Genomic DNA, 123648 nt, shown 5'->3' on the forward strand with positions numbered 1-123648 from the left:
CCCAAACCTCTACTGCAGCTTAGGTGGAATTGGGGGCCTTGCTGCCTCTGGTTCTGCTGCATAAAAAGGTACATGCATGAATGCATTTCACCAGTGTCACCAGCCATAATGTGCCCACAGATCAGTGACAACACTTGAAATAGTGGGCTGACCTCTTCCTGATCCAGAGCCTTTTTGCTCCAGTGAATTCTTCAGATGCACTCAGCCTGACATAAATCATCTGTAGGGCCTTAGCACTGCTTCTTTCCGCTTATTTTTTTCAGTATGGACACGTGTGAGGGAGGAGGGAAGAACAGAGAGACCAAAGAATTCAGGAAGAGCAGGGAATGCTTGGGCAAAGGATAAACCAAACAAAAAGGGGCTCTGTGGGGCAGATCTGGGGAGGCTGGGGGAAAGCATGATTTCAGAGCCAGGTAAATGAATATTTTATGAAGACAGTGGTTCTTCCACTGCAGGGCTATGGATTCTATAACATGTTAGGTACACTTTGCTATGCATACTGACAGGCTCCTGGGTGAAAGAGCAACCCTTAACTGTGTTTAATAAGATATAGGAAGCATTAGAAAGCGAAGGAAGAATATTTGCAAACTGATACTGGCTGAAAGATGTGTCCAGCTGGTGGTAATTTATGCATCTTCTGCCTCAAATTGCTTAGCACAAAGTAAAGGAAAGGCAGAGGAGAGAGGCCAAAGTGTGGAGAGAATGTGATCAAGGGAGGTGAAGTGCTGTGTCCATGGGGTTATATGATGTCCCTCCGTCTGCCAGAACCTTCATGCCAAATCAATGTCCTCAGGCTCATGTTCAGCTCTAACAGGGCTAAACAATACCTGGGCCATTCCATCAGTCCCCTGTGATTACAAATACTGTACCTTCAGTGTGGCTTTGCGTCTTCTTCAGCCTTCACACGCTCACTTCTGCATGCACAGCACTTGGCTTTCTATTGCTTTGCAGGTTGAACGTCATCTGGGGAGCTGCCTGAAGGGCTCAGACCTCTAAACATAGCCCCAAACTACATTTGGCTTTGTACAACCTTCTTCATAAACTTACTCTTGGCAGACCTTTTAATTACATTTTATATGGACTTGTATACATGTGTAAAACTGAATAACAAAACATTCACAGTTTTCAGATGCATTCACATCAGCCTGAAATGGCTCACAGTCAATGTTTGAGGTTAAATACTCCTTTCTAACTGTAGGGGCTAATTCCAGCAGGTGAGCAACCTTTCCTCCCTGGAGAACTCCAACTTCTGCTCCTTATTCTCTTTTTCTGAATTAGGATACTTCACCTAGATTCCATTACAAACTCTTGGGCACACGCAGAGCATGGCAGGGAGCTGGGGATGGAACTGGTACTCCAAGTGCTTGTGGGGAGGGATGCCCCTACCTGCTGTCCACAGAGTTCCTGGAGAAATCCAATATGTTAGGTCTGGCCCTAACTGTATCTTATTTGGACACAACAGGAGTGCTGATGCATCGCAAAGCAGGTGGCCAAACACCTCCAAGGGCAGAGACCTGGTGTCTAAGTGGCCCTCAGGCCAGTGGGGACCTGGAGTGAGGGTTCCCAGAGCTCAGCATCTGGACAGCTGTGGCTTCACTGGGTGATATGTTAAGAACAGGACAGTGGGAGTAGGAAGGAGAATCACAGGATGAAGATTCCAGTAATCTCTGCTTACAACTTTCTTTATATCATCTGTGCTTTACAGTATATTTTTGATCTCAAATACAGCCTGATTAGGAAGCTACATAAAAACTTCACAAGCACGGATCAATACCTGTGCTACTGCTTCATACTTTACTGTTTTGTGTATAATAATGACATGACTTATCCTGAGTGCTAAGCCAGACAATTTAGACCAGCTGTACTAAATCTCTCCTGGTTTTTATTGTTGTTCTCTGGTCTTTTGTCCTGATATGCAAAATCTCTCTGTTGGGACAGTTTCAGACACTGGAGCAAATCCTGTTACCTGTGCCAACCCACACCCTAACTGCTTATTCATTCTCTCTGCCACAAACAGTGTTTTTGCATTACAAAGTAGGCCTTTCATTTGAAAATGTGTCATCTTCCACATCTGCAGATGTAGAAGGTATATTTTCATGAATAATTCAAACCAACAATGAGGCTGAAGGGAATAAACTGTAATAATGTTTATAAGCGGAGAGCCCTGAAGCACCCTGAACTTCATTTTTGGTATTAGAAAAGAAAAGCATCAACTTACTTGACTTTTATTTGTATTAAAGGAACATTTTATTTGTTCAAATACTTTGTCAATTCAAAATTTGCAGGAGAAAAGTGCTTCCCTGTCTGCAGGACTTTGAGCATAAGCCTCCCCAGTTGCACAGAGCTAATGCTGTGCCCTCACACTGCTGAGAGGGATTTCTGAGACTCAGCATCAGGAGGAATGGCTGGGTGCAAATGCTCCCAACTGGCTGGACGTTTGTCTCCTTTACAGAGGTTGTTGGTTGCTCAGAAGGTTTCCTTTTGAAGAATATTTTGACCATGTAAACATGTTCAACAAAGTTGAAGTTGCACTTTCCCAGAAGAATATTTCCACTATCACATTCTAATTCTTGTTTGCTTTCACAGAATCAGAGAATGGGTAAGGTTGAGAGGGGCCGCTGAAGACACCTGGTTCAATCGCCTTGCTCGAGCAGGGTCCCCTAGAGCACAGTACTCAGGGCTGTGTCCAGATGGCTTTAGAACATCTCCAGGGAAGGAGACTCCTCAGCCTCTCTGGGCAACCTGTGCTGGTGCTTCATCACCCACTAAGTTGTTGTTCCATGTGTTCAGAAGGAGCTTCCTGGAACTTCAGGGGGGACTTTTAAAGCCAGAGGTCATTATAACTCCTTGTGCTGAGCTCCCAGACTGACATGTACACCCCTGCTCTTCTTGTCTGCAGGAAGACACACCAGATATACTGAAGACTGTCATGACTGCCATGACTAGAGGGGAAACAAGAATATAACCCATTTTAGAAGGCTTTTTTAGCCTCTGTGATCCTGCAATTTTGTGAGGAGGGAGCTTTTTCATTGATTACAAATACTTCAGTTCACTTCCTAATACACTTGTTTATCAGAGTTTTGCCTTTTGCGTTCCATATTTTATGCTGTTTCTTGAAACCTTTTTACACTCTATGCCATAAGAAATACTTTGAAAGCCAGTTATTTTTGCAGAAAGATAGGTATCTCAGCTCTTTCCTCCCAACCTTCTGATTTTGCAGCGTCACCAGTTTGGGTATGTTATTTTCTCACCTCTTAAACAGGTGTAAGATTTGCCCATTATCTGCCACAGTTTGGTAAAATTAGGCTACTGTTTTTAGTTAGCTGTCTGCTTAGGTGATCTGTCAAGCATCTGAGTGCAGACTTCCTAATTCCCCCTGGGTTTATTTGTCCTGACCACCAAGACCTTCTCATCAGGAAGCAGAAGACTGGCACAGAGCTCATGTTGTCTCATTTTGAACAATTTATAAATATTGCAGGAAAAAATTCAGGAGATAATAATTGTGTTTTTCTTTATTAGCATGAGTCTAGCACATCTTTTTTTTTTCCTTTCTTTTTTTTTTTAATTTGCTTGCTACTCCTTTGAATATGAATTACAAAACATTTTAGCAATGCAGAAATATTCATTTTCTCCGTAGCCAGACATTGAAAGCAACCAGCAGAACAGTAGAAATCATGCCTTCGTGAGCATAATCCATCACCATGTAAACAGCTTTGAGAATACTTTTCAGTTTTGACACTAAATTTAACCATGTCTTATCAAGAGAGTAATATCTAGAAAATCCAATTTACATAACATGAAAATCATTCATTACTCAAAATTGTGCATGAATGCTTGCATCAGAAATCACTTGCTTCTCTAGACACAATATCCGACTGCATATTTACACGGTTAAATTGGATTTCTCACCCTTCTTGTTGAACTGAGTATTTGTTTAGATACCTAAAACTGTGTACACAGTCAGTCCATGGAAACCCTGCAAGCCTCCCTCTGCTTCTTCATGTCAGTCATGTTTCCCAATTCTTATTTCCCAGTGTAATCTAAAATTGTATTATTGTAGGCAGGTTTAACACCCACTGCCTGTAGCACAGTACTCCTGGCATAATTTGAGTTGTTGGGAAGATAGTAGCACATTTAAACATTTAAAGAATAACACCTGGTGAGAGATTCAGAGTGCTAGGAAATTATTTCCTGAGCAATTAAGATTGCTAGAGAATTATTTCCCTCCTCAGAGATAACTACAGCAAGAAGTAGAAGGGTCTGGTTTTCCCTAGCTGGTCTACCCTTAAAGAAAAGAGTCTTTCAGGGTGGAATGTATTTAGTCAGCTTTGCCTGGCATTTTCCTGCTGAGGACAATCTTTCCAGTGGCCTGGAAGAAGCAGCTGGTCCCAGGGAGGACCAAGCTCAGGATAACCAGTCTTGACATGCTATGCACAATTGCAATTTGTTAAGATGAGGCTCAGTGGAGCTCTTTCATGTCTCCCAAGAAGAATGACATCTTTGGAGAACTACATTAAGGACCTAAAAGAGTGTGTAATCAAGGATGCAAGTTGCCTGCACTCAGATTAAATTTAGACAGTATTAGGGAAGACTCACCATGTCTGAAAATCAAATTTGAGCTCAAAGAAGTGCTTTAGGGAAGTGAAAGGAGGTCCCCTGATTTAGAAATGTCATCTTCTCTTCCCTAACAGTGATTTATGGAGTCACTTCCATGAACCCACCAAAATGAAAACTCCTATAACCAGAAGAATTGTATTTTTTGTTTGCAAGTGCTTTTGGCTTCTTTCTTTTAAACCCCTTTTCCTTACATCCATACACAGTGTCAATTGAAGTCAGTCATTATTTGACAGTAACTCCAAAATCTGCAAGGTGGTGTGAGCTGTGTAAAAGCTCCAAACCCAGAGGTGTCCCTGTGCCTGGGGCACAGCGGGGCTGAGACTGGGGAGAGTCCCTTCTCCTGCTGATTCCTCACACGGGGCTGGCTCGTGGGAATGGAGTGCACTGGGAAGCACAGGGAAGCCAGGCTGCTACACAGCTGTGCCTCTGCATTTCTTGGCTGTAGCCAGTGTGCAGCAAGGGGTGTACTCAGTTCAGCCAGCAAACATAACACCTCCAGAGACTTTCTCCACTCACCCACTATCTCTTCCCAGTGCAATATATGCAGGTTGAGGCTTTTGTGGACACACATGTATAAGAACTCCTTTAAGAAATTATGCGTGTTATTTCTCTGGCTCCCTGGACTGCAGTTGCAATTAGGTCCTGCTAAGTTTCATTGCTAATCTCTGAGTTCAGGGAAGGAGCAGGAGAAGCCAGATATTACTTACATGCAGAGATTAAGGACATGACCCCAAATGAACCCCATTTACTTGCTCGGCAACTCAAATGTCATCAGTCTTAAAAATCAATGAACACTGAATTATGAATAGTTTTCATACAGAAAGTTTGAGAAATATTGATGTGACTCCTGAGCAGTTGGTTCCACAATATTAATATGAGCTGTGAATCTAATTAGAGCTACACAGTCAGCAGAATATGGACAAAGACAAGGTTAAAGTATCACCTTCTGCCTTTCAGAAAAAATTGAGTGGCTTTCTTGAAATTTCATATTTGATATTCCCTAAGTAGGTCAAAAATGCAATTACAAAATAAACTAATAATTCCAAAGCTAAAAAGCTGTGTTCAAAATAGGTCCCCTTTTCTTGTCCACAAGGACAAAATTTATATGGCTAAATTTAATCTTTCTTTTCTTTTGACGATCTCCATGTGCTTTCATCAACAAAACTAACTTGTTTTTCATTTTTTTATTCAGACTTTATCTCTTCCACAGCTATATTTTCTTTTTCCTTCAGTCCTGAGTGCATTTTTACTTTCCCAGTCTTTCAATATCTCTGTCATGACCACATATATATAATCCCTCTGTTAAAGAATATATAGCATGCCTCTCTACTCCCTTCTAATACAGTAGAGGATCTTCTTGTTTGAAAGGTTTTACAACAGAATAGTAAATGACAAATAATTGTTTTACTTGGTCCTTTCTGTTGCTGGTGGACAGTGGGAGAGACTTTTCCTGGGAGGCACAATTACTGGCACAACATAGCACAAGTCAGACCAGCTGTGGTGTGGCCCTGCTGCCTTGGGAGAACAAAGATGTAAGCATTCACTGTACATGTCCCAGCCCATGAATACCTAAGGTTGTTACAGCAAACGGGATAGGAGGAAATTCGATTATAAATGGTGACTTGTTTTCTTACCATTCCCCACAATAAACATATTTACAATTCAGTGGTTCAAGAAATTATGGATGTCCAAGAAAAGCCTGTTTGTATCTCAAGCATGGTGAACAATGAGTGAAATTCAGCCCCATGTTGAACTCCATTAGAATCAATGGAGTTTCTTCTTCTTTGGGCTATAAATTAAAGGGCAGTTGTCTCATCTTTACCTCCAGACTGCTGTTGCGGAGCAGCCGCAGTGGGTGCGCTATCGACTTGGGGGCTGTGCTGGTGCTGCTTTGCCTGATGGGGCACATCAAGCAGTACCCACTGAATTGGGGAAGGACATTCCTGGACCCCCCTAAAGCATTTTTCTGCATGCTACGTCCTCCCTCCGAGGGCTCACCTTCAGATTAACCAAGGAGATGCCAATTATCACCTGAAGGTTCATGCACATGGAAGCCAAGTCCTGTTCACTGCAGTGCTTTTGCAGAGATGATTTGTTTGGAGCCAGGTTGTGTTTGTGGCCTTCAGGACCAGACGGATAAGAAGTCCCTTCTCTGGATCAAGCTGTCATCTATGCTGCTTGCAGTGCTGAAGCTCCCTCTCCTCTGGCTGCTTCTGTCAGAGCTACAAATCACCACACAGCCATTGTAGGGCTTCTCTTCACAGGAATACCCAGATGGGCACACATCCTTTATCCACTGTGTGAGGTTCCTGCAGTTCTTCTGTTAGGGCTCCATCACACTGGAGGTACTGCATCCCCCTGAAGGGATGTGGTACCAGCTGATACCCAGCTGGCAGTGCATAGATATTTTCATTGTAACCATCCTCTGTGTCATCCTGTGCAATTTAACTCGATTCTCTTTTGCCTCACACACACATTCTGCCTCCTTTGTTGCCTGCTTAAATTGTTGTACTTAAATGCTGGACACAGGGAGTCCAGGAGCCATCAGAGCAGACACCCAACCTGTTCAGTTAGATTTTGTTGTTTGCTATTCAAAACGCTAATCTCAACACTAGAGCCAGTGAGGTTTTGGGGGTCCTTTTTTCCTTTATTTCTCTGCAGCAGAACACAATAGATGTCAGCACATGCAATGCTCACTTTCATGGCCATGGAATAACAAAGGGTCATAACTCTGGGTTTTCAGCTTCACAGACAGCGCACCTGGGGATTCATAGCTGGCAGCAGCCTTGGGAGAGTGCAGACAGCTACATTGCAAGCCACCAGTGAGACAGAATTATTGTAACCAGGTAGCAACACAGCTTTAAAGTCCAACAGCAAATATGAATAGCTCCAGAGAGAATACAGGGGAAAAATTAACAATGACATTATGCATACAGTTGTGTGTCTGTTGTGTTTCCCAGTTTATGTTTACCCAAAATATGATGAAATATTCAAAAAATATTACCTTTGAAAATAAGTCCTGTATGATTTTCCCCAAGCCAAGCAATATGGAATGATCTTCACTGCTCAGGCATACAGCTTTAGTGAGGTTATTACTGAGTATGCAGCACAGATGGACAGTCTTGTTATATAGAACAAATGGGAATTGTCTTTATTACAGTATTTAATTGGCCATCTCCAGACAACACTAGATAGGGCAAGGCATGTTCCTCCATAATGATGCTGGAGAATGATCACCAAGCTTCCCACGAGTTTCCCTTCTGTCTCATGACTGACTTTTTTAGTGGAACAGGCTCCACTCTCAACCTCTGCCTCCTCAGGGGGAGCAGTTTCCCTTCCTCTCCCTCTTACCCTCAGACACTTTCATCTGGGTTTGCTTCATTGAGCCCTAATGCTGAGCAGAAGCTGACAGAACTGCAAATACTCAGTGTGTCAGTACATCAAAGAAGGAACAGCTTTCACCCAGTTCCCCACAGCACTATAGTTTTATGATCCTTCTCTTCTTTTTTTGGCTGAACCCACATGGGGGAGCCCTGTGTTTCCAACCTGCCCATTGCTGATCTCCCAGCCCAGGTTGTGCTCAGACCCTACAGAGTCCTCAGCTCCAGAACATTCCTTCCTTGAGAGGTGACCTGCTTTTCACCCGTGTCTCCTCTCAGGGTAGTGTGGTGGTTCGGGTGGTTCGGTCAGGTCGGAAGCAGGAGGAGGTTTTGGTGCTCCCAAGGGAGAGGAGGGAGCTCAACACACACACTTCTGGAGGCTGACTGCCCTGCTTCATCCAGCCCCAAGAGTTCCCAGCACAGCAGCAGTTCTTTTTTTAAGGAAAAAAAGCCAAATGTTCAGAGATGCTGGCACTGTCAGAACTAGGCAGCAGCTGCAATCTGGCATCACATTTTTGGACTTCTGTGCCTGACACTCCCTTTTAGCCCTCAGCTGAGTGCCATAACTGGGGTTTTTGGTTGTTTTCACACAGTTGTACCCTCCAAGCAACTTGGGATTGTCCTTTTAGGTGTACTTGTGCTTTGTTGTGAGTGTCCTTGGCTGAAGGAGTGTGCATAGGGGCAAGAGGGAGCCACTGGCTCAGGGAGATACTGCTGCTCATAGCCTGCTGCTTCTCAGTACTGGAGTGCAGCCCGGCAGAATTAACCTAAAAGATCACAAATTATGCACATTTCAGCTAGGAGTATAATTGCTCTGCTATTATGTACCCGATTTCTGTAAAATAGCATTATTTTACTGTTTAGAAATGTGTTTTTACCAGCAGCTATAAATATACTTGCATTCCACAGTGGGTTAATTAAACATCAATTAAAATATTTATTGAATAACTTATTAATTGACATAACTACCATGTTACATGAAAAAATTGTTTAGAGATGTGAAATTATATCTTAGACTTGTGCAGTTACAGCTGATGGAACTGTAATTTTATATGGTACATTGAGAATAAGCACTCGTACACATTTTTTGAGCCCTCTGTTTTTAAAGTCCTCTTGCTTCATGAAAATTGATTTGTTGAGACAGTATTTAAAATATAGCTTACAAATTAAAATACTAGAAAATGGTTTTCCAGGTAATCTTTGGAAGCAGCAGAGGCGAAGCAGGAGGTGCTGTATCTCAATCTCTGCAGCATTCAAGCATTTTATCTGCTTTTGTGGGGGAAGTGTTTGGTATGCACAACGCACTAAGGAGAAAATTACAAGGAGGAATCTCTAGCAGCAGGACTCATAAATTATGTTGCCAAACCCCTCCACTCAGTGACGTCCTCACAATCAAGCTGGCACTGCTTTCATTGTGGAGGTGGGAAGCATCCTCAAGGTTACATGGCTTTTGGCTCCCAGCCTCTCCTTCCCCTCCTCTCACCTCAGCATCATTCCAACACGCCCTTCCCCACACTCATCTCTCCTGGCCTTCACACTCTCCCTTTTTTTTTTTTACCTGCCTATCACTCTCTTAACCAAACTTATCAGTGGTGATGATGAAAATTAAAGTAGCAGAAAAATATACCAATCCCCAGCCAAAACAGTTGGCAGGTAGTTGAGCCATATTCCTCTACTGAGGGTAGGAGCTCAATAGGATGAGTTGAGCTACTTCTACTCTTTTCCCTGCTTCATTTAACAGGACTCTATTTTCAGATGTATTACCCGTAGGCTATTTGTGAAATGAAATACACAGGCCATGAAATCAGTGAATGTTGCAACACAACAGCCATGTGAGTAATTACTTGTGGAAGGTTAGACCTTTTTCTGTCCACCTTAAAGCACAGGATCACTCTGCTTTTGATGCTGGTCCAGGTTTCTAGCGTTTATTTTGAAAGCATTACTGGGACTTATCTTCCGCAAACATTGCTGTTTATCAGCTGCCACACTTTTAATTGTGAGGGATGTCCACAGGAATTAACACCATTTGCACAGAAGAAACGTGGGCACAGTGCTTGCAGCTTGCCAAGCTGCACCAGATTGCATGTGAGCAGTGGTGTTCTCCAGACACACACACACACACACACACACACACACACACACACAGACACACACACAGACACACAAACACACACACACACACACACACACACACACACATTCTTCCTCCTGTAAAAGATGTCAGCATGTCTCTGCAATACTCAAAACAGAGCATGTTGCTTGCCTCTGGCTCAGGATTACCCTCCTGCCCCTCCCAATAGCATCAAGAAAAACTATAAAATGACCTTTATAATGAGAAAAAAAAAATGGCAATTAGTATGCTAGAAGGGAAAATATGATGCTATATGGATTCTTTCTTGCTACGCTTAATAGATTAACTATGCCTGTAATTTAGTAAAAGGCTGCTTGTGCAGGGCATGTGACAGAGAACAGATGCAGTGAATACTGTTTTTAAATTTTCTTTATTCAGTTATTGAGACTGAGACTCTGAAAGAGATTTCCCCTCAGACCTGAATACTGCATTATGGTATTTTCACATACTTTAGATGGTAGTTATGCTACTATGCAGATTTTGGTGAAAATCCACCCTTTTTATTAAACTTTTTCCATTACTTATTATAAAGGTCTCTTTCCTGTAATGCACTGTCACAAACTGGGGACAGAGATCGATTTCCTCATGTTTGGCTTGTACTTCAGTGAATGCCTCTAGAATACATAGAAAATGAATATAGGTAAGTGAGCATCAGAAATATGAACTTTTATTGAAAACTTGTCACCTTTGAGATCAGTGAAACCCCTCTTTCAGCAGGGCCAAATTTTTGTCCTTAGATCTTTCTAGCTATTGAAAGCTATGAGGTTAGCTGTCAGCAGCTCTGGGTTTTTCAATATTTATTTGTTGTACATATTATCCTATGAAGGCTGGTGCCACTCTGATCCCATGGCACCCATTTCCATTGCAGTAGAACAGCTCTCACCCAAGCAGCCCTTCAAGAGGCTTCATTCCCTGCCTGATTCCATCCAAATTTAAACGGAGGAAGGTATCAGCATGCTTCTGGCTAGATGGGAGAGACATTTGGTGGGAAAGAAGTGGAAAGAACTGAGAGCCCCTGATAAGTAACTTGATCTTTTTTGCACCAGAGCAGGAGAGGAGGAAGCGACTGTGAGTAAGTGCCTTTGGTTTAAGCAGTTATTACATGCTACTTGAGCCCTGTGAGAAGGAAAGTGTGTCTGCTTTCCATGCACACATGCAGAATGGCTTGTGAGGGTCACCACACAGCTGTGACTTTGCTTGCACAGTGTTGTGGTCAGTGAGCAGGAACTAGGCATCCCATTCCTGGGATGAGCAGCACCCTTGGGAGCAGCTGGGAAAGAGAAAACTCACCCGAGCTACTACCAGTATTATGCTCCATGTGTGTGACAGACAGTTTTCTGGAGCCTGGCTGCAGTGCTGCAGCAGCTGTGGCAAGCAATTCAGACAAAGAAACATTAACCCCTTTTCTCTTCAGATGCTTTGTCAGTCCTGATCTGAAGCAGTCCCTCTGCCATGGTCTGAGAGCACTGCTAACTTGGGGGTGCCTTGGGGGACGTGGAGGTCACAGTCTACCCACCTGCCGAAAGTGTGGCTACCATCAAGAGCCAGGAGGCAGCATTTGTGCCTATGGCCGGCCTGGCTTCTGCAGCTGACCAGGATAGAAACACCAGGGCTGTGTTGAGTGCCCCTGTGCTTTGCAGGAGCTGTCTTACTCTTCTCATCCCATGAAGAGAAAATCAAGAGGCATGAGTAACCTAAGAAACAAGCCCTTCAGCTGCACTAGGGACTAAAAGCTTTTTTATCCTCCTTACCCAAAGGAGTAGTGAAACTGGAACCTCTCAGGTGTGGAAGCCAAGCAGCAATGGCATGGTACAGCTGCTTGACTCCTGAGTGGTCTGTCATTGCTGGGGAACTGGATGGGAAGAGAGGCTGTCTGTTTTTCTAGCTCCAGCTTATGGTCAGCTGGGGTTCTGATTGCAGGTGAGGAAAGTTAGAAAGACAGAAAAGAGCACCTGCCTGCAAAAAGGTGAACCTCAGGTTTCTTCTGCCTGCCTTGCAGCACCACATTTTCAGGCCCCCTTTCAGTAAGGCTCACCATCCTGGGCACACCTAGGGTAGACTCAGCTCAGCCCAATAGTGGGCATGTCTGGATCCCTTCAGAAGTGAGGACAGCACTTGAAGAAATCTGCCAATCTATTTATTTTTCAGAATAGCTTTCCTGAGATGGAAAACATGCCCACCTCTGGCTTGTGGCAGCACCGCCTCATGCGACATCTCTGTTCTCCCAACCACAGCTTCTGCACTTGAAGCTTCCTCCCACATTTTCCTGAGGGATGCAGTAAATAGTGAAGCTCTGTCTTATAGTCCTCTGCTTATCACCTGAAGGACTGCAAGACCAGCATCTGCAAGTCCAGAGGTGCAGCTATCAGCAGAGTGCTCCCCACTCACACAAGCACTTCATGGTCTTGGGCTCTGTACCAGGGCCTCCAGAGAAATTCCAGGTTGAGAGGAAGAGGCAGAAGGTGAAGTCAGGCTTGGGGAGACATGGGAAAAGGATGAGAGGACAGCAGCAGGAATTTGGTAGTGCCAGAAAAATGTGAAGAGGATTAAGAACAAGGCTTTCCCTGTGCTTCAGCTTACTGCACTAAGCATGCCAGAGTTTATGCTGGTGGGGTAATGCCAGTTCATTTACAAGATCTGCTGACTGGAGGATTCTGCATGTGTATCTATCTATCTATATTGATACATATATATATATAGCTTTTGGCTTCTGAGGTGCTTTTCCCAAATAGCTGAAGAGACAGAAAAACCCTTACAGCAGCGGGGTATTTAGACATTCAGATGTGCCCACTGATGGTTTCCTCATCATAATCTGGCACTCCACACATTTGTGGGATATTTCTGGACAGGAATCAGTTATATTTTGGGAAAAGGGAGCTACTAGAGCAGGAAAAATAACCACAAAAGGGAAATCATGACAGAAGGGATAGGAAATAGAAGGAAAAATTCCACTGTATTACTAAAGGAGCTAAGAGCTTTATCACACATGATGACAATAAGCATTTACAATGCAATACAGACCTAGTGCCACGGTGATCTGCATCCCTGGTTTGGCTGGGACTGGACTGGAACATAAGCCTGAAAATAGCAAGAGGCTTTTTTGTCTCGGATCTAAGTCTTATTCTCATGTCAGGTCATGCCACACCACCCTGCAGAAACACGCTCCTGCCTCATCCTTCCTCTCTGGTTGTCCCTTCTTACACTTTCATCTGCATTTCCTTTTGCAATGAGCAGGTAATACTTGGTCTTCATATCCCACAGGAATTAATTTCATCCCAGCTCAGGAAAAAGAACATCCTTAAGTAAAGATATATTGTGCTTAAATAATATTGGTATGCTTTAAAAGAAAATTCCAGATGCCAGTCTTGCTCCTCCTGTCCATGTCTTATCTACATCCTGCATGAATCACACAGAGCACAAAAGACTCCCTGTCTGATTTTCCTTGGCTGTGTCATAGTGGAAGGTTAATGACAGCGCAAAACACAAACTTAAAACTACTGCTAGCTAACGCCATTTAAGTATTTGGTTCAGAAAAACAGCAATGTACTTTTCAAGCAAATGCAAATAAGCTCGATTAAAAAATGCTGCAGAAGTCTGGCACATTCGCTCAGGCCAATTCAAAGTATTGCCATAATACCTGCCTTATAAAAATGCATGTATTTCTTCAGCTGTGTGTATTTAAACATTTTAGCAGTTCTAATGAGCTTTCAGAATGAAGCTACTACAGCAATCAGCTTCTGTGTAACAAGCAACATTTAAATATTAAAAACGTAAATTAGCGAAGCTGGTTAATTACAATTTTCCAAATACTGAAAAAGTGCAAGTAAGACTATTAACTGCTTTGAAATTCAGATATCAGTTCCTCCCACTCAGGGAACATCTAGTTCAGTAGTGAAGATGAAGTTACAGAACAGTCTTCTGAACTAGCCAAAACAGTATCTCCTTACCAGAACTAAAACCCCTGCACTTCAGATGCAATTGAGAGATTTTAAAACTGCACAAAAGGTTCAAGGAAATCCTTTTTTGTTTTGTTTTTTTTTAGATCAGAGCATATCGATTTCTGCAAATAAAAGCATCACCCAGAAAACAGAATTTCTGATGAAACACAGGCTTTTCCCTCTGATGCAGGGTGCTGTGGTCATGCTGGGAGCTGGGCAGGCTGGCTCTCACCTCCACAGCCTTCCAGGCATGTGAGGATGTTTCCCTCACTGAGCACACAGAGAAGCATTTGTGTTGAGTTCAGCCACTGCCAAGAGTGTGCAGGCAGTGTCTCTGAGCTACAGTCCCTCTGCCCCAACTTTTTAATAAAAATTACCTCAGCAGCAAATGTAATATCAGCAGAGTATTTACAAAAGCCAGCTGATGAAGACATTATCTTAATTTTCTCTTTGATAGCACGGGGTGGTGTATGCTGGCATTTAAACCCATCCCATGAACCCATTTCCTTTAGAGGGAATAAAGTAGATGGAATTCTCTTTGAAGCCTCCCACTAGGAATGTCCCTTAAAGTCCCAGATCCCCACTGAGCCATTACACACACCTCCATTTACTAACATGGGTACAGGCACTGAGTAAATTGCCTAGAAGAAAGATGACAAATGGCTCCTAAATTGTAAATGTGCACATCTCTTGAGTGTATCATCTGCCTCTACTGCTTCAAGCTGCAGAAAAAAGAAGGGGTGTAGAAAATTCCTCTTTCTCAGTCTTCACTGGAACTGATTGAAACCACAAGGAAGTCATCCCTTTTCAATGAGCTCTGGAAGTTTTTAATTTAAATGCCAAAAAAACCCTCACATTATTTTTCTCATTTTTTGCTTTATACATTGCTGAAATACAAAACCTTATGAGATAATGTCTTGCAAAAGTGAGGAAAATGTTTTATTATATTTCTTCACAGGAGTAAATGTTTTTGTTGTTACTCAAGGAAACTGGATTCCATTGCTGGCTTTGCAGTGGTTGTGTGAGCATTTATGTTTCTAAAGCATCTTAAAGTTATGCATGTTGCCTTTGTTTCCTTTTAAGTTATCTTTAATTTTCCATCTGTCTCTGACCCACCCTGATTTTCCCCAAAATGCCAGCTGGCATGTTCAGCTGCATCTAAGGTGGAAATTAAGTTCCAAACTATTTCTGGAAGACATTGTGTATTAGAAGGATCCACACTTAGTGGCATTTTTCAGGCAAATATCTCCCAAAAGGAAGGGAGAAAATTAAAAGTTTTACTCAACTGCCTTTTGACTGCTTAACAAGAATTGAACCAACACTTGTGTTACTCAAGCATATTATATTGTAAACTAGGACAATTGTTACCATCAACAGATAAAAAACCCCGTAATAATTCAGACCAGTGAACAGAATAGCTGCTGTACACCAGCCTGAGTAATCTTTCAGCTGAATTAATGGCAAGTTAGATTTTGCAATGGTAATTCCTTGTTTGTATTAGCTTAGGGTCTGTGGGTTCCCAGTCCTGGAAGATCCCTGAGTCTTGGCATTGCACACAGTGTAAGAGACTCTTCCAAATAAAAGTTATAAACATGGTGGGGGGGTTTGTTACTCTTGGGAGACTGAGAAAAGAACATGCTGATTATAAAATACCACTGTTGAGACACTGGATCAGCTCTTATTTCACTGAATTTAGAATAAGGTTATTTAAGCCAGTGGAAGGGAATTTAGTGTCTTTCAGCTGCATAGAAGTGATTTTTAAAGATTGTTTTTGTGGTTGCTTCAGACTGTGTTCAAGAAGGCTTGTTACTGAAGTAAAGTTCAAAAGGAGTAGGCTCAGAAGGGAAAAAAATTGATCTATAAAAGCAAAAGCTGCAGCAATTGTATAGATTTCTCTGCAGAACAGATTTTATCTAGTCTTCCCAGTTAGTTTGAAAGGATAACTTCAAAGATTTTCTCTTCAATAACAGTACTTCAGTGCTCAACCACAGCAGCAAGGAGATACCAAGTTGTCTAAGTGAAGTCCTTTAAGAAAAGCTCTCCACCTTATTCTGTTCATGATCAAATGCTAACATCTTAAGGGTGCTCTTTATGCTGCAAGATTTAGAAGCAGGCATAAAATCAACAAAACCTTGCATGAGTCCATCAGTGAGAGAGAGAGAGAGAAATAGAGGTGGACACTCACTGCATTCTTTGAGGCATTTCACAAGCAAATTCCACTGCTGACTGGTGTTAGTTAAAATCATTTTGGTTCTCCCTCCTTTCTCTCAACCAATTTCTTTTACTGACTTGTCTATGACTGCTTTTTCTAGGATGGAAATGTGAATGAATCCACAGCTACTTGCTGTATAGTTCATGCTCATGATTCTTGGCCAGTTATGGCATCATCCAAAATATCCCTGATTTCCTTACAGACATATTAGGCCAGAATCTCTTTTACTTTCTGTTTCCAGCTGAGGGAAGTGTTTCATGTCTGGAAAATTACAAATCAACACAAAGTGGTTTTGGACAATTCCTACATGATTATCAGCAGTGAGCACTTTAATTTCTTTTGGGGATGGAAAGGGCAGAGGGGTAATTGCTGCTCCAGACACAGACATTTGCTGTGGATGCATGTTTACAGCAAAATGTGTGGTTTCTCTGCCCAGGGCAAGCTTCTGCCTGGAGAAGTTACCCTTTGGTATGGGAATTTCACCGTGTTGATAGAGCAGCCACTTTTGAAGGATTTTTTTCTAGAGGTGCCTGTGTGTAACTAATAACAACTTCTTCAACAACAGGGCAAGAGCACAAATACCTCAAAACCTATTTGTTTCCACGTTTTTTTTCCTCTGGTAGTAATTCTAAGTCATCTGTTCTCAAGCATGAACATTAATTTTCCTGAGCCTGACTAAAGGCCCACCACCAGTGAGGTTTTTGCATTTTGTTTGATGTTTAGGTCTTTTGAGCCACAAAGAAAAGTACGGGCCTGCTCCAAAGCCCTTTGTCTGATGCTTTGCTAAGCCCATGCTTAAGATACTTGTGCTCTCTGATGAAAGGAGAGAATGACCAGCTGAGGCCTTACTGAGATATTTAAATTACTTTGAATGGGATCAAGGAAAGTGTGTGTGATTCATTCCCTACACCCCAAAAGGAAGAAACCACCTGGATGGAAGAGATGTCCCTTATGGCTGGCAGAGGACACAGTCTAGGGACTCCCAGGGAAAATTATTCCCTTTCTCTGTTGAAATCTTGGAAAGCATGGAAGACCCCTGCAAGCCAGCTGCTTCATCCTCTCTGGGAGAGAGCCTGGAGGTTCCTAGCTTGGAAGAAGAATGGAGGGGTAGCACTGGGAATCTCCATCCTCACTGGCACCCTGGGGACCTCAGTGTCAGTGCTGTGTGCCCCTTGCAGGGGCTCAGGGGCTGTAGCCACGCTGTGCAGCTGAGCCACAGTCTGCAGGAGGTGTCCAGCCCTGCTGCTCTCATCTCCCTCCATTGTGACTCTGCCATTGTACAGATTCACAGGAGAAAAAACCCATGGATTTGTTTAAATAAGTGCTGGAAATGAAAATTAATTTGATGATGATTTTTCCCTTTTCCCAAGCATCTTGGTATCAAAGGATTAACCCCCCCAAAAAAGATGCTCCAGCATTAATTCCTGTAACAACACAAAGCAGCAACTTAATGCCACAATCCTTTTTTCTATTTTTAGCTTCTTCTACAGTAGACATGAGGTTATTATGTTACAGTGTGAGGAATGTTTATGTTGGTAGCAGCTCTCTGATGAAGGAAAAATATTAGCTCAGTTAGAGCCCAGGTAATAAAGGAAATCTGAATTTGACCTATGCTTGGATAAATATTAACCCCGTCAAAACAAAATATCTTCAAATTTTGACTCAACAAATTTTAAAAATAAAAACAAAGGAAATGTCTTGACAGTGCCCTTTTAAATAACCTTCAGAAGTGGAAGCACCATTTCTGAAAGTCTATTTAAATTCCTGTAAGCATCTAAATGACTCGGGGGAGAGCAGGCAGAGGAACAGATAACAAAAATCAATAGATGCTTTTAGTAAAGGACAGTGGCAAAGGAGAAAGAATGTAAACAATTATAAGAACAGAAAGATTTCTGTAGTTCTAGTAATATTTCAGTCCCTTTCATCTTGTTCAACCTGCTGTTCAGTTTCCTTTATTTTAGACAGGGGGGTTGTTAAAGCTCTTTCCAGCCAAGGAATGGAAGAAAGCAGCCTGCTTTCCTCTGTGTGCTTTTTTAAAAGCAGAGAATAACTACATTAAAACACTTCCTGGTCTTTTCAGGTTTTGAACAGAGGCTTATTGGGAGTGTCCATGACTCTTTTGCACGTGCAGGCCAGCTGTGCTAAAAACTACTGTGTATTTAGACCAATGTATTCACCTTTGAGGGGAAAAGAAAAAGTCACTAGAGGCTCCCTGGCACCCTTCACACTGTCACTAACTGGAGCAACCCTTCTTGTCCAGGACTCTCTGGACATTGATCTCAAAGCTTATGATGAAGGAGCCCTGCAGTATTGCACCAGTATCACTTGAATAAGAGTAAATCTGCTTTATAATGCAGTTTCACAGCTACTTAATTGTTTTAAATATTAATAATTCAGCATTCACAGGGATGCCAGCAAGAATTATGAGAAGTAGAAGTATATGTGTATTAAATAAGCTTGTCAGAAAGACCAGGAGAGAGCTTGTGCATTTATTAGCTCAGCTCTGTAGCAAATATGAAGTGTAAGAAGTGATTCTGGAAAGTTCCAGATGGGCTTAGCTGACACATTGATCTCTTTGATCATCGCCAGGGCTGCTCCCCGTAGCATGTGCTCAAATGCTTTGTTCAGCCCCATTTTTATGTAACCAATTTGAGTCCCATGACACCCCAATCAGTTAATTTTTCCTTTGCTTTCCCTTCTTTTTTCCATGAGATATGGCACACGTGGCCATGAATCCCAGATTGTTTCTGCCTTTCCATGTCACTGTGTGGACACAGGCCAAGCAGAAACGAGGAAGATACAGACATCCTGACTTCTGAAAACCCCCACAGGTGAACCGCTGCACTGTGGGCTTCTGGAGCTGAGCTAATGAAGCCCAGCCACACCCTGGTGGTGCCCAAGGAGAAGAATATATCTTGCATTTATGCCACTTCATCTTCCCCTTTAGCTTGGCATCAGCTGGGGATGGTCTTAATCTTGGTGCAGTCATGAGAAGAGACCTCTGGACTGCCTGGATATGACCACTACAGAGGTGTGGTGCCATGGAGCTCCCCACAGAGCAGCCCTCCATGCTGGGGTGGGACTGACCATGGGCAGGCTGTGCTGAGTCACACATCCTGCCTAAATCCGCCTCCTGGCTTGAGATAGAATGCTCCTTCTTCTCTCACCATGCTGGATGAAGAGCCCAGCAGCTGCCTCCTGCTCTCCTTACCCAGGCGGTGCAGGGGCACAGCTGCTTCACTTCCTGTGGCTGCAGAGATCTGAGTCCACTCTGGAGCCTGCTCCTGTGCCATGCTCAGCACCAGAGCCCCAGTGGATCTTTGAGCATCTCCTCTGGATGCTGGTTGGTTTCCACAGAAGCTTGAAATGAGACTTACTTTTTTCCCGAGGAATCCGTTGTTTAAAAAACAGTATAATATGGTGGGAGGGGAGGGAAGGCAGGGAGAGGGGTAGAGGAGGAGGGGTGGGCTCCAGGGATTTTATCTACAAGTGCAAAGAAAAGCCTTTTGCTCCATTAGTCATCGTGTAATGGAACATCTAGCCTCCAGAGGCGTCAGGGGTGTCGTGATCTCATTGCAGTTGCAAGGTGGGTTCCTCCAAAGACAGTTAATAGGATCAGTTAATGCTTTTAAACCAGCACCAGCTGGAAAAGTCCTGCTGTACAGCAGCTTGCTGCTGTGATGTCAGGTGCCCAGGGGCTAGCAAGGGGGGAGAGCAAAGGCACTGCAGGGATACAATGCACCACTGCTGCCTAAACATCTGATACAAATTGCCCCTAATACTAAACAGCCCTTCTGCTCGCTGTCAGTCAGACAAACAGGAAGAGAAACCATTGAATCTGGGTGCAGCTGCTCCGTGTGCTGATGGAGCTGTCCTCTGCCCATGGCCATGGCTGTGTGAGAGAGATTCCCCCTGTGTTCCCAATGCACAGAGAATGTGTTTGCAATGCATTCAAGGTGCTGCCAGCTGGTCTGTCCTGCCCACGCTGCCGTGGTCCTGTATCCTCCCTGTAAGGGCCAGGCAAGTTCCAGCAGGGACTCTCTTCTGGCATGCGCCACAGTGAGCCCTGCTTTTCTTAGCACTGCTATTGAATTGTTTTCACTGGCTGTGCTGAGAGCTGCAGTCCACTGGGCTCATCCCACTCTGTAAGACTTCTCTTGCCTCCAGCTGGAGGGGCAGCAGGCCGTCAATATTCAGGCATCCTCTCTTTGGGCAATGTGGCAGAGGGCTTGGGTGGCAGTGGCACAACAGCGTGGTGGCACAGGGTGAGCTGGCTCTGGGTTCTGGCCAGAAGAGGTGACAGTCTCCCCCTTGGGTTTCTGCCATGCCCACGAGGGCTGTGCGGCAGGAGGGCTGGCAGTGCCGTGCTGGGCAGTGTGTCAGGCTGGTACCAGGCTCCTGGTTCCTCAGTGGGATCCTTCTGATCCCCACTGGGATCTCCAGTGGGATTTAGAAGGGTACTGAAGTTCGGTGCCAGCGTGGATGTGATTCGTAGGTTTGAGGTGAGCAGGCATACTTGAGTGTAATTACAGCACCCACGGGCAAATGACAAGTTTTAAACTGCCCTTTGAAGTTTGTAAAGTCACATTTATAGAGCTTATAGAAGAGTGCCAGAAGGATAAGAAGAAACCAGAAGAAAGTTATTATTAATAAGCACATACAGGCTCATGTGCTGCATTCACACTGAGGGGCTGCAACAGTACTTCCCTATGAAATGTCAAGAAGCAGTAAACAACCCTTGAGAAGCAAAGCAGTGTGGTGTTTTTATGCATTAATTTCCTGGCCGGTGATTGTTAGACACTTCTTTGTGATTAAGTATTCTCATTAACTAAACTGCAAAAGTAACCTGGTGCATTTGCTTATTGCCATTTGGTGACAGTATACAGTTTGGTGCCAATGGACCTGCTTAGACAGGATTTAGACAGAAATTAAATGGGAGAGAAGAGATCCCTGAACATAGAGCACCTGCTTGTGTCTTTGACAGAAATACGTTACCTTGCTTTGAAGGAATATGAAATAGATCTTAAAGCTTTGTCATCTTCCTGAAGGTTAACAGTGAAGTACTGATAGGAGAAATAGCAAATGAGGTACAGACAGGGCAGTGGCACACAAGAGACTGCATGATCTGATAGTCTGGTAAACTAGTTAAAATATATGCACTTAAAAATTGCAGCCAAGTTCAAATCCAGACACCCAGGGAGATAGTGCAGAGCATCCTTCTGGGGAAAGGGCAGTGCTTCCTCCAAGGAAACTATGACAGACTGGAAAAGAGTGAGCTGGAGACCACGATGAATATGAGCTGCTAACCCAGCCCTTCTGCCAAATGATTAAAGACATGGGAATACTGAGTGGGAGTAAGTAGGATATATTACCTCCATGTTTGGCACCAGCACATTGGCCAAATGAGTCTGTTTCTAGTGTCAGCAATTCAAGGAGGATATTGAAAATTGGAGAGAATTCAAGTATGAACTACCAGAATGTCAAAAAAAAAAAGGAAAACATGAGGAAGTCTCAAGGAGAGAAGTCTGTTTATCTTATCAAAATAAGGCTAGTGCAGCCTGTGAATATCTGCAGAGGAAAGAAAAATTTATTAGCAGATAACTCTTCAGCCCAACAAATATAGAGCACTGTCCATCAAGAGGAGTCAAAGACAGAAGCACTTCAGATTAAAAATAAGATGTAAGTGTTTAACAAAAGGAGTAATTAACCACTAAGCTAGTTAATATCTACCGTAGATTACATTATTTTCCTGCTGAAAGATGTTCTGGATACAGCAGGGGTTAACAGAGAAATCTGAGCTTGATGTTCTGCAAAATCTCACCAAATGATCTCAGCCATCTCTTCCAGCTTTGCCTTTGAATACTGTAATATATTCTGTTCCTAATTCAATACGGGAAAAAGGTTTCATTCCAGTATCTACGATTTCTACCAAATGGTTTTTGCATTTGTCTTCCAGTGTTTTTTATTTCCTGTAATGAAATTTTGGCTGATCTTTAGCTCTGTGTGCATAAACATTGCTGGCAGATAACAACTGAGCTACAATAGCCAAAGCTTCATAGGAGCATTCCATAACATAGCACCCAGTTATTAAAATAAATTATTCAATTATGAATCTGATTCTCTGTCCTGAGGGAATTTCAGCCAAAATCCGAAGAACAATCAGGTTTTTTTGCCAAGGGCTTGCAAAGTGGAGACTGAAAAAACCCCTGGTTGAACCCTATATATTTCCTATAACCATATTTTATTGTACTTGTGTATTGTAGATAAGTATTCAGAGCTAGATAATTTAAAAAATAAGTCTTGCATTGCTAGTTTGAGTGAGGCCTGGTGACACCTTGTTTAAATGCAGTGCTTGCTGAAATGCATCTCTCTAATGTAGTTTTGCCTAGGCTTGTAGGCTGTAAAGTCCAAACCAGGTGGGTGTTACCAGATACTGAGCTATAGGATGAATATTTTATATTTGTTTTCTGGGGGCCAGAAGAGCAGGACAAGTATCTGAACTCAGATATTGTACTGCTTGCAACACCTTGACTGTGCCTTGTGTTTAAGAGAACAAAAGTTTCCCTTTTTGAGGAATTTCTGAGTTAGCTCATCTGCTGGTTTTAGCGTATCATTGTCACAATTTTATTACAATGATACTTTCAAAATTTTTATTGTTGGTATTACCCAAAGAGTTTACAAAGCCATGGCATATAGACACAACACATGTGGCATTTTTATCACAATTCATTTAGGAATTAGCCATAGCATATGCTAAAAAAATAAAAAAAAAAGAAAAGCAGCTGTGTTTAAGGAGAAAATGTTGCCAGATGCTGCATGCAAAATTTGAGGAATGGAATATTTTTGTTAGGGTTAGTTTAATGTGTGCAACTCACTTTTCTGCTCTTGATGTGGAGCGGTCCAAAGTTCTTCTAGTTTCATTTTAACTAGTCTAATATGTCTAAAATGTCTAAATATGTTTTAACTAGTCTAATAAGTCTAATATTAACTAGTCTAATAGTGATAACCCAGATCAAGTGGATTGGCTGGGACACTGAACTCAAATGAACATATTTTCTCCATTAATATGAATGGGGAAAAAGCTTACACATTTAGCCAGCTAACTTTTTATTTGTGTTTTTACCAAAATGGAGGAAGCAAAGTGGAAAATCCAATGTAAACAGCATGGATTACTGCCTGGACTTCATGGGTAGCCACAAAAGGATTTGCTATTTACAGGGTTTTAGATTCCATGTTTCAGTGCTATCAATTTCATTATTAAAGTTTTCAGATTTACCATGTACAAACATGCAGTTAATTCAAACCCTCTGCATATAAATAATTTGAAGCACCAGAAAGCACAGATAAATTCAGCTAAGAAACCCTCAGACACTGTTTCCATGCTTGCTTTAAAAATCACTACAAAGCCTTGGCTCAGACTTGCATTTCAGTTTCTGTGTGAAGCCTAAAGCCTCACATGTTCAAAACACGTACATCCCAGAGTCAGAATCTGAGGCAAATTTGGTGTACAGACATGTGGGAGTTAAGATGGAATCTTTGCTGGAAAAAGGCACAGAATCAACATTGTTTTGTTAGGTCAGTAGCCTTTGTTTTGTTAGGTCCAGCTAGGGTACTTTAGTCCTGTCACAGGAAAACAGATGTGGTTGTGGTAATGCTTCTATTTCCTTGCTTTTGTTTCTTTTTCTTCTTCCCTTTCTTTAAGAGATTCCTCATCCTTGTCTGTATTTCAAAGCAACACTCCCCACTACAGGTCATCAGCGGGAAAGAGGAGGAAGTCATGGCTGCCCTGTGAGGAAGGCAAATAAAGATCTGGAGTTTTTCATCAGATCCTCCTTCCTCTGATATAAATGACCCATTGAGAATGTTAACAACAACAACAAAAAAATCCAACCAAAAAAATCACCCCCAAACTTTTATTTAAATAAATTAAACATAGATAAAAGATAAAAAGATAATTCTGTGCTCTTATCAATTCATAGGCAAGCCAATTTACTAGCAAACTTTTTGTAGCCTGGACACTCAAATGTTTTGAATTTTTGACACTAAATTATTACTAAGTTTTGTATGAGCAAGGCTGCACTGCAGAATTAACAAGGATAAAGGATAAATAGATGCCTGTGTTCATTCTGTAATTTATCAGCTTGTAAATTCTGAGCTCTGAATGAGAAGCTGTTCATATTTTTGAATATTAAACTTGGGGAGGTGTGATTTGTTTCTCAGCCTGCCTTCCAGCCGGCCTCCTCGCTTCTGGCCTTGGGCAGTCAGTAGCCCTTTTCCGTCCCTGTTGCAGCAGGCAGCTTTATGTCAGCCACTCTTATAATCTTCATAATGTGCTGATAGTACCTGCTTTCAATGTGTGTGAGACCTTAGACCCAAACAAACATTGGGCCCCTTGCATTCAGGGACAGAAGAAAATGCCGGGATGGTTTTTGTATGTTCCAGCCACAGAAGTGTGAAAGCAGGAGAACAGCAGAGGCTAACAAAGATATCATCCCAGGGAAGTCTGTTCTGAGAAGCCCTTAGAGATAAAAAGAGGGATATTGTAGAATGTATTTTTGAGGTACAACTTTGCACAGGACTGAGTTCTGCAGGTGTGCAAGTCACTCAAGATTGCTCTCATTAAACTTTTTGTTGGATACACTTTAATGTACTGTGAGGGTACTTGTGGGAAGTATTTTAGACCCTTTTATTCATCTTTATCTTTCTCAGACTTGTTAGTATTTCATTTGGAGTTAGATATGTACATGACAAAAGTCGAATTATTTCATCTGGACATCCACCCAATTAAATGTCCTCTAGGAATCATGGCAAGTGCATCTAATGCTCCGTCACACTTCACAGAACAGTATAGGAGCATAAAAACAAAAGTAAAGATGTAATCGAGCATCTGTGTCTGTAAACGCATGGTTAAGCTCTAAGAGGGTTATATCTGTTAAAAACAGACAGAGTTCAAAACCACAGCTTTGCTCTGTGCTCTTCTTGCATTGAAGGAGACTGAGGTAATTCACAAGGAGGCTTTATTTATGTAGTAATGACTCGAGACAAAAAAAAAAGAAAAGAGAAGAGATCTTTTAATTACACCCCAGTGACAGAAAAGTATGAAAGCACTATTCACGGTACCCTGGAGATCACACAATATCTTGGTGGCAGTTGTTCTGTCCAAGCAAAATTGCACGAAGAAAACTAAATACATTTTGTCGAAATACTTTCCCCTGAGGATTAATATTTATGGGGGATTTGGGAAAAATTGGTTTCAAATCAATGCAGATTATTTAACTGACAAACTGGACATTAAGTAAGGGATGAAGGATTCCAGAAAAATATAAGATCAGTGGTTCTGTTTTTTAGGACAGAGAAATACAGGTGCTGGGAGTCAGTCTGTAAACCTGGCTTTTAGGAACTGTGTTTTAACTGATGCTGGCCCCACTGAGGATGCAGATGTGGCATAAGCAAATGTGGCTGTATCCCTACATACCTACCACCTTTGAAGGAGGACGGTGTTGGGGTTTGTGGAGTTTTGCCTTGTTATTTTGTTCAGAGAAGCAAAGACATGTCAATGTGTATACCTGAAATTCTGCTGCTCACCACTGCTAGCCTGGCTGTCAGAGAGAAGCAGCAGCCCACAGACATGGGTATTTGCTTTGTCACAGACAGTTCTGGTAACATAGAATGTTGATTTTCATATGAAAAAAGAAAAAAAAATACTTGTGTTATCTTTTATATTCCTTACTAGGTTTGCATACTTCCCTCTGGAGGGTTTGCACCTTTATTTGGGGTGATGCTGGGACTGGTGAGCTATTTTGGTCATTTTCAATATTTAAAATGTATAGCTTTTTGATGTGATTTTTTTCCTAAAGCTGGAGGGAAGGGGAGAAAGACAATCACAGCCTTTCAAGGAAGGAGGGAAGGCCAATGGGGATTTTTGGTGTGCTCCCAAGTCATTAATTAGTATCAGCTGATGAGTCAGAAAAATGTGGCTGTCTGCTGACTTGTAACGTGTCCTAGTAACAAAACAGGTTCCTGTAGTGGCAGTTCACCGTTACTAATCCAGAGACAAGCCCTCTGTCAGCCCCACATCCAAATAAAGGGCTGCCTTTTGCTTCCCATTTGTTTGTCCGATCTCTTGGTCCCCACTACCGACCTCTGTGGGCAGCCTTATGGAAATAGGCTTTCTACAACGTTCTGCAGCACACTGTGTGTAAATATATATTTATATATACACATATATTCAGCTTGAATCAATAAGGATACTAGATTGTGCAATGTTTGACAGAACAATAATCTGCATTGTTACGACCATTGAAAATTGCAGAGTGGTTTCAGGTCATCCTTCATTCCATCAAAGCACCCGAGGCAGTGGCTGAAGGTGGTCCTTCCCCTGCATGCCATGTTCCCCAGCAGCCCAGTCTGCTCCTCACTGCCCAGGAAAGGAAGCAGCAGCCCCAGCTGGATACACCCCTGCAGAGACCTGGCTGCATCTGCTGCAAGACAATCCCTGGGGTCAGCTGTGATGGAGTAGAACTAAGGAGAGACAAAGGCAGATGGAAAAATGGGCTTCTCCTGCTCTGGGCAGGAGGCTGGGCTACACCCACAAGCTTCTGAGGTCCCTTCCTACCTGAGTCATCCCGTGATCCTCTAATCCTCACCAGAGACGCTCGGGACCAGAAGCCTTGGCACCCACTTGCCTGAGTCAAATATTTTGCTCTCTGGCCTGCTTCCAGTCTTTTGGCCACACATTTGTGCTTACATCATCATTTTGTGAGTTGAAAATCTGGCCCCTGCTCAGCATCTTCAGGATGTGCACAAAAAGAAAAGGACAGAATTTATGTTAGGGAAATTATCCAAACCTGTGTTTTCTGGTAGATTTTTATGGTTTGAGATGCAGCCTTGCTAGCTACTACCAAAGCTGAGAGACAGGATTGCTGTAAGCAACCTTAAGAACCGTGACAAAAGGCATTCAGGGAGGCTGAGCTGGCACCACTGGGGTATTTGTCCTCTATGATGCTGTATGACACACTTTGCCCAAGACACAGACTGTCCTTTCCTGACCAGAATGTGGCAATGTCATGATGAGAGGTCAGACACACTGGGATCACAGCAGAGCTCCCAGCTAGCCTGGGGTGCCACAGCATTGCAGCCTGCCCTCTGCAGTGGCTGGGAAGCTGTGCTGCCTGTTTGGTAGGATACGCTATCTGTCTGATCCAAGCTTTTCCTGCCTGTCCTGCACAGTTGTGTCACATGTCTTCATTCCTCTATAGAAACACATGTAATCAGGGAGGCAAAATTGAGAGATACCACATCTGCAAGTTGCTGAAGGATCACACACAAAAACAAAAGGAAAGGGGAGGTTGGCCTCTTCCCTTGAAGGGCTGGGATTAGGGGAGCACCCAGCAGGAGTCAAATCTATTGCTCATTCTTCCATGTTTAGTAAAAAAAGCCAACGATCTCTGCTTTGGGACTGCTCCTAGTGGTCAGATTTGAAAACCACATTAACATCTGGTAACGAAGGGGGACTAACAGGGCCTTGGGAAGGTGCATACAGCTAAATGGATTCCTTGCAGCAGCTGGTTCACCTTCTCTGTGCTTCCCCCACCAGTACCAGGATAGATCTTATCATGCAGATTGGCTCATGCAACTTGTGAGCCATCCCCCAACCCCAAAATTCTCCAGTATTTGAACAGCTTAGAGGCTGAGCCATGACTGCCCATCTCTGGACAGATGTAGTTGTTCTTGGCTCAGACATGTCCCCACCAGTGGCACAGGCTGCAGGCAGCTCACTTCCCATTGCCCCACATACCCACATTGTGCCCTCTTCCAGCTACCAGCCCGCGGCAAACACGGGTTTGGGTTGGATGGGGAAGGCATCAGCCAGCAGTAGCTGAATTCTGATCCCATAAACCCACCTCTTCATGGAACCACCTCAACCACAGTGGAACTGGGGGGAAAAGAGCATTTCTAAACGTCTGCCCACATGGTATGACCAGAAGTCTACAACATCTGTATTTCACACAGATCTGGAATTGGAGGGTCCCCTGTCAAACCAAGGGGCTGTGGATCCCTTCACTCCCTCATACAGGGTAGTGACTGCATGTGAGTTATCTAAATTAGTTAATAGCTCTGATCAAACATGGTTACCTGCTAATATAGTAAATAATTGCTGGGCCATAGCACCACATAAGTGATTGCTTAGGAAGGGTAGCTTGGTTCCAGGCACCTCCCAGTCATTGCTCATAGTGTTTTGAGACCTAATTGGCAAATGAATTGGGGTTTTTAAGTGAACTTTTTTTCTTGTCTGACTAGTCTTACTTTCCTCCTGGTCATGTTCTTGCCAGATGAAAACCAGTTAAGCTAAAAATCAGCTTATGAGGCTGTTCTGTATAGCGTCACAGGTTTCTATGTTGTTTTTTTCCAGCCAAATGGAATATTTCTAATCACTCTTGTTTGATAAGCTCAGAGGTAAGGAGCTAACTGCCATTTATTCATGCTCTGCAGAAACTCAGGCACATCTCAGTTTAATCATGGTCACTGAATCTGATTTTGAGGAAAAATGATGCTCAGAACATGTGCGGTATCACAGTCCGTGAAATGTTTCTTGTAAGTACAAAACGAACTAGGAAGCAGGGTGGGAGGGGCACAAATATTTTGACACAAATAGACAGAGCAAGAATTTTTTCTAGTAGTTAATTTTCAAAATAGAAATCCTGTAGGATTTCAAAATAGAAATTACTTACATAATTAAATCTTTTGAGAGGTTCATCTTCATGCTTGTCCCTGCTGTGGTATGGCTGTTTTGCTGTCCATAATCAGGCACAGATGGTCCCCCTGTAGCATCCCAGTGAATCTGTGGTATGGTCAGCAGGTCCCAATGTGTTTGTAGGGCATGTGACCTCAGCTCCAAGCAACTATGCGTCTGGGAGGGGAAGGGCTTCAGAGAGGCCCAGCTAAAATAATGAGAGAAATTAACACAGCACCCAGGGGCCAGATTTTCAAACATAAGCACACAAGCACTGTTTCCAGTAGTTTTCCTTGGGTAGCCAGTATTGTCCACCCAGTTTTTACATTTGGAAATATGTTATCTGAATGTAAAGCAAATGGAAATTATGAGCTATTGCAGACCTTTATCCCCTGTTCTGCATGAACACAGGGTGTGGGAAAAAATGTGTCTGCAAACATTAGTAGTAGTACTCTGCACCAAAATTAACTGGGTAGTTTTTGAGCAGGTTGCTTTTGCATGTGGGTGTCTCCCTTTCTGTTTCTGTCATTAGGCTTCACAGATTTCTCTGCAGAGCAGAGAACAACAGCCTGCTGTCATTTGGGGTGTCTCTGTATTTAAGAGCTCAGCTGCAGGTATCTTGGGTATAAATAACCCCAACCACATCATGCCCGAGTGTGCAGAAACAACACACTGCTGCTCAGCCAAGCAGTCAGCATCAGGGTGAATGTGGGAAGGCATTTGCTCCCATGGTAAATCCTGGCAGGCATTTGCTTGTGGAGGGGTGACAGAACCTGACAAACATGTCCTGTGCACTTGGAGATAGACCGGTGCTTGCAGCGGGCTGGGGAGCAGGGGAGCAGCACCCTTGCCCAACATGCTCCCCTGAATCACCTCCAGACCCGGGATGAGGTCCTTTGGTGGGAATGGCTGCTTTATGCACAACAAACCTCACAAAGCTCTCCATAGTGTGCTGCACACAGGACCTTCCTGGGCAGAGAAGGGGGGCTCCAGTGCCACCAAGGCAGTGATCTATGCCCATGCTGTGGGGGAGACAAGAGTCTGAAAGCTCCTGGAGGCTTTCCACTGTGGGGATGCCCCCAACAGTCCCAGCTTCCCTAGGTGCCTTTCCCTGTGGTGACACCAGTGAGGCAAAGCTTCACCAGATGCCAGCTTTGCCCGTTGCCTTTGTGGGTGGGAAGGAACTGCCCGATCATCTTGTGTCAGGGCAGGGCTGATTTTCACTGGTGCCTTTTCCATGCTCCAGGAACTCAGAGGTAACAGATGGCAGCGTTTATTGCTTTGCACTGGCGTCCCCTGCCAGCTTTGCACTGATCCAAGTCTGGCAGCACAGGACAATCCCTCCCATTCATAAAATCCTGGGATTTTCATTGTTTTCCTTAACACTGGTTTTTGAATGATACTGATTTATACTTGTGAACAGCTTAGCAATCTTGTGACAAATAACACGGTGGCATGGGGTCAGGGGCAGAGAGGCAAAACCATTTTTCTTTTTGCTCCAGTTCTCTCCCAGGCTGGGTGTGAATTATGGTCTGCAGTTAATGATGAAGTGCTGAGGCTGCCGGAACATTCTGCTTACCCAACAAAAGGAACAAAGCATATCTTTTTAGCAAAAAGCAATATTTTTTTGTATTTGAAAGCCTAATGGTGCTGAGAAAGAACTGAGGTTTTGAAGCTGGTGTTTGGGGGGAGGTTGAGTGAATGCAGCAGTAAAGCTGACAGTTTTAGAAGCAGGGATACCTAAAACCCCTCCTCTAATAGAACAGTGATGCATATAAAATGACCTGGATGGGGTATAGATCTAACTCCTGCTCACAGTTCTGGCTACAGCTGAGGGTAAAAGACTGTCAGAATTAAATGCTGTTATGGCACAATGCTTTCACAATCCCATGTGCTGCTGCAGCGCAGTTATAACCTAAAGAGCTGGTGAAATGGGACTGTAAATGTTAGGAACAAAATGCTAATACCACAATATAATAAAATTTCTCAGTACTAAAGCAGTGAGTCTGCCCTAGATTTCATAAATATATGAATTGGTATCTTCTGGCATGGAGATTCAGAGAAACCCTGGGCCATAAGGCTTCTCAGTGGGTAGCAGTGGCCTTGGATACAGCTAGTATTCCCTGAAGTGCCCCAGCACTTTACAGGAAGGGAGAATCACTGCCCTGAAGCACCTCACTCCCCCTCCAGAAGTGGGACAAGTGGGAAAGTTGCTGCCCCCATGATGTGATAAATACCCACACTCATTCAGCATCCTTCACATGGTCCCTATCCTTACTATAACTGTGGATCCAGCTCTCTCCTAGCCAAGCCTGGTCCTCCTCCAATTCCTGAGCATTCTGGGTCAATTTCTTTACACTGCGTCATCTGGTGCAGTGGAGACACACAGCCCTGTAATACATACTGTAGAGGGATAACAAATAAAATTACTTATTATTTGAACAAATACAGCATATTCCTTAACAAATATTCTTAAATATAAATTTAAATTTATACGGACCAACTCACATATTATTTTAAACTTCTCCGTGAAGTAATTATATATTGATATTTAATTCACAATCATGATGGTCCATTTTAAGGTTATTGTAGGGTATTAAAATAGCTTGAACTGAATAAACACTGGTAGATAATATTCAAACACCACTTGTTTGTTCTCAAAGCCCTTGAGACAGTTGGAGATCTAGGACAGGAGCTGATCATGTTGAACCAGTTTCACCAAGGAGATGCACCAGCTCTCAGCAGCTGCTTCTCCAGGTACGGAAGGAATATCCACTTTGTTTTGCTTTAGTTGTTTGAAATCCATGACTATGGATAAGGCTTTCAGTAACCAAGCTATTAATTCCAGTGCAAAATGTAGTTTGAGAAGAGTTACTGAAACATATGAAAACAATTTACCATAGTTTCACTTTTCTGTACTTTTATTAAATCTCACCTTCCATCCAGAAACAGCAAGATGCAAAAAAAGAGTTAGCTTTTTCAGCTTTCATTTGCTGTTCTCTGTTACACAGAATGAAGGACCTAAGCAGGGTATGTTAAGTTATGTCATGGCTTAAATATGTTCACCATGTGTCCCTCTGGATAATAACAACAAAGAAAAGCCAAATTCTCTGAAAATACTGTATACTTCAAATCAACACATCTTTGTGGCTAGTAATCAGCAAGGTCTACCTCTCCCTTGCAAAAGAATCAAGGAGAAGAAATGTAACAAGATTGAAAGTAATTATTTAAGGGAAAGTGTCTTGCTGTAAATTTATATTGTAATTAAAGATACTGATTATAACCCCTTTGGCTGAGATGAGTCTATTCACATGCACTGTTCTCAGAAGATGCCTTCACTCTTTCCTTTGACTAGGAATCGTTGATCTTGCTGGAGAGAAACTTTGAGGAAAAACCAGTTACCCTTGAGCCCTCTGATGCAAGTGGAATAATATGAAGACCAAATCTGAAGCAGGACTTGATGGCTAGGCAAGGCAGCCAAACTGAGTGTCATGAGAGGAAATGTTCTTGCTGTAGAAGTGGGTAAGCATAGTCATGCTCTCTTCTCCCAGCTCAAAGACCTGGTATGAAAATGTTCCTGAACTAAAATCTTGTCCTGTTGTAATGTATGCCCTGACTTTACTTCTCCAAGGCAGAGGTCAGCCTTATGGTGCCTCAGGGAAGGCATGATTGAAGGGATATGTGAAATGTTCTTGCCGGTCTTTCTCGTGTGCCACACGAATTATTCATGGGGTGGTATCTGCTCTAAGGTTCCTCATTCCCCAGAGAGATGTAACAGGCTGGCTGTTACCAAACACAGTCTCATGGGTTTCAAGGAGAGAAGGTTCCTCCTATATGAAAAGGAATAAATGATGCATTGTGGTATTCAAAACATCAGAGGAGTCATTCTAACTATGAAGAGCATTGTCAAATGGGCAGGTGTTGCCTCGCTGAGATTTCATAAAATCCCTTAACCAACTCGGTGTCCCATTTCCAGCTGGCATTGCTGTATGCAGAAACCAGCCCCATCCTGCTTTTCTTACTCACCAAAGGCCAAGAGATGCTAAAGTACTCTGGAGGCTTTCAAGTGATTGCAGAATACTGCTGGCTCTCAAGAGCACAATTTCATCTGAGCTGACAGTATTTCCCATGGTGTTTCTCCCTCTCTATTTTTTTTGCAGTCTCAATGACTCCTGAGTCTCTGTGCATCACCCAGGGTCTGCTCCGAAACATGATGCATAAACATGAACTTGAACAGCTCAAACTCTTTCACATCTTTGTGTCATTCCCATTTATTCTTTGGCATAAGACATTTAATATGTTTTAAATAGTTTTTATCAGTGATGTAAAGTTACTGTTTAGTCTATTATCTTTTGACCATCATTCAATTATAGTGATTATTAGATTCCTGCAGGGTAGATTTAACTAAGTACATTTGACTATCTTCATTTAAAAAACTACCTTCTTTGTAATATTATCTTTCTTTCCTCCTCTTTTTATTTTTTCAAAGTTTTTTTTTTTTTTTTAGTGATGAAGCAGTCAATGGTGTCAATACAAATGCTGTGACATTTATGGCATTTCAGCTGGGAACATACCACCTGCATGTTCCTTTTATTCCTAATTTGCAGATGATTTCCAGCAGTGTAAGAGCACAAGCAAGCGCTCTGTTTGATAGCAGTGTCTGTTGGTGCCCTTTTCTCTTTTTTTGTAACCCTTGTCTAATTTTGGCAGGACCACAGTTCCTGCTCTTAGACCTGATAACAGGATCAGCACACAGCCCAAACCTACAGTGAAAGGCTTTGGGAACATTTAAGCAGGATTCGCAGTCCAGCACACGCTGAAGTGGGGCCACCTGACCCACGGGACAGGATATCCTTTGGTTCCAGCAAGCTTGTTGCGTACCCACAACCGTAATAATCCTGGCACTTAGTACTGCAATTGGCATGTCTTGTCTACCTTGGTGGCTCCCTTTGTTCCCTCTCTCCTGATTTGTAAATGGTCTCAAATACTAAGTAAAAGCTGCAGCTTAACCACAGTGTTTTACAAGTTTTTACATTTTCTAATTTATTTGTGGTTTCCATGGTGCAAACCTTAATGTGCAGAACAATGTGGGGAGAGAACTGGGATGGTCACAAATCTTAAGCCATGAAATTTAGTACAATGACATGCAAGGAAAAGATAATTTAATTTTGGGTGTTCATATATTGAGATCCATACCTTGTGTTAGACTAAAGCATATCACTCAGAAAGGCAGAAAGTCATCAGCTGATGGCATCAAGAAGTGGAGAAACAATTTACATCTCAGCCCCTTTTTAACCACACTTGTACTTGTTTAAAAATGTACTTGTGTAACAAATGCATTTCTTATTTCTGCTACCTAAACCTGATATTTATTATTTATTAATAATTTAAATATTACCACTGAATAATTTATCTGAAATATTAATACCTTCTTAATACTAGTCATTTTAAGACACTATTGAAGCACTGTCTAGAGATTTTGACAAATAAATGATATTTTTTCAAAGAGCTCTTGGCAATTTTCCTGTGTTCCAATTCTTTGGTAGGTCTCTTCTGCAAGTTAATTTAATTTTGTAAGAAATGTAGTCACTAACTTGACGCAGGTGTTCAGGATCACTTCACCAAGGCTGTATTTAAGCGTCACTGTGTTGCTTGCTATTTTCTTGTCCATATATCTTTTTTATTTATTTTTTCACAGCATTGTTCTGAGCACTTCAATTGCATTGCTTGACCTCTTTTAATTCACAAACTCTACAGAGTAATTTCTTTCCAGCATCCTATCTCCCACCACACAGATCCATCACTCCTCACCCCTAGATGTGTGGTTTTTCCTTGCCTGGTCTTAAAATCATTCTTCTTTGGGTGATTTGAGCTGAGCAAGTGTTTCAGGTCACTCTGTATGACTGCCACGTCATGACAGATTTCCTTTGCTGCCTGGGCATCTTCCATACACTGGCTTGGCAGGGTTCTTGAATCACTCTCAGGTGCTGAACAAAACCAGTGCCTTTGTCCCAGGCTGCCTGACCCAGAAACATGGCAGTTCATTTCATGACTGTTCCTCACTGTTAATCACCGAGGGCTTGATCCACTGGGTCTCTCCTGCATTATGTAGTGGGGAGTTTTTGTTGATACTGGTGGGGTTTTTCTGAGATAACACCCAGCTAGCTTGTTACAACAAGTATGGATTAGCAGTCTGTCATGTCCACAATTGCCTTTTCAGACAAACTTATAAACTGGAAAAGTAAGATATATATTAAACAAAGTCAGCTTGTTCTTATGAAACAATGGCTTCAGTGATTAAAAGTACATCTTGATCACTGAATTGCACATCAAGCTTCTCCAAAGTTTCATTCAGGATGAAAATTCTTCAACCAGTGACTTCCTACTTATCCTGTTTAATTAGCACATCACAATCTTGTTTCAAATTTTCTATAATGCCCCCAGTACTTCAGAAATTACTGAAAAAATCATTCCCCCATCTTTTGGGGCACCTGGGATGTGCAAGACATGCTTTGCTCCTGTTATGGGAACCAGCATTCTACATCTTTCAAAAGCCAAGAAAAAGTATTTTACTGAATGTTTCTGTCCTTTTTTGTCTCATTTGAAATGTATTTTAATCTTCAGCTATTGGAGGCCTTCAGTCATTTTATGTTCTTGTTTTGAGTATATGTACCTTGAATAATTTTCCTTGAACAAATGGTAGGTTGCCACAGTAAGAAGATGCATGTATCCAGCCTTGTTCGTAAGTCACATGTACAAGGGGTTACCATGATGGACTTTCCCTGAGTTTGGGAACACCCTAGCACATAACCCATGCAGCTCTGGAATGATGGGATGAACGCTGGGTTAGGTGCAGCTGTGATGCTCTGTATGGGAAGCTGTGTAAGGTTCTCTCTTCCCTATAACCTACTGGTTGTGCTAAAGGAAGGCCAGAGCCTGCCCCACAATTTTTGCCCATTCTACTTCCACTTTTCTTCGGAGGCTGCAGCAGCAACTCTGTGCTTTACAAGTGTGAGTTCACTTGAGAGAATTCCAAAGCACCCTGCAGATTTCCCAACCTGCTCAGACTTGGAGTCTCCTTGTATGACAGCCTTTTGAATTGGCCACAAATATGTTTTCTCATTACCCATTCATGTATTAAATACTCATCTCAATGATGAAATGCTTGCCTGGGTCTCTCTTAATGAACAAGTGTCAGATGTTTAGCACCAGTAGACTTTATTGCTCAAAGGCACAGGCTTCTTGGAGTTCCTCTCAGTCACTTCCAGCTCTGTCTGACTCAAAATAATGGGGGGGGGGGGGGGAGGGAAAGGAAGAGGCTGTTCCTGTCAATGGGATTCCAGCTGGTTTGTATATAAAATCTTTCCAGGACACCCAAAATGCTTTATTCACCAGTTGGATGTCATATTCTAAATAAAAGCAATTGTTTGGTTGACATCTACAACCCTGCTGAGGTATGTGATAATGGTGCCCCTTGTCTGCTAAGACAAACACACACATTCTCCCTGCAGCGAGCAGCCAAGCGGCCCTCGCCAGCCTCGGCAGCGGAAGAATGCACCCCTATTCCCTGCCTCTTTCTCTGCCCATCCCGGCGAGCCAAGCCCGTGAGAATACCCTGGCATTACTTCCTGGCAAGAACTATCATTTTTATGTTGCTTTTGGGCAAACTTCAATGACTCATCTTGTATTCATGCTCATCTATGGCTGGCTTTTCTAAAATTTTTTTTCTTCTGATCTGCCAAGCTGCGAGTAGTTTGCTTAACAATGTGCAATGCTTGGAGAGCAGATGGGCTCTTTTCTTCCACCCAGTGGCATGCAAAACTGAAATTTTATCCATCAAACTTCAGTCTGTGACATTTTATTTGGAATGGTTGTTTTAACAGCTACTTTGCCACCCAGCAGCTCCATTGTATTTCCTTCTGAATTGGATATAACTTAATGACAAACTCAGCACTGAGCAGCCAGCAGTCTGCATTGTGGTGGTACCTCACACAGGATTATCTCGAATTGCCCTGCTGCACAAACACAGAAGGAGTTTACATCCTTGAAAATTTACAGTGTAGGCAAGGAAAATGGTTTTCCAAGTATAGTAGCAGCTCTGGAAATGGATAACCAGGTTCTCAGGCACACTGTAGGGCTTACTAAACTGATGGATTCCCCTTTTCCAGGACTGGTACAAACTCACTGTTATTCAACCTACAAATTCAGCTTTAACCCAGAAAAAAACATTTTTGAGAAATAACATTATGTCTTTCCACGTTCCATTTCATGAAAACTAAGGAAAAAGAAGGAATGCTTCATGCTCTGCTGTTCCACTTGTTCAGACTGCCTTTCCAGAGGGCTGACTAGTGTAGTTTTTTTAACTGATACTTTGCTTGCTACTTTTAGAAGCCAAATGGCACTTTGCTCAAATACACACTGCACACTTCCATGAAATACCAAGGGGAATGGCTGAAATCAGAGCTGGCCTAGAACTAGTGAGGAAGGCACATCTAGGACTGCTGCATTCCACACACCCAGTCCAAAGTGCTCTGGAAGCCCTTATGGCCATCTGTGCAAAGAAGAAAGTGTTTGTTCTTTAGTTGACTGAAATACTTATTTCCCTCTAGGTAAAAGAAAATGGATGTAATAGCTTGGACATTCCCATATGTTGCTGGTGAATCTCAGCTTCTTGAAGCTGTTGATAACTGGTACAGTCTAGCCTAGAGCAAGAGCAGCACACAGACACGATAGGGTTTTGTGAGCTTTAAAGATGGATTAAAGCAGAATATTCACAAAGGCTAATTAAGCAACAGCAGCTGCTCTTCACAGGTCAGTCTGCAGGCAGTGGGCAGAGGGAAGCTCCCCTGGAAGTGACTGAAAGCACATCCCTACATTAAAATTGTGTTCTGCATCACCTCCTGGGAGAGCCTCTGCTCCCCTCACAGATGCCCATCTCCACCATTTCACATCATTCATCTTTCCAGCTGTGTCCCCAGGGCTCCTCTGCTGTCACTGTGGACACAGACCAGAGGAAATTGCTGTGAAATCTATTGCAGGTGGAAGGATAAGCATGTTGTAAATGGCTTCACAGACTCAAATGGGGTTTGATCTTTCCAGTGATGAAACACAGCTTGCTAAATTCTGTGTTTTGAAACTCACTGCTAATATTTTAAAGCGGAAAACAATAACCATATGGGATTTAGCAATTCGCATGCCAGGTTATGATGAGCTGCTTGGTTTGTCAGTTCCCAGCTGCTCCTTTGAAAAATCACCAGGGGATTTCCTCACTGACTGGGCTGCCAGCTATCCTGGGGTGAATACAGGGAACAAGCAGTTTTGTATTAAATTTTATGGGCCGGAACCTTCAGCATGCCACAATCCCCCTGAACCACATGAATGTGAACCAAGGACAAACTGGCTCTCATGAATCCCTCATTTATGGGGAAAAACCTCTCCATGGACACAAAACTGGTGGAGGAAATGTTCCAACTCCATATTTCAGACACACGTCCTATGGCACAGAGAGGTAGGAGGGCGGAAGATATGTGGGAATAGGGCTCCTCTGCTGCTCATCCTCTGCCTGCTGGTTTCCTTTGAGCCTGAGTTACTGGTGCAGCAGATAGGTGCTTTTACAGCCTCTAGGGACAGCTGTCCATCACCTACCGCTACAAATATGCACATTTACTGATACATACATCTAACGAGGATGAGAACTGAGGTTTTATGTGGCACAGAAAGTGTGAGAATGTTCAGGGTGAGCCAGTGGGTTGTTGTCATGCCCTTCACCCAAGAGAGCCTTATCAGACTTTGCCCCCTGGAGGGTCTGGCACCGACAGCAGCAGCAGTGAACTCGCCCACACAGCCTGGTCCAACTCAGTGCAAGGAGAAGCAGTGTGGTTGGCTATAGAAAGCTCTGTATCTCAAAATTAATTTGCCTGTGGTTCTGCTGACACCTTCTGATTATGCTGCTTTCCCAGTAAAAGAAAGGGTGTTCTGAAATCAATTTCCCACCCCCTATTCCACTGCAGATAGAAGACAAAAGATATATTGCTAATTAAAATGTTCTAATCTGCTGGAAAGCAGTTTTGTAGGATTGATTTGAATAAAACTGATGATGCAGCCCACTCAGATCACTGGGAAACGACCTCTCTATTATGAATTCCCAGAATAACATAGCCAAGCAATCTTGATTTCCTAATATCTGTCAAAGGAAGAACTTCTTAGTTAGTTACAACATATAATACGGATATTCCTGAAATGTCCTCTGCTTAATGAACAGCTGATATTGGCTAACCTCATAGAAATAAGAGAGAATTAGTACCAGCTGCAAAATGCATTCACTGGATAGTGAAACTGGCAGTTGGTATTATGCCTGCTATAAATATTTTTAATTAAAAATTGTTTTCTGTCTCTTCAATTGGTATAATAGCGATAATGCTTACTGAGAGTTACTGAAGATGTAATAGGATTCCCCTTCGTGTATAGCAGAGCTATTTATTCTGCTGTAATATTGCTATAGTGGAAATCTGCATAATAATGTCCAGATTCTAGTGCAAGAGAAAAATAGACTGCGGGAGTGTTTCAGAATAAGGCACATGAGCAGGCAAATTCCTAAATAAAAACCATGCTCAGACTCTGTTTTCTCAGGTATGACTTTAAAATTATATTAAAAACCTTTGGAGGGGGGCGGTGAATTTTCAGCCTCAATCCACAGCCCTGGGGTATTGTACGCCTCTAAGAACGGGTTTGCTCTTTGCATGCTTACAGAGAGCAGTACAGCAGATCCTCTTGTGCTGTTCTGGCTGGGTCCTGGCACAGCCTTTGTCGGGGAGGATGGCGGCTTTGGGCTGCTTCTCCTGCCCTCATTCAGAAAGGATCATCCCCTTTCCCCATGTGGAGGGGCTGGGAGAGGCACTGGCAGAGGGGACCCTTCAATGCTGCAGCAGACCCAAGCCTCTGGGCACCTGTCTCCACTTGGCGCTCTACTGCCATGACCATCCACAGGTGATGAGGGACACCTCCTCTTTGGGGAGTCAAGAGGCATTAGAGCAGCTATGCCCTGGCAGGCACAGCCCATGTCAGGCATTACCTAAATAGGCTGGACACTGCAACAACTGGAAAAATCTGTTAGCTGTCCCTACTGAGCCTTTGGGAACCTGTGATTGTTCTCCACACTATGTGAGAGACTTTCTAAAGCTGATGGGACCAGTCGCTTTCTCACCCCCACTTGTTTCTCTCTGAGGCTTTGGACCAGTATAATGATTTAGGCATTTTCTTCCACTGCCCTCCTCAGGCCCCTGCCTTTGTCCTCTCCAATTTCTAATACACCTACCCCTGACCAGCACTCACCTTCACTCTCATTTTTACCCTCCTGTGTATATCTCAGAGGTCCTGGTGCAGATTGCCTTGGTCTGGTGTTTGCTTTCTGGCAATTCCCAGAGGCTCAAGTCAAGACAAAAGCCTCATTCTTTCAGTCGCTGTATGAATACATGATTAGGCACATTCCCTGCTCCAAAGACCTTTTGGTCTAAACCTGCTGCTTTGATTTCATGACACTAAATTCCTTTCCCAGTTTGGCTCTAATCCTTTTCTTGCCTCTAAACTGACAGCAATTTTTTTGCAAGGAAGTAATTTCCCAGAGAAAGATACAGTCTCTTTTACCCATAGGTTCTTCCTTCTTATTCTGGGTTCTTCTTTCTGCCACAAATTATCTTTGCCTTGCTATTCCAGCCAGCCCTTTAAGATGCATTTATGGTTTACAGCCCTGTCATTTTCCAGCTCCTTGTTACTCTTAGGGTTCAGCAGGTACTGTCCTCTCTGCTCTCTTTCAAAGGGAAAGATGAACTCTGCTTGCTGGGGCACTTCCCAAGCTCCCCACGGAGAAGGCAGCAGCCCCACTGCAGTGTGTTCTTGCCTGGCCAGGTTTGCAATGGACACCAATACCATCATCTGTGAGCACCTCTGCAGATCAGTGGATTCCACAGCAAAGACAAGAGCAAAACAAACCCAGAGAAGTGACTCACACCAGTGCCAAGAGAGATAATGGAAGAGAGAGAGGGTGACAGAGAAATGACACCACAACCTCATCTGCCTGGGGGCACAGAGGTCATGGTAGCCAGGGAATGAAATAAAATGGACTTTTCTGAGGGTGGCTGGGCAGGGAGAGTTTCTGTTTGATTATTTTAATTCTTCCAGGCTACCTCCCAGGGTCAGGTCACCTAATTTTATTCCAATAATGGAAGTACTCTGTTATGGAAAAGGACAACACGTGATTATTTTTTTCTCCATCCAATCCAATCCAATCCAATCCAATCCAATAAATTTGTTTTGGTGGCCAGTTTGAATGCTATTTTGACCACTTGACAGGTTTTATATGAAATACCTGATAATTTAAGAGCCTGTTACACCAGAAGAAATCTTGCTCGCTCATGCACCTATTTCCTGCCCTGTTGTAAAGTAAAAGAATTAAGAACACTCTAAGCCAAGATAAATTTGAAATACAATTCTCCAGTTACTTGAATCAAAAGGCAGTATTGATTATTTAATTACATAGAAATGGTCCAGATGCTTAGCATTTACTATAGATTAATGACTGTCCCAGAGCAGTTAATGGCCCTTCTTGCTGCCATCAACAAAAGCTGCCTATTAATCCCTGGAAAATGGCTTGCATAACAATCATAACCTGCTGTTAAAAGTTTATAAATAGATAAAAGTGTCACATGGATTTATGAGTGCTAAGGCTGAATGGGATCTGTGTGGCGTTTCTAGCAAATGAAAGCCATGTGCATGAGCTCATCTGATTGCTTGAATTATCACAAAATCCCATGTTGCTCTTTTGGGTTGGAAAATGGCACGTAAGAAAGTGCCAAGTGGCTGGAGTCCCATCTACTGACTGGGAAATAATTACTTCTCTGCATAATAAAGAGGCACCTTCATTCTAACAGCAGTGCTCTACCCTTTCTATTGTATCATAGGAAACGTGTGTAAGGGAGGCTGGGCTGTTTTATTCCTTCACTTTATTTTTAAGAGGAAAAAACACTTGCCCATAGACACACAAACACACACAGAGCTGAGCCAGGTCCTCACAAGCACACCAGTGGCTCCAGCAAGTGTAGGGGTCTTGCTAACTAGGATCTGTACTATTCAAAGATCTCCAAAGAAGCCCTTTGCACCTCTCCATCCCACACTGGGCTGGGTAGAACACTGAAAATGGTAGTGCTGCCAGTGAAAGGTGCTTTTGGAAAAGATGCTGCTCCTGGAAGAGCTGGGAGGGCACGCACACCCTGGGGAGGGGGTGGTGGAGGGCAGGGATTTACAGCAGCACTGCACCCCACATGTGGTAACTGTGCCCCACCACTGCAGTGGCTCACACTGCCCCTCCTGCCTGGGAGCTCAGCTTCAAACCAGTGTGCAGAGGACCCTGCCCCTGTGGGGTTGCAGAATCCCTGTCATCTGGACAGCAGTGTCAGTCCCTGTCCCCTCAGGAGCCATTGTCCATGTAGCTAGCTGTCCTCAGCTTCCTAACGCCACCATATGAGCAATAGATGATTATTGCATTTGAGCTGTGAATAGTAAAAATTATATACACATGTCGTTGTCCGGAGAAGCAGAGCAGGTCTGTGGGAGCATCCTGTTCCAATTAGGAATTTAGGGAAGTGGCTTCCTTGTATCCAGCCAGGCTGCAGATGCTGAGGTAAGAGGGAAGATGAGAAATTATTGTCTTCTTCAAAGAATCAGACAGGAGGGGACCTGAGGGCCCTTCTAAAATCACATCTTCCAAGCCTGTTAACATTACTGCCTCTATTTTCTGTTATTTTCAGTGTGTCTGTCTTGATCAGGCGAAGACATGCTTCAGTGCAGCACTGGACCAGAGAGGGTTGCCCATCATTAGAAGTCACAAGGCTCCAGTCTCTTGCCCCTTACTCCACGCAGCGTTCACTTCTCCTCCAGCACACAGGCTCAGGGGGTCGGTGGCCCCCCTCCTGCAGCAGGTGGCCAAGGGTCTGGGATGCAGGAGAGGAGAGGGCACACGAGTAGGCTGTCGCTGACACTCAGAGGTGTGGGATGTACACGTGGAGCAAGTGCACTACTCAGGAGGTTGGCAGGCTGGAGGCTGAAGGCTGTAATTTTTCTTCACACTCTCAACACTCTATGGACTGCAGCCTCTCTACCTCTCTCCTCTCATCCCACCAAGAGGCTCATTCCCACTGCCAAGCGCTGAGGGCATGCCCCTTCCACAGATCACTCTCATGATTTTTTTGGTGGGGCGCACCACAGCAGTAGTCAGACACTAAACAAGAGCAGAACTAAACTATTTATCCTCCCTCAAAGTCTTTCCAAATCTGCTTTGCGGCGCCTTCACAACACGTGGCCAGGTTTCAGGTGAGACAGAGGCGCACTGTGCGCTTCATGCACTTCACTGCGCCTCCTCCCCAGGACCCCCAGCCCCTCCTCCGCACCGCCCGGGTGCTGACCCCCGTCCTGTGCCCAAAGGCTTTGCAGCGCTGAGGAATACCAGCCCGGCAAGCAGCCCCAGAAAGCTTCTGTGTCCAAGAGCTGAGAGAGGCAGACTTGCCTCCCTGTGCTTGTCCAGGGGCACGAAACCTTTCAAGGTCAGTGGCATTCGGTGTGCAAAGCTCGGTGCCGGACGGGGCAGGGCTGCGCGGGAGCACATTCCCCACCACCTCCATCCCTCCCTCCATTCCTCCATCCCTCCCTGCCGGTCCTGTCGCTCCCGCGGGAGGCACAGGACAAGCGGCAGCTCGGTTCGGGATGCTCCGCTTAGCGGCCAGTGCCATCTAGCGGGATCGGCAATGGACAGCCAGCCTTCCCAAAGCGCCACCGGCACCCTCTGCCTCACGGGATCCCCTGTCAGCTTCTGTCCCTTCTTTGGGAACCGCTCTCGCTCCCTGTTTGAAGGATGTCGACAGACAGAAATTAAAATAAATGGCTAAAAGCTTGCATCAACTCCATGTCAGACTTGCAGACAGAAAGGACCTTGGAAGTCCTGGTCGTTGTGGGAGATAGGGGTGTGTAAAGGGCTGGCAGATGGAGCAGGCGAGGAAAAACAGCAGCCAGGGCCGAAGAGAAGGTTTTGGGAGGGTCAAAAGTGATTTTTAAATTAGTATTTTACTTAGGTATAGATCAGGTGATAGAAATCTCTTTCTCATCATTTCGGTAATTAAACCTCGTAGAGTGCAGGTTTATGTGAACAGATGCAGCGAACGCCTGCCAAAGACAACACTGTCCTGCCTCAGAGTGCTCTTGCTCTTAAAGGTCTCCTCCAGTTTTTCACCCCATTGGCTTTTCACAGCCTCCATAAAAGAGAGAGAAGGCACATCCTTGCTCTTTCATTGAAGGAAATGCTCACTTACAGGTACCGGAAGGGGCAGGGAGGAGGATGCAGAGCATCCCCCAGAAAACCTTAAATTTATTATCCAAATTCATCAACTGAATGGTAAGTTATTCAGCTGAACAATCAGGTCTCGTCAGGAGTCCCTTTTCCCTGGTCAGGATTCCCGAAAGGTATTTCCGTCCGTGTTTCCGGGTGCCGCCGCCGGCCGGGCTGTCCCACACAGAGGCGGGGAAGTTCCGCTCCTGGCCCCGCCCCTTCCGGCGCGCGCGAATATGGCGGCCGTGCCCGAGGAGGAGGCCGGGCCCGGGCCGGGGCCGAAGCGGAGAGAAAAGCAGAAGGGCAGGAACAAGAAGAAAGCGGCGTCAGGTGGGGGCGGGACGCGGGACGCGGGACGCGGGACGCGGGACGCGGGACGCGGGACGCGGGACGCGGGACGCGGGACGCGGGACGCGGGACGCGGGACCGTGCGGGGCTGGCGGCTCGCCGGGAGGGCCGCGGGCTGAGGGTCCCTCCGTGGGGCGCCGCGGAGGGTAGAGGCGGCTGGTGGGTGCTGGGGGCCGGCAGCGGCCGTGCCGTGTTGTGATGTGCCCGCCCTCCCCTCGAGGTTTTTCTTCTTTTTTTTTTTTTTTTTTTTTTTTTTAATAGTTTAAAGCAGTAATTTTTCTAAGGTCAGAAGGGAAGCAAACCGCACTCAGCAGTGTATGAAATCAATCTCGTTAAAATAATAGCATTTTTTTTCTCTTTAGTAGCAGTTGATGAATCTGAACTTCTCACTGTGCCAGATGGATGGAAAGAGCCAGCCTTTACAAGAGAGGATAATCCCAAAGGGCTGCTGGAAGAAAGCAGTTTTGCAACACTGTTCCCGAAGTATCGAGAGGCCTACTTGAAGGAGTGCTGGCCCCTTGTCCAGAAAGCCTTGGGTGAACATGTATGAAATCTTAATAATTGTGATACTGCACTTGACCTTTTGAGGCATACAGGTCTTACTTAAGCTAATTAAAACAGTGCAAGTTGCTTTTCTCATACCATATTTGTAAATTTCTACTGTGCTTGCATTTTGAATTAGCAGTGTCATTTTTTCTCATCAAAATCGGTGAAGAATTGTGTAGTCAGACTTGCAGTTCTTTACAAATGCTGTCAGCAGAGTATTTGCAGCTGCCAATATCTCTTCATCCAGGGAGTGACACCTTTGTTGTGCTTGAATTCGGGGAGATGAGAGAGGTGGTGCTTTGGGCCTTGTGACATATATTCAGTCTGGGTTTTATCTCTGTGAGTGTGAATTTTCTTAAGCTAAGTCACTTAAGAAATTTTGAAAAATAGATCTGTATTCTGTTAGTTAAAGGCTTACTGCCAAAGCTGAATTATGATATTGAACTGGTGTTTTTTTTCAAATATTGCAGTATGTGAATGCAGCGCTGGATCTAATTGAAGGAAGCATGACTGTCACTACCACTAAAAAGACTTTTGATCCTTATGCAATCATTAGAGCTAGAGACTTAATAAAACTTCTGGCAAGAAGTGTTCCATTTGAGCAGGTCTGTAATAAATCCTGAAAGTTTGTATCTATCATAATGCTTAAGTTTTATCTTAAATTCTACCATAATATTATACTTAAATCCTATCATAGTATTTATAAAATACTATGTTTTAAAAATGTGGGAATTTCAAGTGAGTCAAGTAAAATATAATATATATATTTGAAGCAAATATATCTGAAAGCAAAGAGAGAAGAATAAACTGAAGTATTCTCTTGACTCTTATGAATAATACATTTGAATTTAGGTGACATTGCCTGCATCTTTCTAGGCAGTTCGTATCCTTCAGGATGATGTTGCATGTGACATCATTAAGATAGGCTCTCTGGTGAGGAAGAGAGAGACATTTATAAAAAGAAGAGCACGGCTTCTTGGGCCAAAAGGATCAACTCTGAAGGTATTTCTAATAGGTGTAGTAACCAGACAATACCAAGACCCCCAAATTTGTGTCAGGTCTTCATACTTTACTAATTTAATTTTTTTTTTTTTTTGGTGTAGGCCCTGGAACTGTTAACAAACTGTTATATTATGGTGCAAGGCAACACTGTTTCAGCTCTTGGACCCTTTAGTGGGCTAAAAGAGGTAAGATGAGGTCGATGAGTCTTTTGTGTAGCAAACACAAACTTCTGTGCCCAGCTCAAGAGTGGGCAATACACAAAATCCATCAACCTCGGCAGTATCTCACTGACTTTTCAGATGTGTGTTAGTAAGCCACATTTATATGAATGTCCATAGTATTACCAGCTGCTGAATTTTGTTTAGACGCTAAGATCTTTCTGTCTTGGATGAAAAAGCATCTCTCAATGTGGGAGAAGAATGCTTGTCAAAAGCAAGTTCCTCATGACAGTGTAAGATCCATGCTAACATTAAAATAATGTCTGTGGGGCCTGCTGGAATCTCTTAGAAGTGTATACAGTATTACGGGCATTTTTGAACTGCTGTTCCTTCCAGTTAACCCTGTGCTTTAGCTTTTTAAAGGCTGGAATCAATGATCTTTGAGGTCTTCTCCAACCTTAATGTTTCTGTAATTTTAAGTCTTACTACTTTGGGGGAGGCAGAAGTGGGGAGAGGAAGCATGATATTTTATAGCTGATATTTTAATTGATTAGCATGTGTAATACTTGCTGAGCTTTCTGTTCTTTTCCTTTTGCATTCAATACAGGTTAGAAAAGTTGTTCTGGACACAATGAAGAATATACATCCCATATATAACATCAAGGTTAGTGTGGTCCACTGTTCATCTTTGTTTACAAGAAAATACTATTTCTTCCCAGAGAGTTGTATGTTAATAACTTCTATGTTTGTGTGGTAATCTCTTTTTGAGAATTTCTGTAGTCTGCTGCTTTATAAAAGTACTGACTCTTGATATCCTCCATTTTACTAGGATATGTTGCCATAACATCATTATGGCAGTATCTGCAACGTCAAAGGAAAAGTGTGTATAAACTTTCTGCTTTGATTGTTGGCTTGATACTTCCTCATTTAAATGGAAGCACCTTATTCTCCAGTGCATCCTGCCCCTGTTTTGGGACATCTTTCTGGTTCTGCTGTTCATAATTAAGCCCCTCTGCTCTTAATGAAGTGAGATGTGGGAGGTTTGAATGTAGCATATTCCCTGTGAGAAAGTCTAGCCAAACTTCTATTTTTAATTTCTTGGCTTCTACTGTAATACTCTTTCTTTTTAATTACTTCTTTGTGATGTTCTGAAATTACTGAAGACTTTGATGATCAAAAGGGAATTGGCAAAAGATCCTGAACTAAGAACACAAAGTTGGGAAAGGTTTTTGCCAAAATTCAAGCGGAAGAACTTGAAAAAACGCAAGGAGCCCAAGAAGAAAAATACCAAGAAGGAGTACACACCGTTCCCACCTCCACAGCCAGAAAGCCAGGTCAGTTGAAACTTTATTTCAGGTTATGCAGGAGTATAGTGCACCTGAAATTGTGTTCTTCGTTAAAAGAGATGGGGAGGATTTTTCTGTCATGTTCTGATTCCCTGATATTACACATCTGGCTTATAATGCATAATTAACTAAGGCTTCTTGCTACTTGTCTTACACAGATTGATAAAGAATTGGCAAGTGGTGAATACTTTTTGAAAGAAAGACAGAAGAAACGCAAGAAAATGGAAGAGATAAAGGTAAAGTTGTACTAATCCAGAGTCTAGCTAAAAAGCATTTGATTGCTGACTTGGAATCTGATTTTTTTTTTTCCCTCCTCTTTTTGCCCTGCTCTATTGCTACTTGACCTTTTTATTGGTAACTTCAGGCAAAGCAAGCAGATGCAATCAAGAGAAGACAAGAAGAAAGAAATAAAGCTTTTATCCCACCAAAGGAAAAGCCAGTTGTGAAAACAAAGAAAGGTAACCGTTTGTTTTTTTTCCTGTTCTAAAACCTTCAGTTGTCAATTTCTAGGCTGAGTGATTTTGCAAATACAGCCTAGGGAAAAGAAAGGTCATGCAAAAAAATCCTGGTGGTAAGATCCGTGCCTAGAATTGCCAGGGACAGTAGAAAGATCATCTAGCTAATAATTCTGTACCTATAAAATGGCAATTCTCAGTTGAAGAGTCAATCTCAATTGGTTGTACTAGCTTCAAAAATTTTTGTCTTTCAGTTCTACAGTGAAGCTGCCATGACTTTTACATTCAAGTAAAGAGAAAGCAATACTTACTTCAAAAACTTAGAGTTTTGGTACAAAATAGGGTAAATAGCTTTCCTAAAGGTTAAAGTAAAACCACACTGTGTACAGAGTAAGAGCTTATGTTTTCAAATTATTTATTTTTTTAATGGACTAGAGAAACAAGTCTTTAATTCTCACTGATTATGCTTCATATTCACAGTATTAGATATACTATTAGCTATACTACCTACATATTACACAATATATTACACAATTTCTTATGAACTTTAAAGTTTGTGTTTCTTGAGAAGCATGTGTTTTGTAGCATTGATACAGTACTTTTTTTGTTGTGATGGCAGCAAATTTCCAGTGATCCTGTTGTTTGCACTATGTCTCAAATATGGTGCTTTTATGGCTGCTGTGTGTTTTGAGCTGAAATCCTTCAGTCTTCCAAGAACAGAAGACAAGAGTAGTTTGTATGGTACCCACCATTAGATTTAGCAATTAACTGTGTGAGATAGGAAAGTTAGATCTAAATTCATGACTAGTGCTCGAAAGAGAAAATACCGTTATCTGTGTGAATATAAGAGAGTACGTTATCCACATTGCTCAGCACTACGTATTTAACTTCAGTATTCTGGCACTCCCTGTAGAAGTTTTTAATAAAGGTTTTCATGCAGAGGTCAAAAATCTGCATCATATTTCCCCAAGCCACCCTTCCTCATCCTTTGTCTTACAGTAGCCATTACTGAATGGCCACAGAGACAGTATAAGAATGGGACGGGCATGTTTGGGATCTTAGCACTTCAGTTACTTGCAGAAAGACAAAATGCCATAAAAACTTCTCTGCATGTAAGCACTCAGCAGTTAATTTCTTTTCTTTTGTAAGATCAATCAAGCCTATGTCTACGACAGTGTCTATGTGCTAATTTCAGAGGAGTACATCTATGTTCTAAGGAGTGGATGGTAATAGTTTGTATGTCTGTAGGGTGTGGCATCTGTGTTCAAATTCTGCTGTATAGGATTTTTTTATATAATTGTTCTTCAAATTCTACTGAATATGTTTGTAGATAATACTAGTTTAAACAAATTTTTTATTTGAATACTCTATAAAATCATTAGGTAACATGAGTTCTAACCAATGCCACAGGATGCAGTTTACTGCATTTATACTTTATGTATAAAGTCTTGTGGACTTTTAATGTTTTTCAGAAGTAAAATTCATGTCTGTTACCTTTGTATTTCTTATCATATAGCCTCCACTGAGAAAAAGATTGATATTGAAGCTATCAAAGAAAAGGTAAAGAATGCGAAGAAGAAGAAATTAGGAGCGCTCTCTGAGGAAGAAGTAAAGTTAAAAATGGCAGCAGATGAAAAGAAAAAAAAGAAAAAGAAGTAATTCACCCCCCCAAGCTGTTTACTTGTCACCTCTGATAATGAACATTTTTACACTTGGAAGATGGGAGATTTTTTGCTGTTGGTATAATGTGGACAAGAAAAGAATAAGTAAAAAGATCATTCTCTTTTCCTAAGTACAGTTTAATTAGTGGACCTACAGTAGCTGTACAGACTTGTTGAGGCTGGTGCAGAAAATCTGTGCTACTGTGTTGTTTGAGAAAGTAAGAGAATGTATTTGGATAATGTCCATCTGTCTAAAGGGACTGTTTCACAATAGAAACATTGAGGAGTTTGATGTGGACTGTTAAACATTTGGGTCGGAGAGCTCTGGGAAGGTGAAAGCTCAAGTTAATTATGTGAAAGACTACCAGACAATATGCAGCCTCAATTTGTGGTGATAACTTTTGCTGAGCGGGCAAGATTTATTACTATATTATGCTTTTATTTTTGTAAAAGCTGATTATTTTGTGTGTCTTGTCTCAGTGTTAATAAACTATTTTAATACAATGTTCTTAAATTCTTGGTTAATCTACTGCATAACATCCATTGTGTTGTCCAGGAAACAAACTCACAGTTTCATCTGAAAATTAGACAAACCATTATCTTCATTGCATACCATTAATAGACTCATTTATTAGCATTATCCTGATGGGTTTTTACACAGAATATGGTACAAAGTGAGTGACTTTACATAGGGATTGTGCTGCAGGGAAAGCAAAAAGTTGTGTTATTTACCTTTAAATATATTCTTAGTTATTGCCTTCTTACAAGAATGTCTTGAAAATTATGTTCCTGTGTTTTTATTTTTTTGAGGTACTTCCCCTATTTTAAAGGAAGTTTAGAGGTTTTTCGATTACCTGAAACTGAAATATGGTGAAATAAAGTGCACCAGCAGAGCAGCTGTTGCATATTTCATACATCTGAGATTAAAGAAACAAATGTAATGAGGAGAAGATTGAGCCACACTAATTTCATGACTCGTGAGTGCTTTTGCTGGGTTTTGGAATTTTGATCACTGCACATGCAGTGGAAATGATTCTCCTAGAGGGATGCAGCTGAATGCCTTTTAGGTTAGTGACCTTTTATTTGAAACAAGTAGGTGAAAACACATCCTTTTTTTTTTACACAAGAATTGAGAATATATTTGGTTAGATAGCCAGTACATGTATATTGGGACATAGCTATAGTGCCTGACCTCTAGGGTAGGGCACATCACCCAAAGTGGCCCTTTCAATTATGTGAGCAGTTCTTGGCATTTACTTGTTAAGGAAAAAATATTCCCCTTCTTCTTTGGGACTGCATTATTCATAAGTGGCAGTTTCTTTTGGAATCAAGCAGGAAAATGATATTTAAGCATCTTTCACTGAGTGCATGATGTATAAGCCACAAGCCATCCCTCTCAGAAACTGTAGTGATCTGATGGGTTCAGTGATAGCAGCACTACAAAAAGGTTTTTAGAAACACCAGCTGGTGTTTGGCAGTTGACAGAGTAAAGGGGAGACCAAAGCTCTGGGCTTGGTGGGTAGTTCAGACCTTCATGTAATGGGAGGACTGATTTCAACAGGAGACACTGCAATGCTTGAGTTTAAATTCCCACTCTCACAAACGTGCTTCAGCAGAAGAGTGCAGAGCATGGACCCAGTAAGGAGGGGTTTGACAAGCCAGAGAAGGAGCATGAGTGTATTAGGGGAGGGAGAGGCCTCAGTTCTGAACTGCATCAGGCCCCTTTCATGACAGAGGAGTGGCACACATTCCCCTGCCTGTTGTTTAAAAAGTTAAAAACTTTAAAAAAGTTTTTAAAGTGTATTGCTGTTTGTCTCACACTGGTCTTTTAGACTGGCATATAATTTCAGGAATGTGGCTGTGAAATTATCCTAAAAAAGGGAGTTTTCAGCTGGATCAGCTAACTTCTTGGTGCCTGAGTTGCAGTGCAGGAAAATGTAGCTCAGCTTGGGGCAGAATGGCTTTAAATTGTGTTTACTTCCAAGGAGGTGTGCTTTTTTAAAATTAGGACCCCCAGCTGAGTCATTTATGTAGCTTTTAGGTGACATCTTTCCCTCCAGTAAAATTCTTAGCACACTTCAGGAAATCTTGTCTTTTTGTTATGGGGTATTTAGTATTTCTTGGTTTTTACTGTTGACAAGTTTTAAGGATTGTTGGTAGGACATGATTTACTTGAATAAATGAAAAATCAGGAAAGCTTATTCATATTCCTGTAGGCAAGCCAAAGGATTTGTCTGCCCAAGAGTCCATATCTGAATGGAAAGAGGCTGCATGGTGTCACTTGCTGGTGCTTTGTGCACCTGTTTTCTGACAGAGTATGGCAGTACAGTTATAACACTTGTGTAAAATGTAAATAAATAGAAAATAAAGTGGGCTTGGAAGAGTGAAGGATTTTTTTGTATTTTTAGAACAGCTTGAACTATTGCAAATTATGTTCTTAAACTGATTTTAGAGTTTGCAGACTTGCAAAAATGTACCTGAGGTCTAGATTTCCATATCAGTGTTTTGCATTTATCATATGGAATTAATGGGCATATGCCGAATGGACAATTCAAAGTGGTTTGATCAACCAGAGCTAAATACCTGGATTTTTTGATAACCCTAAAAATGGCAAAGCTGTTTTTTCCTTCTTCGCTTCTTGATTTTAATTTTTTTGTTTGTTTGTTTGAAAGATGACACATTGTAAAGTTTGGGTGTTTAATTCCCCCTAAGCCCAGTTTTTTTAAGGAAGGTCTTTCTCAGGATTTCCTAAGAGCTGAAGTATATAGTTAATTGAAAGTGTTAACATTTTGAACTTTAAGGTCTCTGTGTTGCTTCTGTTTCTTCTCCACACGTTACTTAAACTAAGCAGGGGAGAACTCCTGCTGAGCTCATATTAAGCTCCCGGGACACAGCAGTGTACATGGTTCCCTTCCCTGCATTTCTCTTTCTCGTAGAAGGATATTACCCCACCTGGGGGGCAGAGACCATGCTGTGGAGCCCCATGCAGGAGAGCACCCACACATGATGTCCTGCTGCCCACACTCCAGCCAGTTTTCAGATGGGACTTTGCAGTATGTGGAGCTTGAGGCTTGGGTTTCACACAAGAGTGTCTGACTGTGCTGTCTTGGCTATGGAGGCTCCAGCAGGCAACAAACTAGGATGTACACATATAAAGATACATCAAGCATGAAATTCATGATTTTGTCCCCAGCCATATTTTCATTTTGAAAAATGATTTTGAAAAATGCTGCTGTATTGAAATTATTCTAGTACAAGCAGTACTAGCAGATAACCATCTGCAAGTGTAATGGAAGAAATGTTGGGCCCCAGTTTCAATGTTCTCAGTTAAAATCCATGGCAGTAGTAAGATCAGGAGTCAGGGTCAGGAGTGGGCATGCAGAAACACTGACAGGTATTGTGGTGAGAGAAATGGAGGGATGAGGGGAACTTCCCAGCTTCCTCTACAGCAGTGTGTGCAGAGGGACACAGTGTAGAAACTTCTAAATAGATAGTATATAATGTATAGACAGGGATTGCTGTGGTCCAGCTGTGAGTTTGTGCAGCTCTGCTGCTTCCAGATTTTTCTTCAGCTGAGGGACTGTGGTTGATAGAGGACACATCAGGCTGAACACAGCAGCTGTCCCTGCAGCCTTCTGCCTGCTCCAGATGTGCAGGTTCCAGGAGATTTGTTCTTTGGCAGCTGTTGAACCAAAGTTGTAACTATGGGCATAGTGTGATTTTATTTGGAATTCTATCTTTCCCAGCACTGTTTCCAGTGTTGTGCAAGTTGGAGCTGAATCTGGGGTTATTTTGTGCACCAGCAGTTAAGCTTTAGCTCATGTTTGTTGTAAATTCATGATTGCCATACACAGGAAGCAGGAAATAACAATTTATTGTTTGAAACAGCAGTAAAACACCTATGTTCAAAAAAAAATACAACAGGAAAGATTTCAGTGATATATAACCATGTAAACACAGGTGAAACTGTTTAGGCACAGATGCCATGAGTTTAAAAACAAATTCTAAGCAAAGCGAAGTACCAATGACAAGTGCTCTGTGAGACTGGAAAGTGCACAGCCTGCCACAGGATGCAAATGCCAGAGCTCATAGGGATCCAAAAATTCCTTAAAAAATATTAAATTATACAGGCCACTCTTCATCTTGCTGTAGGAGTGCAAGATGATGAGTGAAATAGGAATAAGAGGTGCATGCTCTGCCTGTGCCTTTACTGTGGGCTGGGGCCTGGCTCTTGGACTGGACACTTTCCAGCCCTTCCTAAGGTGTGTTGGGCAGCTGCCTGCAACTAGATGTGCTGCCTGGACAATATGCTCCTGTACCCACCAGATCACATGCACACTGCTCCAATTTTAAAAAATTTTAACTTTTTAACTTTTAAAGCAATTTTAACATCTAAATCCATTTTAACTTTTAACTGGTTCTGAGCAATGAGAAAGCTGCTTATGAGTGCTTGTAACTACAACTTGCAATGAAGATGTTATTTTTGTACCTCTAAATCACCTGTGTACACAAACAATGTCTCTACCAATGTTTGTGCTGTCTGTAACTTATGTGAATGGAAGAGATGAGTTAAGTGCTCTTGTGATCTTCTACATGTATTCTACAGTGTCAGGTAATAGAGACCAATATTTTGGTAAGAGCCAGGCGGCCACAATTGTCAGTATAAGTAGTATTGATCTTAAAGCAATAACGGAGATGCAGAACTCATCACATGCAGGTCTGTCCCAGTCTGGAAACCACTTGGGATCCTCTGAAACAAGATGATTCACTTGTTTTCAAGTACAACTGCAACAAGGGCAACAAAAGGAAGCAGTAATTCCAGTGGTACTTACCAATGACTTTGTCACGCTCTGCATTTCCTGGAGAGAGAAAAGAAGTAATAAGCACTCATATAATTTAGAAGCAGTTTGACTCTAACCAAAAGGGAACAAAATGTGACCATCACAATATAAATGTTATAAATACAGCTGATGTGTTTCTTCTCAGGAAGAAGCAAAGACCTGCTGACTCTAGGAGAGCTCTGCAATGACTCTCAGGACACTGGTGAGGAGCGGTTTATCACACTTTTTTGACTTCTACTGCTGGTGGCTGGTGTAGAGAAGGCCCCCCCACAGGTGTGCGTCCCAAGGTAATTTTGGCTTTTGCCCTGTGCCCTGTGTTTTGAGAGCCTGCAGCCAACATTAAAGAGCCCTGTGAATCCAGGACTTCCTTACATCCCTTAGGTACTAGTGTTTTAATGTCATCTTCCCACTCCTTTAGTTCACCAATGGTTGAGTGCTGAGGAAGTGTGACCATACCCTCAGCTCTCTGCAGGAGAATGGCCAATGGCCACAGCACAGGGCCTTATCTTTACAGAAATTCTCCTTCCCTCCTGACTCCATGCAGCTGTTACAAGTGCAGGCATATCAGGAAGGCTGCCAGACTTGGGCTGAGCACTGCATCTCCATGAAAGCTCTAGCATGTCAGCCTTGTTCTCTCCCAGTGCTTAGGGGAAAGCAGATGGCCTGGCTGACGTTCACTGGAGTGAGCAGCTTTGGCAGTGCCATGGCTGCCCTCCCCACCCACTGCAGCATGGCAGGGACAAAGCTTGCTTGGACCTGCACCAGCTCAAGCCACAGTTCACACATCACATAATAACCTGGAGCCCCCAGGACAGGACAGTATCCCATTCTTTGCTTTCTGTTTCTGCAAGCAGTAACTTTCTAGCAGGGGCAATAACATCTTAACTGCAGCCACCATATCTCCTGTAACACACCCTCCAGGACCTGACGAGCAGACCCCATCCCATACTCCCCAGGGTATTTAACAGGCTTCTTCTGCTCTCCTCCTCTCTTCGTGAATCACTACCCGCTTGGCTTCTGAATGCAGTTTTCCAGCCTATAGGAACAGGAAAGTGCTGTTCCTGAATCCTGCCAGTATCTTTTGTGTGCTCTTTCCCCTTCTACATGTGCTTGGGGAGGATGTCTGGTTGTCTTCTACTTACGACACAGTTGGTATTCACACTGCTCACCACCGCACTCGCTGCATGCTTCTCCTGTCTTGTATGGATGCACTGGGTAATTACCACTGTGAAGGAAAATAACACTGCTCTTGCAAATGAAAAAAAAGCTGGCTGGACAAAGGTGTACATTCTTCTCTATTTTGGACACTATTTTCCCCACAAAAAAACAGGATCAAATGGACTGATCTAATAAATTTGTATGTTGTGGAAGGGAAAGGGTAGGACCCAAACCTTGTGAAATATTCATGACAAAAAACCTTACGGTGGCCCATAGTTGCAGACGAAGTGTGCTGCGTTGGTTATGGAGGTGTAGGTCACCTTGGGACAGAAGTGGACAGCACAGCCAACCTTGTAGCTTGTAGCCCAAACTACCTGCAAAGACAGATGGATACACTGGTGACAAAGGCTTTGATTCAGCACCTGACGAGTTAGGAGAAGACCTGCTCTCTTCTGTTTTATCACATACAAATGGGATGAGGAGGACTTATTTGGCAAGCTTCACAGGGAAAAGCAGCAGTGATGGATCTCAAAATCATAGTTTGTACTGAAAAAAGACTGATTATTTTACCCAATTCACCGTGTATTTGTTAAAACTATGCTGAAAGAAGACAACTGGTTGTAACAGGTTGTTTTCCTTTATGCGATGGGGAAAGGTAAAGTTCATCCCCTTTGTTCCAACTTAATCCATTAACTTTCTGTGTTTCCTGCTGCAGGAGCTGAGTTCACACCTGTGAAGAAAAGGCTGCATGATCTGCTATAGCTGTTATGAGGGCTGGCTGCCCCTTTATTAAATCCCGTGTGGACATAAAGCAAATTGCCAGAAGGCATTGGTGCTTTGGGAGGAGGATTGCGTCTGGGCTGCAGTCCTGCCTTTTAACATCATGGCCGTGACTAAGGTAATCTAGAGGCAAGGCCACTATTTTACTTACTGATCCTCTCTCTACCAGAAGCTTTTCTTTGGGATCCTATCAGAGTGCAGCCAAGTGCTGCAGTCCTGAAAAAGTAAGTCCCATGACAGCAGGAGAGGGGAGACAAGGGCACAGCAGTACTTGAGGGTGATAAAACAGCAGTGATGACAGACTACGTGAGCAATATTGGAGGATCCTGGCAACTTAGAACATAAATACATTTGTGCTTCCACTGACTTAGAGGGGAGGTCTGGCCCTTTCTGTTTATGCCTGTTTGGTACCAGCCCTGGGAAGAGGGGACAATCCTCCGGCTCCTGCAGGTCTTCTCAGTGCAGTGCTTGTGTGCACAGACATATATTAAGATTACAGAACCTGGAAAAATTCACTGAATCTTCAACAGAAATATAGAGCTTTTGTATCAAAATGGCAAGGCTGATTCATGGTTTAGATGCAGAAATGCAATGCCTACCTGTGTATAGTGGCCACATACTTTACTGCACCTCTTGGTGGTGTAATCGTAGTATTCGACCTCGTGGAACCAAGAGGCGAGGGCTGCTTTCACGGTAAAGACATGAAGTGAGCCAGTCCAGATGTTTTCTCCAACATAATTAAATCTGGGGTGAGTTTTCCCTTGCTCTTTGAGGTGTATATTATGTTCGAATACACATTTCTTTGCCCAGGCTTTTGCAGTCTTTGCCAAATCTGGATCCCAACTCTGCAAAATAAAGACAATCAAAAATCACTTTGTTATATTGGCAGTGCAGTAATTAAGAGCAGCTCTTAGGAAAAGCTGGGTCTCAGTAATGTAGCTGCTTTTGGTTAATTCATTTTTGGCTTCTGTTAAGACTTACAGAGCTACACGGTAGATCAGCTTGCAGGTTTGTTTCTGATTAGAACTTAAATTGCTGATTAAGCTTGAGGAAATTTTTGAGGTGGTATATGATCTTAGCTGACTGGTTTGCTGGACACCAAGACCAAATACAGTGTTTGTGGCACAATGGACATTTCAAGGCTGTGCTGGCCATGACAGAACATTAATGTAAATTAAACTGAATTTACATGGGATCTGGAAAATGAGGGTTGTGCTTACCGTATCAATAATGCTAAAGTCCTGTGTAGCCTTGTATTTGCCTAAGGCCATGGCTTGTAGGTCAGTTCACAAGCACACTGGGATTTTGGGGACAGTTTAAACTCAACCCTCCCATGAGCATCATTGTGTTTGGTGACTTGAAACATTAGTGCTGAATTCATATTTGTGGAATGACTCATTCACTTGCTATTCAATTTTAGAGAAAGTGGTTATTTAAGCAACTATGTAAATGTCATTTGTTTGCACTGGAGGTGGTGTCTGCTCCTGCTGAGTTTTCTTGTGCACACACCTTGATTAAGCGATTACAGCATTGTACCTCCTGGTAGATACTGTACCACAAGTGTATGCTCGTAGTCCTAGTTATACTTTATGTTATGTAAATGAAGTTACCCAGCACTGAACTATTTTGTATTGAAGTTTTTTTTTAAAAATAAAAAAACAGAAACTTTTTTGTCCTTCTCTGAATTAATTAGCTTAAATTAATCAAATGATGGAAACTCTAAGAAAATTGTTTTGAATGGATCAAAAATGATGAAGGAAAAGGTGTATTTTACAATCTACCTTTTTGTAGATTTTTTGGTAGAATCTAACAAAGGTAGGTTGTTAGATTTTAATTCTATTTTTTACCTAAGTAACCATTTTTTGTACCACATCTAAGTCTGAAACAATATGTATTGTTTAGACTGCCAGTTAGTAACTGAAAATCACAAGATCACACCAAAATGCATCTACAGAGATTTGAAAATATTTTTTAAGCCATGTCTTCCATTTCTTCCTTTGCTTAACGTTTGTGGAGGGTGTATTTTCTCACTGTGGTGGGGTGGACACTGGCCAGGTGTTAAGCCACTCTATCACTGCCACACCAAAGCCACTCTATCACTGCCCTCCTCAGCTGGGCAGGGGAGAGAAAATGCAACCAAAGGTTCCTGGATTGAGATAAGACAAGGAGAGATTATTCATGAGTTACCGTCATGGGCAAAACAGATCCAGCTTGGGGAAATTAATTGTATTTATTACAATTTGAAACACTTTCCTCCCACCTCTCCCTTCTTCCAGGATATAACTTCAGTCCTGATTTTCCACTTCCTCCTTCCCCCCAGCAGCACACAGAGACATGAATTGAAGGTTATGCTCTGTTCATCAAACACTGTCTCTCCTGCTCCAGTGTGGGGTCCCTCCAACAGGAGATAGTCCTTCACAAACTTCTCTTCCTTCTCACGGGGTATAGCTCCTCACAAACTGCTCCAGCATGGTCCTTTCACAGGGTGCAGTCCTTCAGGAACACACTGCTCCAGAGTGGCTCCTCCACGGGGTCACCAGTCCTGCCAGCAAACCTGCTCAGTGGGGGCTCCTCTCTCCATGGGGCCACAGCTGCAGCCAGGACCCTGCTCCAGCACAGGTTTCCCACAGGGTCACAGCCCCCCTCAGCCTCCACCTGCTCCAGTGTGGAGTCCTCCACAGGCTGCAGTTGGATCTCTGTTCCTCCACGGACCTCCATGGACTGGAGGGTCACATCCTGCCTTACCATGGGCTGCACCATGGGCTGCAGGGAAATCTCTGCTCCAGTGCCTGGAACACCTCCTGCTCCTCCTTCTGCACTGACCTTGGTGTCTGCAGAGCTGCTCCTTTCACATGTTCTTACTCTTCTCTGGCTGAAATTGCTTGTGCACAACCTTTCCTCTTCTTGAATGTATTTTCCTAGAGGCACTACCACTGTGGTGGATGGACTTGGCCTTGGCCAGCAGTGGGGAAGTGGCTCTCTGGCACATGCAGGAAGCTTCTGGCAGGTTCTCATAGAAGCCACCCCTGTATGCCCCCTCTACCTTCAAAACCTGTCAGTGCAAACCAAATACACCCACAAAACTTGGACATAAATAATTTAGATAGGAACTCAGTATATCAAGTATTAAATTTGGGGCAGGGAGTCTTATTTCAAGTGAGCAATTGGCATTTCCTTAGATACTTTTAAGGAAAAAAATCTGGCATTGTAAAGAACTTATCTTCCAGTCCTGCAAGATAACTCTGCCAGTTAAGACAGAAGCTTAATTTTACGTCTTGTCAAGGCTCTGAGATGATCGTGATGAAAGATGTACAACAGTGAGAGATGCACCTTAGTGCTTCATGGTCTCTTTTTTTCACATTCTGCTTTTTAAGAGGCCATGCACCTCCTCTCCTTCATCCTATAGTAGTAATAGGTTTAAAGTTTTATAAAGGTATGCATAATACTATGTTTAAGGTTGCATAGTAAGTTTAAATATACTTTCTATTTTGTGTGAATGCTTAAACTAGCTGACAGATGAAAAGCAATGTACAGAAATGTTCACAATGATCTTTAACTGCAGTTACGCTCCTTATTTGCTTATAATATTGCATTTAAACAAAGATTGGACTAAATGGCATGGGAAGAAAATGCACAGGAGAGGGAGATCTGCACATAGATATCACTGCTTTTTAAAGAAACAATACTTACATTTTTTTCCCTCTATGAACTGCTTCTCAATTTTCATTTTGTAACAAGTTGCTTACTGACTTAAGGAGGAAAAGTTTAATGTATAAAATGTGAAAAGTGATGGAAGGCAGCACTTATTCAAAGGAGACTATTGTGAAGCCCTGATGAAACTGCTGAGACTGCTGTTTTTGAGGAACCTTATAACAGAACTAAGCAGTGCTTTGAGTGGATGAGAAAGGGCTCACATCTGTCAGGCAAAAAAAAAAAAATTAGATCAATGTTCTCATTTTATAATGCATGTATTATAAATATCAATGGTTGAGCTTTGTAATTTGCAATTAAAGGAGATTCCATTTTGCATTTTCTTTATAAACTAGTTTTCCAAAATATGGGAATGCCCTGAATTCAATCTTAGTTTTTACATATCTAGGTGGACAGTTACCTCCAGCAAAAGAGAAGTTCCCTGTGAAATAAAAGCATCATCTTCTTCTCTGCCCTTCTGAAGTGCCAAAAGCCACTCAAAAATACTGTTTCCAATCCGATGCTTTTACTTTTGTAATAGATTTTATCATGTTTTGAACTGCTATCTCCACATTAAATAGTTTCTGTGAGGGGTCACATTTAAGATTAGGGGTTTTGCAGTGTTTTGAAATAAACTTACCATGATTCAGTTTCTGTTTTAGATGCAATTTATTTGTCTCTCTTATACTGCCTTTTTTTTATTTTTTTCAGATTTCAGTTAATTACTTTTTTAAAAGAAAAAATTAAACACAATTTAAAAATATGAATACTGCACTTTTAACACATCCTAACAATATTTTGTTTGTTTAGGGCTAGTAAAGCAATGTAGAAAATACAGTCCAAAGCAACATGTTCTGAAGGTCAAGATGCACAGCTGAAGAGAGATGATGTAAAAGATTAATCTAGAGGAGAAACTAAATACGTTTCCTGTCATGTTTGCAATTCAAGTTTGACTACTGTGCAGTTACCCCTCCCAAATGGGGCACTTATCTTTTAATGTCTGAAATGGAAAATGAACTTTTTTTATATATATAAGTTCAGTTGGGGTGTTGCTAATGATAGCTGTGGCCATGTCCTCTTCTGGTGGTGACCATGGAAGATAGTAAGGAAGCGGGGCAAAAAGAAAGAGCTCAGAATTAGGGTAATGGCTGTGGTCCACTGAAAGACAGGCTGTGTTTTGCATGGCAGCTGCAGATGTTGCTCCTGAGGTGGCCGGGGAGCGGGTGGGGGGCAGAGCAGTGGGGGACACGATTGTCTCCAGCACTCGATCCTGCTGCACTTGGTGCTTTTTGGCTTTCCCTGCAGGCCCAGCCCCTCGGAACCGCCGCTCTGCTGGCTCAGTCCGTGAGAGCCTTGCAGAGTATGCTCAGAGAATGCTCAGAGAAAGCTGTCCAGCGCTGTTTGGCAACAGGATCTGCCCTCGCCGACTCGAGCATGAAAGCTGTGCTTAGATGCGCACAAAACCCCACACCTCGGGCTGCCGAGCTGCGTGTGGTGCCTCGCAACCAGGAGGCTCCTCACACAACACAACGACACCGCTCGCCTGAGGGCTGGGACTTGGGCTTCGAATGAGGAATTTCAGTCAGAGCAGAACTGTGCACATACCCAATTGCAAAAAGCCACCTGATAATCACAACCTTCTTCTCTGATTTGAAAAGCGGTCGGTCTTATGACCCCCGGTTTTTGTGGGGTAGTTTTCTGATTTTTTGCATTTGATCACAAAAGCAATCTTTGAGAATCATAAACGGCATCGCAATTCTATAAATTTGCGTATAAGTCATGAAGATTCCCTTACCATGTAGAGCATGTTGCTGGCTGGTGGATCCACTTGCGACCTCAGTGTGTTATGGGTTTGCACACATTCCAGAATAAACTTTGGATCCCGAGGATCAGGCAACGTCGTTGGTTCGTAAGAATCAGAAGAATAACAAAAGAGTAGTAAAGCCAGCACACAAGAAGCAAATCTGCTTGTCATTGGGAAAGGGAGAAGAAGAGAGCTGGTGCAAGCAGAAAGTCACCGCAGGGGATCTAGGGCATCCCGGGGACGGTGCCGGGGCGCGGTGCTGAGAGCCGGCAATCCCCGTCCCTGCTCCCCTCTCCGGAGAGCTCCTCAGCCTGAGGGCAGCGGGGCGTGGCCTGGCCCTCCTCAGCGGGCGGGGCGGGGCGGGGCGAGGCGGGCGCGGGCTGTGGGCTGAGGGCCGCGGCTGCTCTGGGCTCGGGCGGGCACCCCCAAAGCCGAGTGTCCTGTTTGAGACCCCGCTGCCTGTGCTTGTACTGCTACTCACTCGCACTACAGCACACCGCAATGGAACGCCGCCGGGAAAAGTATCAGCGCCGGTCCTGCCCCCGCAGGGCCAGCGCGGAAAGTCAGTTCATTTCTGCGGTTTGTGCACAGGCACCGAGGAAGTTTTCTTCAACCGGTTCCGTCACCGAGCACTTGCTTAAGGCATACACTGCAAATGTCATTAGCCCTTCCTTACAGTCGTGCTTCTCAACATCTGCTCTTCCAGCAGATGCTCTTTAAAAGCAGAGTGTTTTGGCTGTACGAAGTGGTTTTAGCTCTACCAGCAGCATTTTGCTTAGAAGATTCGTGGGCTGGACTTACCTTAGCCATGGTTATTGAGCACAGTTAGTCACAGGAAACGAGTCATATTTCAAGAACACTGCTATGAGAATAAGGAAATCAAGCTACAAGTTCAGATTAGAGGTGTAGCAGCCTTGTCTCTTTTTTTCCTTCTTTCTTTAATTGTGGTGGGCAGTCGTCTCTCCTCTCCTTCAGGTTTCTTTGTTACGATTTCTTTGGTCCCAGTAATCCTATTAATAGCAATCGCTATGTATTGCAGAAAAGTTTTGGATAAATTTTCTTCTTTTGATGAAACTACATGCTATTAAGGCTGTTGCTTTTTTCTCTTTTCCTTATATGTTTTCTTCCTTTCCACTACAACCAGATTGTTATAAAATAAAGCTGCCTTATTTATTTATCCATATATTTATTTGTTTATTTATATACTGGCCATTCAGTGTCATTTCACTCTAATCTACCCCAAGGAATCTATTAACAAGAACCTTGATTTGGGCCCATTTTTATTCTGTGGGATGACAAGCTGCAATGTGGCTCGGAATTTGAGTCACTGTTCTTAGAGCAAAGGAGGAAAAAAAACAGCTTCAAATATTGATAGCACAGTTATGCATTGCTAATATCAGTCAGTATCTCCTAGCTTGAAAGATTCCCCTCACTAACAAACATATATTGGAACAATGGGAGTCAGGTTGAGGGCTAAATGTCTCTTAAAACAAGCTGAATCCATCAGGGGTTTGGACGTTTTAAATGAGGCTGAGATATTCCATTTCTAAACCAGAATCTATCCTGGGCCCATTTAATCTTCCATCTCTGTTTCCTGCTGCCTGAAAGCTCACAATGGCTGTAATCTACTCTGCATTTAAGATATTTTCACCATCTCACATCCTAAAATTAGGCTTTCCCCATTGACACACCGCTTTAATTCTTACTCTGTCAACTTTCCCTGGTATTCTTCTCCTTACGAACAAGGATTAACTCTGAGAGAAGAACTAAACAGTACAACTAACAATAGAGTAATGGACACTGCCACACATAGGCTAAATATAGCAAAGGGCAAGCTTTATTCCTGTTTACAAAAAGTAATATATACAGTTAAATCTCCATTATCTGGGGGAAATTGCATCTGGGATAACTGAAGGTTAATGAAGATGAATTATTGCTTCTTTTGGATAAAGTGTGCCACTTCACACATGTCTTTGTGATGCCCCAGGCTTCCAGAAGGATTGTTAGCACATGGAATAATATCTAGTTTCTGTGGTCCCTCTAGCAACCTACCCCTAGAGCTAAGAGGCTTGTACAGACATAGGAGCATGTTTCAGCTACTTCCAATAAATTATACTACCTCTATGCATAGCCACTTATATCTTGCCTTGAGTGAAAAGCCTTTCCTTTGCTGGATAATGAGAGATGACCAAATGTTTTTTTTAAATGTGTGCCAATTATGTGAGAGTAATACAGCGGTAGGATCACAATCAGTATCTTAATCGATCATTACTTATAAAAAAACATGTGTGGAAATTTCTGTTGTACTAGAAGTACAGCACCAGCACTCAATACGAGAAACAGTGGCCTTAAAATTAAAACACTAAGGCAGTATTGGTCACAAGAAGGCTGTGGATGCTCAGCAGGTGGGACGTCTGATGGCACAGGAGGCCTGGGGGGCCGGGGCCGTGGTGGCTGGGGCTGTGTATCCCAGTCGGGATACCAGTTGGCATAACCTAAATGTCAGTGAAGAAACTGATATTAAGACCTAGTCTTAGCCATACTTACAGGAAAGCCATTAAGAATTATTTGATACGTACTTATCAGCTTCTCACGTTTCGCATTTTCTGCAAAGAGATCAGAAGAGGAAAATAATGTGAGTACCATTCAATGGTGGCTCTAAATGTAAAGAGGTAAGCCTTTGCTGGTGCCTGGCTGATTGCACTGATGATGCCAGTTAATGCCAAAAACATCCTGCAAGGGGGAAGCAGGCCAGCAAAAGCAGGCTCCCAACTGGTATGGAGTTTATATTTTTGTATTGAATTGAAAGAGAAGCAGAAAAACCAGCTGTATCAGGAAGAATTTTTGTCATGGAGATGAGGGAATGAAAAATAGCAAAACATGGAATATTTAATATTTAATATTTAATATTTAAAATTGTTACACATACCAATTTAAGTAGTTACAGACAGAGAAATATAACTACTGATTTATCACAGAACTACACTTTTACTAAAAGTCTTGATGCATTTGCAGGATTGCCTATGTGTATCCTACTGAAATTCCTCATTTGTCCTATAGGAGGAAAAGGTAAAAGCAGGTGGTAGGATCTAACGCTTACCTTTTAAATACTTTGTTTCTCCTGTCCCTCCCCCTAGTCTTTGAGATATTTCTGGGTTTTTTTCTGATGTGTCAGTCTGAGACATTCAGATGAGTCAGCCAGGATATTACAGGAGGAAGTAAGAGTACCAAATGCTCAATAATTTCTACAGCTAAAGCTGTCTAGAGCCTGGCTAGTAAAGACCAGGCCCATTAAACCACTGTATAAAATTTATATTTGATTTAAGACATTGCTGCATCTCCTTTATCCTGCTTATTTAAAACATTGCCCAGTTTGGGACTAGATGAATTGACATAAAGGTCCATTGCTGTTTGGAGCAGACTCAGAGTGACGGGGCTCAGGCTGTGTGCTTCCCTGCTTTGCCCACACCCTGACACTGAAGAGACAGATCCAGCACAGTTGCTCTGGCTCATTAGAGGGGCGAAAGGGAGGAGGGAGCAGGCTGAGCTCCTTGCCATTGCTCACTTCTCTTCCAGGCCCAGGTAGGATGTTTCAGGGAACACCTCCACTCCAGACAGGTTTTTACTCCAACCATACTCCTTTCTTTCATTGTTGCATCTTTGCAGGGTTTTGGAGTGGGCTGTGCGGGTTCAGCTCTACACTGCCTCCCAACACTGGTCAGACATGCCACAGCTGCTACAGGTCTGCTTCAAAGGGGTTACCAGTCCTTTATTAATTGTTCCTTGAGATTTGATTAAAATCCTCATCCCCTGAGCCTTCTGAGCTCTGTTACAACTGTTCATTTAATTAGTTTCCACCAGCACTCCGATAACACTGAGCATAGCAGGGAAAAGATTTACAAGCAAGATCTCACTGCTGTTTTTAAGAAAATTGTGGAAGTTAGAAATAACTGCTTCCTGGTACAGTCTTATTATTAGTTCAGAAATACAGTTGTCTGGAAAATGTGTTAGGACACGCTAAACATGCAAAAGAACAGAAGATAGGTTTCCTGTGTCTGGTAGGAGAGAAGAACTAGACAGTGAATGTTTGTTGAGGCTAAAATTTTGGATTTGAATTCCTGACCAGATATAAGGGAGAAAACAGTCTGATATTTCCCTGCATCAGAAACTCTGGCTTCTACTTCTGAGAGCCTTCAACAGCAAAGTATTTCAGTTATTTTCTTCTTACCCTATTCCTCCCAGAGTCTGGTACTGTTGCTATATGGTGTGCTACAGACCCACTATGCACTTAGCGCAAATTGACTCGTTGTTGTTTTTCCACTGCTAATTATGTCACTTTTATTTCTATGCAATTTTCTTACTTGATCACTTTGGTCTTACCACAGAGCTTGTCTACACACTTGTCATTACTGCATCTACTGCATGGCTGTCCTTCTTTATATGGTTTTCTTGGGTAATTCCCCCTGCAAGACAGGAACAGTATTTTGTTAGCTGCCACTGAAAAGCTGTCAAGGGGAGGGAATACTCTAATCAAAAAACTGGTCATTGTAATTGTTTGAAATTCCTTCTAGATTGGATTAAAACTCTCACTGGCATAGGAAGAAGTTGACTCCTGCCACTGGAAATTGAGAATTCTCAGGCAATACTGTAATATTGCAAGCATACAAGAATTTGCCGCTAGTCCCTCATTACCCACCTGGGTTAAAAAACCAAACATGAAAAAGTAAGTAGAAACACTGCAAGATACCAGATAAACTAGAGGATTGTCTTCCTTATATTTCTTAAATTACTGTCTTGTTTGAAATTTGCATAGGGACAGAGAAAGATGTAATCTTTCTGAAGCAGGAAGATTACACCTTCCCCATTTTTCCTGCAGGTTGAAGTCAAAACAGATTTTCTTCCACCATCTGCATTATGGTGAGTGGTCTGAGCTCTAATCTGCAGTCCTTCTTTTTTTAGAATCAGATTTTTGGCAGTCCCAGCTATGTCCAGTAGGTTCTGTTCCCACTGGCCAGGGAAAGTTTTCCTTGGATATTGACATGAGGATGTAGCTTATTCTGAAATTTGTTACAACTGCACCCATCATTGTTGGCATCTGATGCCAGATCCGTTGGGATATTTAAAAAAAAAAACCAAAAACAAACCAGAAAACCCCAAATGGCACAAATAACTTATGCTGGCCCATAGTTACAAACAAAATGTGCTGCTTTGAACAGTCCTGGAAAATTTTCAACTGTATTGCAGAAGTGAACTGCGCAGCCAACTTTGTAGCTCTCTGCCCAGATAACCTACAGGACAAAAGGAAACACGTAACACACTGTTCAAATACTGCCAAAGCAACAGCATTAAGGGAAGAAGGAGAAGGGAAGTATCACAGGGGTATTTAAATCAGCTGACACAGGAACAACTTAACCCGAAGGGCAGCTGGGACAAATGACGGATGAATAGCCATTTTTGCACTTATCTGGCTCCCCTGTAAAATGAAATTGCCAGGGGATAATCCCTTTCCACCATTATTGGAAGTAGAACTTGACATCCCTGGGGCTCCTAATATTTATTTCCAATCTCATGCAACAATAAACTGGGGGGGTGCAAAGCCCTGCTGTAATTCCTGTTCTAAAGCAATCTGTTCCAAACCTGTACTCAGATCTTTAGTGAAATTAGACTACATATATATATTAGACTATCCATATGTTAGACTATAAAGCACTGGGCATGTAAGACTCACCTGAGTGTAGTGACCACACTTGTCACTACATGTATTTGTGCTGAAATCATAGCTGCTGACTTCATTAAACCAGGACCTGAGAGCTGCATCCACAGAGAAGATGCGGGCTGTACCAGTCCAGATGTTTTCTCCAACAAATGGGAAGGTGGGATGCATTTTTCCTGGCATGTCAAGGTGTATATTATGGTTAAACTTGCACTTCTTTGCCCATGCTTTGGCACTCTTAGCTAAAGCAGCATCCCAGGACTGTAGAAAAGGAAGAAAATGTACTATAACCTGCATTGCAGTCACTTAGCTGAATTCAGACATTTTTAAACAGAAACTTGTTACAAATTCTTTTCCCCTTTTCTGCTTCCTATCCCTGCCTTCAGTTTCTTTCTTTTACTTGACATTTCTACTTGCATAACAAATTTTCATCTTCTTTCTCCCTTAGCTATTTCAAGACACTCAGGATCTATCCACTGTCCTGCTGTATCTGACTTGTTAACATATTTAGAGCTGGAGTCTAGTCTTTAAGCTGCTACACCTGGAAGGGGTCACTGTGTGAAACTTCCAGCTGTAGAGAGGCTTGGGGGACTTTGTGCCTAGGAGATGTTGGCTGTCCAGGGATTTTCACTTGGCAATTATTACCAGGCCAGATAGGAATTCTGTTCTGCTGGCCAGGACAGAAGGGAGAGTCACAGCTGCTCCCTTCCTCAGTTCCTTCTTCCTCTTTTCTCCCTCCTCAGCAGATGGACAAAGCAAATAAAAGACTCACTCATCTCTGCTGGACTGAGAAGAAACACTCCCAATCCAAAGAGGCACAAATGATAATTTAACAAACCAGCCTGGCAGGCTTTCAGATTTTATGCTGGCAGGTCAAGTTCAGTACGGGGAAATTCAAGTTCAGGGATGTGAGAAAAAATTGAGTTTGCGTTCCTAATAAGAGGTTTGGAGATGGCTATTACCACTTGAAAGTAGTAGACTAAAAAGCAAACAAAGTATTAGAAACTCTTTGCAAAGGAACGGAGAATAAAACCACATATATAATCACAATTCTGCAGAAGTCCTGTTAAATGCTGTGTGCAGCACAGCACTCCACCTCAAGAAAGGTACACTAGAACTAGAAAGGCCAGAGAGAACCTGGAGAAAGACAATCATCTTCAAGTTCAGAGGGCTTTCATATAGCAACAGAGAGTGCTCTGCAGCTTCAGTCAGAGACATCTGGACATCTGTGTGAAACAGGTAAATAAGCACCATTAGCTTGCGTCTTGCAATAGGAAGACCACACACTATTAAATGAAGCTAGGCATTAACAGGCCCAAATCAAACACCAGGAAATAGCAACACACAACCTGTGGTTAGGCTGTGCTATGAGATGCTAGAACTGGTAAAAACTTTTATGACCTCAAGGCTGAAAAAAAAAAAAAAAATCCATTTTACAAGAGCTTGTAAGTACCATCATTGGACACAGTGTAAGTACACCTTTACTTCAATAGGTTTAAATATATACATCCTGCTGTTATTCCAGAGTTGCTGGGTCTTTGGTCTGAGCAGGTAAGTTTGGTCTTGTGCACTGGCTTTTCTAATTAAACATCATTTTTAACATGGCAAGAAATTGAAGTTGTTGGTACTCTCATCCCTTTACTATGAGCTTCCATTTGTTGAAATAACTCATACTCTGCATGTGGTTATGCATTTAACTTCCTTTCCAGCTATGCAGCACTGCTGGAGGGCTCAGAGAAGTGACATGCACTGACTGGGGTTATCTCCCTCAGCTAGCTACACACATTTTTCTTTATATATTCCACTGAAGAGCCTATGTTGTGACCTATCCATAACCTGTTCTGCTATTCACTGCATTTCTAGCAAGCTGCTTTTCATCCTAGATATCACTATCCCTACTCTTCAAATCCTGCTACAGCAAATGAAGATCAGGTATCTAAATGGATATCCTGGAAAATCCCTTTATTCGACACATGTTCTAGATTAGAAGAAACAACAGGAGATTATAGATTTTCAACAAATCCTGTTGCAGACTGCCTACTCAGAAACTTTTTAAAAGCCAAACAGCTTCATCGTGTGAAACCTGACCTGACATAAAACAGATTACTATCTCTCTTAGAAAAAGGAAGATGACATACTAAGAACTGAACACTGTTTTTTGCAACACAGCCCTTTTCTCTGTCTGAAGATGAGAGTAGCTAAATCTTGTACTAAAAATGAAATTACCTTCAAATTATTAAAATTGAATAATACTGTGAAAAATAATGTATTTTCTATTTCATACAAAGAACCAACATGTATGTTACAGAAATCATTAACTGAAATAGAAAGAATAGCACAATACAAATGAAGAAAAAGATGGGCTAAATCAGTAGCTCAATCTATAATAATTTCAAAAAGATCACAAACACCACCTTACCATGCGAAACATATTGCTGGCTGGTGGATTCACTTTGGATCGAAATGTGTTGTGAGTTCTCACACAATCTTCAATGAACTTTGCATCTTCTATGTCAGGCAAGGGATATTGCAGATTAGCAGGAATGAAAGTGAAGAAATCCAGTAAGAACAATGCAGCAAAGAAAAATGTGATTTTCATGATTCTCCAGTGTTTTTTCCTAAGCTTTAAAATGAAAAATCTCTTAGCTGGAGATGATACTTGCAAGCAGTTTTTCAGAGGCTGTCCCCCGGGTGTGGAAGCACTTGAAAGTGTCAAACAGGAAGCGATGAGCAATTGCTTAATCAGGTAACAACTCTATCTGACATCATAGCTGGCAGTCAAAGAGTAGAGTGTGAAACAGGCATCTGCCATACATATCAGCAAGGACCAACACTCCAAATATGCTTCTGTCTTTTCTTTGAGTGTGCTCCATCTTGGGTGACTGCCAAACCATTCTGTGATTCTTGGTCTTATCTGAAGAGATGCTGCTGAACAGCTTTCTTAAAACCTGCATCAATCATAAAAAAATGCAGCTTTGACAAAACAGAAATCTGCTATTTAGCTGATTTTCCAATAGCACTTCTTAGTCATCCCAGCTTAGTTACAATTATGTTGCAGGACATTGCTTCCATATCAGAATTACTCAAGAAATAAACAGAATCAGGAAATCTGTGCTTCAGCAGGAGGAAAAAAAAATGGGTTCCTGAACAGCACCTTGCTGCAGAACAGACATTCTGGTCTTGTTTGGCATGTAACAAAAATAAAATTTGGAAATCCCAAGCTTGAGTATGTACTGATTGTCTCCTCCTTAGTTATTTGCTATTACCTGCTAGCCTGAAATCACTGGAGAAGTCTTCCTGTGCTCCTAGGGAGCAGCAACAGGATTATCACTCCTGGTACAACATTCCACCTCAGGACAGTAGGATGGTGTGTATTGGCATTTTTATTGTCTCTCCAACTGTTCCACAAGCTGGCTGATTTTTTTTTTTTCAAACCTAAGCCAAATTGTACAAATATGCAAGAGCATAAGAAGAACCATGTGTTTTAAGAACTAAGGTCTTGTAGCCCAGTTTTAGGTAGGTTTACAGGGAAAATTTGTTGCTAACAGATTGCAAAATACGTTAATGGGTCTCATTCCCTGCTCAGTTTTGCCGGTCAGACTTAATATAAAACCATGATTATATTACAACTACATGCAATTTACACCAAAAAATCACCATGCTAAAACTGCACCATTAATTTAACAGTACAGTGATCTTGCACTTATATATGTATGCAGCTGAAATTCTGTGTTTGGAAAATGAACTGAGATTTTATGCAGTAGGAAGTTTTGATGAGTCTAGTATAGTCTAAGTTATAAAATGCATTCTTGCATTTCTGGCTCCATCTAGTGACTCTATCTGTAATTAAAGCAGAAGTTCAGCCTGCCCTTGAGCATCTATGATATTTTCCCAAGAAGAGAGTTTTTGACTTTTGCCAGCATTAAGCAATGGATCTTAACAATTAAGTTTTGGGATTTGGATATCACTTTATATAGTCTGGACAATACAAGCCATTGCCTGACCTTCCACAGATCTCAAATGAAATTTAGCATCATGAGCTGGGTACATGCAAGAAGCTTTACAGCCTCATGATTTTGAAAAATTCCCCCATGTTTACATCCCACTTTCACACTTCTGACCTACTTTTAGTTCAAAATGGCTGGAAAAATAAAACCAGATTTTTAATTTTTCCTTAATGCTCTATTTAGTCAGAGGACTAAAAACTGGTGAATTACATCCTATTACATATATCCACAATGCCTTGGAACGTGTGGAATTACATTTAATTTTGTTCTCGAATCCTCAACTTCCCCACAGAGTATTGTTCCTTGTGTTGGGGATAGAAGGTCTGACCTTGATTTACTAGGTTCAGTTGAACAAATGGGGTGGATCTGCTGGGTTTTCTTATTCTGTCCACAGGATTAGGCAGCTGCAATTAGGCCTTCCAGACCTGTTAATAAACTAATATTCTGACATGCATTGCTGCTGCTATTACACAACGGCACCTCAGGGCAGAAAACAGATTACAGGACAGGGCAGTGGTGGTGTTGAATTTCTACAAGAGTTATTCTGTAAGAAGCCATTTTGTTGGATTCATTAAAAGCTAAAAATACTAAAATTATTTTGTAATAATGAAGTTGTAAACAGTTTTACAATTAACAGAGGAGGCAATTTGTATGGGACTAGAATGCAGACAGTTTTACTGTAATTTTGAAGTGATCTGGATGATTACTCCTGTAAACTTACGTGCGAAACTTAAGTTCACACTTAGCTTTGTAAACTTTGTAGCTTTGACAGTACATGTTTTTAGACCAAAGAGTGTTACCTGCCAAACTTAAGAGAAGATGGGCATTACAGTTTAGGCATCTGCTTTTTCTTAGGAGATCCTTCCAATACCTTCTGCATGTGACTAACCAAACTGTATTTAATTCAGTTAAAATCAGAAATAAAATTAGTTGTTGATTATTTGTTCTTTTCTTTTTTATGAGATCTGTAAGGAATAAAACTTTCTTTGGCTGGATTTTATCCTTGTACTGACATTATTGCTAAGGAATACCCGCAGATATTCTGCAATTACTGTGATTACTTTGAACAGCATCTCCAGACTTAAAGAATTCTGAACCTTGTGGCTTGGTAACTAGAGAACTTGAAATTATTATTTTATAAAGTTAATGTAGTAATCATGCAATGAAATAAGAAGTGAGGCTTTCAGTGAGGTTGATACTGTGGACAAGAAGAGCGAATAATTGTACAAGGTACTGAGGTGAGCCAGTGCAGGGATAATGCAGTAATTGCTTGATATTAAAAAAGACACTGGGCTGCCAGTTGCTACCGTATGTACATCTTTGTGTTGTTTACAGATGGTACTGATTTATATGGTAGGCACTAAACCATACACATTTTACCAAAGACAACTCTTACTTGAATGTAACAACCACAAACCTCAGTACAGTTCTGCACTGTGAAAATGAACAATCTGACCTCACCATACCAATTTAATGGCATCAGCAGCATCAGAAACTTCATGACCTTCAATACAAATATTCTCCCCAGTAGATGTTCTTAAAAACGAGATTCACTTAATAAATTATAAAAAGAATTTAATATAAATAAAAAGACAATTAGGAGACAAAAGGAATAACGCAAAAGGTTAAAACGGCCGGGTGCCCTGGCGAGTTGCCAGGAACACACCTGGTATCTCAGGAACACTCTTTTTATCCCCCCCTGCTGTGAGGGGTTAATGCATATTCAAAGTGTGTCCCCTCCCTGGTTCTGCCTTCTTAGATCATGCTTTTGCACAACTTAATTTTCTGCTGGTCAGCACTATTTTTGCTGGTCATCATTATTCTTGCTGATGAGCATTATTTTGGAGTTTGGTTTCCTTTCTCCTGCAAATGGTCACTTGTTGATAAGAGTCCGGCCCCGTCATCCTTCCTCTGAGGGTATCTGGGCTTCATATCTTTCGCTGATAACAGTTTGGACTCCATTGTTCTCCTGATAACAGCTTGGGCCCCACTGTCCTTGCCCTCTGGGGTTTCCTTGCCTTGTACCTAGGAAATTCTTTTAAGCTTAAGACTTGTTAGTAAGAAAAAAGTACATACATAGCTAAAAAGTATTTAACATATAAGATTCATCTGCGAAAGCCAATATCACAATACAAATTTATAACAATGTGAAATTAGAATGGTACAGATGTTTCTTACTTAAGTATATGTTATGTTCAAAAATGCATTCGTCTAATGCCCTTGCAGTCTGTGCCAAAGCTGCATCCCAAGTCTACAAAGGATGAAAGGTGAAATAGTTGCACAATGTTGAGTCACAACAAAATCTTAAACAATCAGATTAAACCAGTCAGCAATCAGCAGATAAATATCATATGCTGGAGTTTCATAAAGAAATACTTTCCCTTATTTAGGCAAGTACCTCTGTTTTATTTTAATTGACTTTTTCTATTGCAGCACAGAAATACGAACTATTTTCATTAGACAAGTTTTTCCTCCCTTCACTGTTGAAAATTAACTTTGTAACAGCACTTGCTAGCAACTGAAAAGATATTTGAAATGCAGTTTTGTCTTCAGGCAAGGAATTGCTGGCATGTTAATTAAACAGGAAACCTTTTGTGTTTTATTGTTGAACAGGTCATTAAGGATTTTGATTTGATACATAAAAATTAATTCAAAGTAAAAATGCACAGATACTGTAGATTCAATAGTACAAATATTTTAAGTATTTTTAAGAGAGCCTCTGGAAACAAATATTTACTCTTCCTATGGTATGGCTTTAAATACACATCAGGGCATTTTACAAAGACAGTTTAATGAAGTAAATGTGCCAATTCTTGGCCAGTAACTCATTCTATTACCTCTTACTTCTTTGCAGCTGATTCCTGAACATGAACCATCTTCTGTATTTGTCTTCCAGTCATGACTGTTTTTCAGAATGTTTACCATTAAAGTACCCGATTTTATATCTTAATAGAAGATGCTGTGAATCATGGCTTAGGTTTACTGCTGTCCATATGTTTCAGTTCACTCTTAGTTTCTTTTTGGACTTCACAGTTAACTACACTGGCTGCTGATACTCTTTCCTCCCTAAGGCCTTTGGTTTTTTTCAAGCCATACTTTCAGTCATAACTTTTCAAGGTTTTTATGTTCCTGAGCATTTAAAACTGTGTGTCATCTTTTGCAAAAACTTCATCACTTCCAAAATCACGACCCCTCCCCTTATCTGCCTTTATCTTAAAACCTACCCAAGCAAAGGGCATTCTTTGCTGAATAAATGTGTGCTCCCAAGTGTGTTCAGGACGTCATTTAGCTGCCCTTTGCTAACATGTTCCTCTTGTGGCGCTAAGCGGACTAAGCATCAAACATCTGCTTTTTCTGCGTTTTCTTCGCTTCTGTTTAACGCTTTCCACCAAAAGTTTTCATTTGCCACCGGACCTGCCCCTCAGCCCTGGGAATACAGCTCACGTGTGTGCCTTTGAAAGGGAGCCCGCCTGACTCGGTCGCTGCCGCTGTGGGGCCGTGCCGTGGGGCCGTGCCGTGGGGCCGTGCCGTGGGGCCGTGCCGTGCCGTGCCGTGCCGTGCCGTGCCGTGCCGTGCCGTGCCGTGCCGTGCCGTGCCGTGCCGTGCCGTGCCGTGCCGTGCCGTGCCGTGCCGTGCCGCCGGGGGCGCTGTGCCGGGCCGTGGGGCCGGGCTGTGCCGTGCCGTGCCGCCGGGGGCGCTGTGCCGGGCCGTGGGGAGTGGGGCGCGGCCCGGCCGCGGGAAGGCGGCGGGGAGGCGGCGGCCATGGCGCTGTCGGCCGTGCAGCAGGTGTTGGTCTCGGCCGTGCTTGTGCTCTGCGTCTTCGTCGTCATGCCCAGGATGTTCGGGGGAGGAGGCGGAGGGCGGCCCGGCCGGTCTCCGCGGGGCGGCAAGGCCGGCCCCGGCCATTACGATCCCCGTCAGCACGGCAGAGGTAGTAGCCGGGGCGATGCCGCGGGTTCCGTGCGGGAGCCGCCGCGGGCTCGGGCGGGCTTGAAAGGAACCCCAGGAGCCGAGAGGGATGTGCCCTCGTCCGGCGGGAGGCACCGGGGGTACACGGGCCTGGTCAGACCGCATCGAGCTGGCCTGCGTGCGCCTTAAACACCCCCACCTCCTGCGGCGTTCTGCTGTTCTGGTTCGCCAGTGCTTTGGGTTTTGTCTGTGTTGTCTTACCAAAACTGCTCTTAAGTGCAGAACACACCCGATAATTGGAAGTGAGGGGCGGTGTGACGAGCAGTGCCCGGAGGGGCGCAGTCGAACACACGAGCTGAGAGGTGTCACAGGGAAAGATCTATTGCAATAAGGAAGCCGAGTGTTGCTTTTAGTAAATATACGCACAGAGTCATACAAAATCTGTCCGCCAGTATATTAAAAAAGAGTGCAAGATGCTTGTTTAGAAAAGGTATCAATGAATGGGTTACAGAGTTTACTGCTTGCAGCAGCTATAGCTGAATATCCACGTATATTAAGTCATACCAGTGCATGTCACGATTTAGCTCAGGGTCGAAGGATACACCTTTGTTTTGACAATCACAAAAAGCCTGGTTTTGTGAGGTAGCTGTGTGATTCATTGACGATGCCTTCCAAGGTGTTTCAAACCGAGAGATGCCTAGTTGCTGTAATCCTCCAAATCTGTCTGGAAGAAAAAGCTGGCAGAAAAATGGAGGCTTGAGCTGCTACCATCATCTTCCTACCTGTTTCATCCTCCCCAACACTGTGCTTCATAAGCTCTTGCTGGCCTGTTTTGCCTGAGTATTTTTTATTTATAAGGTAGCTGTATATTCCCTATAGATCAAATTATTTTAAAACCAAATCCTAAAAAAAAAGAGAAACCGTTCAAATGCCTGTGATTCTACTGAAGTACTGGCCCAGCACTGAGTAAAATAAATTTCAGACAGATCTCCTATTCTCACCTTCTGGGTGGTTCTCTTTTCCTGCTTGGCTAGTAACTCACTTTGCCATTTCTTCTGTGGGATAAACTTGGTGCAGGACACTGGACTTCACCAGGATTCAACATTCCTCTTCTCTAACAAGGTGGAGAAAACCAGACACCACCAAGGTGTTTCCGTTGCCACATCTTATTTGTATGATCTGTAGAAATCTTTTTCATCTGTGATAGTAACTATTTTAGTAAAACTTCTTATTTACTTTTAAAACAAATAGAACTTAAGGAAAAAGGTGAGTGTAAATCTAAAATTAGGAATCAACATGAAACATTCTGAAAGGTGGAAAAATATATATAATAAAAAATGTAATTTCTAAATTAGTTAATGCAATTTTAGCAAGTCTAAATCAACTTGTCCTGTAAGGACGATGCCTGCTGAATTTGCACTGAATGATGAAGGTAGTTTGAGTTCTGATTGTCTGAGCTAGAGCATTTAGGTTTTGTGTAGCATTGATTTTTTCTCTATCTGATCATGGCTGTGCTTTGTACACTTGAGTTATGTTACTGTGAGTTCCTGAAATGCCACTGTTACAGTATTAATTGATAAGTAGTGATTTGCATAATGGTCTTTTGCTTGGGAGTTTTTATGGAATGAGATCCTTGCCATAGCCATACTCAGTTCTGATACGTTACGTTTGAAATTGTAAGTCTAGGCACTCAGTTGAGACATCAGTGTAAAACTTCACAATCCCCAATCCCCTGCTGTCTGTCTCTGCAAGCATCTGCATTCTTTAGCTGATGGTACTGTTCCATATGTGCATGTCCCATGAACCCTTGATTTAACTACGAAATAATCTGTTTCCTAAGTTGAACAATGACACTGTATGTTTTCTCATCTGCTCCCTGTTCTGGCAGGCAAATTACGTGCAAAAATACTTCTGGCTTCCAAGGTTGCATCTCTTGGCTATTGTATAATCTTGTGCTGCTAAATATTTGATTTGCAGAAGTACAGTACTTCTAAGCCTGTGGGAATATCCATGTAAAACTGAGTTTACTGCCAAAATAATGAAAGCAGCAGCACAGCGTATTTCAACAAAACCTTTTTTTTCTGAGGCCAGACAATTCAGTTTGTAATTAACTCTGTTCTTCTGGTGCAAAGGAAAAAATATTTATTACTGTTTTCAGCATTATCAATAGTTTCTCTGAGTATGCTTTCATTTCAAGATTTAAATTATTTCTTGTTATATCTTTCTGTGATTTGCTAAGGGTTTGCCAGTGCTGCTGTGAAGAAGCTTAAAAATTGTACATTAAAGAAACCAAGCTTGGCTTGAGAGTTTTTGCAGCCTAGATTTAACTGTGAATCTTGTTAATGTAAGAATAATTTTTAATTTTTTAAATGGATACAAGGCTATCCACACCATCTTAGAAGAGTGATGGACAAAGGTGATTACACAAGAAGAAAACAATTTAATTCCAGTTGTGGACTCCTGATTATATTTCTTACTTTGTTGTTTTTCTCTCATTTTAATTTTTAAGGTAGTCCTCAGACAGTTTATCAAGTTCACCGGAATCCAGGGAATTCTGACAGTAATACTTACCAGAGTATTCAACAGATGAGAAATGCAATGGAAAAAGAGATAAAAAATGAGAGAACAAGAGGAAATGGTCGAGAGTTAGCATTCACCCTCATGCCACTGTATGCTCTTGGAGTGGGAATGTTTGCAGCATACAAACTTCTTAAGGTAAGCCATAGGAAAAATATTAAATTATTGTAGTTGGGAGGAAATGTAACTGCTTGGCTTGTTTGTTTTCCTAATTTTGAGCCCATGTATATGGTTGTCCAAAAGCCATTTCTTGCTCTGTTTGACTTTGAATGTGAAGTCCAAAGTTAAAATTTTAGCATCTAATTCTGTTTGAGGACTTCTGGCTTGTGTATTGTTAGATGCTTGAGGAAGTGAGACTCTTAATCGTCGTGCAGCCTCAAATGAGAATGTGAGAACCTATGCCATGCTGCTACCTGAGTCTGTAACCTAAGTCTCGTCTGTGTTTCACTTCCTTTTCATTCTTCAGCATGAGATTGAGTATGGGAAGAAGGCAGACAATTCCTGCAGAGCAGTAGTCTTAGATAGATTAGCAGTTAGACAGAATAATAAGTAGACTTAACCTTTTGTTTGGACTTCTTATTTGATCATGGAGTTGCAACATGCAGGTTTATTTGCATTATGGGATACTTTTTCTACTGTTTGTAAATTCAAAAAGGAGAACACATGATCGGTTGTTTTTCAAAAGGCATCAGTCTTGAAATGTATTATTTATAGTAAGAGCTACTACAGGACTTACAAAGCTGAGAGTGCACCTGGAATATTGTTGCTTGCCCTCCGGGAAAATAAAAATGAACAGGAGTAAGACTGAAGACAACATCCTCATTTCTGGAGTCAGTTCATGTTAATCTTGTGTATGACAAAAATATCACAGCTTAGAAAAATGAGTATAGAGGCTGCCTGGTTTAGTATAAGATCTAAAAATCATGAAAACCGTATTTTGTGTGTTACAATTCTTGACACTTGGGCTTGTGGGATTAAAATGTAAATATTTTTATGATAGTATCTTTATTACTGTAAGAAATAAATACTATATCATAATTAATTATAACTGGATCCAGTAACCTAGAAGGTTACTTCTGCTTCTTTTTGAAACTGCTTTCTTTTACAGCTTTTGCCAGTTGTATTTGCTTAAAATCAGAAGTGTTATTTTAAGACAGGAGGGAGGTATCACAGAAGAAAGGTTTCTTTAATGTAGCACATTTTCATGGTTGCTGTTTACTTTCACTAAAGTTCTAAATGCAGTTTTGTTTTTAGTACACAAATAGTGATGAAGTTGTTTAACTTGATTGTATTTTTTAAAGATGAAGTCACATGAAGAAAGTCACTCCAAAAAGGAAAAAAGTACAGAAGACAAGGCAAAGGAAACAGGTAAGATACTCATTCACAATGCATATGGTCAACAGAAATGCTTATGTCCTACTGGAACAAAACATGTTTTCATTGATACAGTCTGGCTAAATGAAGACAATCTTTCAAGTTACTGAGAGTAGTTAGGAATCTACAAAAACCCACTTTGTCATTTTGTATGTTTGAAATGCTTGTTTGAGGTTTGTTTAAATTCTCCAGATGTAATGCTCTTTAAAACAGCTGTGGTAATGCAGTATGATTCACAGCCTTTAAAATGTCTGATGTTTTTCTCATTTAAGATCTGTTCAGTTTTCTTCAGTTTCAATGGAATATAATTAAATAAATGGGGTATTTAAAAATAATATAATGATCTGGTTTAGAACTGAACTGTATTGAAGTGGAGCAGTGTGGTTAAACAATTATAGAGCCTATTTATGATTTCTAGGCCAAATGATAAACTTGTCACAAACATTCAAAGTTGATGCTGTTTCATACCTTTTCCTCCCTTGTATAGACACAGTTTTAGTGAATTAGACAACTAGCAGCATATTTTGGTGTCTGTGTACACCAGGTCTGCAGTGATTTGCTATACTCATCATCCTTGTGTGTTGCATTCTTCTTTCTTCAAAGTTTAGTTGTATTTTGGGAGGAGTGACTCCTTTTGATTCTAGTGCATTAAGCATTAAATGTATTTGTAAGGTGTGAATAGACAAACGCATGAAAACATATTAAATATAAATATAGTACTTATATCTCAGAAAGTCTTGCAACTGCATAGTTTTTGAGACTGGGAAGGTGAGCTCCACATTCTTGCTCAGTTTCTACAAAGGTGTCCTCTGTTTGGGCACTGTTGGAGATAGGTTGCTGGGTAGAAAGGACTTCTGTTCACACATAATGAGGCTTCTGTTCTTATCCCCACCACTCCCTTTTCATATTGTAGAATTTTATAGATGAAAGAAACTTTCTGGTTTTGAATCTGTCCAATGAAAAATATAAATAAACATCCTAATGTTGTACTAAACTATCCCTTTCTGACAAAAATAATTTCTTTAAAATGTGTCTTCTCTATAGAATGAATTTTAACCTCAAACTAAGAACCTTCTGAAGTATGATTAAAATATTTTTAAATGTCAAAGTAAGGAAGAAAAACAATCACAAGCCTCCCATTGACTACCTGACATTTCTTCCCCCTGTATTGCAAAGACATTTTTTACAATATTCTTTCTCTCCTGCCTCCACTCTCCTTCCCTCTCCCTCTTTTTTTGTTGTATTGTTTTTGTTTGTTTTTGTTAGAGCATCAGCTTTTAGAACTGGAGCAACATCTAGCACAGACAGAGAAAATGTTAAATTCCTTATTGACTCAGTTGGATCCACTTTCAAACTGGTGAGTGTTTCTAAAAAATCTCAGTGTTGTTTCCTGTATACTGAAATTCACCAGAATGTTAACGAAGAGTTCTTAAAAATGATCCTTATATATAGGTTAGGAACAGTTTTAGGAACCTTCTTTGATTATTTATTGTTTCTGTAGCCTTTTGCAGGTAATACCAATGCTGCCGTTTGTGAACTTTTTCACAGATACCTCCCATCTCTTGTTCACCGAACATAAATGCAGAAGACATATGATCACATTACTGTGGCTTAACAAGATGAACTTTAATACTGAATAAAGGAGACTAATAGTGAAAATATACTTAAACTCAGTAGCACTTGAAAGCCCTTGTGGGAATTAGATTTTGGTAGCAGAGTGAGTTTCTTCTATTAGATGTAATTAAAAGAAGAAAATAGTTATTAAGGTATAGCTGCTTATTTTTGTGTTTTGAAATGAATCTGTGAAGTGTGTGTATTTCAGTGAAATTGAACTTGTCTATTTTAGTATGACAAGGGAAACAGTAATATAAAAACTCCTTGTAGTTTTAGAGAAGTTCTGTCCTTAAGAGGCTAGACTTAACTAGTTAAGTTAGCTAGACTAGCTAACTTACCTACTAGAAATAAAAGTGTTCACAGACTGCCATCCTTCATGAAACACAGGTTAAAACATGCAGAATTTCCTGATTGTTTCTTTAATGTACTTCTGAACTTGATATGTGCTGAAACTATTAACCAGCAAATTCACTGGCCAGTTTGCCTAACAAATTTCTAGTAGTGATGGGGAGGAAAGTTAAAAAACATTGAATGAGAAAAGCCTTCAAAGCCTAAAGTTCTGTATTAGGCATTGTTGTACTGCTAATAACAGTACTTTGGATAATTGTTACTTTCAGTGGTCATTACTTGACCTTGGCTGTTGGGGCTCCAGTGTTAGAGTTCAGTGACATTCAGTAGTTGTATGGTGTCATGACCTCGCCACTTCTCAAGAGACGGTTCTCAAAGGAAAGCTTGACCTAAACATTTCACAAACTTAACTATGGTATTTATGCACAGAAAGAAATATTGAAATAATTATTATCAAGCACTCCCTTCCAAGGTAATCTTTCAGCTGTTAACATTTGTCTTTTTTTTCTAGTGTCAATGCTTTAGCTTGTGAACAGAAAGATGAAATAATGACACAGCTCCAATCAATTAGACGACTGATGAAAGAAAGTGGATTGGATAAATCAGAAAACAAGATGAAAGGTAATTTAATTTTCAGACAGATAGATAATTAAGGAGCTTATACTTTAAAAGAATAAATATATCTTACTATAATAATGTTCAGCTTCTACACCTTAGATAATTTGTGTGGAATTAGTTTGATTCTGGAGGAATACCATTTTTCCTATTTGAGATATATCCGATTCTAAATTTTTGATACATCATGATTTATTTAAGACTAGGTGCTCAAGACATTGAACTGGGATGGACCACACATTCTGTTTTGATGTTTTGATGAAACAGGCTTTTGGAACATCAGTTCCTAAGCAGTCTGTTAGTACTGGAACTAAGTTTAGGTAAAGGATTTCCAGATGGGGACCTCTGAAGCTGTAATGCTTACATAAAACACTAAACAGCAAATCGTATGTTAGTTTCAATTGGAGACTTCCAAGAGCTGCATAGTAGCCCAAGAGAAATCTTAAATGTTAAGAATGGTCCATTAGAGATTTGGGGAAATTTTGCATTATTTGGGCTTTAATAAAAGAGGGGGGAAAAAAAATTAAAAAATTAAATTAAATTAATCAAAAATTAAAATAAAAACTCTACTTCTAAACTGACTCTGAAATTCAGAGCCTTACCAGTAAATTTTAATTTTGATTATTTTTTGGGAATTTTAAGATCTTGGACACATTTGTAATGAGAAACTTGAAGATCTCATTCAGTCATTTTCTGAACATTCTCAAGAAAAAGAAATGAACAACAGAGAAGATGACTGTAATGAAGATTTGCTTGAGAATATTGATAATGATTACAAAATAGAAGAGCATGAATTACACAGTGAATGTGAAATACATCAGTTGGAGCCAGATGTTGTAGAAGATGAAGAAATGATAAACAGAGATGCCATTGAATCTCAAGAAGAGATGGGACTGAGGAGACGCAATAGATATGAATGGAATCTGCATATGTAAAACTTCCAAAAGCTTATGAATTCTTTTTCTAATGTTGTATGCACTTTAAACTGAAATGAAGTTATGTGCACTGCTATATGCTTTAAAAAGAGGGGTGAAATGCTGCCTTTGCTTGTATCTATGACAATTCTATAACTGACTTCAGTGGCAGCAGAATTTTACTCAGGATGTTTACATATTTTTCTATTTATTTTTTCCCTATAAAAATATTTCTGTACTCTGTATATAATGCACTGTAATTATATCTGATGCTTCACTAAAGTATTATAATAACTTGTAATTGAGACTATAAAGAATAGATGTTTCATAAATGTTTTGTAATTAGAAAGCATTATGCCACTTGAACTGTGACTTCCTTGAGTTCATTAAAGAGCATGCACTGATGAATTCAGCTCTTTGTGGAAAAATTTTCTCTGGGAGTGTGAAAACCAGTATGGGTTAAGTCTTTGATACTCATTCATAGTTAAGTTTCTTTATTTGGAGAGAGAAATTTAGCCATGGACACTATATGAAAATAATGGTGTCTGAATTTGCAGTCTCCTGGGTAATGATGTTTAGTTTTGTATGTCAGCTTAATCCCTAATGTATTAGACTGGATCACCTAATTTCTTCCTCACTTGTCACTGGTTAAACTCAGTAGCTGAGTCTAATAACTGATGAATACTCATTAGTACTGTATTTTTGTTTCACATTTGTTTTAGTACCATAGAGTCTGACCTTTTGATTCATTTTAATGCCTATTTTTTTACATCAGAATTGACAGATGTGTTGCTATGTACCTTTCAAGAACTGTAGGACATGGGATCTTTTTATGCCAACCTGATATCCTTTTTAGTTCGGTATTAGGAAAAGCATTTGTTTTCATTTGCCAGAATCATTTTTGTCCACACTTTCATTAGTTACTCATTTTTTTGTTCACTTAATGCACCCACCTATGACACTGCCAGCCTTTAATGACAGGAATTGCCTTAGAGGTAGGTCTGACAGTACAGCACTGTTACATTTTGTTTTATAATTGCATAGCTTTTATGTAGGCCAGTTATGATGCCTGAACTCTTCTGGCATCCTTATTCTTTCAGGAAAAGAGCACGTGAATTTGTTTTTATGGAGGAAATGTACTGTACTTAAAGGGACTAAATTTATTATCGTGTCACTCAGTGAAATGGAATGAATTGTTCATTCTGGTGTAAAAACATGGTATGTGTTTGGTTCTAAAACTGGATCACACAGGCTTGGAAGTAGCAGCATCCAGAAATACATCCTTAACATCAGTGTGTTAGTAGTTTTGCACTAAGTCAGATTTTGCCTAACTGTGGAAAACTTCATTAACTACAGAGCCAGGTTTTCTCACGACGTGGCAGATTTTTTTACCCAAGACAGAACGGGTGAATCAGAACTGGTACTTGGGTACAATTTGATTTTAAAAAATAAATAATGTTGCTCTTGTCATTCAGGACCACTGAAACTGTTTGGAATAAAAACCAGTTTCGTTGAGGCTTTTCTTTGGAATATCTCATAAATGAAAGTGAACGAATGTCAAAGACATTGACCTGAGGGAACGATGGAGTGGGAGCCAGGTGTGCAGGGTGCAGGTCGGTCCTGCTCCTCCAGGTACCGGTGCCGCTGTCTTTTGCCGCGGCGTTTCCCCGCCTGGGGCAGCGTTTGAATCATCGCGGCTGTGCCTTTCACCTCCGCGAGGCTGGATGCTGCTGACACTTGAAGCCCTTGTCCGAAAGGCTCCGAGCTACCTCGGGGTGACGGCTGTATTCCTGACTCAGGCTACAAACACGCACCGTGCGCTCTCTCGCCGCGGTTCCGAAGTCTCGGATTCCGGCTGCCGGGGTTTGCCGGGGGCAGAGCCCGTGTGATGTGTAAGCGCCTGTCCCGGCGGGGCTGCGGGGGCCGCAGGGCGGGCAGACCCGCCCGTGGGCGCGGGGAGGGGGGCACGGCCGGGCCCCGGGCAGGGTATTTCCGCAGGAGCAATCGGGAATTGCGCTTCCCCGCTCCGCCGAGGCGCTCCTTGCGCAGCCCTGGTGCGAGGCCTGGCTCGGATTGGCCCCTCCGCGCCGCTGTACCCAGCCGTGGGGACGGGCCCGCTCCGCCAGCCGTGCGCCCTGGCACCGCCCCGGTGAGACACGGCCTCTGCCCGCCGGGGTCCCGCGCCTCTCCTGGGAAAGTGCATCATTTCCGTGGAGCTGCTGAGCTCATAATGTTTGTTCCGCCTTTTACAGCATTGCTGTTTGATAAAAGTAATCTCAGCGTGTGAACCATCGAGTACAACAGCGCCGTCTCCCCTGTGCGGCCTCGGGTGCGAGGATCTCCGTTCTCCGTGCCCCGGGGAAGGGGCTGGGCGGCTGCAGGCCCTGCAGCCCTGCGGGAGAAAGGGTGCTTGGCAGCGGGAACGGCTCACTGCCGCCAGCCTTGCGTTTGGAAATGTCTGATTGATGGGAACTACATGGTGGGCTTTTGGTTCAAAAGTGGCTGCCTGGAAGGGGAAGCCAGCAGAGCAGGAATGGTTGGTGGAATGTCACCCTGGAGCTCTCGGAGCCTGGCAGTGTGCCGGGGCTACTGAAATGTTCCCAGGGCATTGAGCGATGGAGAGCCAGGCAGCAGTTTAAGTGGAGTGCAAAAGGTTTGCTGTTGCCAAGGGGTAACAAATTAGTTATGGAATCAGAAGGTATCAATAAGTATAAGGGAAAGAGGGAGTTAAGCTTGAGACAATAACATAAATTTGAACAGGAATCTGGTTAAGCACTAGTAATAAAAGACTGAAATTAAGAGGCGGTGTAGAAGAGAACCCAACAGCATTTCATTGCTTGCTAAAGACAATACCAAAATTATTTCAAATGCAGTAACTTTTTTTTTTTCTCTCCAGATGTACTTGGATAAAAATACATATTTTCTCAATAGTATTTTCTGGTTTTCAGGGTTTTTTTTCTGAAAGCTGGCATTGAATTTGCATGGATTTGGAAGTTAAAGGAGTTGCTGCATCCCCTCGAAGGAAGGCTGAGTTGTCATTGAGGGTGAAGAAATGTCAGGTAGTCAATGGGAGGCTTGTGATTGTTTTTCTTCCTTACTTGGACACTTAAAAAAATATTTTAATCATACTTCAGAAGGTTATTTGTTTGAGGTTAAAATCCATTCTATAGAGAAGACACCTTTTAAAGAAATTATTTTTGTTGGAAAGGGGTAGTTTAGTGCGACAGCTTCTGAAATGAAGGTGAGAAATTCCAATATAAACAGCTATCCTAGAATAACTGCTACTCTGAGTACTTAATTTGAATGTGGGGAATTTAAGAATGAACTAGTACTTACAGTTAATAGCAACAGAGGCTGGAACGTGTACTGTGTGCTGTCTCATTCTGTTGGTGAAACTGGCAACAGGTGTGTCTGTGTTTTTGTTTTGCAAGACAGCAGTAAAGCAGCCCCCAAAATATAATTTGAAAAGGCATAATTTTAGGTCGACATGAAAAATTAATCTCAGTGCTCTGTGTTCAGTGTGAAGGGAAATTACGTTTTCCAGGTATTCCTGATAGTCTACGCTTTGGGATAGGGTAGGTGTGCAATCCTCACAGGCTCACTGTAGTAGAAACTTTAGGGCTAGCTTTTGATAGTCCCTACAAATATGATCTTGGATTCTGAGGGCCATTTTTTCCTTACTGCTAAGCTAAATATTAATATTGTTAGTAACAGTTGATTTTTCTCACAGATAATGCGTATTTTATGTCCATGAACTAAAGTTAATTGCTAATCCTCCCTCAGCCCCCGAGCACTCATTTTACTTCCTTATTTGTTGCATGACCCCGTTAGGAATTCTTGGAGTTTGACTGCCAAGTTGCTGGTCTTCTTTTCAGTTTGATTTGGAATGAAAAAAGACCTTTTGTAAATGATAACACATTAATGTTATAATGTTACTGTTAATGTTTTAACCAGGTTTTTTAAAATTAAATACCTGTGGACAACAGGAACATTTGGGGCATTTAGTGTAGGCTGTAAAAGAAAAGAAATGTAATTTTTTCTCTAATCTCTCATCTGCCCCCCCTTTTTTTTGTTCTTTCTCATGCAACTAAGTTTCCAAATTTAGACTCTCTAGTTCACATGATTTTTTGGTAGTTTTCAGAATCAAATCTTTAATTGAAATTATGCTGAAATCATGTGCTTCACCCCAGTGTTCACAATGTTTTTTGTTTGCTTTCTTCCTGATTTGTTGACTTCTAGAAAAGGAATTAAATTAAGGCTTTAACATTTAGAATTAGCTGTGTTCTTTACCTCACCACAGTTGAATGGTACAGAAAAAAGATAAATATGAGATATAATGCTTTGTTTTTTGGTGTCTTGACGGTCCTACGTAGGTGACCACACGGTGGCGGTGCTCATTACGTACAGAGAGCTCTCAAAGCTGGAAACCCGGACTCGTTCTGGAGTCACTAGAGGGTAGTGTTGCCGAAATTCTGTTTCGGGAGCAGCTACAAGGCTGTATGGCAAGAAAGGAGTTACAGTTTTGTGCTTGCTCTCAGATCGTGAAGGATGCTTGGGCACTGGAAATAGGATTCTGCTCAGCTTCGGCTGTGATGCTGAGATTTGTGAGCTGAAAAGTGTGAAAACAAAAATGTTAGTCCTGGTTCTGAACGTTCTTGATTTTTTTTTTTTTTTCAGATTTGGAGACCAGTTAGGTGAATTGTTACTTTTTGCTTGCCCCAAGCAGCCTTCCCTATGGATTTGCTGCTAGCTGTTTTCAAAAGCAGTAGGGGGATAGGAGACAGTCGTTTTTCTTGCTGTGTTCTTGCTCGGTGGAGTTTGGAGATCTGTGTGCTACGCAGACTTGCAAAATAAATAAAGTGAACTGCCTAATCGTCATCACTATTACTATAGTAAAGCTGAGATGAAACAGTTACACCAAATATCAGGAGCTCTTTGGGGTCTGAGCTAGCTCCTTGTGAGCCAGCTGGCTGTCAGTCTTGTGGTTTTGGTTTAAGGGTTGGTTCCCAACCGACAAGGACAATGTGACCTAAAGCCTTGTGAGCAGTGACGGAACAAAGCCTCAGGAACATGGATTATTTTTAATGTATTATTAATAGCTGATGTGGATGTTATCTAGATTCTTAATGGCTTGAAATCTTTGTCATGATGAATATTCAGTCTTTTAGTCCCATGATGTGTAAGAATTAGCTTTCAATGAGAAGTTTTGGGTTTTTCCCCCTTGTTATTAGTGTCTTAGTCAAGTATGTTGGACAGATACTTTGAGGCTCTAATTTCAAATACTTCAGAGGAAATTGAAAGGGACAACTATGTATTTTAGTCTGGATCCCCTAGGTATGTAATAATATGTCATTCTTTTAGGGCTGGAGACCAAATAGACAGGCTACACACAGTCCTGACCCACCAGAGTAAGTCTGCTTCTATTTTTTTTTTTTTATTTTATTCTGATCAGCTTATTTAATTATGTGTATTATTAACACAATGCATTTGCATTTGTAGTGACGTACAACTTAGTGCATGAAATTTATCATCATAGGTTTTTTTTTCTGTTATTTATATTTGGAGTAGAATATTTGATGCATTATTTAATTTGGAATTAAGTTGGTTTAAATTTGGCTGAGTGGAGGTGTAATTACAGAATGGGTAAAGATGGAAGAGACCACATTGGGTCTAACCCACTGGTCCATCTGGTCCAACCTCCCTGCTCAAGCAGGGTCATCCCAGAGCACATTGCTCAGGATTGCATCCAGATGGTTCTTTAGTATTTCCAGTGAGGGAGGCTCTACAACCTCTCTGGGCAACCTGTTCCAGTGCTCAGTCACCTGTGGTGAAGAAGTTTTTTTTGGGTGGAACTTCCTGTGCATCAGTTTCTGCTCATTGCCTCTTGTCCTATTCCTGGGCACCACCAAGAAGAACTTGGCTCCATAATTTTCAGAGGATGTCACTCAGAGCTTACATATTTATACATAGTTTTTCTTGAATGTTTTTAATGTGTCTGCAAAAGGAGAAAAATGGTATTTTAACTACTGACCACTTTTACAAGTATTACAGTAAAAAATACAGAGAAACTGTTGTGAAGGGCTTTTATAAGCAATGGGAAATTTTGTTAGTGCTTTTAAAATTTAAAACCCTGTAGTGACTTTGGCACATAAGGAATACCTACTCTTTCAAGGACCTTGATTGATAGTTTAGCCAGTTTTGTTTACTGAAATGCCTTAAAGCCAATGTGCATAACTATTTTATAAGTGTATGTGACTATAACCTTTGGTTCTTCCAGCCAAAGTAAAAAAATTCCAATTTCTCTGTACCGTCTGTCACTGTCTAATAAAAAAAGTCTGTAAAATAAGGAACACTCTTATTTCAAGAAGTTACAATAGAGTGGCTTGGAAATATTTATTGGTGGTAAAATATAAAACACACGTATTCATAGTGCTCTGCAATATACCTGGGGTAAAGGCAGAAGGAACAGAGATGCTTTGATGAATTGGAGATGTTTTCATTTCTTTAAGCAGAACAAAATACTGAAGTATGGTTGTCTTCTACTGTGTTAATCTCTCATGGAAAGTTCAGAAGATTTGCATTTCATGTTGCAATTGCTTCCCTGTTGCCTCTCTGTTGACTGATTATAGAGGAATGTTGACATGGATGTGCTGTGGAAGATAAGAGTAAGGTACCCCTGATTTATGATCTTGTTGCAGTAGCTCCTGTTGGAGAGTGAAGAGAGGCCAATGTGGGAGTAAAGATGGGTCCTTTTTGGCTGCCAGGGTGCTCTGCTGCTGGGGAAGAGAAGCTCAGTGCTGAGCTGAAGCAAGAGATTTGCTGAGTAGGCCATATCCAGTTGCAGGGAAATTTTTGTGAAGGAGTTAGTAATAACTAATAGGCAGTGCTTTTATTCCAGTTAGAAAAATAAGGGATTGTATTGCTGCTAAAATTGTTTTAACTCCCTTCAGGGTGCCATGCCTAGATCTAACGAGGCTTGGAGATTCTGAAGAAGAGGTAATTGTAAATTATTTTTTTCTCAAAAAGTTTTTAAAATTCACATTTTTCAGAAATTTATAAAAGTATCACTCTGATTATAAAACAGTTATGATTGCTTTTCCTTTTTTTGCCTGTGATTTTAGGATGGGGACTCTTACATACCGTACACTGGAAGGTCTTCTCATAGGTGCCAACTAGATTCATCTTCGGGATGGAGAACGTCACTACAAACTCCATATGTACAGCATCAACATGTCAGTCTGTCACTACAAATATCTTTATGATATGCCCCTTTAGCAGTAATTTAGAAAAGCATGTGTGTATTTTTTTATGTAAGTTTTTTTTTTTTCTTTTGATTAAGCTCATATCTCCAAGTGCTGTTGGTCCAAAATATTTTTAGCAAAGTCCTTTTACTGGGATTCTTTAGAAAAAACGATTTTATTATATAGCATTGTAATTACATAGCATTGATACACTTCCCTTTTGTTGTACTTATTTTTTAAGAGATATATTACTAGTAGTAATAACAAAGATTAGTAGTAGTAAATGTATGATTGAAGACAAAGTCCATGTTTACAAGCACTAAGTATTATTTCTATGGAACAGTAGTTACTTCTGGTGAAAACTTTTGGAATTACTTGCAGCCATTTAATGTTTTTTTTCTTAGGGCTGTTGTCTTTAAAATGGAACTATGACATAAACTTTGGAATTATGTCAAATCTGTTTGCACTCTTTTTATTGTTAAAATTTCCTCATCATGTTGGCTTTTTTTTCCCCCTGAATAACTAAGAAACTTAATCTCCCCTAGTCTTAGGTGCTTTTGAAGGTAAACAGTAGCCCAGATGCAAATATTCTGGTTTAGAGTACAGGGCAACATTGTTCAGGATCAATATCCAGTATAAACATTTTAAGAATTAATTTAATTACTCAGTTAGTACACTTTCCTGAATGCAGGAAAGTTGAATGCAGAGTTCTTTTGAACACCTATATCTGAATTAAATATGAACAAAATAAATGTGACAATTTTTTATTTGATCATGATATATATTATTTCCTGTTTTCCTTTAAACAGGTGTCTAGAAATTGTGTCAGAACAAAATGGAGGTAAAGAAGTTGAAAAAATACAGACTAACAAAAAGTCTTATCAGTTCAGTACTATCCTATATGGTCTGAAAATGTAATATGTTTTAATTTCTTTTATGTGACAGGAACTAGTTTATTGGAGAAACTACTAAAAAATACACTGATTAGAAGTCCATTATTTCAAAAATATTTAACTTATGTAAACCTAAGAAATATCCAAGTGAGTTTTTTAAAAAAAGCCTCAGGATTTTAACTAGAAGGAAAACCAATTTTAAATTAATTTGTGCTTAACCTTTGCTCCTTGAAACAAATAATATAGTAACTTGAAGGGCATAACTCCAGATTGGCTGGGGTTCAAGGTGAATCTGCCAAGATCACTATTTTGTATGTTTCCCTATATAAACAAATGGTTTCTCTACTTGTAAAACAATTTCATTCAAGTAAAAACTGAAATAATAAGTGTTTTTTTGGTCTTTTTAAAATACTGTACTAAGAATGTGCTAGTTTTGAGAATACGTGCCCAACATAGGTATTTATACATGTCTCAGGATGTAACTGTAAAACTGTTGTTTTACAACAGATGTAACTACAGGTAGGTTGTTTTCCTTTCTACTGCCTTGTAAACATGCTTCAGTTGTTACAGCCTTTTTGGCTCTGGCTATTTATGATTACACTTCTTGCTTTACCATTTTTTTTTAAATGAAACTCATATGTATAACTCTGTCAAGCTGCAAGAGTGCTAATGGAAGGTTGATGTGGCTTTGTTTCTCAGGGTCTTTATCCCTTTCTTTTCTGCTTTTCTTTATCTCTTGTTAATTCCTTTCTGCCTTCATTGTGTTTTGAATACTGAGTGCTCAATGTATTGGAATGTATCTTCTATTAACTTACCCTTTCTCTCTGTCTCCCTCTGTCTCTCTTCCTCTTCCTCTCTCCCTTTTTTGCCTGACTTGCTCCACATCTTTTTTTTGTGGAGAAGATTTTCAAGCTGTTTAAAAATATTTTAATATATTCCTCTGAGTGGCCTTTATTTCTGCACTTCTTGCTTCTGGGGCTCTGACCAAGCTTTCCTTGAACCAGATAGATTCCAGCTTCTTCAGTAACTGTGTAAGTAAATCTTCCTAAAATAGGTCACTTTTGGAAGAAAAATTTAAATATACTCTTATAATTCAGGAATTAACCAGGGAAGGGATGTGAATCCTCTTTTGAAAGGAGAAAGTTGGCTCTTCAAAAACCTGAATCTTTTTGAGTTTTGAGAAATGCTTTTCTACAGCAGGACTGTAACACTGTTGTAGCAAAATGAGTTACAAGGATTGGGTAGAGATGCTAGAGAAGGCCACCTTACTTTTGTTAGCACTGGAGGAATATAACTTAAATATTGAAGATGTTAGTTACTTGGGGACAGAAGAGAATTGGAATCTTGGACTTGTGTCATTGCTGCCCTTTCTACGGATCCCAGCCTCTGTTGTGGAGGGCCCTGAAATGAGTGTAAGGTTAGAAAGGTACTTATCTGTGGAGCTGATGTTGTTCTAAGGAACACTGTCCCAGTTCTCATCTGCCATACAAGACTATTAGAACTTCTGACCAAAAAACATCCATCCATTTGTTTTCAGCCATCCAAAAATCAAATGTCAGAATTTCCGTTTTAGTAATGTTATAAGGCGGTACCACTGAATCTGACTTCTTTCTTTAAAAGTGATGTAAAACCATTTGAGTGTGTATTTTTTAGATTTAAAAATGGTAGAATTTGAAGAACTCAATGAAAATTAAGCCTGAATATGCCATCCTGTTTGCATTTTTTCTTAATTTGAAGCATCATGTCAAAAAGTTTTGTACATTATACTGGATAGGAGCTAAAAAAATGCTGTTTTCATTCAATAGACCAGCCAGAGGCTGTTATATTGATTACTCATTGCTTTAACATTCTGTTTTGGAGCAGAAGACAAGACCAGAAAATTTGACATCTGCCGCAGACAGATCCAAACCAAAGCATGGCCAGTATGAAGCAGGTATGAAGGAAGAATATAAGCAACATTCTCAGAGAACTGCAGAAAAGAAAAAAGACCACTTCCAGTGTCCAGACACTTCAATAAAGGTAGCTGGCAAAGTAGAAATTGCATTTTTAAATAGAAAATGTACATCATTATTTAAATACACTATTTGGAAAGGTTTTCACATGTATGTAATTAATTTCATGTTTTTATTGTAAGGAAATAAAAAACACGTAATTTAAGCATCTGATGTTGAGGAAGAAATACACTGTAGGAAGGTTGTTTCAGTTGTTGCAGAGCAAGAAACTGAAGTGCTCTGAGAATTTATGTATGGTTGTGTTCTCTGGTAAGGAAAGTAACACTGGCCTTCCTAGTGGATCTCTAGTCTGAGCCTGAAGATAGCATGATTGATAGAGAAGAACTTAAAGCCTATAAGAAGAGGAGAGACAGCAGGAAGATCTTGGTAAAGTGTTATTTCCAAAACCAGAAATTCATTCAAGCTTCTTTATTTTATAAATCTAAAAGTATTTTAATTACTATTCTATAAATTGGGACTGTATGTAGGACTTAAAATTTTAAGGAGAAAGTAAAGATTTAATCTGTTCCTTAGAGAACTATTAACATTGAAAATGCAAAGGAATATGGGGTTAAAATATTGAAAGATACCTGTACTTTTTGCTTTGATATTGATGTTGTATAAGATTCAGTGCAGTTGGACTGCAAGCTGTACTAGTTCTACCAGGTTCATTTCATGTTTTTAAATTAAGGTGCAAAGAAGGGAAGATCAGTGGAGAGAAACTGGGAAACAAAGGGTTGAAAAAACCCAGCTTTAATCTTGTTAGGAAGAGATGGCAGAGTGGTTGAACAGGGAAAGATGCATCATTGTAGGTGTAAGGAAGCAGGAAACCTAAGTAAGCAACAGCTGTGAGGACTTGCTTGAGTGGTAGATTCTGCTGAGGGTAGATGGCCATTTAAGAATCTTAATGGAAAGTTAAGAGTTAAGTACGCAAATGTTGATGGAACATATTGTGCTCATTGGTTTTCAGAGAAAAGGTTTGTGATGAATAACAAGGAGTTTACTGAAATTACTTTGTTAACCTTCAATAGAATAAAAAGGGAATGTTTTTCAAAAGAAAGATTGTTTCACCTATTGTAGACAGCTTTAAAAGAGCTTTCTCTTCATAGTTGTGCTTCTAGTGATCAGATAAAAGAGAAATGAAAAAACCTATTAAACATTCTGTGAATAAGTGGTGAATGAAAAAGAAGTTGAGGTATTTTGTGGTTTAGTTTTATGTTTGGTGGCAGGTAAGATTTTCTGTTCTGGAGATTTGTTATAATTTGGGGTTTGCGGTTTTTTTTTTTTTTTCCCCTAATGATTCCACTCTAAGATGGCACTCATAATCTGTTTTTCAAGGAGTGACTCCTTTATGCGAGCACATCGAATGGGTATTTACAGGAGCAGCCAAGTTAATATGAAAATGAAGAAATAGATCGCAAATGTATGCAAGGAGAAAAAAATTTGGACTGGCTTTTTTTTCTGGTGATTTTGTATTCTAGAAAGATACTTTCTAAGCACTAGAAGCATGTGTGTTAATTCTTCTCACAGATTTTAATATAATGTCTATCAGAACAATTTTTTTTGTGTTAGATATTAACACTACCTGATTAGATGAATAAATCAAAATATTTCAACACACTTGTTTTGATTGATTAGTGGAACTTGTAACAACTTACCTTTTCTGAAAAGAAGGTGCTCCTGGAGGAGATTGCTAACAAAACCCACTCTTTTGATTTCTTTCCTATGCTACCTCCTGCCTGAGTTCTGTAAAAACTTCCTGTATCCCTTTTTTTCATATTGTCCATGTAGGAAATATTCTGTAATACCCTGGGACTGGTTTACAAGTCTGTTAGAATCAGTAGCGTGCTTTGGCTTTTCCCTGTCTAGGCTGTATTTAACTTCTTCACTGGTCACAAAACTCTACAATGAGCTTTGAGCTTTATGCCTAACAGCAAATCCTCTGCTTCCACTTGGTTGTTCCTGAGCAGAACAGAAAAATGATGAGTTCTTGTCTTCTCCTCAGAGATACTAAAGTCTGCTTTCTCTGACTTGCTGTGTTTTTTCACAAAGCTTGTAGGAACAAAGTATTTTTGAGATATTTAAATTTATTATTTATTTCAGTATGAATGAAAACTGGTAATTAATCAAAAGATACAAATCTTGCTCTCTAGTCTTTCCTTATAAAATTCAGTTTCTGTAAAAAGCTAGGCTTAAAAAAATTCTCTTTTAATTAGCATGAAGTAGAAGAAGTAGACATTTTAAAAAGTAAAGAAGAAAATAGTACTTTAAAATAAATTTTTGAGGAAAACGTGTGGGTTTTTTAGTTTGTTTTTATTACATTTCATTATAAAAAGAATGTATTTTTGTGTAGGGTACACAGCTTGATGATGGACAAGATGATTTTGTAACTATTGATAAGAAAGCTCTCCTGCAACAATGCTATACAAACAAGCCTTATAAAATGCAGCACAATGTAAGGAAATCAGAAGCTGTAAGTATTTTGACTGGTGTTATCCTGCTAACCACCTAGATGTGGAGAATGGCTTCTCAGATGTTCAAGAGAAGTTATGCCTTTGGGGATTTGGGTCTAGTATGTAATTGCACTCATTAAAATCATGTGAGTTTAAACTTTCTTTCAATGATAGTTGAACTGAGCAATCCAATGAGCATTTTTAAAATCTTATCTGCAGTGCTTGTATTTTATGCGGTAATCTATATAAATGAGAACACAAATTATGAGTAATGTATATAGATACATTCATACAACTAAGAATAACTAAGGTGGTTGAGTGAACCTAAACATGATGTTACATTCAGTGTCAGAAGTTGGACTTCGATGATCCCTGTGGGTCTCTTCCAGCTCAGGATAATCTATTATGTCCTCTGATCTGTAGCTTTTAGCTGAGCCTGTGTTCAATGGTTCATGGATTCCATAATTCCATCAGCTAGTATTACACTGAGTCAGCAACTTTGGCTGTGTCTTCAGGCTCTAGGGATGGAGCTTCTACAGTGTCTCTAAGCAATATCTTCATGTGTCATGCTATTCTCTGTGTGAAGAAATTCCTTCTATTGTCCACACCAATCTTCCCAAGGCTCAGTGTGCAACCTTTACATCCTGTTATACTGTTGGCTTCTGTCAAATAAAGTTTGGTTCTCTTATTTTTGTAACTTCTCTTCAGAATGCCTCATAGCTGCTGGTTCTGCAAACTAAACAAACTCAAGCTCCCTTAGCCTCTCCTTTCAATTGTTTTTGCTCTGATCTTTTGTCAGATCCTTTCTGAAGGAAGGAGGGAGCCCTGAAGTCTAGAAACCAGCATGGACTTACTAGCATGCAGAGGGGAGAATTAAAACTTTCCTTACATGGATGTACCCAATACACTTCTTTAATTTCTTACATAGCCATGAATTTTACTCTTATTGGGACCGAACAGTAAGAGTCTTGCCCATTTGAAGCTGAGCCTTGAATTTAGGATCATTTACAGTGATGAAGAGCCTTAATTTGATATTGCATGATTCAGTATTTGCATATGCAGAGTGATGGCTTTTATAACTGGTTTTTGAAGGTATTGCTGAAAAGGGTTTTGCATTCTAACTTTCTCATAGAATATAAAGTCATGAGAAATTTTATGACTTTTTAAAAATAAATAGTAATTTTAATTAATTTTATTTGCTTGTCACTATGCACTGAATTTTGCACCATTGCAAGCATTTATTTGATTTCTAGTCTTATTGAAGTGAATGCAGATGTTGCTCTACTGAAGTCACTGTTAATTTTCATGATAAGAAAGTCTTTTGAGAAAGTACTTAAGCTTTTATTTTTAGATTAAATTTAAAAATCTAAACTATCATCTAAAGTTAATGGAAAAAAGTCTTGAATTATCCCAAGAAAAACTACTTAATGCTAAAGCAAGTACTGTGAAAGCCCTGAGAAAGGGAGCAGTGCAGAACCACAAAACAGAAGACATTCTATAGCTGCCATGCTTTAAAAGAAAGCCAGCAGGTGTCTGAGCAAGGTGTTACTGTGACCTTCAGAAGACCTTTTGTTATTCTGAGTTAGCACTCATGCTTAGCACCAGCTGAATCTCTTTTGAGGACCATCTCAGGCTCTCCTAGGTCCAGCTTCTGATAGTGTTACAATACTGGAAAAAACTGCCAGTAGTAACTGCCTGTGTATTAATTCCGTTTTGTATATGTTGCCTCAATTGTTGGCATTTCATTTTAAGGTACTTGAAAATTTTGCTTAAGGATACACAATGTTAACATGTCCTTTTACTGTAATCATTACCAAAAAGTCAAATGTTAAAGTAGAACTTCTCTTGATTTTTCTGTGGTTTGGGATGAAAGTTCACTAGCGGGGTTTTGCAGGGCTCCATGTTAGGCCCTGTACTCTTCAATACCTTCATAAATAATTGGACACAGGACTGGGATACTGAAAAAAAATTCACAGATAATACAAAACTGGGAGGAGCTGCTGACTCCCTCAAAGGCAGGAGGGCCCTGCACAGAGACCTTGGCATACCAGAGGGCTGGGCAATCACCAAACACATGAAGTTCAACATGGAAAAGTGCTGGATTCTGCTCCTGGGACAGGACAGCCCTGGATGGACAGACAGACTGGGGAATGAGAGGCCAGAGAGCAGTGCCAGGGAAAAGGACCTTCCTGGTGGATGGAAAGTTGAACATGAGCCAGCAGTGCCCTGGCAGCCAGGAGGGCCAACCCTGTCCTGGGGGCATCAGGCACAGCATGGCCAGCCAGGCAAAGGAGGGGATTGTCCTGCTCTGCTCTGAGCTGGGGTGAACTCACCTTGAGTGCTGGGGGCAGGTTTGGGTGCCACAATATAAGAAATATATTAAAATACTGGAGAGCGTCCATAGGAGGGCAACTAAGATGGTGAAGGGTCCTGAGGGGAAGCTGTATGAGGAGCAAATGATGTCACTTGGTCTGTTCAGCTTGAAGGAAACTGAGGGGTGGTCTCAGTGTGGTCTTCAATGTTCTCATGAGGGGAAGAGTAGCAACAGGTACCAATCTCTTCACTCTTGTGACCAGTGACAGGACCTGAGGGAATGGCCTGAAGTTGTGTCAGGGGAGGTTTAGGCTGGATATCAAGAAAAGGTTCTTTCACCCAGAGTGTGGCTGGGCACTGGAACAGGCTCCCCAGGGAACTGGTCACAGCCCCAAACCTGACAGTTCAAGATGTGTTTGGACAATGCTCTTGGGCATATGGTGTGACTCAGGAATGTTCTGTGCAGGGCTAGGAGTTGGACTCAATGTTCTTTGTAGGCCCCTTCCAGTTCAGTTTGTTCTGTGATTTTGTGATTCACAAAAGAGTCCATTGCCAATAAATATCATGTATAACCTCTGAAGAAGGTTGGTTATCTGTGAATGCTTTTATTTAGGGAACAGCAGTTACTACTTTTTTATCACTGAGAGCTGCTGCAAGTTCAATGTTTGCCTCTGCCCTCCACATTTTTGTAATTTCATAGTAGAGCTTTTATCTAAGAGCAGAATGGAAGATGCTTCATGAAAGATTACATGCAGTAATCTAATATTCAGTTGAAGTGTAAGATGTAAGGGTTTTTTTTGTTTTTTTTTGTTTTTTTTTTTTTAAATCAGATTCTTTTCAGCATGCTAACTGGTTTGGATCTATAAGCCAGGGTCCATGGAATATATTACAACAAATACTGCTCTATACTGTCACTGTGTCCTCTTTCACATCATTCTTTTTCATATATCTGTTGCAACAGTTAATGGGTAAAGAATGAATAATTCAGAATAAAGCACCCTGTATTTCTTATAGGTGTAAAAATGAAACATGAAAGCAAACTGAAAAATCCTCCATCTCTTATAATTCCAAAATCTTCTAAGGCTTAAAATCAGTTTGGAATAACCAACCGCTGGTTTGGTGTTGCATTAGTTATTTGGGTTTTTTTGATTTATTTTTCTTTTTATTCACTAGTGCCAGTCAGTATTTATTTGAAGATTGTGAATTCTACCCATAACATCTCTTATTTATTTGTTTGTTTGTTTGTTATCTATATTTATTATTTTAAAATTATTTTTATTTTATAGGTACCTGGAAACTTTTCTTCATTCTTTCTGAACATTTCTTCATTCACACAAAGGCTAGATTTCTCTAGAATTTGCTTTACACACAATACCAATTAGAAAAAATATCTTAATTATTTAGTTTCAGAATATCTAAAATATATAAGAATAAAACCCCTTAGTAACAATAATCTCTATTTTCTAATATATAAAATTATTTGTTTTTTAATAAAAGGTAAATTTAAATTTGTAAAAAAGTTCAGAAATGTGGAAGATAAAGAGATGTGCTGAGGCTTGGTTATTGCTGGTGGCCTCCATACTCTGCTGGGCTATCCCCTTTTGGATTGATCCTGCTTTGGTTTCTCTCTGTGTAACAGGTTACGATCAGTGCCTGCACACATTACAGTGAAAGGCACAAGGTTATGGTTCAGTGTTACTCTAAGAAAAATAATAATAAGATCATGTTAAATCCCCTTTTCCCTTTAGGATATTTCCTGAAAGGTTTTTCAGATTGACCTGTCTCAGCAGAAAATTGTTGTGGCATGCAGGAAAGAAAAATCTTGCAACTGAGACTAAGTCTTAAAAGAAATTTTTTGACTAATATTGCTGGAGGTAAAGTTTTATTCTCTTAGTTGGAATCTCTGTCACCCATAAAAACTGGAATAATGGGAGTCTCCTCGGTCTCCTATTGTACTTACAAAATGTATTGGAAACAATACAGAAATAAGGATTTTGTCTGTCAACTTAAATACGAGAAGTCTCCTATTTATTACAACTAATATGCATAGATAAATTGAGTGTGTACTAGAGAATATTATATGTCTATTTTTTATGCAAATAGAACCCTAACCCTATTAAAAATGTAAAAAAAAATATTAATTGTGGCATGGGTAAGTTTGTGACCTCTGAATGCTGTCTTAAAGGGTAACTTATTTGAAGTTCCTATTGTTATATATTTCATTTGTTCTCAGCCAGTTTTTCATTGCAGGAGGATGTTGCTGCAGAGAGGAGAAAACAGGCTGTTGTAGAACAAGTTATGGTGGATCAATTATGTAGGTAAATGAATTTATAATGTAAAACTTCAATTTTCCCTGCAGAAGAATTTAGACCTGTTTGTGGTTGGTTTAAGAGGTGTTTTGGTCATCTTATGGAGTCTAATGTAGTAGTATTATTTGCAAAAATTCTTTAAATGGAAAGTATTTTTAATACAACTTAAACTATCAGTTTAAAGTGCCAATGTATATGTTATTTTTTTTTCTGGAAATAATTTTTAATTTTATACTTTAACGTATTTTAAGGTCTTTACAATAGCACTAGCTCTCGAAAATAGCCCTCTTGCACCTCAAGAAAATATATGGATGCCTGATGTTATAAATTACACATCCTCAATATTTATTGTCCTTTCTAAAAATATTAGCTTTAGTAATATTTATTAATTTATAAATACTGACACAGCACCTTTCAGGCATAAAGAAATATTATACCAATGCTGGGCATGTAGAAAAAAAAAGGCACTATTATAAGTTGAGGTTGTACAGTAAGATCTCCTGCCTTCATTGCTGTCCCTTTAGCTTCAAGAAAGCATCACTTCTGTGCAGAAAGATCCCTCTATTTTAAGCATGCTTTAATAATTCAGGGCTTTATGCAAGCTGTCTGGTTATGACAGTATAAGATGCAAGCTTGTTTAATATAGTTTCATGTTATTTTACACTTGCTAAAAATTATCTGTGGGTATGTCTAGATTATTTTGCATTCTGTGCATAGTTTACAATCTCTGGAGTCATCTGCAGTGGTGTTCCAGCCCATCAAATCCTAGGATTTTGAGGCTGAAATGTTGTTGCAGTTCACCATTTTAGTTTTACTTTGTTTCTGTTACAATGACTGTTTAAATTACCTATATTGTTCAAAAGTCTATTACACTTTTACACTATTTAAAAGCTGACATGACAAGAAGGCTGCCTGAGGGAAATAAGACTATCATGAAACACAATGTTAAATTCCAATTTTAATCCTCATTTAGCAGGATTAAAATTATGGAACTATACAGGGTAGAAACCCCTGATTTTCAGATAAGTGCTGGGCCTGTGTCATTTCCCTTTAAAGATTATTACCGAGGTGATCTTAAAAATATGCTGGTTATGTTGTTTCAGTACTACTGATCTTGCATTAAATGAACAGCTTTGTGCATCTTGGATCATGGATGCCCATTCTGTGTTTAACTTCCTTCTGCTGCTTTACATTATTTTTTCCATGTATTCCTTCTTCTACTCTGAAATCTTCTGTTGATAATGTCAAAACAATATTCAGTAGTGCTGCAGCTGCATCAAGTTTTAATTTAAAAAATCTCTCTGTTTATATTCCAAATATAACTCTGCCTGTACTTCCAAACAAATTGGTATCAGATATCAGGATGTTGATCAGAAAAGATTATCTCAAAACTGTTGCATGAAAAAAAGCTATTTAAAGAAATACAAAGGTGTTTTGAATATTTTTTTTAATAGGCAAATCTTGAAGTTCAATCAGTGTAACTGATGTGTACAAAGATGTATCTGTATAGATCAGAGAGCAAGTTCAGAAAACTATAATAGCCATACAAAATTATTATTTCCCTTCTGATAACCATTTCAATAGCATAACAAGCATCTCATTTATTTTTAAAGGGTCTCTTCTTTTGTTTACTTGTTGAACTGATACAGAGAATATCAAAATGTTCAAAACCCAGTTCATCTATTTCTTTTCTGCTTGTTGGAATGTTGAAATCCTCTCAGCTGTGTAGTTAGCACTTTGAGGAAGGAAGCGCCAATGTTTTTATTGGATGACACATTGGATGGGACTCTGAGCAACCTGGTCCAGTGAAAGGTGTCCTGCCCACAGCATGGGGGTTGGAGGTAGATGATTGTTATGTTGCCTTCCAACCTGGGCTGTTTTTTGGTTCTGAGGTGATGTCACTGGCCTGTGCTAGTAACTGTTATCACTGATACTGGAGGGAGCAGTGGTTAGAAAACATCACTGATGGAATATTTACAGAAATAGTGGAAATGATGAAAAACCCCACATGCCTTCATAATAATAACATTTATTTTATATAAAGATACATAAAGTATACTTTAAATAATATGTATCTGCATGCAACATTGTTGTGTAGCACTGCACTGCCAGAATATTAATGCGTATATTTGATTTTATGAAATAGACTTAAGAATTTGTAAAAACAAACAAAAAAGTAGGCCCACAAATTTATGCAAGCTTAATGGATAACTCCAAGATTGTATTACTGTATTATTCTTGGGTATTTTCTTTTCTGCATTAAAATATATAAGACCTTAAATTCAGCCATACAAATAGTCAGAGGGCTTCTCCTTGCTCTTTGTGGTCAGAGCTGTCATAAGTGATCCAGAGCAGTCCACACATTCTGATGCTTGTGAGGAAGCTCAAGGACTTCTGGGAGCTGACATAGTACCGATGTGTTTTAGGAAAAGGACACTCCATGAAACCAAGTAAGTTTATAAAAATAAATTTTCTGCTGTATATATTTTTGTTTAGCTATGTGAGTTCTGTTTGCCTTTGCAGATGTTCTGTTTTTGGCTTGAATCCACAAGCTTCATGCAAGGCCTTTTTTGTAGCTTTCCTGTGCTTGATATTGCCTAGTGAGATAATAGGGACCTTTTTATATGAATTCTCTGTGTATTATGTTTGATCCATAGAATTTATAAAACCTGTGAGAACACTGTTAAGTATTGTATTGATATTATTCATTACAAGGATTTGCCAGCCTTTTCCAAGTGGTTGGATGCTTGCAATCCTCTCAGTATCCTTTTAGAGATTCCTATCCTTAGGTGCATAAATTGCATAAATATGCATCTGTAAATGCTAATGTAGATCTTCACAATATAATCATACTTTTCTTGCATGTTTTGATTTCTGCTGCAATAATTAACCCTATTGGCATTTAAATGACGTTCCTGGACTATCAGCATTGAACTAGTTGCTCCAAGGACTTAAAAAAACCTGAGGAAACACTGTGATACATAAAATTAAATGAATCTGCAGGTCTTGAGTTTTGTTCTGTTAATTTTTCTCAACATTCAGACAAGCATTTCTGCTTAGGGCATTTTAACATCCTGCTCTAAAGTCTTTCTCGTCAAATGTCATCTTTGTATTCTTAAAAAAAGGAAAAAAGGCAACTAAAACAAGTCTCAATTTCTTACATTCATCACATAGACAAATCTCCATTTCTGGAACTAGTAATAGGGCCAATATAAAATATTTAGGGGTACAAAAGCCCCAACCTGGGTATTTTTGCAACAGAACACATTGGTTCATGGAAATATGGTGAGTAGTAGAGATAAAGGTTAATTCTTTATATAAATGTATGTAAACACAATTTCCCATTCACATCTATGTTCTCTGTGAATGTACTCTAATGTTATATAATAACAGAGCACTTTACAGCTCTGAGTTGCTTTCTAATTCAACTACAAAGGATCATCTCCTCAGCCAGTTGCCAAGGATACCGTATTACATAGTTTCAGCTGTTTGGAAATGGTTGAGTTTTATGTAACATTTATCTGTGGGCATATAGGTATCATTAACATGCTGCATTATTTTCACAGAGTAAGGACCAAATCAGGACTAACTGAGAACATGCTTTCCAACAAGCTACGCTTTGATAGTAGGATTATATCGAGGTAATCACAAATTTTGTGAAGCTTTTCAGTGCTCAGAATTTGTGAAAGAGGATTACTCTCTTGAACTGATTAATTGCACTGAACGTTTCTGCTCCTTGTGCTGAAGAAAAAAAGTACGTGTGGATGTCCATGTATACTAAAAATTTTGACATAAGTAATGCATAGTGGCTTTGTAGTCTCACTGTACAATGTTAAGATCTGTAAGCAATGTTGTGTTACCATCATACCCATAGCTCTATTCAGGACAGTTACCACAGGGGCTGTGTGAAATAGTGCTTTTAGCTGTTGCATCTCAGTTGATTAAAATTATTTTAGCGTTATCTTAGATGTGGCAACTGCTGTAAGTAGTAATGGCTTTGCAACTTGTTCATAGCTCCTTATGTATTAAACTTTAGAATGTCTTTACACTGTTCTGATTTGAGTAGTGGTAGCATAAACATATTTTTCAGTTTTGAAAGTGATGCTTTTCTGCAGCTGGGAGCTGTATATTTGTTAGACATAGCTGGGTATTCAGCAACATACGTTCATATACCTCAATGTATGCAGTAGTCCTGGTGTATGTAATCCTTTAGTTAATCAGTGAAAATTATACTGGCATACTAAAATATGAAGCCTTGAGAGGTGTTTTTAGCATTATGGAGAATGGAATATTGAATTAAAATATGTGACCAAATGCACAAGCTGAATTTCATGGTGACTTAGAGAAAAAAGTCAAAGAACTCTTTAAAAAAATAAATTTTACATGCAACATTGGAAATAAAATGAATACTGAGAGCAGGAGAATAACTTGGGGGTGCTGACCAATGAGAAGCAGTGTGCTTCTTGCACACTTGATCTGGCAGTGTGCGCTTAAACCACCTGTGTCTTGGGCTGCGCCAAAAGAAATGTAGCCAGCAGGGCAAGGGAGGGGATTCTACTGTTCTTCTTCTGTCCCATCAGACCCCACCTGCAGTGCTGTGTCCATCTCTGGGATCCCCAGCATGAGAAGGACCTGTTGGAGTGATCCACAGGAATGTCATAAATAAAATCAGAGGGATGGAGCACCTGTCTTATGAAGATAGGTTGAGAGAGTTGAATTGTCCAGTCAGGAAAAGGGAAGCCTCCAGGGAGACCCTCTTGCAGCCTTCCAGTGCCTACAGGAAGGCTGCAGGAAAGATGGAGAGGGACTTTTTTAAAGAGTGTGTAGTAACAGGACAAGGGGGAATGGCTTCAAACTAAAAGCAGGCAGGTTTGAGTTAGATAATAGGAAGAAACTCTTCACTGTGAGGGTGGTGAGGCGCTGGAAGAGATTGCACAGAGAAGCTGTGGATGCCCCATTCCTGCAGGCATTCAAGGCCAAACTGGATGGAGCTCTGAGCAGAGGGGTCTAGTGAAAGGTGTCCTGGTCCATGCCAGGGGTTTTGGAATTAGATGATATTTAAGGTCTCCTCCAACTCAAACCATTCTGATTCCTAAATAAATGTTACTTATTTTTGGGTTGAATTGGATTTGTATAGATGAAAAACATAAAGGTGCTTTTCAATTTTCCTTCTAGAAATGGTCACGATGCTTGTAGGGAGTTGATTGGAATTTTTTTTGCATGTGACAAATCCCTTACTGTGTATGAATTTCGACAGTTTGGAAAAAACAGGTAGGATGAATTACTTTTTTAAAGGGTTTTATAAAACATTTCACTGTATCTAAGAAGCTTAAATAAATTTGTTTTAGTACTAGTTTTGAATTATTTCACAGGACAAATGCCTTGCCTTTCATTCAGAAGGGAGTTTATCAACATCAACGTGGACAAAGAAAGGGAAAAGCTTATGATCTTAGTGACTTCTACATTGTAAGTATTCTCCTGCTGAATAACTTTTTTTGGAGGCAATATTTGAATATTTGAATTATAAATTGTGATCTAGCCTTCTGAGAAGACTGAAAGCCTTCCCCTTGAATTATTCTCAGAAGTCTGGATTGTTTTGTTGTCCCACGTTTTAGAAGTTGCCAATTTAGGTTTCAGATTAAGCTGTAGCTTGCAGTTTTCCCCCTAGAGGGCACAAGACTGCTGACAGTGTGGACCTTTTTTGGACAAATGATCCACTCGGCAAGGAGAGTCCTGAAGAGGAAGTAGACCAAAATACTTGTTAAAAGTAAATAATCTTTGCAAGGTCTGCTGGCATTTTAAACTCGAAGCAATGATTAAATATTTATTAAATGAAGAAATTGCAGGTTAATTGTTTTTGGCCTACAGTTTGAAATGTAAACAACCAGCTGTTTAGAGCAAGTGTATGAAACAATGTTAAACTTTGTCTACCAGCTAATCTGATGACTGACTGAAAATCATATAGAACCTTCTGTACTGCTCTACTTCTGTACTGGGTGAAGTGTTCATGGTTTATAAATACTTGAGCAAGTTTTCAAGTATAGGCTGTTTTCACCAAATTCTTCACGTGCTCCTCCTTCAAATCTGAAGCTTAGAGGGAAAACCGTGATTGTAGAAAGTAGTCAACATTAGTTTTTAGTGTGTTTTGTCTAATCATCTGCCTATCCTAACTGTTTACACAGCCACCTAAGAATTTCAAAGATGAAATAGATGAGTTTATGATATGGAAGATAAAGCTACTTGTTGGGATTTTAATATTTTATTGTCATGTGTATATTTGCAGCCTGCAGATGGAAATGTGTTCTGAGTAAAGGTTCATCATAAAGTCATCCTGAAAGTGCACTTGCGTCGAGTTCAGTAGCTCTTTGGAATGATGCTGCGTCTGTGAATCTCCGTATCTGCAATCTTGCTTTCTGGGCTGACATTAAGATATGCAGATCTCTCACAAAGTCCAAGTGCTTGAGACACCTGCACAATATCAGTGTCTCTGTCTCCTCCCAAATTCATGAGTTTTGGAGACTTTATAAACCAAGACTGTCCAGATATTACAGTCAGAGCTACTGCATTTTTTTTATTCTTCTCAGCATTCTTTGCTTTTAGTTTCCTGCTTTGCTTTCTTTCCCTTTCCCCTCTATTTACAAAATACACAACCTATTTTTAAATCATTGTGTGCTTTACCAACAGGGAGCCAATCTGACTTTCCGAAGTGTTGATCATAACCTTCCAGAAAGTGTTAAGCAGAACCCCGTCTTCACCCTTCGTGTGATAAGTATTGATGAAGCAGCTATGGATAATCTAAAGTAAGTGCTGCTAACTACTTTTCAAATTACCTTACCTTCCTTAAGCAAAAATAAAAAAATTAAGCTCCTAATACCTTATTACTTGCACTGCTAAAAACAGAATCCATATTCAGGCTGTTCTTAAGAGAAATTAGTAATAGATGTTAGAGGATTTTGCCTAGTTCTGTAACTTCCTAGAATGGTAAGGAGTAATTTTAAAGTAAGAATTGAAATGTGAAGCTGTTCTATTTTCTTTGCTTGAGGTCACGTTTTTATATGCAAATCATATGCCTCCTGTGTTTCAGTTTGTGCCCATTGCCTCTTGTCGACAAGCACCACTGAGCAGAGCCTGTCACAGTTTTCTTTACTTATTTCTGTCAGGTATTTATATATATTTGAGGGTAAGATCACTCAAGGCTTCTATTCTCCAGGCTAAAGAGTTCCAGCTCTCCCAGCCTCTCCTCATATATCTTATACTTTGATCCCTTCCTGATTAGGAAGAGACTAATGTTAATCTCAATTAAATATGCTCAATATGTGAGGACTACTTTGTTAGAACTTGACTGTTACTTTCTTTCTGCAAGTGTTTAGACACATGAAGCTTGTTCTCAGATATGGTAATATTCACTTAAAGTCCCTTTAGACTGAAAGCTTTGCAAAGGAGCCATAGTAAGCTAACAGTGCATAGAACAGTAAATTCAAATTCAATTGGTTCTAGAACTGTATAGTTGTATGATGCTTACTGCTAATTGTTCCCTCTTGGCAAAGTTTCAGTGAAATAAAACACAATATAATTTAATTTCAGATAGTTTATGTAAGACATTTTACATCTCAGAAACCTATCATTCAAGTAAACAACTTCTTCTTTCATTTGTTGCTGATCTTATACCTGTGAAATTTGGAGTTGAACCAATGTTATCTCTGAATAGAAGAACCAAAAAGAAGACCTGCTCAATGCGTTGTAATTTTGGATTTTGTGCTATGTGTGTGGAATAGACTATTTCCTTTTTTATACTCTCTCTGTATTCTTTTCATTAGTAACTAAATTTCAGTCTATCTTTTTCTTCTCTATGAGGATGTTACTGAGCTCTCTATTCTCTGGTGCAAAATGCTTGAATTGAGTTCTCTTACCTTCATTACTCTACTGACAGAAAATCCTGTTCAGCTACAGTCCAAAAGGTCTACTGCAGGTTCCCAGAAGCAGCTATGCCCTTCTGTCACAAACCATGAATCATTTGGTTTACATGTGTTCTAGAGGGGAGTACATTGTCCTCTGCAGGTGCTTCTTGACTTTCCAGTTTAGGTGATCTGGTGTAGGTAAGCTTTTAGGGACTTCATAATGAGGGGTACTCAAAGTGGAGATGAAGAGTCCTACTAGATAACAGAGAGATAAATCTTTGGCCTCAGAAAGCAGGAGGAGGAGTATGTCATGGCAAAACACTGGTGAGCAAGCAGTTTTCCATTTTTTTTTAATATTCTGATTAAAATAATTGTAAGACTTTTTTGGTTTATTTATTTTTTTTTCTTCCAGTAGGTTCTTCTGCAGTTTTAACAACCTTTATAGTAATTTCTGATGAAGACTTGTGGGAAGCCCTTCTCAGAAGGGAGCTTAGCAGAAATAAACCCACAAAATGTAACCTTAATTTCTAGATATGCTTTTGGTCTACACCTTTGCTATTTGTGTTCTAAAGAGAGATTTGAACAGTATTTCATGTTATTTTCCTGTTGGTGATTAAATGTGGTTGCTTTAACAAACTCTTCCAGTGGTATGAAATTAAGATTGAACTAAATTTCTTGAGATTTTATGCATGGGAAGAATTATCCATGGTTAATGAATTAGTAGAGGAAATGCCAGTTAATACTGTCAGAAAAGAATTTCTGCATATCTGCAGCTAGTCAGCAAGGACTTTTGTGAAGGCCCTCTCAAACTCAAGCAATTGGATATTGTGCTTATTAGGGTCATATATGAATTAGAGTTGAATGTGTTGGGATTTTTTACTACATCTGTTTTGAATATAGTCACATTACATGTAATTTCACCAATCAATATTAATTTTGACTTCTTTAGAGCTTCTTCTGTGGAACTCAAAGAAGAGTGTTCCAGGCAAGTGGTTGATGACAGCAAAGTTTTCAAGAAGATTCAAGGTTTGTATCTACCAGAACCCATTTAATTTTAATATCCATATCTCTGTCTTTGCAGCTCAGTGCAATGAACAATAGCAATGTTACGAAGATTTTGTGTAAATTAAATTAAACAAAAGTTAGATATTTATCAGAATATTATTAGAATCTATTACCAGCACAAATCACTCATAAGAAAGCTTTCTGCTATCTCTTCAGATAAACAGTCTGGGTAAAGATTGTGCAGAATGTACAGAGTAATTATGAATGTAATCAATAAAAAGTTAATCTCTATGTTGACCTAATCCCTGAAAAAATTCTGAAAAATAACAGTGATGCTATGTTACACTGTCATTAAATTTGTTATTGGCCAAGTGTACAAACACCATCTCATTTCTTCCATCAATTTTGTGCTAGATATTTCTTTTGGCCATTGCTTCTATACATTGATAAGTTGCATTTTGATATTCTCTATTATTTTGCTTTTTAAAAATCATGAGTATAATTGTGTAGTGTAGTCTGGAATATATAAATAAATTGTACCATGTTTCTATCTACAGTCTTTAGGACAAACGCATAGCTTTTTGCTGAAGATTGTGGAAAGATGTTTGTACAGTGTTGTGTATTATTTTTGTAACCTTGTCAATAAAAATGGTTGATCTGAGCAGCTCACAGCTTGTATAATCTCCGCTGACTACTGTCATTAACCTGCTTTAAGTAGGCACTCCTTGGTCACTAGAATCTGCTTGGACAATGACTTTTACAAAAAAATTGTTGGAATAATAATTAGGGTTATTAGGGTTATTTTTTAATCTTCCATTTTCCCCTTGCAATAACTGACACAAGCTAACTTTTCAGTTATCTGACTACATCTAAGGTTTGCTGGTGTTCCCTGGAAGAATGCTGTGTGTGTATACTTCAAGGCACCTTTTAACATATGTCTGAGTTTCAGCATCACTGGAAAAAATTTCCTGCTTTCACCTGGCCCCTTTTTTTCTTTAAAATTGTAGATACAACTAATTTGAAGGTAATAGCATGAGACTTCTGTTAACAAAGCTGAGAAACTCAGACATCCCTAAGTGAAATTGCTAGCTGAAGACTTTCATAAATCTTACCAGAGAAATTGCATATAATTTGGGAATGATTTTGCCAAATTGGTAATTTTTGTTCTCGTTTCTACATGCACTTAACAAGTTTGTAGAATAAAGAAACAACTCTGTGTCTCATGATAGAATTTTTGTATTGTTCTAAAGCAGTTGTTCCAAAGTTACTTTGTATGGTAAATCATGGCATGTAATCCGTTCTCACAGAAGTCTTAACATATAGAGGGCAATAGCCATTTCTCTTTTCCTTATGTAGTCTCTTTGAAAAAAGTTTGTTGGATATTGCTTGTTAGACATACTTTATATGACTTCCACTCAAATGTTAAATAACTGATGGTTTCCTTTTGGACGGGCATTCTTTCATCAGAGACAAGGGAGCCCCAATGCACAGGTATGTCTTTCTAACAAGCACCATCATATGTAGACATGGTGTTCCTTACTTCTGTGTTGTCTCCATAGCAAGTGGACAACTTCAGGTAAATGTTGTGTCCTTGATTTCTCAAAATCCTCAGGTACATTCAGAGAAACGTTAAGTAAAAGAGGAGTTCGGGTTATAACAGGCTTAGGAAAGTATTTCCGACAAATAGACAAGAACAGAAATGGCTTTCTTTCTCGAGCAACCTTGAAAGAAGCTCTAAAAGTATTCCATTTGGAAATACCTGAAGGGGTGAGTCTAGCTGAAACTGTAAACATGGGTATTATCTGTCTTAATTTATGTAATTGCTGCTTTTCCTTGCTTAAATCTATAGTTTAATGCCTGGGTTGTGCATGTTTTCCTTTGGTGGTTTTCTAATTTCCCTTATAGTATGTTGGCATTTCTGCATTCAGTTCTATGTGAAGTTCTTCAAAATAAAAAATAATATATTTAAAAACATGCAATCTTTTTACATCATGACATGAAGAAGCAAGTGTGATTGCAATCCATTTTTTCTCTGTAGGCTTTAAAAAGATAATTTAGTTTATGCTCTTTACTTAGGTTTTTTCTTTGTTTTATATATTTTGTTGTAAAAGTAGCTCACAGCTATCAGAACTGTGAATAACATGAATTATGGTCATCAGTGACCACTGATGACATGCATTATTTCTACAAATCTTTGAGTGAGTTTGGATCTAGAGGTTTGGGGGTTTTTGTGAGAATACTGTAACTTTCCATTATGACAATTGTCATATTTCAGGATATAGTGAAGAACTTTGGCAAAATATTTTTAAATTGCAGGACTTTGAATCCTTATGGCTTATTCTTGATGATAGCAAGAGTGATAAGGTCGACTATGGAGAATTCACCCATGCCATCTTTGGAGAAATGAATGAATATAGGAAAGCATTTGTAAGAAAAGTAAGTTTTATTGCAGATATTTAAGTGTAAATATTACGTGGTCTAACTTTGGAGTTAGTTACTCATCATATTCTAGTTGTTGAGTTTTGTTATTATTTTTCTTAAGTTCTGTACCTGGAAATTGACTTCTTAAAGCTTCGGTTCAGTTTAACAACAGAAAGGTAAATTAGTGGACTGTTAAAATAGTTCATTTTAAATTCTAGGAATAATCCCTTTATTTTGAGTTTTCACGCATATGTGCTATTCATATAGTTCAGTCCAGAGTATAAAGCATCTGACACCTTTAGATGATCTCTTCCAAAAGTCTGTTTCCTTATTTTTGCAAAAGACAAATTTTGGCAAATCTGCATGAGTAGTCTTTCTTCCTGCAGTGCCTGAAATAGGAGGCATTAATACTTGCCTCCTTTGAGACCTACAGTAAGAGTCATATTTGTGAGACATGTTATGTGTGAAATGCAACTTGTTATTTGTCTGTAATGTAATGTAGAGCTGTTTGCAGTATCAGATATTTACCACAAACCAGCCAAAGGAGTAGCAAGTGGATATCAAAGTCAAGAAAAATGACATATACTTTCATGCTTTCAATCATGGAGGATCCAAATCTCCTAGCCTTATGTATCAAGCCTATGTATTTGAGTAAACAAATGAAAATGAAGCTGCTCTTAGCAGTGCTAGAGAGGCTCTGAGGAGGCTTCTGTCAGAATGATGCAGAATCTTAATAATTGGAGGAGGCAGGAGGAAAGCAGCTAAACTTCTCATTCTAAGGATGAGATAGAAATTAGGGAGAGAAGACAATTATTTTTCTTTGACCAGGGGACACACATTTGATATGAAAAGTGTTGAGGTAAAATAATTATGAAACTTCATAATCTAGAATGTTTTTCTGGTATCTGGTACCTTACATAAAATAGGTAAACTGACATAATCCATTGTGCAAGATCCAAAAGTGTGTACCTAGATAGTTAAGTGTATTTGATCTTTTAATCTTTCCATTTTTTTCCCCCTGAGATGCTTATATGAAACTTTTTTCCCCCCTATAGGCTTATATGAAACTAGATTTCAACAAAACTGGGAGTGTGCCTATGGTAGATGTCAGAAAATGTTACTGTGCAAAGAAACATCCTGTAGCATTGACAGGTAATTCACATGAACAAACTAACAAACAAACCAAAATCTCAAACTACAGAAGTCGTCTTGTTACCAGAGACAGCAGATCCGGAAACTGGTTGGAAATAAGAACTGTTTTCATATTTTCTTAGACTTGAGCTGTTAAAGGGGAACTTTCTTCATCTGAGGACTTAAAATTAGTCTCTCCAGAGCATGACAATAAGTAGTAATGGAGTTCATGTACAGTTTTAATACTTGCTCTCTATCAAGCTGATAATACTGCCTGTGTGCAGAGTAGTTCTTTTCCCTGCCTCTGTAAGCAGTTATTTCTCAGCTTTCATCTGTAAGTTTTCAGTGGCAAATATGATACCAATAATTTTCACTTAGTAGAATACTCTTATTTTCACATTACTGTTTTCCATCAAAATATGCAAGGATTCCAACTGACACAGAATGTACTCAGCACTTGAATGATTTATTCAGAAGGAACTTAATTTATTTCTGGGACAGGTTTGCCATCCTTTGCAGAGGAAATGCTGGTTTATTCATTATTTTTTCAGGATTCTCAAAAATTTTTAAAGTCTGCCATTGAAAAATAAGACTTTAAATATTTGTTTGTCAGTTTTAAAAAACAACACCCCATATACCAAACTAGGAGCTGTGAAAGTCTCCATGCTGTCAGGACCCTTTCTTTTTTGTCTGTAGAAGAGAGGATTTTTTTTATATTGCCAGTGATTTTAATAGTAACGCATGAAGTCACATGGGGGTACGGAATACAATATGTGATTTTTTTTCCAATGCTGTAATGCCATATTTTTTGTACTTTTCTTCTCAATGCTATGAAATTATCCTGAGTATTATCTCTATAAAATTGCTAGGACACAGATGTAAATTGCAGAACACTTTTCAAACACCTATTTCCATCTTAAAGTTTTCCCAGAACTTTCAAGTTTTATTACAGTAAACATGCTTTCTTACAAGATAACTTCAGAATTTTAGTTTACAAATGCATTATGCAGCTCTTGCAATCATTTGAAGAAAAAAAAATTTCCTGATCTCATAATTCATTGTGACTGGTTAACCCCATGTTTTCTGTTGATACTTAATTCTATCATGCTATTAAAGTAAGGTAATTTCTTCAGGTGGTAATAAGTAAGCCAATGACTTAATTCTGAAATCAGAATATTGAATTTGTGCATGAAAAAATTATTTGCAAGCTAAAATTTGAAACTTTCGTGCCTTAAGTATATTAAATGCTACATATTCACTCTTCTTTAAAATGTATTTAATACAAAAAAATACTTTTATAGGCAAAACTGCAGAAGAAGAAATGAAATCTTCATTTCTAGAAGCATTAGGAGAGTCCTGCAGCAACCCCAATGAAGTGTCCTATTCTGAGTTTGAAGATTACTATGAAGGATTAAGTTATGGAATTGTGGATGATGATGATTTTGCTAATATCTTAAGGAATTCATGGGGAATTTAGAGTGGAAGATGACAAAAAAGAAGAAGGGACTTTTCTAAACAAGGAATGGCTGAATAAGAGAAGATTAAGTCTTGATGTCCTTTATAATTAGTGTCTTAAACTGATTTCAGTGACAGAAAACTTCAGATGCTTTCAGAATAATTTGTGGCAAATTTCATGGAGTGTGTGTTGAGTTGTGGTAGCCACTCTTCTAATAAAAATGCTGTTCATGACGTTTCACTGGAAATTAATGAGGCTGTTTCCCATACCAAAAGCCATATTTTTTTATATTAAAATAAAGTGTCCTATTTTAAAATAAGAGAATTAGAATACTAAAATGCCTGAAGGGGTATGTGCAAGAGAAAATTTTGTTTTATGATGCATTGTGAAAAGCTTTAGATTTGACTGCATAAATATGAATTGTAGCTTTTCTTCAGAAATTTTCTTATAGCATTCTTTGTCTCGCTTATTTTTTCTTATGCAGGTACTTAGCTTGAAAGAGAGCAGGTCATCCTTTTCCAATTTTGAGGATGTACTGAAAGTGCAGAGATGTTCACAGCATTAGTCCCTTGGCCTGTGCAGTGTCTTGACTGATCTTGCTTTGTCATTTTGGTCAGGCATCCGAAGCTGAGCATTGAATCTCAAAGGTTTTAGTAATCACACATGTATTTTGTAATGCTTATCTTCCTTTCCTGTATTTTGCTAAGTGGTTTTCAAAACAAATAATTTATATTTAAATATCTGTTTTCTTTATATTGCTGGGATTTTTAAACTAAAACATAGCAATTAAATATTTTGTCAAACTGATATATAGCATTTTCTATTTACTCTGAAAATATGAAAGAGTAAAGTATTTTTTAAAAGGCCCAAAAAAAACCACCTCTGCCATCACAAAAATTAAATCATATATTAAAATATTCTTTGCTGTTTCAGATGTTCTGACAGGTACAATTCTCAATGTAATACATCTTGCTAATTCTGTAAAATTCTTTGTGTTAAGAAATAAAAATATATCGTTAATGAGAGAAAGACTTTGGTTTTCATAGACCTGTCACTGAAATTAACTGTATGTTGAACTGCATTTCTTAAGCCTATGCAATTAAAATTTATAACTTTCCTCTAAGCTTGTCTGCCTGGTTTTGAATTTATAGTCTGTGGTTAAAAGAATCTTCCTCTGAGACAGAATTTGTGTTTCATAGGAATTAAAGGGCAGTGCTGGGATGGATGCTGAAATGAGAGACTTCGGTCCCTTGTGGCTGACTAGCATAGTTCAGATACAGTATTTCCTTGTTCTAATAACTTGTGTGTTTTTATGTCTGGATCGTTTGACCTGGCCTCAGATGTAACAAGTACTGGAGGTTCTACTCTAAATCATCAAATGAGGGATTTTGGGGGGTTCTGTTGGAGCTGTAAAAGTCTGTATGTATTTTTACAGGGAAAGGCAGATTTTGTTAATACGTATTATAAGCAAGAATTCTGACTCATTATGATTTTCTTGTTCCCCGTTCCTGCTGGAATTTCTCTCACTGGAAAGGTTTTTTTTAATTAGTGTTCTTGGAACTGGTGATCTCATACCTGAGAATGGCAGGTAGTTCTGAGAAGGGAAGCTTTAGGTGGTAGTAGAGGGATCTGCTCATTAACATGTCCATTCAAATAGCTGCAAAAATACCAAGTCACATTTTTGTTAGTTTTTTAAAGAAATCATGTGCTCTATTTAGACTTTTTCACTTAGGAGAATTGTACCAACAGATAAAACTGTAGCTCAGTTTAATGAATGGAAGTGATTGTGAAATGAGGTATTGACATATTTCTTTATGCAATGTTTAATTTTATTGTGAAGCTTTTAGGAAAATTGTTCCACATTTTCCTATGGAATGGAAAAATTCAAGACAAATAGATATATACTAAGTGGAGCTGCTGGTCAGAAGAAGCTGTATAGCTCATATCTGCCACAAATTTATTTTGTTATCATGGAAATGAGGTGCTGTTAAAAGAACATAGCTTTGGTAGTCCTGCATTTTTTTTTTTTTTTTTTTTTTTATCTGAAGATAGATCCCTAACAGGATAATCTAAGATAAATTCTAAAGGTCAAAATTTTCCAGAAAATTAAAGCAGTACTGCGGTAATTATGTGAAATCTGCTATTTGTATAATTTCTATTAGCTACAAGGTCATTTACACAGGTCCTACTTGACCAACTCAACCTCCTTTTATGATCAAGTGACCTACCTAGTGTATGAGGGAAAGGTTTTGGGAGCTTTAGGCTTCAGTAAAGTCCTTGACAGTATTTCCCACAGTGTTCTGGAGAAACTGGCTGCTCCTGGCTTGGCCAGGTGCACAGTTTGCTGGGTAAAAAGCTGGATGGCTGGTCCAAGAGGGTGGTGGTGAGTGGAGATACATCCAGCTGGTGACCGGTCACTGGTGGTTTTCCCCAGGGCTCAGTAGTGGGGATAGTCCTGTTTAATACTTTTATTGATGATCTGTAGGAGAGAATCAAGTACCCCCTTGGTAAGTTTGCAGACTGTGTGGGAGGGTAGAAAGGCTCAGCAGAGGGATCTGGGCTGGATCAATAGGCTGAGGCCAACTGTATGAGGTCCTACACTTGGGCAACAAGGCCAAATGCCAGGTCCTGCACTTGGGTCACAACAACCCCAAGCAGGACTACAGGCTGGGGACACAGTGGCTGGAAAGTGGCCTGGTAGAAAAGGACCTGGGGGTCAGCAACCAACATGAGCCAGTGTGTGCCCAGGTGGCCAAGAAGGCCAGTGGCCTCCTGGCCTGGATCAGCAATGGTGTGGCCAGCAGGAGCAGGGCAGGGATTGTCCCCCTGTACTGGGCACTGGTGAGGGCACACCTCACCAGTTTTGGGGGCCTCACTGCAAGAAGGACGTTGAGGTGCTGGAGCATGTCCAGAGACGGGCAACAGTGCTGGTGAAGGGTCTAAGGAGTAAGTCATATGAGGGGCAGCTGAGGGAGCTGGAGTTGTTTAGTGCAGAGAAGAGGAGTCTCAGAAGAGACCTTATTGCTCTCTATAACCGCCTGAAAGGAGTGTGTAGCCAGGTGGGGGTTGGCCTCTTCTACGAGATCACCAGCAACAGGACAAGAGAAAATGGCCTCAAGTTGCAATGAGAGGAAGTTAAGATTGGACATCAGGAAAAGAATTTCCCCAAAAAAGTGATTAAGCATTGGAACAGGCTACCCAGAGAGGTGGTGGAGTAACCATTCCTGTAAGTGTTCAAGAAATGAGCATGGTAGTGTTTGGTCAAAGGTTGGACTCTGTGATCTTGAAGGTCTTTTCCAACCTTACTGATTCTGTGATCAGTTGTAGCCTCATCAGATGTGATGTCTATGGTGAATTTTTAATGGTATTCACAAAAGTCACTTTTATCTGCCCACAGTTTCTCATTGTCTAAACTTCAGATGGTGGCAAAGAATTCAAACCAAATTCAAAAGGTTTGCCCACCATGCTTGCCGTGAGTAGAAAAACACAGTAACTATTCAAACCAAGGTCTGTGGTATCTGATTTTTCATTAAGAGTTGTCTCAATGGCCTGATTAATTGTGCTCTGACTTGCTCTTATTTACTTGTGAACATTTAATGAACCTGAATCCTTTTCTTTAATCAATGCTTTGTAGCCTTAAAATCATCTGGAAATGTCTACTGGGTTTACTGCCTTTAAATGTGCTTCAAACAAAACTTTCTACATTTGCTATCTTTTTAGGAATTGCCCATGTTTCCAAAATTAGAGTGGGGTTCTTATTTAAAGTGGGGCTCTCAAAGAAGAATCTTCACTGAAACTCACTGCTTAATAAATTAGTTGTCTTCATGCCACCATGCTTTACACTTCTGCTAAAAACTTCTAGCAATTTGCTGCAATTGAGAACATCAGCAGTGCATTATGGTGTGAACGTATTTTGTCCTATTAAATGTGCAGGCTCCCAGAAGACAAGTAGAAATTAGTTAAGTGATTTAACTCCTTTTCTTAAGGTCTGTAACTACTTCATGAAATGAATATGCACTGACACTGTAACCTGGAATGTTTAAGAGCACTTTGAAAAATTGCAGCACAGGCACACAGAGGAAACCTTTGCCTGCTAATAGAAATACAGCATCCTCACCAGGGGTGGCTTTGTTGCTGAGAGGAGGCATTTTTACTGATTCACACTCAAAAACTAATTTCTCCTCCATAAGTTACTGCCAGGTGATCAAATTTTGTGCATCTTTGTGGCCAGAACAACAAAAACATTAAAAATGTATCTACCACAGTGTGTTTGTAGAGATATGCTGTTTACTTTTGGAGTTTTGAGTTTTTGTTTTTATGGGCATTGGTTATTTAATTTGTTGGTTGGGTTATTTTAGTTTGTGCATTTTGGTTTTTTATTGTATGAGGGAGTTTTTTGTGTGTGTGTTTTTTGTGGTTTTTTATTAGTTTTATTTTTTGTTTGGTTTGGAGCATGCTATCTCTACACAGTAAAAAAGCCTAGAACTGATTTCTGATGTGTTGAAGGAAACAGGTTCGTTTCTGTGGCAGGAAAGAAGAAAGTAGAAAATCATATGCTTTTTTTCCTTGATATTACTCTAAAGTTTATCCTCCTTCTTCATACTTAGCAATTCAGACTGAGATAGTTCAGTACTTGCTTTTCGTGTTGTTAACCATCTTGTCTTTGAGAAGTTGAGTCAGAACTACTCTGTTGTAAGCATCAGACATCTCCAGTGATGCAAGAGGTCTACTTAGGTTATTTGTTCTACAGGGGACATTTCAAAATGTTAACCAGATTGGAAGGTTCTTAGGAAGGAAATGTGGGAAGACTTGCATTGCTTGCATGATGACCTTATGAAATATTTGTATTTTGTGACTCCTGTACTTTCGTGGTGTCCCTTTTTGACTGTGAGGAACCTGAGGTCTAAAGCTGATAAAAAAATACCTTTGAGAAAAAAAAACTAGATCTGTTTATCGAAGGTTTCTTAATGTTTATTAGAGCATCTGTTGTATTTACCTGGGAGTTAGGATATCTGACTACCTCTTTTCTGGGTATTTTTTTTTTCTTCTCTCTCATGTGCTACATTTTGGATGGAATTAATTGGATATGTGCACAGAAGCTTCAGTATCAACATTTTCTGCCACTGTCAGAATGGATGATAACTGCTTTACACTGCTGGATACTTCACACCCATTCTGCTATAGTAAATCCCATTCTGCTATAGTAAACCCCATTCTGCTGCAGCAAAGCACGGGTTAATATCAATATCAAGCTGAAATGACAGCTTCAGAGATTTATGTTAAAGCAATATTCCTTTTTTTCTTACAACTTGTGTTGAGTAAGTGAACACTTAATCACTCCTGTGTCTAATTCTGGGATCCTATGATTTGTCTTGGCATGAATTAAATCCTGCACTCACAGTGGTAAAATTATTCCCCTGAAGTAATTTCTTTTGACAATAGCATTTGCCTTGCAGATGCAGTGATTAACTGCAGGCTTCAGTTGTGAATACTGCAGTTGTTTTCATCCTCTAGACATTCTTGATTTCTTCTCTGTTGTCAATGTTTCATGACCAAAGGAAACGGCAACAGAAGTCAAACCAGTGCTTTTATTTTTCTCTTAGAACAATCATTTTGGAAGTGCCTGATGTAGCAATACAGTTTAAACCAATATATAATATTCTGCTTTTTACAGGTTTAATATGCTTTTGAGATATATCTGTTCTAGATATTATTGTTGCATAGACCCAAGTAACCACAGGAAATAGGCACTCCAAAAATTCAGCAGTGAGAAGTGAATCAGTTGTTAGTGCCAGATAATTAACTTTCCATATTCTTTGTGTTTATTTTTTGATACTTTGCCCCTTGTTTGAGACTATGTGATTTCTAAGTTCTCTTTCCAGTTTAGCTTGGTATGCCTCCAAACTTTTCTTTTGGGAGCATCCTTCTTGGATGAGCTTCCTCAGTAACTGCCATAATACTAAAATATGTTCAGAAATAAATCAAAATATGAACTAACATCCAGCAAGAAAAATCTCTGGGGAAAAGGATAGGAGACAGGGCTGATAAAAGCAAACAGTAGCTGCAATGGCATTCCTAGTCTTTAATATTTATTATATTATATTATAATACTATTCCTTCACATAAAGTCAGAAGAAATCTGTCTGGAAGAGATTTTACAAGGTTGTCTACTCCATTATTCTGTATTATCTGGAAAAAAATCCCAGTTGTGCTGCTTTCTTATTTGTGATGGAGACTCCACCACATTCTCAGGTAATCTGTTCTATTGCTGTTACAAGTTGCTTGCAGATTGACCTGAATATTTCTTGCTATGGTTTAAGCTGATTACTGTTTCTGCTATCCCATCCTTCCCTTATGTAACAGCTTTGAAAACTATTATTACATCCCCTTTGATCTGAAGTCTGCTAAATATTGCATATTAATTCCTAAATGTAGCTGTTTAGGAAAATTGCATTAACTGGACAGATTGAAGACCACTCTCATTTTTCTTCCATCAGTGCCAATTGGCATTTTCCTTGTGTTGATTTCAATGTTCTACATGAGGTGCAGTGCTCTGGTTAAGGTCTTGCTAGTGAGGCACTTGCATTATGGAGCTTACTTTTATATCAAATGTCTTTCCTCCCTCTCTCTTTCCTTTCACAACCTGATGTTATTAAGTCTTGCTGACATTGTGATTTTAACTTACAAATTTTCTTCTCAATAAGTGATTTTTCTTGTATCATTTCAGTTGAAGTGAAACCGTGAAGTTCTACCATGCTTTGAGATACGGGGAGATGTTCCTGCTGGAAAATCTGGAGTGAGTGTCTCGGTTTTGTGGGAGCTTTGTGCTTACACTTTTTTCAGGCTCCTAACAGGTTTGCATCAGCTTTACCTAACTAGAAGTATTATTTCTCCATCCCAGTTTTGTTTTATGTTAGTGAACTCCACAGCATAAACATGGAAACTTTAATGGAAAATAAAAAAGAACTGAAAAATTTTATTTTTTTAAGAGCAGGGGTAAAGGGAAGCTGAACCAAAATGTAAAGTGTTTAACCGAAGCTTTTGTCAGCCACTGTATATAAATAGTCATATTTAATACCCATTTAATAAATGTAATATGACTGTATGCAGGTATTTAACCATTGCTTATTTTTGATACCATATGGAAATGGAATATATGGAAAATCTTTGTGTCAGGTGAAAATATCTTTATTAGACTTTGAGGTGTGTAGTACTCCCTATTGCATTGGAATGCAGGTAAGACAAGCCAAAGCTAGCTTCTCTACAACAGTGTTCAGGATGTAGGATGTCTATTAGTTCCTGCTCCTCTCTTTTCCTCTTTTCCTTAAGTTAGGCTGCCTCTAACCTGGTGAAGTGAAAGGTGTTATCAGTAAACAGAGTGGAGGACTGCTGTTTCCAGGTGATTTTTCTTCGGCTCCCTTGTCAACTTGCTACTATATTAATGTCTGCAGTGCCTTCCTCCTCCTCCCCTGTAAAGCTACTACCATAAAAAATACATAAACCCATGAACTGCCTCTCACCCCGAAGGAGCAGTCTACAAGGTTGCTTTAGTCACCAGTCAGGATTATGGCACAATTACTAACTTTATAGTATTCTTTTTGGTTTAATTGTATTTTTCTCTCACTAAAATGAAAAGAGTACTAAAACTGCAGCTGTATTAGTTCCAAATAAACATGGACTACAAACTCTTCCTTTGCATTTCGACTTCAAAGACAGTCTTTTTGATAATTTGTTAGACTGAATTTTACTCTTGGGCTGTAGAGACTATTTGATAGCAGCATGAATGTAGGCTGTGAATTCTTAACTCATATCTGTGAGCAATTTAAAGGTGGAAAAAGACGGTTTTGATGCCTAAAAAATCAACCCAGAATGAGGACAACGTCATGATAGTTTAGACTGAGTTTTAATTGATGGTTTCTAGTATCTGTCTTGATAAAAAGTGTTCAGAAGCATCAAACAAGAATTGGCATAGTTGGTATCAATTTAGTGGTCTAATATAATGTAAATGGAGGCTGCAGTCGTATCTGTGCTTCTGGAAATGCCTTGTGTCCACTTCATACCATGGAGCTGACTGTCCTGTTGCCAAGACAGGATGTGGAGATGCTTTTCCCTTTAGGAGAGATGATGAACCATAGGACTTCTTGCCTATCTGTATTCTTGATACATTTTACCTAAGGGAAGGGCTGGGTGGCTCTAGGGTGTAGGGAGCTGGCACATGGAACCTCCTAAGAAATTTTCAAAATTAATATTAAAAGCCTAAGCCAAGGAGTTATTAAAAAATGTAAATGAACCTGATAAGCAGTGGTCTTTCCCCCCTCCCCCCCCAAGATTAGCATAATATTCACATTAATCATGATACTGCTAGATTTTAAACTAGAGCTTCCTTTTATGGAAGGAGGAGTAGCAATATTTTAGTCACAGTAGTGGGAGAAACTTAAATGTATATTTAAGTCAGCATCTCTGCTCTCAGAGCATCTCTTTTTGCATTTTTTCTTCTACTCTGCCTCCCCTTTTGCTGTTGAATCTTTTTGAGCTGGGACATGTCAGTGACTGTTTCCTTAATGTGCTTTCTAGCTTTGAAGAGCATAAAAGATGTCATGCCTGAGCTAGGCACAGTGCACACTACTACATTGGGATATAATCCTTGCCTCAGAAAATGTAAAATATAAGTTGGAAAAAAATATATGAGACTGGGAAGATATGAGGATGGGAGGCAGGGAATCCTGTGTTAATGATACAAACAGCTCACTTTTAATACAAAAGTAAGCATATCAAATTGTATCTTGCTTAACAAGTACTTATGGCAGCAATTTGTAGTATGAAAATATTATTGAAAAGTCAGAGCAAATCTTCAACTCTGCACAGGCTAGCAGGAACACAAAGGTAGGTGCCTAGATAGGTAGGAGTTTAAAATACTGTGAAGATTTTTCTTTTTTTTGTTTAGTCAATTTGCAAGCAGAGCATTAGAAGCCCATCTTTTTTAGAGAGGTCCTTTGAATCTCCCATGTGATATTTCCTGGCTGCATAGAGTTTTATAAAAAAACAATCATTACATGATATGAGAATGCTCCTTCCATTTTGACAGTCAACATTTGCAAAAAAAAAAATGTAATAGGAAGGATTTTGTTGGCTGTGCTGTTATGAACCTTAATCTTGAGAAAAAGCAGATGAGAACCTGAATGACACACAACGATAGCAAGGGACTTCCCTGTGCATACCTTGCCAGCAGCAGTATTGCATATTTAAATGGTGTTCCCCACTACAGCAATGGCAGATTGACTTCTGTCTCTCTG

At 40.2% G+C, this 123648-nt stretch overlaps 5 protein-coding genes across 7 annotated transcripts; 3 read left to right on the forward strand and 2 right to left on the reverse strand.

Annotated features, from left to right (window-relative positions):
• Window positions 1–44581: 44581 nt before the first annotated feature.
• On the forward strand, window positions 44582–50363 carry LOC131592254 (KRR1 small subunit processome component homolog). 2 transcript variants are annotated; one of them, XM_058863651.1, is made up of 10 exons: window positions 44582–44714; window positions 45098–45276; window positions 45749–45883; window positions 46155–46280; window positions 46382–46465; window positions 47046–47102; window positions 47602–47772; window positions 47943–48020; window positions 48149–48242; window positions 49756–50363. In XM_058863651.1, exons 1-10 carry the CDS (start codon window positions 44621–44623, stop codon window positions 49896–49898), a joined length of 1161 nt encoding a protein of 386 aa, XP_058719634.1. In that variant the 5' UTR covers window positions 44582–44620; the 3' UTR covers window positions 49899–50363. The 2 variants fall into 2 exon arrangements, with proteins under 2 accessions (XP_058719634.1, XP_058719633.1); XM_058863650.1 differs by having other exon boundaries at window positions 44585–44714; window positions 45095–45276; window positions 49756–50356.
• Window positions 50364–53763: 3400 nt separating this feature from the next.
• Window positions 53764–62478, reverse strand: LOC131591805 (glioma pathogenesis-related protein 1-like). Its single transcript, XM_058862873.1, has 6 exons — window positions 62165–62478; window positions 57279–57524; window positions 56164–56273; window positions 55884–55966; window positions 54733–54759; window positions 53764–54650 (listed from the first exon to the last, which is right to left on the reverse strand). Exons 1-6 carry the CDS (start codon window positions 62342–62344, stop codon window positions 54490–54492), a joined length of 807 nt encoding a protein of 268 aa, XP_058718856.1. The 5' UTR covers window positions 62345–62478; the 3' UTR covers window positions 53764–54489.
• Window positions 62479–64398: 1920 nt separating this feature from the next.
• LOC131591970 (glioma pathogenesis-related protein 1-like) lies at window positions 64399–70736 on the reverse strand. Its single transcript, XM_058863137.1, has 6 exons — window positions 70306–70736; window positions 67902–68147; window positions 67349–67461; window positions 66554–66636; window positions 64753–64779; window positions 64399–64668 (listed from the first exon to the last, which is right to left on the reverse strand). The coding sequence occupies exons 1-6, from the start codon at window positions 70483–70485 to the stop codon at window positions 64442–64444; spliced, it is 876 nt and encodes a 291-aa protein (XP_058719120.1). The 5' UTR covers window positions 70486–70736; the 3' UTR covers window positions 64399–64441.
• Window positions 70737–75573: 4837 nt separating this feature from the next.
• Window positions 75574–83650, forward strand: LOC131592460 (protein RIC-3-like). Its single transcript, XM_058863986.1, has 6 exons — window positions 75574–75824; window positions 78312–78517; window positions 79681–79747; window positions 81020–81110; window positions 82227–82336; window positions 82973–83650. The coding sequence occupies exons 1-6, from the start codon at window positions 75656–75658 to the stop codon at window positions 83263–83265; spliced, it is 936 nt and encodes a 311-aa protein (XP_058719969.1). The 5' UTR covers window positions 75574–75655; the 3' UTR covers window positions 83266–83650.
• A 1741-nt stretch (window positions 83651–85391) lies between these two features.
• On the forward strand, window positions 85392–115469 carry LOC131592329 (calcyphosin-2-like). 2 transcript variants are annotated; one of them, XM_058863753.1, is made up of 18 exons: window positions 85392–85880; window positions 86193–86303; window positions 88606–88652; window positions 90195–90240; window positions 90366–90476; window positions 93242–93397; window positions 95723–95842; window positions 100386–100453; window positions 102775–102894; window positions 104011–104085; window positions 105620–105715; window positions 105817–105910; window positions 107129–107244; window positions 109292–109368; window positions 110960–111114; window positions 111664–111783; window positions 112824–112920; window positions 114201–115469. In XM_058863753.1, exons 2-18 carry the CDS (start codon window positions 86226–86228, stop codon window positions 114374–114376), a joined length of 1752 nt encoding a protein of 583 aa, XP_058719736.1. In that variant the 5' UTR covers window positions 85392–85880; window positions 86193–86225; the 3' UTR covers window positions 114377–115469. The 2 variants fall into 2 exon arrangements, with proteins under 2 accessions (XP_058719736.1, XP_058719737.1); XM_058863754.1 differs by lacking the exons at window positions 85392–85880; window positions 86193–86303; window positions 88606–88652 and adding an exon at window positions 89855–89914 and having other exon boundaries at window positions 105793–105910.
• The last annotated feature ends 8179 nt before the right edge of the window (window positions 115470–123648 follow it).

The sequence above is a fragment of the Poecile atricapillus genome, chromosome W (assembly GCF_030490865.1).
Source record: "Poecile atricapillus isolate bPoeAtr1 chromosome W, bPoeAtr1.hap1, whole genome shotgun sequence".
NCBI lineage: Eukaryota > Metazoa > Chordata > Aves > Passeriformes > Paridae > Poecile > Poecile atricapillus.

What these genes read in the sequence shown, in the direction of transcription:
- LOC131592254 (XM_058863650.1), top strand. Translation starts at nt 44,621, where the DNA reads ATGGCGGCCGTGCCCGAGGAGGAGGCCGGGCCCGGGCCGGGGCCGAAG. An exon ending in AGAAAATGGAAGAGATAAAG is followed by an intron (nt 48,021 to 48,148) that starts GTAAAGTTGTAC and finishes TGGTAACTTCAG; the next exon opens with GCAAAGCAAGCAGATGCAAT. An exon ending in AGTTGTGAAAACAAAGAAAG is followed by an intron (nt 48,243 to 49,755) that starts GTAACCGTTTGT and finishes CTTATCATATAG; the next exon opens with CCTCCACTGAGAAAAAGATT.
- LOC131591805 (XM_058862873.1), bottom strand. Translation starts at nt 62,344, where the DNA reads ATGACAAGCAGATTTGCTTCTTGTGTGCTGGCTTTACTACTCTTTTGT. An exon ending in TATGTGGCCACTATACACAG is followed by an intron (nt 56,274 to 57,278) that starts GTAGGCATTGCA and finishes CTGTCTTTGCAG; the next exon opens with GTAGTTTGGGCTACAAGCTA. An exon ending in GTGTGAATACCAACTGTGTC is followed by an intron (nt 54,760 to 55,883) that starts GTAAGTAGAAGA and finishes TTCTCTCTCCAG; the next exon opens with GAAATGCAGAGCGTGACAAA.
- LOC131591970 (XM_058863137.1), bottom strand. Translation starts at nt 70,485, where the DNA reads ATGAAAATCACATTTTTCTTTGCTGCATTGTTCTTACTGGATTTCTTC. An exon ending in GTTTGTAACTATGGGCCAGC is followed by an intron (nt 66,637 to 67,348) that starts ATAAGTTATTTG and finishes CCTGTCTTGCAG; the next exon opens with GGGGAATTACCCAAGAAAAC. An exon ending in GAAACGTGAGAAGCTGATAA is followed by an intron (nt 64,669 to 64,752) that starts GTACGTATCAAA and finishes ACTGACATTTAG; the next exon opens with GTTATGCCAACTGGTATCCC.
- LOC131592460 (XM_058863986.1), top strand. Translation starts at nt 75,656, where the DNA reads ATGGCGCTGTCGGCCGTGCAGCAGGTGTTGGTCTCGGCCGTGCTTGTG. An exon ending in CAGCATACAAACTTCTTAAG is followed by an intron (nt 78,518 to 79,680) that starts GTAAGCCATAGG and finishes TATTTTTTAAAG; the next exon opens with ATGAAGTCACATGAAGAAAG. An exon ending in AGACAAGGCAAAGGAAACAG is followed by an intron (nt 79,748 to 81,019) that starts GTAAGATACTCA and finishes TGTTTTTGTTAG; the next exon opens with AGCATCAGCTTTTAGAACTG.
- LOC131592329 (XM_058863753.1), top strand. Translation starts at nt 86,226, where the DNA reads ATGGATTTGGAAGTTAAAGGAGTTGCTGCATCCCCTCGAAGGAAGGCT. An exon ending in CACAGTCCTGACCCACCAGA is followed by an intron (nt 88,653 to 90,194) that starts GTAAGTCTGCTT and finishes AACTCCCTTCAG; the next exon opens with GGTGCCATGCCTAGATCTAA. An exon ending in GATAGTAGGATTATATCGAG is followed by an intron (nt 104,086 to 105,619) that starts GTAATCACAAAT and finishes TTTTCCTTCTAG; the next exon opens with AAATGGTCACGATGCTTGTA.